This window comes from Sinohyriopsis cumingii, chromosome 15, assembly GCF_028554795.1.
Source record: "Sinohyriopsis cumingii isolate HCF-2022 chromosome 15, ASM2855479v2, whole genome shotgun sequence".
Classification (NCBI taxonomy): Eukaryota; Metazoa; Mollusca; class Bivalvia; order Unionida; family Unionidae; genus Sinohyriopsis; species Sinohyriopsis cumingii.
In genome coordinates this window covers 90,921,519-91,065,697 of record NC_142975.1, presented here as the reverse complement: position 1 = coordinate 91,065,697, position 144,179 = coordinate 90,921,519, and the positions used below count along the sequence as shown (strand labels likewise).

The window sequence follows — 144,179 nt, the reverse complement described above, 5'->3', positions numbered from 1 at the left end:
TGTACACTTAGAGAAGAGAAGATATGTTAGGCAGCGTCTACTCTAGAACTGAAAATACCCCCCTCCTCCATATAAAAAACGGGGGTGGATTTACTAAATAAGGAGAGAAGGCATTTGAACAGTTTTAAATTGTAAATCATCAAAACTTTAAAATAATTTTTATGAATGGGAATTAGATGTACACCCAATTTAACAGACTTGGTTAAATTTGACTTTCTGAAAAATTCACCTATTTTTCTTCATTGTAGTTCATGGTGGGACTTTTGAAGGGTAAAAGTGTTTCAGTTGTTTCCTTTCATTTTTTCCTGTGTTTGCCATGATAAAAATCATACAGTTATCATTGACAATTAGGTTGTCGGGGGAGGATGATCAGAGTTTTGTATTTGCTCACTTAGGAAGAAGTTCCCACATCTGTCATTCAATGCATTTTTTATATGCAGGGTTCATCACCAGATAACACCATAGATAAAGCTTGAAAAGGCATGTAATTTTCATTCTTGGAATGTATTTTCTATTATTTATGTTAACGGAACCAATACGATTATCTGCCATGATTATGTGAGACTGGATTATGTTAGTTAACCTAGCAGGAAATTTAATGTAGCAGTTCTTCTTTGTGCAAGACTGGCATAAACAACCTAATTATCTGAGGCTAACCAAATGCTTTATCCTGTTTCATTATTTATATTTTACTACTCAGTCTGACGCTTTCTCTTTATGTGGAGACCAGTATTAGACTTTACATTGAATTCTCATGATTCCAGGCAACCAGGATAGACTAATGTCCATAAGAGTATTTACTAAATGCAAGTAATCAAGGCTATTGCACAAATTCAGTTGATGTTTTTAGTGGTCTTTTAGAGATTAGCATGTTCTAGAATAGTCCTGATTAGGGGTCTTAAATATAAGCCCTAGAGTAGACCCTAATTAGGGGTCTTAAATTGAAGTCCTAGAATAGACCCTTATTCAGTGTATTACATAGAAGCCCTAGAGTAGACCCTGATTACAGGTCTTAAATAGAAGTCCTATAGTAGACCCTGATTATGGGTATTAAATAAAAGTCCTAGAGTAGACCCTGATTAGGGGTCTTAAATCAAAGTCCTAGAGAAGACCATGATTAGGGGTCCTAAATTGAAATACTATATTAGACCCTGATTAGGGATCTTAAAGTCCTAGAGAAGACCATGATTAGGGATCTTAAATAAAAGTCCTAGAGAAAACCCTGATTAGGGATCTTAAATAGAAATCCTAGAGTAGACCCTGATTAGGGATCTTAAATAGAGACACCCTTCTAATTTACTGTCAGACTTCAAGTGCATCTATTCACAGAATATGATTATAAATTTTTGTATCTAATCTTTATCAAATGTTTAGTAAACACTTAAAAGAAAGAACAAAGTAATAAGAAAAATGTCATTTTTCTTTCACAGTTTGGGGGTTTCAGTCATATAATGATGTTATATAGGTTGTTAATTCAGTCCTGCTATGACACCTGTTTTAGGGGTCCCATGTGGCCAAGTGGTCTAAAGCGCTCTCCGTTACGGATCACTGCCATCTCACCTCTGTCTGTGTAGGTTCGAGTCTCGGATTCGGCCATTGTGGATATGTGAGAAAGCTTGCCAGTAGCTTCTCGAGGGTTGGTGGTTCTTTCCGGGGTTTTCCCGGGTTCTTCTTCCATCATTAATACTGGCCGCCATGTATAGCCTATCGTGTGCTGAGAAATGGCGCTAAACCCTACAACAATAACAACAACAAAATATTATATTATAGCTTGTTAATCAAGTCCTACTTAGACACATGTTATATAGGTTATTAATCCAATCCAAATTAGACACATGTTATATAGCTTGTTAATCCAGTCCAACTTAGACACATGTTATATAGGTTGTTAATCCAATCCAACTTAGACACATGTTATATAGCTTGTTAATTCAGTCCTGCTTAGACACATGTTATGTTATAGGTTGTTAATCCAGTCCTGCTTAGACACATGTTATGTAGGTTGTTAATCCAGTCCTGCTTAGACACATGTTATGTTATAGGTTGTTAATCCAGTCCTACTTAGACACATGTTATGTAGGTTGTTAATCCAGTCCTACTTAGACACATGTTCTATAGGTTGTTAATCCAGTCCAACTTAGACACATGTTATATAGGTTGTTAATCGAGTCACACACTGACATATGTTACGGATTCTGGTAATTCAATCATGAACATTTCTTAGGTCAAACAAAAAGATGTGTGTGTTTCCATTTGCACTGGTTTTAAAATTAGGGGAGGCAGATCATTTGTTTTATAAAAAATTATATAAAATTTAGTGATTTTTTTTTTTTTAAGCATTGGGGGAAAAATTGCTTGGGTTGGCAGTGTGAATCAGGGTTTGTTGGCCGACTGGAAATGCACATATTTTTTGTTTGGACATATATATCATCACTACAGGGTTCAGTTAATCAAACCAAATGCACATCCCCAGAGTGATAGCACGAGTTGTATTAATAATCAGAGGATATGAAAATTATACAGTGTCCCCTTGCTGTAGTGCCCCTCATTATAACACATTTCCTTTTAGAAAGCAGGCTTGGTCATGGATCTCATTTTATTATGTACCAGTAAAATGTTATGTATGGTACTTCATTATAAGATTGATCTCAGTTTAAGTTAAAATACTCCATGGATGGTGTTATAATGGAGGTGTACTATACATATAGTTGCAGATGGTTATAAATATTTTTGTTTTGCAACTATTTGCAGGTGAAATCAGCCAATGTGACAATGGGAGATGGTGGATTCATGCCATTTGGGTTCTCAGGAGTTGTCTCAGGGGCTGCTACTTGTTTCTATGCATTTGTTGGCTTTGATGCTATTGCCACTACAGGTTAGTAATTTGTTGACTTTGATGCTATTGCCACTGCAGGTTGGTGATTTGTTGACTTTGATGCTATTGCCAATACAGGTTGGTGATTTGTTGGCTTTAATGCTATTGCCACAACAGGTTGGTGATTTGTTGACTTTGATGCTATTGCCAATACAGGTTGGTGATTTGTTGGCTTTAATGCTATTGCCACAACAGGTTGGTGATTTGTTGGCTTTAATGTTATTAACACTTCAGGTTGGTAATTTGTTAGCTTTGATGCTATTGCCATTACAGGTTGGAGATTTCTTGTCTTTGATTCTGCTACCACAACAGGTTTGGTGAATGTATGATAAGACATTGCTTGCCAAAGGCAATTATATTTGTTACAGTACTACCTCATTATTACATGGTCCATGGGTATCATGGAGTACAATACCTTATAGTGAGATGGCCTTATAATAAAATATATTATGCGGTACTCCTTCATTATAATGCTGTTTATGGGAGACATGGAGTATAAAGCCCTGTATTGAGATTATCTTATAATGATTTACATGATAAAATACTCCCTCATTATAGTGCTGTTTATGGGAGTCATGGAGTGTACTGTCTTACAGTGAGATGGCCTTATAATGAAGTGTATGGTACATACAGTTTTACTGCCACTTAATTATAAGGGGTTGATTATAGTGCTGTTTATGGGAGTCATGGAGTGTACTGTCTTACAGTGAGATGGCCTTATAATGAAGTGTATGGTACATACAATTTTACTGCCACTTAATTATAAAGGATTGATGGCCTTACTTACCATCAGAACAGGAACTGTGTTATAATGAATGACGAGTCATTTCTGGAATAGCCCATAATAACTTTTGCAGATACCACTCAATGAAATTTGAATGAATCAGACAAAATCTTTATACAGATTTATCCAGACTTTTTGGTTATTACTTTGCCTTAAAAGCTATAATACCAGCATGTCACTGTGTATCACACAACAACTGGCAGAAAGAATGGATTTATACTCCATGAGAAAACCTGGATTGTTTTGTTTCCTAACTAATAGTTTCAGTTAAATTTGTTACTGATTTTATTTCTTTTAATTCATATTTTTAAAAGTTCAAGTGGATTTGAAATTGAACAGTACTTTTCAGAAGTGACTAGTTCATGGGATGAGTACTTTAAAGCATGAAACTCAAACCTTTTGTAAGATTTGTAAATAACAGTTGTCATGTAAAGGTCTGGGTGTCACTATTGATGTGGTTGGTGGGGTCGAGCAAAAGTGATCCTGTTTGAGATTAATCAGTATGGACTTAAAAGGTGATGTGATTTGCATTAGCAATCAATGAGAATGATATTTGTGTTTTAGTTTGTTGTTTCATGGCACATCAATACAGTTAGGTTGTTAAATGCTTTACCATTTGACACGCCATAACAGCCAATCCAGATTAATGCCATGGCAGGACTTGAACTCTAATCCTTTTGGTTGTGAGTTCAATATGGTAATCACTGAACCACCACGGCCTTGAAAATCATTACAAGAAAAGTTAATTCAAATGTGCCATGATATCGAACTCGAAAAAGTTGTATATTTGATTGATTATCTGCCTCAGTCTATTATAGCGATACACATGTAGCACTGTACAAAATCTGGCATGTGTATGAATATGATTTTGATTTTTGACATAGCTTTAACAATTTTTCAGTCATAATGCTACATTGTCTGCAGTGTGACAGTTTATAGTGATGTCTAGCACTGGGGCATCATGCCGCAGACATGTAGCATGATGTCCCACCCAGTCACGTTATCCTGACACCAGGCTGACCAGTCCTAACACTAAACTTGTAATGCTGACCACCAAGTGAGGCAGGTGTTAGTACCATTTTGTAAGTCTTTGGTAGGACATGGCTGGGGATCAAACCCACGACCTCTCGCATGCGAGTACAAAATTTGGAAATAGCACACATGTGCTTTGTTTTAAAAAAATTTCATGGTTGCTTGTTTTCTTCGTGTGTTTATGATTATTAGTAAAATTTTGTTCTGGTACCATTCTATCCATAGTTTGATGTTTGCTATTAATAGGCAAACTTAACAGCAAACTGTATAAATATGTCTTTTTAAATAATTGACTAATAGCATGTAGGGGGAATCAGAATGATGTAAATATATTAATATTGACAGTAATCATCTAACTAGGAATGATGTAAATATATTAATATTGACAATAATCACCTAATAAGGAATGTTGTAAATATATTAATACTGACAATCACCTAATAAGGAATTTTGTAAATATATTAATATTGACAATAATCACCTAATAAGGAATGTTGTAAACATATTAATATTGACAATCACCTAATAAAGAATGATGTAAATATATTAATATTGACAATAATCACCAAATTAGGAAACAACTTAATGTCAGAAAAACAAAGCCAGGCTCTAGATTTTAAATTGTTTATACAGACATATATGCTTTTTTATTGTTACTATGGAAATAAAGGAAGTTAATGTGCTCTTAGTTTCTGTATTATCATGTATGTTCAGCCAGATTGTGTGGTGTTTTCTGTATTATCATGTACCTTCTAATTACTAGCAAGACTGAATGTTGTTTTCTGTATTATAACAAATGTTCTAATTAAGCCAGATTTATGGTGTTATCTATATTATCATATATGTTCTAATAAAGCCAGATTTTATGTATTTTATGCTGGAATTGCCATGGTAATTATTTGTGTTGTCAATGTATATAGACACATAAACACACACACACACACAGAGTAACTAGAATACTTAGTCATGTTGCCCTTTTTTTGTTTGGTTATGATAGATTTACTTACTATTAAAGAACTGTAATCATTTAAGGATTTGGGACCTTGTTGGAGCCAATTCCCTTCCACAGTCTCCTTGTTACAGACCTTACCATAGTAAAATACTTGAACTTGAGAAGTTTTGAAAAAAGTTTTGCAGCATAGTGGGGGCCTCGAGTGGCCGAGTGGTCTAAAGCGCTCTTCGTTACGGATCACTGCCATCTCACCTCTGTCTGCGGTGGTTCGAGTCTAAGATTCAGCCAATGTGGGCATGTGAGAAAGCCTGCCGGTAGCTTCTCGTGGGTCGGTGGTTCTTTCCGGGGTTTTCCGGGTTCTTCCTCCACCATTAATACTGGCCGCCATGTATAGCCTATCGTGCTGAAAAATGGCGTTAAACCCCACAACAACAACAACAACAACAACAGCAGCACAGTGATAGGTTACTCTAAGTTTTCCCATATATGTGGGCTGGAACAAGATAATCTGTTGTGAAGACAGTATATGTATGTCAGAGATAAGGATTTGTACAAATCTTCAAGTGCTTTAGATGTTGTAGCAGTCATTTATAATCATGTGGGAAATATTCTTTTCCTCACCCACAATATGCATCATTTATTGGTACAACTAAATCTTTTCAAGATTTTCAGGACTGTTTATTGTTTATGGAAACAAGGCAGCTATGCATGGAGTGAGTTTGTTTGTTTGGCTTAGGTGCATTCTCCCTTCCTCTAAAAAATCATCTATAATCAAAGATGCAAAAATAGTGCAATTTTGGAGTGTTCCTGGGGCATATTTTGGGGCATATTTTTTCTCAAACAGCCTTTTTTTAGATGAAACAACCAGTTACACACGGCAAAACAGGCTGAGAAATTCAAATATGAAATATCAGTGTAAACTTAGAACATTGCAATATGTGGATTTATGGTATCAAGAAATAATATTATAGCAGTTGCTTTTGAAAATGTCTAGCCCCAGGATAAGATTAATGTGGCCTAGGAACAAATTGAAATAAACTCTTATCTGGTTGACAGCAAATCCATCTGCAAAACTATCATGTGGAGGGAGGCTTTAAAAAATTACATTATTTTTCCAGGTGAAGAAGTTAAGAATCCACAGAAAGCCATACCCATCAGCATTGTGATATCACTTTTTGTTTGCTTCTTGGCATACTTTGGTATCTCCACAGTGATTACATTGATGTGTCCATATTATCTTCTGGATTCCAATGCCCCATTGCCAGCAGTGTTTGACAGAGTTGGCTGGGATGTGGCCAAGTACATTATCGCTGTTGGAGCCATTTGTGGTCTGTCTACAAGGTGGGTTCTTGGAGAGTACATTCCTAGTATGTATTTAAATGAACAGGTGAGGGAAATCTAATTGATAGGGATTATTGTGGCATCAGATGCCTTATGTATTAATAATATTTTTATAAGCATCTTAGTTGGATTGCATAACTCAAACTGAGTGTCAGTATTGACAATGACATCAGATAAGAGACAACGTCTCGGGTCAGATACACAGTTCCTATTTCAGGAGTGGAGTGGTTCTCTCAGACACCATTGTTTAACAGATGATAATTTTTTTCACATTCCTTGCTAAAAGTGTAGGTTGTAAACAAATAGCATTTCATTGGTATGCAAGTGTAGGATAGGTTAATTCCACCTTAGGTTTTAAGCAAAATGGCTTTTCACTGGTATACAGAGACCATAAAGAGAACAGAACATCTAGTAAAAATGTTGAACAATTGCTTGGACATTGTATTATTCTTGGCTTACATTGAAAATTGTAAATGTGATTTGAATGCTGATTGATAAGTTATTTACTGAAATTAAATAAAATTAAAACAATAGGGACATATCTGACAATTGAGATGTTACCATATAATCAACACTTCGATCAAAACAATGCAATACTGTAACATGATATAATGAAACACAAGAGTCATGTGATTTAAGGTGGGGATATCCTCAATGTTCTACACTGGAAAATGCTATAGATCTACGGAGCTGCAATGGCTCTTTGGTCAGAATGCTGGGTTCATGAACAAAAGGGTGCAGGTTCAAATCCTACCATCAGACCAGCCTGGGTCAGCTACTGTGGTGTCTCCTTAGGCAGGGCACTTCAATTGCCTTGGCATTAAATAACCTACTTGTGTTGCTGTGCCATAAAGCACCAAACCAAACCAGAGCAAAACTATAAATCTATGAGAATGTGAGAGAGACATTCTCAACTTGCATTTTGCATAGGAAAACATGGTCAAAGACGTGCAAGTGATATAAATATTGTGAGAAAATAAATCTAGAAAGCTTCTTATCTCCCTGCTGAGAGGCAATTCCTTTGACAAAACCAACTGGTCATAATATAATAAGTGACCTCAGAAGGCCCTCCATATATGTGTGTGTTACACGTGAAGCAGAATTTTGTAGTTAGGCAAGTATTTAAAAAAATTTGGACTTTTTTAAGTGCACCATTTCAGTTGTATGTACAGAGCATATGGTATAGATTTTCTGGTATGCACTGAATAAATTACCAAAAAATTACTGAAATCTTGTGAAACAATTTTTGTTTTTCTTTTCTTTTTCAGTTAGAAACAAAAATGTGGGGTAGGTTGGTAAAACAAGGTTGGGTCTGGTCATTGGAAATGTATATATGTTGTAACACTTTTTGGCCTAATGGGGTTGGTTGGTTAGGAACTACTGGTTATGCTTAATTGGTAATATCCAGGTAGGATCAAGCTCAACACTTTAGGTACTGTGTGATCTGAATACTGTGTGATCTGAGTACTGTGTGATCTAAATGTTGTGTGATCTGAGTACTGTGTGGTCTAAATACTGTGTGATCTGAATACTGTGTGACCGGAATACTGTGTGATCTGAGTACTGTGATCTGAGTATGGTGTGACCTTAATATAGCATGATCTGAATACTGTGTGATCTGAGTATTGTGTGATCTCTGAGTACTCTGTAATCTGAATATTGTGAGATTTGAGTACTGTGTGATCTGAATATTGTGTGATCTAAATACCATGTGATCTGAATACTGTGAACTGAGTACTGTGTGATCTAAATATTGTGAGCTGAGTACTGTGTGATCTAAATACTGTGTGTGATCTGAATACTATGTAATCTAAATACTGTTTGATTTGAATACTGTGTGATCTAAATACTGTGATCAGAATACTGTGTAATCTAAATACTGTTTCATCTGAATACTGTTTCATTTGAATACTGAATATTGTGGGATCTGATTCCAGAAACTCATTTCAATTTGATCTTTTACTGAGTGACAACTGGTTTCTTATTTTATAAAAATTGCATGTAAATTGGATTATAATTGAAATGTTTTTGACAAAATTTTAAAATTGTGATATAATGGAGGATGAATGTTAATGTGTAAATATTGAAGTTATTGAGCACAAGTTTTTGATATAAAGTATTTTACACCCTCTGGAAGGTAAATTTAGTAGTTATTGAATATACATGTGTGTGACTGAAAGTATTTGCAAAATTTGAAAGATAAATATTGTAATTATTGAGTAGACGTGTATGACATTACGTATTTACACCCCTCAAAAGATAAATATTGTAGTTATTGAGTAGACGTGTGTGACATTACGTATTTACACCCCTCAAAAGATAAATATTGTAATTATTGAGTAGACGTGTGTGACATTACGTATTTACACCCCTCAAAAGATAAATATTGTAGTTATTGAGCAGACAAATGTGACATTAAGTATGTATACCCTTTGAACAATCTTTGCAATCGTACAATAGCTTTTTAATATTTATTTTCCACCAATTAAATATTTTATTCATACCTTTCAGCTTGCTGGGAGGCATGTTTCCACTGCCCAGAATATTGTATGCCATTGCAAGTGATGGCTTGATATTTCGATTCCTTTCCAAAGTGAATAAGCGCTTGAAGACTCCTTTTACTGCCACTTTACTGTCAGGGAGTTTCGCAGGTACAGGTACTCTTTATCTCATATATATGCAAGTACAAGTATGATATGTCTCATAGGTATAGAGGTACCAGTATGCATTTACAGGTATACTGTATCATCTGTATGCTGGTACAAGTATTCTTTATCTTATTTGTATACAGGCACAAGTATGTTCTATTTCATCTGTATACAGGTACATGTATTCTAGATCTCATCTGTATACAGGTACAATTATACTATATCATCTGTATGCTTGTACAAGTATGATAGATCTCATCTCTATACAGGTACAAGTATGCAGGTACAAGTATACTATATCATCTTTATGCTTGTACAAGTATGCTATATCTCATCTGTATACAGATACAAATATGCAGGTACAAGTATAGTACTATATCATCTATATGCTTGTACAAGTATGCTAGATCTCATCTCTATACAGGTACAAGTATGCAGGTACAAGTATACTATATCATCTGTATGGTTGTACAAGTATGCTGTATCTCTGTATAAAGATACAAATTCTCAGGTACAAGTACACTATTATCTGTATGCTTGTACAAGTATGCAAGATCTCATCTCTATACCGGTACGAGTATGCAGGTACAAATATGCTATATTATCTATATGCTGGTACAAGTATGCTATATCTCGTCTGTATACAGATGCAAGTATGCACTTACAAGTATGCTGTATCATCTGTATGGTGGGACATTTTACTGTATCTCATCTGTATACAGGTACAGTTATGTTTTAACTCATCTGTACCCAGATACAAGTAGGTTATTTCTCATCCGTATGCAGATACAGTTATGATATATCTGATCTGTATGCAGTTTTAAATGACTCATAGAAAAACTGATGCTACGTAGCTGACATGTGTATAGCAGTACCAAAATAAACCCGTAATTGTATTTTTTTAGGTGTTTTAATGTATTGATTTTGATTGATTAAAGAATTGCTTAAAAATTTGCACGCTTTTTAATGCTCCAAAGTGTATATTGCTCTTACAAAATCTTTATTGTGTCATCAGATATGTTGTAGGATTACAACAACTACCTCGCAAATTCAGCCCTCACAAGCTTGAGTTCTAACATGATTATTAAATCAGCTCTCAAAACATATCTATAGAAAATCATTGGCTCACCTCTCATACAACATGTATTCATTTTGTTTGGCAGTCCAAACAGTCTGCAGTTTCATCTCTTCAATTTCACATATGACATCATCCTGCGTTCATTGCTGAGAACAGGTTCCCACTCATGGGGAATCAGTCCTCTGTTGTGAAACTTCTTTCTGTGTTATAAGTCTTAAAATAAATAATAGAAAAGAGTCACAAAACCAAAAATTTCTATACAAATTCAACAAAATATTTATTTCCCTAGAATATGGAGTGAAAATTTTAAAAGGACTTACAGTAATGTGAATTATATCCCAAAATAGTCCAAAATGTTCTATCACCAGTCCTAATGAATAAAGGTGTAATTAAATTCCAGTGGTGTTAAAAAAATAGACCCAATGCTGTAGGGTGTTGATGTGTATGTAGTATTGAATATACTAATATACCAGTGACCAGAAGTGAATATGTGCTGGCAGTCTTGTGATGAATCACAGTAATATATTCCAAGATGTCATTACTTGAATTCACTATAATTCCCAGTTAATGTCTCTATCCATGAAAATGAACACTTCCCGTATGAAATAATCATCAATAATTCATGAACTTGCATGTACTGATGTTGAATGGTTCATGAGCCATTCATGAAAGTTCATCGAAAGGTTTATGACCTATTCATGAATGTGCATGAACTGAAAATGGTCAGTTCATGAAATCAAGAATTCATAAACTGTTCATGAACCAACACTTCACAAACTGTTCTTGAACAGTTCATGTACTGAATTCATGAACATTTCATAAAAGTTCACAAATTGTGTCATCATTCATGAACAAGTGCATGAACATATTCATGAACTATGATGAACAGAGTTTCTCATGAATGATTCATGACTTCATGAACAGTTCCTATAAAAAATTTGATTATCTGACAAACTCACAAATACATATTTCATCATGAATCATAAAATAACCTTATATGTGGGATTTTTAAAACAGTATAAAATGCAACATATTATCTTAAAACTGATTTAATTTCAGATAAATTTCTAATATGCAATAAGAACATGTAAACTTACAAGCAATATTTTTTTTCTTAGCAAAACTTTTTGTATGTTTTGTATTTTTTCTTGAAACATTTTTCAAGAGATATTGAGGCAGTTGTGTTCAATCAACTGTTGAAGCATATTTAACTTTCATCGCCATGGAGTTGTCTTTCCTTGGGTTTCTCCTGACTTGGCCAATCTTTCCGAGACTGACCTGTCAGATAACTCTTTTGTTAAGATGTTTAGGGCCTATAATTTAATCAAATCCTGCCCACTGTCACTACTGAATGTCTCCATTGGCAACTTAAGCTGTTCCATCCGATTACTGTTTGGATCTTTAACATTGCTGCAGCAGTCACTATTTAATGTCTCTTCCATTTTGGCCATAGGATCCTCCAGTTTTCAAATTTCCCTCCTTAACCTACAAACTTCATCCCCATCTAATGTTACTTTTCTGCTGTCTGATCTGAAAGAATGATAAAGTTAGTTACAGGTAACCTCTGATCAACACTGTCTTCAGCTTTTAGCACATTATTTTTATACCCATTTTATTTACTGGAATAATTATGATCCAACTCAAAACTATTTAATCCCTTACACATAATACACATCTTACTGAGGATTTATATTATTGGAGAATTTTGTTACTAGTTGTATTTTAACTGAAGCTGGCTAGCAATAGGTATAGTCACAGGAGTCAGATGTTTTAATTAATAAAATGCGACCACATTTTTGACAACATCGTTACACTTAATAACCTTATACAGTGTGACCCTGATAATTAGTGCGCTCCGTTATAACATGAATTTGGATATAACACAGTCGTGGTGTGGCTCCCAAAATTTGATATACAGTGTGACCTTGCTATAACTTGCTCCATTATAACACGAATTCGAATATAATGCGGTTGTTGCATGGCTCCCGAAATTTCATATACATGTATTTTTCTTGCGCACAAAAAAATTATTCTTAGAAAGTACGAAAAAAACATAAAAAGTTGCTTATCATTTTGGGGAAGAGATCGTGTATGAATAATACAAGACGATCGTGGCTTGGCTCCTGAAATTTTATATGCATTTTTCTCGTACACAAAAAAGTATTTTTCACGTTCACGAACAAGTATTTTTTTTTCTTCTTAAAGGAAGAAGAAGAAAAAATGCATAAAAAGTTTATTCTGGGATCGCGTAGGTCTTCGCCAATGTCGCAAACTTGGATTGTTTTTCCTTATTGGCTGCAAAACATATCATATGGCTTTTTTATTTGTTGGCGACATTGTTGGCTGTTTAAACTTTTATATACAACCATTGGTTTGTAGTGCAGAAATTCAGAGGCTCCATGAAAGGAAGCTGCAAACTGGATATAAAATGCACTGAAATGTGTTACATAAACAAATTCTTTGTCCTGACATCTAACATGAGTTCTGTATGTTGTGAAATATCCGCTTTTTTTGTTGTTGACATTTCTGGTAATGGAGATCAACCGGACGAGGCATTGTCTCGTAATCTGTCTTTCATCAGATTTTCGACCGCTCGCTGGTAATTAATATATTTACAAAGACTGACATTTGTATGTGGATTGTAAGAAAAATTCCTCTTTGTTTCACTCAGAATTAAATTCTTCAGAACGCTCACGTTTTCTGTAATAATCCCTGTCATCAGAACAGCTGCGTCTCTATCATCCGTTTACCCTTTGTTAATTTTCAGACGCTTACGTGGAAGGCAGCATCATGCTGCTACCACAAATGTAGAAAAATAAAAAATAAAAAAAAACATCTTACTTATTGGTTTATTCAGTATGCATGGAGGGACAGTGACTAGAATAGTCTAAACGACGGCCAATTCCTTTTTAAAAATGTACCCAGATAAAATAGTTTGCTGAAATTTTAAAGGAAACAGATTACCTTTGAAGCACTGACTGTTATGAAAACGTGCTCAGCAAATGGAAAAAATGCCAGTCTCAATCATGCAATACAATTATTTGATGTTGCCGCCACAATAAGAAATGGGCATTTGTTTGGTTCTCCAAAGCTATCCTTTAGCGGTGACTTCAATAGCACATGCTCCTTTCATCAAAGAAAGCCGACTACAATCTTTCAATAACAGCAAAGAACTTTTCTTCAGAGGAAATCAGTACCAAACTTAAATAAAAGTGATGGAATCTGATGGCTTTTTGCATTTTCCAAAGTGACTGGGACACGTTAACTGTGCTGTGAAAGTTTCCTTTTTGTAGGGAAAAAGTGTATGCCAATGGCGGCTTAAAACGCAAACTAACTTTTACCGAACATACTTTAAAGTAAATGTGCTTCATCATTCGTTACGTGATTGTGCTATGTTTTTTCACTGAATTCAGACCAATATGACCTGTTACAAAATTAATGAATATTTTAAAGCTGTGTGTGCATATTTTCAATTGAATAACTTGTGTTGTGGATTCAATGTATATGATGAGGTTCGCAGGTGAGTACACTGTGTTGATAGTCTGTTCATGCTATACATTAGACATTTATATATAAACAGGATTCACATATATGTACCAATTCATGGTTCTCTAAATAAAGTAAACTATTATATTATGTCTTCTCTGTTTTCACTACAGGTGTATTTCTCATTTAATATGCATCAATTCAAGATGTAACTGTACTGACGAAACACGTATTTTGCAACCCGCATTTATTACCCACCACCCCCACAATTTTTTTTTTTTTTGGGGGGGGACATTTTCTTCAGCTAACTGACTTAGTTGCATATAACACGGTTCGGTATATAACGCGGTCGGGTTTTATGGCTCCCAACTACCGTGTTATAGCGGGGTCGCACTGTACATTCTATATTCCACTCTGAATCTGCCCTGAATCTGCCTAAAAGTGATAATAGTCATGGGGAATCTAGACTAAATAAGAGGAATAAACAGATTCCGCCTAGTAGACGGAATAAATAAGTTCCACCTAGTAGGCGGAATAAACATACCTCCTAATAATAGACAGAATAATTTGCATATTTCGAGCCATATTCCACCCTGAATCCACCTAAAATTTAGAATAAGTGGAATCTAGGCTTTAAGTGAAATCCGCTTTAAAATTCCACCTGGAATCTGGTTAAAGTCAGGGCGGAAGTTTTCGTACAGGTTTGCAAAAAAAATGGCACGACTTGGAACGCACTGAAAAGTAAATGTGCTTCGTCATTTGTTATGTGATTGTGCATAATGTTTTTCCATTGAATTCAGACCAGTGTGATGTTACAAAATTATTGAATATTTTAAAGCTGTGTGGGTGCATTATTTTCTATGGAATCACTTGTATTGTGGATTCAGTGTATATGATGAGGTTCGTGGGTGAGTACACGGTGTTGATACTCTATTCATGCTATACATTAGACATTTATATATAAACAGGATTCACATATATGTACCAATTCGTGGTTCTCTAAATAAAGTAAACTATTATATATGTCTTCTCTGTTTTCACTACAGGTGTATTTCTCATTTAATATGCTTCAATTTAAAATGGTAATTGTGCCGATGAAGCACTTATTTTACCGCCCGCATTTGTTACCTACACCCCCCACAATTTTTTGGGGGTACTTTTTTTTAGCTAACTGACCTGGTTGCTTATAACACGGTTTGGTCTATAACACAGTAGGGTTTTATGGCTCCCAACTACCATGTTATAGCAGGGTCACACTGTACTCAGCAGGTTTAATAATTTTCTAAGAAATCTTGAGTTCTGTTTATGAATAATATAGAAATATAATTTATTATTTGAACTGATTTGAAAGTAATGAGAGGCTTGATTTTCAGGTACATATTATACCAATGTTTGATATTGAAAATGTGAAATAAATGAAGTGTTATTATTAATCAGGCTGTTATAAAATGGATATTTATGCTGCAGTGAAATGTCATATAGCTGTCATACATGACATAATCATGTCTTTCTCTTGCCATGCTCTTCAAACTCACACACTTGTATCATTCACCTCTCATACTTGTTTACTGAGTCTTGTGTGACACTTGTGTATTGGACATGTCATACTCATACACATCTGTCACATACATGTCATACTTGTGTCACACATACACACCTGATACTCCTGTCATAGTCATGCATTCATGTTATACACATTTGATACCCAAACACATTTATCACACTGTCATACACTTATCATACTTGTATCAAGCATATGTCCGTATACACATTTGACTTGGTTTTGTTTTCTGGGTTTTAATGCCATTTTTCAGTACACAATAGGCTATACATGGTAGCCAGTATATTTAGTGAAGGAAGAACCTAGGAAAACTCCACAGAGAACCACCAACTGATGTGAGTCTACTAGAAAGCTTTCTCACCATGCTGGTCGTGCCAAGACTTGAATTCACATGGACAGAGGTGAGATGTGTGAGAATTCTGTAAAGGTTACTCTTTGACCACTTAGCCACACATACAAATGTCTGTTGACTTTTACAGTTTGTTTGTCCTTCAAAACACTGTGCTTAAAGAGCAAATATAAATATTTATTTTCAGGTGTGATGGCAATGCTTTTTGACCTAAAGGAACTTGTTGACATGATGTCAATTGGAACACTGCTTGCCTATACCCTTGTTGCTGTATGTGTTCTACTTCTCAGGTAATGTATTGCTCTTTTGCAGATACTGTATAGGTTAAAACAAAAACTTATAACAGTATGCACTGTTTATAATTGTTTTAAAAACTATTGCATTGTTATCTTGTCAAGCAAAAATAGGTAGTGCATTGCTCTATTGAATATAGTTTATAGGTAAAAGCAAACACCTTTATACTTACACTCTTTATAATTCTTTGAAAACAGTTATATAGATGTCATCTTGTTCAGTAAAGATTCTAGTATAGTGCCATTTTGTACAGTAAAGATTCTGTTAAAGTTATCATCTTGTAAAGTAAAGATTTTAGTAAAGTTGTCACCTTGTAAAGTAAAAATTTTAGTAAAGTTGTCATCTTGTACAGTAATGATTCTAGTATAGTAGTCATCTTGTACAGTAAAGATTCTAGTATAATTATCATCTTGTAAAGTAAAGATTCTAGTAAAGTTGTCATTGTGTAGAATTAAGATTCTAGTAGAGTCGTCATCTTGTACAATAAAGATTCTAGTATAGTTGTCATCTTGTACAGTAAAGATTCTAATATATTGTCATCTTGTAAAGCAGTTAAAGGAGTCTGGTCATAATTGGAATGATGTTTAAGAAGATAAGTAAGTAACATTTAAAGTGTTGGATACAGCTAAAGGCAGCTGAGGTGGTGGTCAAATGTAATATAAGTCAATGTGACCTAAGTTTCTTGATCCAAGAGCTTTGCCTATGATCGACCTTTTAGTCAGTTTATTAGGCATTGTTTGCCACAGAGACTTGCAGATTGGTATGTAGATGTGTCTCGGTAAGTACACCATTATCCTACCAAAATGACCTAAAATTTATGCTTCAATAACTTTGGTTAAGTTTTCAATTTCGGTAAGTTTCCCAGGCTTTACTGGTCACAGAGTCATGCAGCATAGTATGCTGATGCTTGTTGGTAAGTACAAATTATCTTGCTAAAAAAGGATCACTGTGACATGCATTTCACATTTCAGTGGCTTTAATTATGTTTTGAGTTTATTTCAGTTTGACATGTTTTATTTGCCTGTATCATGTACTTTGTAGAGATATGTCTTGATGAATACAATGCTTAGTTACCATATCTAGGTCACTGTGACACACATTTTATGCTTAAGTGATTTATGTTATGTTTTATGTTTCTGTCAGTGTCTTGGGTAGTATTAATCACAGAGGTTTGTAACTTTGTGTATAGATGCATATATTGTTTTGAAGAATATCGTCTTGCCAGAATTAGACAAATGTGATTTTTACATCACATTTCCATGATTTTGGTTCAATTTTCCATTTTTTGTGAAAAAAATAGTGGTGGGACATTCAGGCTTTGTAAACATATTTTGGAATAGACACTATTGTGTTGAGGTGCTGTAAAATGCCACAACATGCAGAAACACCAGTGTTATTTTCAGGTATTTTAACTGGGCTTAGACTATCTCCTCATTTAATATTTATTGCTTTGTTTGCTTAAATTTTTTCAGGTATAAAGTAATGTGTGTTGGAGGACTGCATGATACAGCCAGTGGAGACTATAGCAAATTGTAGGTTGAATATTCACAGCTTTTGCTGTCACCACTTCATTACTTTTCTGTCACAATTGCATGACCATTTGTATTGTGTAAAAGGATATTGAGTTGATTATTTTTATTGTTTAGTGACACATCATTACATTAAAGGCTATATGGTGCTGAGGCATGCATTGTAGGGTACATTGCCCAATAATATATCATTTGTATACCAACCCTGCCTGCTCTTCAGTATTTCAACCCCTACCCATTTTGTCATGAGTCAGGAATTGTACTCATTAAACTACAGCATTGCCGAGATGTTTGCTGATGTTGTTAAAAAATGATATACAAGGAGGATATGTTGTTACATGATTTACAAGTAAGACATCTTGTTGCATGAAATCCTTATTTCCTTCGATTATAAAACTCATCAGATATTTTAAGCAGGTCGTAAAGTCAAGTCAGCTTGTGATAGTGTCCTGTATAATTTACATCTTGTCTTTTGTCCAGATTTGCTTTTATAATGTAGTCTTAAAATGCACTAGTCCAATTGCAGGTAAATTTGGCAACCAATCATAAGTACCTTTTAAGCTGTACAAAAATTTTTATGCCTTGGTCATTGTTACTGAAAATAGAACAGTGTTTAAACAGCTTCTCAGAAACTGCTAAACAGAATTTAAACAAAAATTTCAGATAGTGCATGGTTTGTACAAGTTGAGTTTGAGTGGTTGGGTTTAAAACTCCTTGAAGTTTGGTAAAGCTGGTTTTGTCCTTGAAAAACCTTGAACTTCTTGACAAACTCTTTTCCTTGACATAATCTTAAGGAATACAGAATATTCAAATGGAATAAGACGTATCATTTTTTGAATTTGTTTGTTATTTCCATATTTTTGAAACATTAATGAACAGATAAATACATAAAATGGAATATTATTACTCTAATAACAGATGACAAATGTAGTATTCATGTGCTTTGTGACACATGACATATGTAGCAGTACTTTAGTGCTCTTCGACATGTGACAGAGGTAGGATTATCCCTGTGCTCTATGACAAATTACAGACATAGGAGTATTCTGGTGCTATGTGACACATGACAGATCTAGGAGTATGTGGTCTATGACACATGACGTGATTGTATTCCCATGCTCTTTGACACATAACATATCTAGGAGTATCAACACTTGATAGATATAGAAGTGTTTCTGTGCTCTGTGACACATGACAGACGTTATATTCCTATCCTCTATGATATATGCAAGATGTTGGAGAGTCACTGTGCTCTTTGAAACATGACTGATGTGTTTCCTACACTTTGTGTCCCATGATGCATGTAGTATTTCTGTGCACTATGACACATGACAGATGTAGAATCACTGTGTGCTTTGATATGAGATAGATGAAGGAGTATTTCTGTGCACTATGACACATGACAGATGTAGTATCACTGTGTGCTTTGACATGAGATAGATGAAGGAGTATTCCTGTGCTCTGTATTAGATGACAGATGTAGTAGTATCCCTCTGTGCTCTGTGATACATGGCATGTAGGAGTATTTGTGTTGTCTGTGACACATGGCATGTAGGAGTATTTGTGTTGTCTGTGACACATGGCATGTAGGAGTATTTGTGTTGTCTGTGACACATGGCATGTAGGAGTATTTGTGTTGTCTGTGACACATGGCATGTAGGAGTATTCGTGTTGTCTGTGACACATGGCATGTAGGAGTATTCGTGTTGTCTGTGACACATGGCATGTAGGAGTATTTGTGTTGTCTGTGACACATGGCATGTAGGAGTATTTGTGTTGTCTGTGACACATGGCATGTAGGAGTATTCGTGTTGTCTGTGACACATGGCATGTAGGAGTATTCGTGTTGTCTGTGACACATGGCATGTAGGAGTATTCGTGTTGTCTGTGTGACATGGCATGTAGGAGTATTCATGTTGTCTGTGACACATGGCACATAGGAGTATTCATATTGTCTGTGACACATGGCATGTAGGAGTATTTGTGTTGTCTGTGACACATGGCATGTAGGAGTATTTGTGTTGTCTGTGACACATGGCATGTAGGAGTATTCGTGTTGTCTGTGACACATGGCATGTAGGAGTATTCGTGTTGTCTGTGTGACATGGCATGTAGGAGTATTCATGTTGTCTGTGACACATGGCACATAGGAGTATTCATATTGTCTGTGACACATGGCATGTAGGAGTATTCGTGTTGTCTGTGACACATGACATGTAATACTCCCATGCTCTAATGGCATGTTAATAAGTTACATATCTTTTCTTTGACTTCTATAACTATTTATGCATGCAGTTAAAAGCAGAGTAAGTAGTGGAGAAAGTTTAGATTCCAACAAATACTGCTTGAACACTTTTGGAAATCCTTGATATATCCTTGAAACATCCATGAGAAACTACTCTCTGTGGCTGTACATACCATGAAGAACCCTGGCTTATAGGGCTTTGGGGTTTGTTGAACTGATGCTGATGTGCTATCAAAATATGGTCCCTGTTACCTTTAAACACTGCTATCCAGAATTAGACCAGATTTGAAAGAAAACATTGTTACCTTTCCATGTTGTACAAATGATGCCAATCCTCCATCTATCATAGATGCCATTGTTAAATAAATCGATACCTAACCATCAATATTTCTCCAAACCCACCCAATAGAATTTGACCAATTCATGTAAAATGTTTAGCAAGCTTTTATATATGATACCTATCCATCATAGAAAATATGGCCATTTTTTACTAAAAATACTAATTCTCCAAAAAACAAGAGTATTTGAACATATTTGACTGTAAGCATTTTGGCATTAAGGCATTTGGCATTCAGGCCATTAAAATTTACACTAATGAAACTGATCTGCCATCAGATATGTCCACTATAACTAAAAATATAAAAAGGTTAAATAAATCCTTCTCAAGAGCTGTTTGAAAGAATTAGATACAGTTTTGAAAGAAACCACCCTGGCCTAAAGATGTCTCAATTTTGTCCAAATTTTGCTCATCTGGTTAAGACTGAATTTGACAATGCATTAGGGCATGAAGGCTTTTTAAGTTCATGCAGATGACGCCAATCTGCCAGCAAATTAATGCTTCTTTTATGGAAGAAAGCGTCTTGGCATAAGGTCCTTAAGTTTGGTGTAAATGACTGAGAAATTTTTCAACAGTTGTTCTTTTACAACCAAGCAATTGAGGAAATTGAGAAAATAGTTATCCTACTAACCCCAGTCATTTGGCGAATTGATCTTTTGTTAATGGCTTCTGGGCAAATCTTTCCAGATGAATGATCTCAAGACCATTAGATTCTATTGTTTCTATAGTACACATTACAATGATCTTAAGGCCATCTAGGCCTCTTGTTTCTATAGTATACATTACAGTGCTTTTAAGGCAGTTTGGGCCTCTTGTTTCTGTAGTATATATTACAGTGTTTTTAATGCCATTTTGGCTTCTGGTTTCTATAGTACACATTACAGTGTTTTTAAGGCCAGTTGGGCCTCTGGTTACTATATAATACTCATTACAATGATCTTATGGCCATCTGTTTGAGCCTCTTTTTACTGCAATACAGTGAATTCAAAGACAGATTCTAATCTGAGTTGTTAGTTTGTAATCTTTTCAACTGAATCCAAATTTAAATTCATAGTTTTGATCTATGATTCACATTAGAGATGAGCCCAAAACTGTTTTGATTTAATTTTGCTTAATTTAAGATCGAATATGATATATTTCAGATTGTGGTGCAAAGTATTTTCTGACCATAGGAAAAAATATAACAAAATGATGAATTCAGGATTTCAAAATATTGTGCCTGTTTTGGATTTCAGTTTGCTTGTTGGTTACGCAGTATTAGACATCACACTCATTACAATGTCTGCTCTGTCTTCCAGTATTTTTGAATGTCTCCAGCACATATTCTAGAAAGCACAATCCATGAACGGCTATGATTGTGCAATGTTTGCTAATCATGGTCAGCTTTAAATTTTCAGGAAGTGATATCAGACAAATGCAAATTATTTAAGTACTTACATGGAGAGTGCATATCTAAGTATCACTTATACATCATATAACTTTCTGCTGTTGGGCAATACTGACAAGGTCTTGTCTGAAAGGAATAAAATTGGGTGATGCAACCATGGTTCACTTTTGGTAAATAAAGAGGAAAAATGAGTAAAAGAAATCTTTTGTGGTGGAGTGACCAAATCTCGTTTTAGCTTGAAATCTCATTTTAGCTTGAAATTTCTTTTAGGCCTTATTCTACCCACATATAAATAAAAGAATGCAGCTTTTTAGTTTTACTCTTTCATTACAAAAAAGCAGGTTCCATAATCTTTTTGGAATATAGACACCAGTTTTTTTGGCATCACAGGACCATAAAATCAGCACAGCAAGAAATACTGGTAAATACACACCCATACCAATTTGGAGAAGAGGCTGACCCATTAGGTGTGGTCAGTCTGACCTATTGGGTCTTTCTGTTGACTTAGGGTGAGGCAGGGACCATGGGTATACTAATTAATACACTAAGTCATGTTGTAATCTACTGTTTGTATCCAAAATATACACTAGTTCTGTTCACCTCTCCAAATTCTATACTAATGTTTATCTACATTGTTTCTCACTATATTTGTCCACTCAGAATATATATCACTCCATTATGTCTATTTGGTATCCTTTCTCTTAACTCCCCATCTTGTATATCTCTGATTCTTATTTCCAACTACATCTTATCTCTACTGTCCCTTTTTCTTTCTCTGCCCCTCTTTCTGCTTTTCTTTATGTTTTGTCCTTCTGCTTTCGGCTTTGTATCCCACACTATATCTTCTATCTATCTATATACACATATCGTAATCCCATACCCTTTCCCCACATACAGAATATGATTGGCTAACCATTACTAGATAAATGACAGCTCCCTTCCCCCAGATAATACCTTAACTAAATGTTGGGTTTTATCCCCAGTCGAGTCATACCAAAGACTTATAAAAATGGTACTAACAGCTGCATCACTTGGCATTCAGCATCAAGAGGTTAGTGTTAGGACTGGTTGGCCTGGTGTCATGATAATGTGACTGGGTGGAACATCATGCATACATGTCTGTGGCATTACGCCCCAGTGTTAGACATCACTATAAACTGCCACATTGCAGACACTGTAGCAGTATGACTGATAAATTGTTAAAGCGACATTAAATCGCATCACACACTGCCCTCTTTCTGCTTTTCTTTCTGCTTTGTGTCCTTCTGCTTTCTACCCCACGCTATATCTTGTATCTATCTATATATACATATCATAATCCCACACCCTTTCCCATCATACATAATATGATTGGTTTATAACCATTACTGGATAAATGACAACTCCCTTCCCTCAGATCATAACATAGCTAAATGGTGCTGAAACAGCAGGAATATGACCCAGTTATCCAGATATGTCATGATGCTGACCTGTTTACCAGATTTGTCAAAGACTTCGTGAAGCCCTAAAACTTTACTTGCTATTGATGTGTTCTCACACCCAACTTACATTTGTTTCTATGATGCTGACCTAGTTACCCAGATTTATTATTGCTTCCCTCACATCTGTCTCTGAAATTTCCATATTCACCCCCCCCCCCACCTGAAACCTGATATTGGTACTGCTATATATTTTACATTTTTTTCCACACTAAAATCTCTTTTGTCATATGTACTAAGAATCTCTTATGTCATGATGAGAATCACCCTGTTAAATCATTGAATAAAATACTTATTGATATTTTTTAGATTATGGGATTGCTGAATGAATGCTAATTTCTAAATAAATCTTGCTGAAAAATCTGATGAATGAACAAAAATCCTAAGATGTTTGCTTTATTCCTTCATTCAGATCCCTCATATATAGGGTAGAATATGTTTTTGAAAATGACTTGTCATTGCCACCACAATGTTGTGAAGTGGGCAAAAATAGGGAGATCTGAGTTTAGAGAGATTTTAATGTTAAAATTAGTCGCATGAATCGTCTGCTTGTGCACATTTACATGTGATTAAAACACCAAATATATTAACACTAATGATACAGATATAAAACTACTTAATTTGCTTCACTATAATAAAATGGGTATTGTAAAAAACATCAAAAATTGGTTTGCAGTCGAATGTGGCAATGGTTTACACAATAAGAAGTCATCTTTTCACATGCTTCCTCTTTTTTAGGAATGGAACTGTAATGGACTGGACTAGGTCCATTAAGTCATAATTGATTCTGATTTGGCTACAAATTTATTATTCTCTCCGATTTTATTTCAAGGATCATATTTGAATTTTTTGCAGGAACTTTTGATTTTTTTTTCTAGCATTAAATTAGCAACAAAATTGATTACATATCACTTATTTTTCTATCATTGTTTTCTTGTTTGAAGGGAAAATTTACACACAGTGTTTCACTTTACTTTTCAGTTCTTGAGTAGATCATTTATTATGCTGTTAAATTAAAAGATTAAAACACATTTTTATCTCAAAGATTTATACAAGTAATTGGATAATAAATGAATGTGAAATGTTGTGCCACTGCAACAATCTATTCATATCTTTTCATATGCTGTTTTTTCTCTGCCCCCTGCATGTAATGGGAGGGGGGAATATTGCTATCACTATGTCAGTCTGTAATCTGCTTGTTTGTCTATTAGTATATTTTCATTTCCAGTAGTAAACTCTCAAACTGTTCAAGATTATACAACCAAACTTTTTACACGTCAAAAAAGTTGCATAGTGGGGCCATTTGATAATTGAAATTTGACACATTTCTATCTGCTTAATATGTTACTATGGAAACAATGTGTAGAATAAGTATAATATACAGTTGAGAATGTAACATAAATAGTTAAAGATTGAGGATGTATGATGATAAGTAGTGTATAAATTGAGATATCTTGGCTTATATGCGAAGAGGCTTATATGCGAAGAGGCTTATACGTGAGTATATACGGTACACATTGCTTCACACAGCTAAACATGGTATAGATTTGTTCAGTTTTCATATGTAATTTGATCAGCTTGCTGAATAATCTATACGTTGTTAAAGCTCCTTATATAATTTGATAAGCTTGTACAACTAGAACTACAGCAGCATAGTGGTTAATGGATTGGACTTGCTAACAGAAGGATGTGGGTTTGTTTTCCGCCATTGAATCAAACCAGATCAGCTACCATTGGTGTGCCCTTAATTATACATACAACACACAATTGGGGCAATATGTTCACTTGAAATATGCTGATTATATACTGTAATGATATTGTAAAATAATGTAACATGCCTATTAAATACTGTAACATTGTTATCAAATAATGTAATCTGATTATATAATGTGACAGTATTGTAAAATAATGTCAATTAATGTGAATTTTATTTTGATACTATAATTTGCTAATGATTTTCGATTATTCAGGATTGTTAGTTTTCAATACATGTATTGCAGTGCCATTTTGATTTTTAAAAAATTTTCTTTTCAGGCCCCAAACAGATCCTGAAGAAAATGAGCAGTATAATCAGGTCACAATTACCAAACCTCTGATAAACATGTCAGGATATTCTAGTCATCAGAACATATTACAGAGGATGTTCTGTGGCCAGAGACACAAGGAGCCCACTGCTGAGACAGAAAATGTTGTCACTGTAATCGTTTGGGTATTCTGTAAGTCCAAGTTTTCCTGAAATATTTCAGTAGTAACAGATTGTACTAGATGTCCTGTTTGATATTTAGCAGGGGTGAGACTGAATTTCATTTGGGTAAGCCTTAGATTGCCCAATGTATTCAAACTAGAAGAAAATATCAAACAGTATAAACTCACCATACTTAATTAATAACACTATAAACTCACCATACTTAATTAAAAAACAGTATAAACTTGCCATACTTAATTAATAACAGTATAAACTCACCATACTTAATTAATAACAGTATAAACTCATCATACTTAATTAATAACAGTATAAACTCACCATACTTAATTAATAACAGTATAAACTCATCATACTTAATTAATAACAGTATAAACTCACCATACTTAATTAATAACAGTATAAACTCACCATACTTAATTAATAACAGTATGAACTCACCATACTTAATTAATAACAGTATAAACTCACCATCCTTAATTAATAAAATTGCTGTTTGATAAGATTAGTATCCTCTTAAAAAGAAATTTTGTTTTATTTCTTTGACAAAATTGGATATAGATTCATGATGTAGTGTGATGCATACTACATTCTGTACTCACCATGTGATATATATATATATATATATATATATATATATATATATATATATATATATATATATATATATATATATATATTACATTCTGTTTAGTGTTATTTATTGCATGATATGTATAACATTATGGTTGAGTAGTGATACTCATCATGTGACATCATTTAGAATTTACCTACGGACTATGCTTCACAGTGTCCAATAATGTTTGCAATCAGTTACAATTTACATACTGAATATTTATCACAATGTCCAATAATGTTTGTAATTGTTTAGACTTTAACTACTGAGTGTGCTTCACAGTGTCCTATAATATTTGTTGTAGTTGTTGTTATAGGGTTTAACGCAATTTTTCAGCACAAGATAGGTTAAATATGGTGGCCTGTATTAATGGTGGAGGAAGAGCCCGGGAAACTCCCGGAAAGAACCACTGACCCATGAGAAGCTACTGTGTATACCAGCATATTTACTTAGCTTTCTCTCATATCCACATGTGAGAACCCACACAGACAGAGGTGAGATGGCAGTGATCCATGACAGAGAGCTCTTTGGACCACTCAGCCATATTTGTAATCATTTACAATTTACCTACTGAGTATGCTTCACAGTGTCCAGTAATGTTTGTAATCATTTACAGTTTACCTACTGAGCATGCTTCACAGTGTCCAGTAATGTTTGTAACTATTTGGAATTTACCTACTGAGTATGCTTCACGGTGTCCAGTAATGTTTATAATCATTTACAATTTACCTACTGAGTACGCTTCACAGTGTCCAGTAATGTTTGTAATCATTTACAATTTACCTACTGAGTATGCTTCACAGTGTCCAGTAATGTTTGTAATCATTTAGAATTTACCTACTGAGCATGCTTCACAGTGTCCAGTAATGTTTGTAACTATTTAAAATTTACCTACTGAGTATGCTTCACAGTGTCCAGTAATGTTTGTAATCATTTAGAATTTACCTACTGAGTATGCTTCACAGTGTCCAGTAATGTTTGTAATCATTTAGAATTTACCTACTGAGCATGCTTCACAATGTCCAGTAATGTTTGTAACTACATGTATTTAGTATTTACCTACTGAGTATGCTTCACAGTGTCCAGTAATGTTTGTAATCATTTAGAATTTACCTACTGAGCATGCTTCACAGTGTCCAGTAATGTTTGTAACTATTTAGAATTTACCTACTGAGTATGCTTTACAGTGTCCAGTAATGTTTGTAATCATTTAGAATTTACCTACTGAGCATGCTTCACAATGTCCAGTAATGTTTGTAACTATTTAGAATTTACCTACTGAGTATGCTTTACAGTGTCCAGTAATGTTTGTAATCATTTACAATTTACCTACTGAGTATGCTTCACAGTGTCCAGTAATGTTTGTAACTATGCCTCTCCTTCGATAACTCATGCACAATGGGGTCCACAAACATAGACCGCACTATAAGCGAGGCATGAGTTACCGAGGGACCTCCAAAAATTGATAAAAATCGCTTTGACATCGAGAAAACCGGGGGGAGGGGGGGACAATAGGGAATTGGGCTGTTTAATGTCTGAATCCTCATTTTGCAATCACGTCGATAATAATTTTTAAAAATGTGCTTTTTCTAATGTTTCAGAAGTTGTTCGTTATTCTGTTTAAATAACATGTTTTTTTTCTTCAAAATATCCATTATTTGAAAGATCGTTCCAACTAGTTTGAACAACCATCACATGTATGCAAAAATTCTGTGTATTACTTCACTGCTTTTTGTTTTCTTGATGAGTCTGGTTCCCGTGATGGTGTTTAATAGTATCTTGCCAAATCGGTAGCCCATAATTTGGGAACTAGACTAAATGTTGATACACCACCAAACAAGATTCCTTTTTTTCTTCAAAAATACGCGACATTTATTTCATGACATGTCTACGTCGAAACTCAATTTTTTATCATTCAATTAGTACAGTGTTAATGTCATGATTTCAGTGGAAGTAATAATGAAATTTCTTATCATCCCTGAGGATATCTCTAAATGCCACTTCAAGAATTCTCTGAAACTCGCTTGCCCACAATGATCCGTATCTGTGAAATCAAGCTCTATATTTTACGAAGTATTCATTTTTCGCTTGGCTGCTTTGTTATTTTTTATCACAGTTATGAAAGAGTCAGTGAATTTAAGGTAGTTTCTGTTACATACACAATAACGTTTATTGCAGTGATCGATTGATCAAATGAAGTGAGTTCACCTGACATACGACCGAAGGCACTAGATTTTAAGTTAGTCCGATTTTTGTGCCTTTTAACTTTTCTTTTATTCCACCTCCTTTTTTTATTCAAAAAACATAATTAATGTGATAACACAAAGGAGGCCAGCTTTAAATTCACTGCAATAATTCAACAGATACTTCCGCAAGTCAGTTATTAAAACACAATCGGCACTTAATTAGGTTCTCAGAGAAACACTCATGGACATAGCTGTTACGTTAGATTGATGCATTTTACATTTAATTACAAGAGGACACATTGCATTTATGACGATTACACTTAAAAGGAACTAAAATATGGCTCTTGAACACAAATTTCAATTGATAATTTTTTTAATTTAATTTGTATTTATTTATTAAAGTACTGTCTCCATGCGGCGTAAGGCACATTTTCATTGATCTAAATTTCCTTACGTATCGTTAATTGCGGTGTACTAGGAATGTCATTTGGAAAGAAAATGTAAAAAATTGTATGAGCTATTTTTAAATTTGATATTTCTTAGTGTTGATTAAAATTTCCAGGTCCTATCTACCGTTTTCAACCATAAAATGAGCGATACATCAAAGTTTCCGTTACCAGTTTTGATCGCCATTTTCTTCAAGTTCAACAAATAGGGATACATTTTTGGGGTATTTTGGGGTTAAAAAAATGGGATCCATGCCTGACACCACATTATAAGCGGGTTCACGAGTTATCAGGGTGCGAGTTATCAAGGGAGTGGTGTATTTAGAATTTACCTACTGAGTATGCTTCACAGTGTCCAGTAATGTTTGTAACTATTTAGAATTTGCATACAAAGTATGCTTAACCTCATTAGTAGATTTATGTCTTCCACTACACAATAGCATGTTGACCTCTTAAATACATACGATTTTATTACAAACATTTTGTACATATTTGATCAGTTCTTTTGCATAACTACTGAAAAGTTTGCCATTAAGCTAAAATAATGAAAGTTTTAAATATTTTATATAGAAAAAGTCAGAGTTCAGTCAGCAAGGACTCAGACAAGCAAACAGTAGATGGATGGTTGTGTAATGATTGTAAGTTATCTTGCACTGCATTTGGTCAGGTGTTCACTTGGATCACCAACAAAAAGTTAATTGACTGTAAGTTGTCTTGCACTGCATTTGGTCAGGTGTTCACTTGGATCACCAACAAAAAGTTAACTGACTGTCAGTTGTCTTGCACTGCATTTGGTCAGGTGTTCACTTGGGTCACCAACAAAAGTTAATTGACTGTAAGTTGTCTTGCACTGCATTTGGTCAGGTGTTCACTTGGATCACCAACAAAAAGTTAATTGACTGTCAGTTGACTTGAACTGCATTTGGTCAGGTGTTCACTTGGATCACCAACAAAAAGTTAATTGACTGTCAGTTGACTTAAACTGCATTTGGTCAGGTTTTCACTTGGATCACCAACAAAAAGTCAATTGACTATTGGTTGACTTGAACTGCATTTGGTCAGATGTTCACTTGGATCACCAACAAAACGTTAATTGACCATCAGTTGTCTTACACTTATTTGGTGACTAGTTCACTTGGATCCCCAATAAATAATTAATTTATTGTCAGTTGTCTCCCTGTACAAAATTTTCCACAGGGATTGGATATGGAATCCATACGTGCTTTTACAGAAATATCCATATGGACATTTTTATTTTATAGCTGAACCACTCATATGGATTTTAGTGTATCCATATGTAAATGTTATGGATTTCTTATGTACTCCATATGGAAAATCCAATGGAATATGCAAGTTAGTCCATGAGATCTGTAGGTTGTCCATATGGAATAAAATTAAAATTCCATATGGAATTTGGCAATAATCCATATGGAATTTGACAATAGTCCATATGGAATTTGTGAATAGTCCATATGGAATTGGGAAATATATCATATGAAATTTGTAAATGGTCCATATGGAATTTGTAAATAGTTCATATGGAATTTGGTAATAGTCCATCCCATACAACATTTTCCAGGCATACTTGAAGCGAATTTCAGATGGGTTTTTTAAGCACTTTCTGCCTAAACCATAACAAATCTGCTTCATATTTCTATTAAACTGCCTAATGATTCTTAGACATTATTGGGAATCAATGATAAATATTCACAATAATTTTTAAAATGGATCATAAATTGTATTTTCACAGACATTATCAAACAAGATTTAGGTTTTTCTTGTCCTTATATTCTTTCTTGCATACAAAGCCTAATCCATGATGGCATCACTTAAGTCTTTTTCATTTCACTGAAACGTTTGTTGAGATTTCACAAATATTTTGACCAAAACCTTCATTGAAATTGTGGTGAGATCTCACTTAAATTTCACTGAAATATTTGTGAGATTTCACTAAAATTTTGATCATTATATAGTATTTTACTGAAGTTTTAGTAGTTTTTCATGCATTTCAGAAGGTTTCAATTTAATAATGGATATGAATTAAACAGGATTTTATTAACCAAGGTGATATTAAGTGTGCATGAAAAAATATACAGATGTTGTAATTATATGACATCCAAGGCAAGAGATATGGGAGTTAATAATAAAGACTTTCTTTAGAGAAGGTAACTCAGTTAGTTAGAACTAATCTATCTTGAGCCTTCTCTGTTATGTACAATATATTTAATATATACTACATGAAGTGAAGAATCAGGCTTGACACTAAATAATTAAGTAATTTTAAAAATTCAAATTATCAAGCCTGGAACACATGCACAGGCATCTGTGAAAACATAAACATATAGAAAATATAAAATATTAATCTGCACTGAAAAATTCAACTATGAAAATAATACAAAATTACAGAAAAGCACCCATTTGAGACATGAAAAGAAGAAATGCTAGGAGCTTGCCTCATATCATTTGTACTGCAGACTTGATTTTTCATTAATGTGCAAACTATGATGATGTTGTGGTCTCTTGAATTAGTCCTTGTTCCATAAGCAGACATGACAAACATTCATCATGATACAATTACTCTTATTTTACACTGAATTCTAACACACCTAGAATATTTTGATAATATACACAATAATGCTTCATGATATTGAAAGATGATTCTACGTGTGGGCCAAGAAAATTCTGCAAAGATATGACGATCTTTGATAAACATGGGTATTTGGCAACAATTCCCACCACTGATCTTTACATTGTCCTCCTTAAATTCATTCTGGAAGTTAATCAGTTTTGAGTTATATAACTTCGAAATTATCCTGGTTCAATTCCTTGTCCTATTTAGCACATTAGCCAGTACTGTGAAGCTCTTTATGGCACGCAAAACAAAATGCTAATCCTGGCATTCAGTTTTGATACAGATTGACCAATTACATTCCCATCAACTTTGTATTCAAGCTATTCTCATTGCCACACATTTTTCAAATGCTTATTCAATCTCGTATTCTGTTCAAAAATTTGAATCGCCATGTTTAGCATTCCCATCAGTTTCTGTTATGCAACGATTGATTGAGCAAGTACAAAATTTTGACCAATCAGAAAGCTCTTTACAGAGATCATCTTTTAAATAATAAGCGAAACAATTATTATTAGAAAGCTCATTGCAGAATGGGACCAGATAGAGCATTATTAAACTGTATCAAGGCAAATCAGATTTAGCTCAGGAGAAAAGTGAAATTCTGATTTAAAACAGAAAACAAGAAAACTTGTTTGAGGGCATTTAAATCCAGTTTAAGTTAGACAAAAATACAGCAACAACAAGAACAAAATTTGAAAAAGAAATATAACAAGGAAAGATGTTGAAAGAAGTTATTGTGCCCAAAGTAAACAATAAAATTACAGCTATCTGAAACAGGAAATACAAATGCTGCTGGAAATCATTCAAATTGTACAAGAAACAAAAAATAAATTTTATTATATCTTATTGATATTTTTTACTGAAATGTCAGTGATATTACAATCACAAAATAGCACTTTAATTTTAGAATTTGTGACAAACTCTCAGTGAAATTTCAATAACAAAACTTCACTGATATTTTCAGAAATTTTGGCAGAATTTCCTAAAATACCATAATTTTAGTGAAAAAGGACATTTGAATGAATGTCAGAAATGTTGACTGTGATTTTGCTGAAATTTCAGTCACATTTTCACACAAGATTTGAAGTTGCTTCATTTAAATTAGGGGATTCAAGATTGGGCCTTTTCCATGGTTAGAGGATATAATGCTTCTAACCTATTTTAAAACTGAATCCTGTTTGAAGAATTTCAGTATGTGATTGTAACATAGGACAACCTTCTAACCTGCCAGCTGCTAGATTTAAAACCTGCAGAGAATACACATTTGGTCCAGTTGTAACTTAAGTAAGGGTGAGACTTGGCACTACTTTCTTTCAGGGGAGATTACTCTCATCTGACTTGCATTTAGGTGGGCAGAAAAATTTAAAAATCTTCATGAGAGGGCTAGATTTGTGAGATACTGTTCTTCTAAGGTATTATGATTGGGTAAGTGTTACTGAAGAAACATTTTTTGCCAAATAATGGTTTCTGCAAGTCTAATAATTTCCTTGGTTTACTGTTCATATTTTTATAAAAAGAATTTATCTTCAAAGAGGTTTTGGAAATTCTATGCATTTACATTTTTAGATCTTATTATTTGATAGTCAGTAGATAGTCAGTGATGTGCTGATGTGTTGTTAAACCCTAATATTGACTTACGTCCATACATGAATATTGTTCTTATTTCAGGTTTTGTTGCAGTGATAAGCAGTGTATTCCTGCTTTTTGGAGAAACCAATCTATATGCTGGAGAATGGTGGGCTGTAGTAATAGCATTAGTGATTGGAGTGTCCATAATCATTATGTTTGTTTCGATATTCTGCCAGCCACAAAATCAAACGAAACTGTCTTTTAAGGTCAGTCCAAAGTTGCATTATTTGTTGTATCATCACTAGCATTATGATAAATAGGTATCACTTTTTTGGCACTGACATCATCAAGACTGTCAAAGGTTTCAGTTTAAATTTCTGCAAGCCAGATGCAGGGAGTGGGTGGGTATGTGGATGCTGGAATGAATGAATGCATGGATGCAGGTTAGACACTGATTTCTGCAGAACATTTGTTTTTTTATAGCCTATCTGCCAATACAGCAAGGGATCAGTAGACCTTTTTAATAAGAACAATTTCAAAAAATAATGCAACTTTTAAATTGAGCCTTATGATTTTAAATTTTGATCTGTTGATTTATTCCTCACACCACCCTCATGTGACTTTCAAAGAAATAAGATGAGCAAGTTTTATGTTTTTAATTGAAATTATTTAATGACGTGAAATTATTAAATCTTTTTAAACGTTTCATAAAAAGGAACACATTTGTTAAATGTGTACATGATGTGTATTTGTTTAGAACTTTTGCTTAGCAGCTGTTTCATTAGGCACTGAGTTTAAAGAGGTTATTGTTATGACTGGTCGGCCTGGTGTCAGGATAATGTGACTGGGTGGGATATGATGCTGTATGTCTGCGGCATGACATCACTGTAAACTGCCACACTGCAGACATTATAGTTTTATGACTAAGATTGTTAAAGCTACATTAAAAATCCCAACACAAACACAGAGAACTTTTGACAAATGTTACGGCCGCACAAGTGTTGAAATTACAAAAGTTTACATGACTATTTTTAATGGAAGCTTAATTGCAGACATTTTCATGGCTATTTGTAATGGAAGCTTAAATACAGAAGTTTACATGACTATTTCTAATGGAAGCTTAAATACAGAAGTTTGCATGACTATTTGTAATGGAAGCTTAATTGCAGACATTTTCATGGCTATTTGTAATGGAAGCTTGAATACAGAAGTTTACATGACTATTTCTAATGGAAGCTTAATTGCAGACATTTTCATGGCTATTTCTAATGGAAGCTTAAATACAGAAATTTACATGACTATTTATAATGGAAGCTTAAATACCGAAGTTTACATGACTATTTCTAATGGAAGCTTAAATACCGAAGTTTACATGACTGTTTCTAAGTGAAGCTTAAATACAGAAGTTTACATGACTATTTATAATGGAAGCTGTGAAGATAAGTATTTTGGAGGTGGGTGGGATGGATTGTACACTAAGAACTGTGAGCCACTACTTCAGAGTGAAGATAAGTATTTTGGAGGTGGGTGGGATGGATTGTACACTAAGAACCCTGAGTCACTACTTCAGAGTGAAGATAAGTATTTTGGAAATGGATGGAATGGATTGTACACTAAGAACCGTGAGCCACTACTTCAGAGTGAAGATAAGTATTTTGGAGGTGGGTGGGATGGATTGTACACTAAGAACCGTGAGCCACTACTTCAGAGTGAAGATAAGTATTTTGGAGGTGGGTGGGATGGATTGTACACTAAGAACCCTGAGTCACTACTTCAGAGTGAAGATAAGTATTTTGGAGGTGGGTGGGATGGATTGTACACTAAGAACCGTGAGCCACTACTTCAGAGTGAAGATAAGTATTTTGGAGGTGGGTGGGATGGATTGTACACTAAGAACCCTGAGTCACTACTTCAGAGTGAAGATAAGTATTTTGGAAATGGATGGAATGGATTGTACACTAAGAACCGTGAGCCACTACTTCAGAGTGAAGATAAGTATTTTGGAGGTGGGTGGGATGGATTGTACACTAAGAACCCTGAGTCACTACTTCAGAGTGAAGATAAGTATTTTGGAAATGGATGGAATGGATTGTACACTAAGAACCGTTAGCCACTACTTCAGAGTGAAGATAAGTATTTTGGAGGTGGGTGGGATGGATTGTACACTAAGAACCATGAGCCACTACTTCAGAGTGAAGATAAGTATTTTGGAGGTGGGTGGGATGGATTGTACACTAAGAACCCTGAGTCACTACTTCAGGGTGAAGATAAGTATTATGGAGGTGGGTGGAATGGATTGTACACTAAGAACCGTTAGCCACTACTTCAGAGTGAAGATAAGTATTTTGGAGGTGGGTGGGATGGATTGTACACTAAGAACCGTGAGCCACTACTTCAGAGTGAAGATAAGTATTTTGGAGGTGGGTGGGATGGATTGTACACTAAGAACCCTGAGTCACTACTTCAGAGTGAAGATAAGTATTTTGGAAATGGATGGAATGGATTGTACACTAAGAACCGTGAGCCACTACTTCAGAGTGAAGATAAGTATTTTGGAGGTGGGTGGGATGGATTGTACACTAAGAACCCTGAGTCACTACTTCAGAGTGAAGATAAGTATTTTGGAAGTGGGTGGGATGGATTGTACACTAAGAACCCTGAGTCACTACTTCAGAGTGAAGATAAGTATTTTGGAGGTGGGTGGGATGGATTGTACACTAAGAACCCTGAGTCACTACTTCAGAGTGAAGATAAGTATTTTGGAAATGGATGGGATGGATTAGGTTTGGTTTGATTGTTGGAATATGCGCTAAAAAGTGGTGGGTTTGTCATAGCATTGCATTTGATCTTGCACAATAATAATACCAAAAATGTTACAAATTTTATAGGTACCATGGTTACCACTTTTACCAATGATCAGCATATTTGTCAACATTTTCTTGATGCTGAGGTTGTCTTACCAGACATGGATCAGGTTTGGAGTCTGGATGTTTATAGGTTAGTCGGCAATTTCAATTCAACCTTACCAAACTCCTGCTTGCTATCCACTGAATGTATATGGACTCCTTTTCACTCTTTGCTCATTATCTATAAAACTCAGATGGACTCTTTGCACTTTATGTTCTTTATTTACAAAAACTCAGATGGACTCTTTGCATTCTATGCTCTTTATTTCCAAAAACTCTGATGGACGTTTTTGCACACAATACAACAAAACCCTTTTCTTTGAAATTTTATAAAAGCTGTTTGTTACAAACTTTGAAGAAAATAAGTGAAAAAATACAAATTTCTTTACAACATAAAGCATGGGGAGGGGAGGGGAATATAATAAAAACAAAAGATTACCATATCCATTATAATAGAAGTTCCATGCACTTGAATACATTATATACTTAAGTTGGTGAAACAGGCTGTGCATTTAGTATTACATGAGACTTGTTTCCGATGAGCATCCTTGAATTTGATCTGTAAGCTGATGTGTTGTTACCATTTATTTGTTGAGGTGATATGCAAACAAAATAGACCCTGATGTACCAGCATATTATGCATCAGCAGATCAGGGTCTGTGTTGTTTGTTCTACTAATTACTCCTAACAAATTGTGTTGACCCAGATCTTCACATAATGCAGTTTGCATTTGGACTTTATATATGATAACTTCTGATTCACTTGTGTAAGCACAAAGCTTGTTGAATTATTGCTTAGGAATTTATTTTTTTAAGGTTTAGTTGCTGTAATAATTTTAAACTTGGAAAATATGGTTGTATGTCAAAAGTTTGTACCCAGATAGCCTAGGAGTTCCTCACATGCTTGGATATGCACTGTTCACTGGCATGATACTGTGTTCCACAGAACACTTGTTTTATAAACACTTTTTACAGTACCTTTAAAAATGCACATTGGAAATTCTCATTTATATCTAATAGTGTAAGGCAATCTAATTTCTTTTGATTCTTCTGCTTTCATTATTTGTTTGATATTTAAAAATGGAAGAAATGGAAAAATAGATACTAGGCAGAAAGTAAAAGGTCAAACACTACCTTTGTTTGCCTAGATTTCAGTTAGAACGAACCTCTGTCTTCAAAAAGGAACTCTGAAAGGTTAGCAGTAATAATATTAAGTTTAAAATCCCTTATACTATTGCTTCATGTTCTGTCCAAATTCCTTTTGCATGCATACCTCAGTCAAGCACTATATATTACACTTATCACATCTCCGACCGACTTTCCTTGCAGGCTTTCTGATATACTTTACCTATGGCATACACCACAGCTCTGAAGCCAAGCCACATGCAATACCATTTGAATTAGAACAGGAAACCAGCCAAGAATATGAAGAGGAAGAAATATTAAAAGAAAATTGATCTGACTATCGCCATGTTATTTTATCACTGATGCTATACAAATTAATGTTCTATCGTTTATATTTTACATGTTTAATATCATCCAATGATGTTGACCATGCAAGACCATGGGTGTAATATGTAAGGCACATATTATACCATTGTCATCAACTTTGCACTTGTTGATTAAACAAGCCAAACATAATGATCTTTTTTTCATGGGATACAAAAGAATCTTTCATTTGTGCATCTTTCTTAAGAGATTTATAAATTTTAAAGAAGTTCATACAAAAGTTCATACAAAATGGGCAATAATGTAAAAACCAACATTTCATGTATATTTTTGTATTGCTTTTATTTGTATTATAATCTTAATATTTTATTTTAGATATTTATAATTGTTACTTAGATATATATCAATGCCACTTTGGTGGTTATTGGGTATATCACTCATAAAACTAAAATTGAGTGAAATTAGATTTCACTTAACTAATTGTGTATCTTTCAACTTTAAATGATAATCATTTAAATTTAAAATTCAAAATTGTTTTTGTGTCTTGAAGCAAAATCATTTTCTCTACATTTTTATTAGCCTTGGAGATACTGTTTCTGCTGAGGACCTCTTTACATTTGGTGTACCCACACCAGACCAGACATTTTTCACTTTGTAATTGGTACAAAGCATAGTATTGAATGTCTCCGCAAATTACATGTTTCTTATGGAACCTTGTTTCAATCATGTTTTCAAACAGTTTAATAGAGTTTGTTTCAACAAGTTAATCAATTATATATGAGAGAATACTTCTCTGTATTGACTATGATGATGGCCTAAGCTAATAATTGTCACATTTTTCAGTGAAGGTTTTGCAGATTTTCTCTCGTTTTCATGACATTTATTGCATCTTTCTGATATTATGTCAATGCTTGGTTTTATACAAGAAATATACAAGCATGCACCTTATCAATTGTGATAGTAGAATTGAGACTTTTTTACCTTTCTTGATTACATAATAAGCAAGTAGATTCTTTTATAATCAATATTGTAAGTGGCACCAGACAGTAATATTAGATTGGACATTTAAATCAGCTATTTACACAAATGTAATCACAGAGACATCAGTCTTTTGAGGGGAAGAGAAATGTGCATAATGGTATGCATACTGGAAAGAAGAAAATAAAGGAATTTATCTGTTTTATTTGAGTGAAATATGTGTATATGATTCTTATCTTGGTACAAAAGCTTTTCAGTTTTCCATCTACAGCAGTAAAATTTGACTTAGCCTTGGTACAAAAGCTTTTCAGTTTTCCATCTACAGCAGTAAAATTTGACTTAGCCTTGGTACAAAAGCTTTTCAGTTTTCCATCTACAGCAGTAAAATTTGACTTAGCCTTGGTACAAAAGCTTTTCGATTTTCCATATCTACATCAGTAAAATTTGACTTAGCCTTGGTACAAAAGCTTTTCAGTTTTACATATACAGCAGTGCATGATTTAATCTGTTCTATTTTTTTTGAATGTCTTTTATTCCTACAGCTATTTGTGGCAGTAGATTTTCTCTGTTTTCTTATTCCCCAAAATATTTTGGAGGAAAATTTTGGGATTATATTAATCTGCTGATGCATTTGTACATAATAGATTGTAGCCATTCCTACATTGTTTAAGGAAGAGAATGGAAGCTTTAGAATATGATCAGGGTGATAGTTAGATGTGCATAGTTATTTCAGAATTTCAAAATAGCTCCTTAGAGGTGAAAGTTGGCAGTGTTGATGACTTTCTGAATATCAGGTAACTAAATTTTTCCAGACATCTTATTTGCAAAAGTACATAACATTTGTGGATGCCAATGTATATTTTTAAGCAAATAAATGAAAGAAAAAAATCAGAATGAATATAAACTAGGAGTGTTTTACCCAAACTCAAAATCATGTGACTAAATAGATGACCATCAGACCTTTAGACTGATTTTATTACCCCAATTATAAACATACTCAGAGTTACTCTAACACAGCTGTCATTTTTTCTTCCTTCTGACTTTAAGGATCATCACCTGTGAGGTAACTAAATCAGAAGATTATTTTTGTGTGCAGGGATCAGCACTCTCTCACCTTACCTGAAGAATTTTTGGTTGTGAACTAGTATGTGGAGAGGGCCAAAATAATAATTGTTTCAAGACAATCAAAATATCATCCTTTATAATGAAATATCAGAACTGCAACTGGTATTATTTATTTGTAAAAGAAAACAACACAATATTATGACAAAGGTGCTCTTTATTTGGAAGGAAGGCTATAGTGCAACCTAGTTTACCTAAACCACTGCCTATTCTTTGAAGAGATTTATTGGTGCAAAAGTTTAATGGGGTTTGTATTTAGTATTTATCTGAATTTGAAAAATTGACTCAGGGTGATCCAATTGTACTTAATCTCATACAGAAGATATTCAAGTAAAAAAGTATATTGCTGCTACACAAAATCTGGCTACTCCAAATGCTCATGTCTATTCCTGACACACTTTGCACAGTTTAGTCAAACATTTCATTCTAACCAAGGATGGGTATAAAGTCTGACCAGCTTTTACAAAACATTATGGACATAAAGTTAACATGCACTTGATTTGATCAATGCTTTTGATATCTGAAATGGCTTCAGTTCTGATGTACAATCACACTTTCATCCATCTATCCTTTGCATGGTCTCTTCCAAACCAACTAGGCAGTAATACACCAAACTGCTTATGCACATAAAATGTACAAGAAGGTTTAGATGTCATTCTTGGCATTAACGGGGGGGGGGGGAAGCTCCAGGGAGACTCAAAATGAAGAATATGTAAAATTTCCAGTTTACAATTAAAATTGGTTAATGTAAGCCATAAGGAAAGGAAAATGTATGTAACTGCTTATTTCTTACTGGGTCAGAGTGAGCGGATACAAAACTTGTAAATGTCACAATAGACATTTATCAGTGACATCCCATGCAAAGTTGCCAGTAAGTGTCATAATTTACATCTGATAGTGACATCCTATGCAAAATTACCAGTACATGTCACAGTTGACATTTAACAGTGACATCCCTTGCAAAGTTGCCAACAGATGTCACAATGTGGCACAATGGTAACAGTCATTTCAGTCAGTGTCTTAAACACATATATGCATGCCTAAAATAACTGTTACATATACTGACAATGCAATGACTGCTGTTGACACTGTAAATGTCACAAATGCGAGTAAATGTCACAGGTGACATTGAATAACAGGTTTTAAATCCAGTGACAGATGTTTTTAAAAATATGTTCTCTTCACTGCTAAAACACAGAAATAGATAATTATATAAAAAAATAGGTATGTGTACACATCTGTCTCATAAAACATCATAGGAAAAAAGACAATATGCATAGACAAACAGAAACACAGACACATAGACTAAAGAAAACACGGATAATCCCAGAATCTCCATACAAGAGCTGATTTATTGACATAAACCCCTAGCACAGAATTCTTTTTTTCAATCTGAAATTAGATTTAATTTTAATAAGATTGAATTTGTGCTTAAACAATAGTAATTGTCACAATTTGTTATGCTTGCAGCAATAGTATCATGAGCAAATATCACAATGGTAACTGTCACAATTAAGTTCCTTTACTGATAACACCACTTGCTGAGTCAACTGATAATATCATATTAGGACAGTTACCAGCAAGACATGAACCAATTAGTTTTGCAGATGTCAATATCACTTTAAGGCATTTACTGGATTTTTCAAAACATTTTGGTGCTCTAAAGTGGGGATGGTGGCTGTGGTCATTTGGGATATTGGAGTCAAAAACTTGATTATTATAAATCCTGACAGCCTATTTATTTACTTCATTTGGAAGTGTTATTGTCCCTGATTGCCTGCACTTCTATCTGTGTTTTACTTTTTTGAAGTGTGCCAATAATTGTTGGATGTACACTAAATTTGGGATGCATTATTATATTTAGCGACCTTCCATGCTTTTGATTTGCAGTGTGCCACATCATTGACAGGAGTTATGGCCCCTGGTTGCCCATCCACCAGACTTGGTTTCCACAGTTTAAGTTGCCAACCTTTGTTGGATTTCAACAAAATTTAGTTTTCAGTATTATATTCATAAGGCCTTGAGCAAAATTGATTTTCAGTGTTCAACAACATCATTTACATGACTTAGGGCCTCTTGATTTTCTGTTCCTCTGACTTTTGTTTCTGCATCATAAATTAATAAATGTTTGTTGGATATCAATATTATAAAATTTGGTATGTGTTTTGATATTGATAAGACATTGAATTTTATCACGTCATTTGTAGGAGTTGTGCCCTCTGATATCTGAAAGGCGGACTTGAGTTTCTGTAGCATTACTGAGGATTGTTGGATTTCAACCAGAGTTGGCAATCAACTTGGTATTGATGAGGTCTTGACTGTGTTTTATTTCCAGCATTTCACAACATCATCTAGAGCAGTTATGATGACTGATTTCCCATGCTCCAAACGTTTGGTTTATGCAGCTTAATTTGCCTTAAAATTCTTGCATTTGACCCAAATTTAGCATGTACCTTGATACTGATAAGATTTTGAATAATTTTAATTTCTAAAATTCTATTGTGTCGTTTACAGAATCATGGCACTTTTCTTTGATTTTGGCAGTATTACTTTGTCACACATTGTTGAAGATAGACCTTTAAATGAGTTAGAATTTTAGTATTCTTCATTGTGATTTGGAAGAGTTATGGCCCCTGACTGCCCATTCTTCTAACCTTGGTTTATGCAGCGTAACTGTACCAAGAAATGTTGGATCTGAACCAGATTCATCAAGCACATTTATATTGATAAAGCCTTGAATGATTTTGATTTCCAGCATTCTAGTTCCATATCATCTAGAGACATAGCCTAAGACTTCTAACTTTGGGTTCCAAATTCATTTTAAAGACCTTCCAAGTAAATTACACAGAGCGGGGGTTCTTTGCAATGCACATATTGCTCTGATTTCTTTTTCTGGTTTCATTGTTTGTATGTAAGTGAATTGTAGTCAATGGGGCCTGTGAAATGCACCTCATTGTTAATATCTTTTAGTGGTTTTATTGTTAGGGTATGAGTGAATTGTAGTCAGTGGGGTCTATGCAATGTTCCTCATTGTTAAAGTCTTTAGCTGATTTTATTGTTAATGTATGAAATGTCAGTGATAATGTGATAATATTATCTAGATGGATTTGCATCTGTCTCTTTCTTATCTGATTCTTCTAGAAATTAGCAGATCTTATTATCCTTATATCTCTCATTACATTATGAAATAATTGTGATATAAAGACATTATTTTGTCATGTTAGTGATAAAGTGATAATATTATATTGTTGGAATAGAAATTTACATCTTTCACTTTCTTTCTGTGTCTTATTCTGAAAGAAATTCGAAGATATCTTTATCCATATATTTTCTTTTATCTGTTGTTAATTTATGAAATGTAGTGATCAGAGGATTTGTTATTTGAATAGTGATTTGCATCTTGTTTTTCTTTCTTGCTAAATTTTCTTTTTGCGATACAAATTTGCAAACCACTTTGTATTTCATTTTATTTTTATGATAAAAGATAAAATATAAATAATTCAATTTAAATCAGAATGTAACTGTATTAAAACATTTCTCACTTTTCTCAATTATGCAAGAGAAAATACTATAATAATTGCATATTTTTGAAACATTAATGACAGTTTTTGTATTCAAGTGAACAAAGTGCAATTTTTGACAAATTTATTATTGGTATATTAAACAAGTCACTGGTGAGAATCCACTATGCTAACCACCAATGACTGCCTGTGATAACATTTCATCATTTCTCATGAATATGCATAAATCTTTTTAACTGTTATTGTGATTCCAAGTTAAATTTTATTAGAAGGTTGACCCAGCATGACCTGTCATATTGAATGAGTGAGCCAATCAGATTTTGTCTTGCAAACAGTCAATGAGCAGTTGATAAGAGTTAATTTCCATTTATGTAGGAGAGCTTATTTTGTTGGCTAATGGATGATGTAATTTTATTTATGCATATTCATGAGAAATGAGGAAGTCTTATTGCAGGTAGTGACAGGTGAAAAGAGAATGTTGCAAAGTTTCATTTGTGGCTTGTGACAATTTGTATTTATATGAATGTCATTATATCCTTGACTTTCATTGTTTGTTATCTCCATACGTTTGTGTTCAGAATATTGTGTTACCTATCATACATTTTTCAGTCTGTCTTGTCCATCTGTCTGCTACTACAGTATTATATCATGGTAACCATTATTGTTGGCTTTCTGTCCTGAGGTTCCTAGGTGGTGGTCAGAGATCAAATGTACAAACGTCAATCACACTGATATCTTTAAATATCTTTTCATGAAATGTAATATTATGTGAATGCACTTATTTTCACAGATATAAATTTTTGTGTTAATGCATAAAGAAATCACATTGTTATCAATATTTAAATTTGGGGATGTGATCTCATTGTTTTTAAATAAGAATAATTTTCATCTAGATCGTTAATTTCATTGTGAATGTCAAGCACAGCATTGATGAAAATTAATACATGGCAGATGTTTTTAAAACTGAGAGCATTCAATGAGAGCAGGATGACAAATGCTAATTTCGTGATGGATTTAAGGTTATAATCCTGGAATCAGTTCAGTGGGTGAGTGGGCAGTTAATATAAAATAAAACACATGGATATTGTAATGATAACTTGAATACATCTCTGGGTTTGAACACTTGGGATGTACCATAAATCACAACAGTTTAGCATAAAATACAAGCAATATAGTGAGCAAACTAATTTTCATGAGAAAAGCCATATATATATATATATATATATATATATATATATATATATATATATATATATATATATATATATATATATATAAATAATATGTATATATATATATATATATATATATATATATATATATATATATTGGAAATCCAAGCATCTACCTAGACAGACAGTGCTGAAGGTGGATACATGGATATAGATGTTATCTTCTACCATTTCATATAGGTGTCATAGACCAGAAGAGCTATGGGATGTCTGTTGTTCAATGTCTGGTTGTCCATTAGCACAAGATTTTTATTGCAACTTCTCATAAACTACTTGTAGGATTGTCATTAATCTTTACACACACACACACACACACATTCATCCCTTGGTCTGGATGGTCTAGAATAAAAATTGTTTTGCTCAGACATCTTTTAAATTGTGTTGATCTGTTATCGAATATGGCCACAGTTGCAGCCATCTAAAAATCTTGTTGTTACTTCTCAGAAAATCAGCAGTAAGGTCATGACCTCACTTCAAATATGACTGCCATATTGACCTTTTTGAAAATCTTGTTATTGTTGCTTTTGTTGGAAGGATAACAGGTCCTGTCGACATGGGGATTTCACCAGATGACTTATGAAAGTGGTTCTGGTCTGACGACCAATCTGGCCACCATGGCAGATATCTTGAAAATCTTGTTCTTGCTACTTCTGAAATGATTTTCACTTGGATTTTCACCAAAAGACTTCAAAGATGCCTAGTTGGTTCTAAATGAAAATGGTGCCGATCTTTTATGCATTGTTGTTGCCATTGGAGCTAATTTAAAACTCTTTTTATTGATAAAAATTGTCAGACATGGTTTCAACACTTGGTGTTTAAAAAAAGAATTAGTCCTGTCTTGAATTCCTTTTGGACCAGTAGAGCATCTGTTTTAAGTGCAAGAATGTATATTTGCTTGTAACAATAAAACCCAGATTTATTTATTATTTAGTAATTTGCTAAAATGTATATGCATAAATTAAGGATTCACTAAAATTAAGATTTGTAAATATTGATTGACAGTATGATTTTTATGAGTCTGGGTGTGTTAGCATGAGTCTGGGTGTGTTAGCATGAGTCTGGGTGTGTTAGCATGAGTCTGGGTGTATTGGCATGAGTGTGGGTGTGTTGGTATGAGTCTGGGTGTGTTGGCATTTGGGGTTTTAACATGAGTTTGGGTGTGTTAGCTTGTGTCTGGGTGTGTTGGCATGAGTTTGGATATGTTGGCATGAGTTTGGGTATGTTGGCATGAGTCTGGGTGTGTTGCATTGAATCTAGGTTTGTTGGTACAAGTCTTGATGTGCCAGTCTATCAGTACAAACTTGGTCTGTCAGTATGAGTCTGGGTCTGTCAGTATGAATTTGGGTCTGTCAGTGTGAGTCTGGATCAGTCAGTATGAGTTTGTGTGTGTTGACATGAGTCTGATTGTGTAAGCATAAGTTTGGGTCTGTCAGCTTCAGTCTGGGTCTGTCAGTGTTAATCTGCATGTATCAGGATGAGTGGGTCTGTCAGTGTTAATATGTGTGTGTCATGATGAGTTTTGGTCTCATCATTGTGAGACTGGGTTTATCATCATTTGTTGTGTCTTTCTGTAATGAACATGGATCAATAATTAGCTTATTTTTTTTTTCATCTTTGTGTTTATATAGTTTACAATTTATAAATTTGGTTTTGTCACTGCAGTTTAATGAATAAATCATCTAAAACTGCTTGAAGTACTTTCTGTTGGGGACACAATGTAATTGATGGCAAAACTGAATTAAATGTCAATCAATAAAATCAACAACTTAATATGATGAATTGATATACAATGTACTTTGATTAACAAAAGAGAGAGAGAGAGAGATTACTTTTAATTGGTTTAATCTAATTTGAAGAGCAATGTATCATAAGAATTTACAGATTTGCTTAACAAGAAACTATAGGAATCCTATTGTTAAATGGAAAGAAAGGTCAAAGTTCAAGGCCATATTCAATACCAGTAAATAAGTATGAGTTCTTAATTAGGTTACATGGATTATTGCTATAATCATTGGATTGGATAATAATTGGATTACTGCTATAATCACTAGATTGGATAATAATTGGATTACTACTATAATTACTGAATTGGATAATAATTTGATTACTGCTATAATCACTAGATTGGATAATAATTGGATTACTACTATAATCACTAGATTGGATAATAATTGGATTACTGCTGTAATCACTAGATTGGATAATAATTGGATTACTACTATAATTACTGAATTGGATAATAATTTGATTACTGCTATAATCACTAGATTGGATAATAATTGGATTACTACTATAATCACTAGATTGGATAATAATTGGATTACTACTATAATTACTGAATTGGATAATAATTTGATTACTGCTATAATCACTAGATTGGATAATAATTGGATTACTACTATAATCACTAGATTGGATAATAATTTGATTACTGCTATAATCACTAGATTGGATAATAATTGGATTACTGCTATAATCACTAGATTGGATAATAATTGGATTACTACTATAATTACTGAATTGGATAATAATTGGATTACTGCTATAATCACTAGATTGGATAATAATTGGATTACTACTATAATCACTAGATTGGATAATAATTGGATTACTACTATAATTACTGAATTGGATAATAATTGGATTACTGCTATAATCACTAGATTGGATAATAATTGGATTACTACTATAATTACTGAATTGGATAATAATTGGATTACTGCTATAATCACTAGGTTGGATAATAATTGGATTACTACTATAATTACTGAATTGGATAATAATTGGATTACTACTATAATTACTGAATTGGATAATAATTGGATTACTGCTATAATCACTAGATTGGATAATAATTGGATTACTACTATAATTACTAGATTGGATAATAATTGGATTACTGCTATAATCACTAGATTGGATAATAATTGGATTGCTACTATAATCACTGTATTGGAAAATTATTGGATTATTGCGATAATCACTAGATTGGATAATACTTGGATTACTGAGATTACTGTTATACTTATTCCTACTGTGGGTGACTGATATGTAGACACATAGATGAGATAATACATAGTATAAAAAAAATCCTTTTAAATATAATATCTCATCTTTAGTCTTTGAACATAACAAATTTATTAAAATTAGAAATGGAAAATTTGCAAAGATGGTAGCAGAATATATCTTCTTGTTTTATATTTTCTCAGTACATTTATGTATATAAACACTGTGCATTTGCATATGTCAGTTTAAATATGTTTTATCAACTACTTTATGACATTCTGCATCACAGGTGTTTTTAGCCTTATATTATTTTTTATTCTGTTTTCAGGTTTTTTTATTTATTTTGGATATGGGATACGCAATAGCTCCCAGGGCTTGCAGAAACATTTGTTTAATCACCCACATGGGGATGAATCAGATACATCCATTAAAGATCACACAGATGGACCTGTCAATGAAAACAGCAAGCTGCTTGGTTTCAAAGTTTAACTCCTATGACATGCTTAATTTAATATTTTGGAATTAAAAGATATCTTTTGTAATTGTCTTATTTTTTGTTTCATTTTACCATCCTCTCATCCGCTGTGATGCCTTTTCTTAGGGAGAATTAAATGTAATGTGAAGGAGACAAGAAAATGCTTGCAACCTTGTAATTTGCAAGTCTTTAAACAATAGTTAGGTAATATGGATGCCAATAGTAGGCAATCTGAATGCCAGTAATAATCAATATGGATGCAACAGTAAGGCAATATGGATGCCAATAGTAAGGCAGTTGGAAGTGAATAGTAATCAATATGGATGCCAAATTTATAGAGACTTGGACTTATATAGGCTAATACTTTGAAGATTAGAGAGCTCACTTTGTCTGACACCGTATCACTTTGTCTGACACCGTACATATTATGTGTCCATGAAGTTCCCTGTCATTTGAGACTGAGATTAAGGGATGAAACTTGGCATACTTATCACCATAATGTGTCTTATACTACATTGTGGGTCCCATCTTCAAGGTCAAGGACAGATCTTAATATACATTTTAATTACTTTCCCTTAGGTTCCATAACTTGAAAACTATTTGAGATTTGTGTACATATAAATCTTTATGGAGTTCTATGTTTAAAGGCCATTGTTATTGCTCGATATGTTAAGTTTTCTATCACCCTTTACCTTCCACTTTAAAACTTTTGAACAGTTTGAGAGCAAAAGAGTAGAAGGTATGTCTTGTGTCATATTTGGTTTTATATCTTCAAGGTAAAGTACATAATATTATGTTTTCATCTTACTTTCTGTTCTGCTCCATAACTTAGGAATAAGGGTTGAAATTTTGGATACGTATACATCATTAGTACAAGTTTTGTTACATGTCACATGGAAGGTACAATCAAGGTTAATGGCTCACTCCTTTTAATGACACTTTAAGCAGCTCTGTAACTTTAAGGCCTTATGAGAGTAATGAATGAGGTTTTTTTACATTCATACATCATTAGTATGAAGTGCATTATGTGAGACAGTAGGGTTTCTATCATCAAGGTTAGGGCTCTGTATCAGAACATCTTAATTTGCATCACACTTTCCTGTCAGTTCTTTAACTTTTGAGCCATTTGAGATGGAGGTATGCAACATTTTATACTTACACATCATCATTAGAATTTGTCTTGAAGGTCATAGCTATATTAGAGCCATTTGGGTTAAGCATTCCTGTAAATTTGGTATACTTACAAATATTGTCTTGGTATTCCTGTTCAATATCTGTGTCAGTTTTTTCATTTTCCATGACACCATTTTCATACATTATATAATTTGAGAGGTGTATGTGAGTAAGGAGTTAATTATATCTTTCGTTTTAAGTTTTATCTTTGCAGTGGGAACTGCCCCAAATGGAGGCTTTCTTCATATCATGTGATGCCAAAATAGTAGTTACTGACAATTCTGTATGTAGTGTTGTCAAAATTTGCTTTGTCCAATGAAGATTTCTTCTTTATCATCTTGCATTTCAAAATGTTTTTACCAATGACTTTAAAACAAATAATACAATCAGAGTTGCATTCTTTTTTAATATTTTGGATCTCCGAAGGAGGAAGTTAATATGGCCGGGTCTAGACCAACTTGTCGAACTATCTATTAAAGCCATCAAATACAAGCAAAATATATGTATCATCTCAGTTATGTCGTGAATAAATGTTGCTTGAATGATTCATTTCAAAACTCTGCTCACAGATTCAGCCATTTTGAACTATAAATTACTAAACCAGTCAGACTTTTGGGTATTATTTTACAAATTAAAAGAAGTATACAAGTCAAACATGAGGTGTTCTACAAAACCAGTATCAGTGCTGTATATTTCCCAACTTAAGTGCATATGCATCCCATTATTATGTTACTTGGGGGTGATAACACTCAATCCATGATGATTATAGCTTAGATATTGTCACTGAAACGTTGAATGCATATACAACTAGCATTTTAGACTGACTTGTCATCATCATCATCATCAACAACATCGATATAAAAAAGATATATTCGGTGTATATTATATTGATTTTAGGATCTGATGCAGACATGTTCCCATCCTGTGAAATTCAAAATGACTAGTGCATTGACTGTGGTGAGACAAAGCAGTAGAGGCTCTGAATTTATTTGAATAAGCAAGATAATCAATTCATAGCCTTGATCAATGAAAGAACATCTTGTAGGTAAAACAATAGAAACAGAGATAAAACTGAGGAGAAGGAAAAGGATGTTTTGATAATTTTTAACAAACACAGAACAGAATACATGTGGAAATAAGTTTAATTGGGTTCATTTTCAAACACTGAAGATCACAGCCATCAAGGAGAAAGTGAACATATGTAAACATGTTGCACCAAAATTGAAAGCGTCACGATGGACAGATAAATGACAGAAACCTGGTGTGTAGCAAGATAGCTTTCAGTAAGTACACGTTTAGCATGACATTAAAAGCCCTTGTAATACAGTGCTAGTTGCTTTTATACATCTGATGTCATGCAACCACTTCGAAATTTAAGTACATATTGAGTGAATGAAATAACAAGGGAGGTCACACATAGTATGATTGCCAAGAAGAGGAAAAAACCTGACGTAGAAGATAACGCACAAGATCAGTACCTTAGGGATCTCACACTCCTGTGAGGAAAAATGATGACCAGACAGAATCGTAACCAGAGAACCTAAAATGTTCTTGTAAATTCTAAGACATACAAATTTTATGTGGAAATACTGCAGTTAGTAACGTATAAAATGGGAGACATCTGAATGAAATTTGGGTATCACGCCTATTTTAACAATACAAAGATGTTCTAATCTAGAGGGTAGCACTCTTAGGAATGGCAAGGATTAGAAGTCCAATCTTATTTAAAAGGCAGTAGTGAAATATTACATACATGAAGAATAGATATATAAATGAATTCAACTAATAATTGAAATTTACAGCTTAAGACGATTCTGGAAAATTTCAAAGGTCGATGATATTTATTGGCAAGAATCATAAATTATTAGCCGCTGTTTAAAATATATATTTTACTGGATAATACGTTGAAGTATTTTGTCGCAGATTTCGAAGGCTTTCCAACTCGTTCAAAAACGAAACACTACACTTGGAATGCTAGGCTGGACATCGGAATAGGCCGAAATTGATGGACGAAACCTAATGTTTTGCATAGAATATGTTTGATGCTTAATACTGTACATAAAACCTTGTTTAACACTTGTTCACTTCACCTCATTTTGAGCTCATGACAGAATCAAGGGAATAATTTCCAGATATATATATATATATATATATATATATATATATATATATATATATATATATATATATATATAATTGGAAAGTTTTTAAGATTTTGACAGGTTCTTCTCGATTCACGAATCCTTGGAACCTGCCTTGGAATGAAAGGTATATAATTATATTGTTTAATTATGGGCTTCTGTCCCTCGGGCACATCTCAACAAGTGTACTAGATGTGGGAATATTTGTTCATATGTGTTATGTCATGTTTGTAGTGTATGTATTTACATGTCAAATTTCAGAATCTGTTTTTGAGTCAAGTCTGATATGCCTACGTGAAATGTTTTCTAGTTTAGAAGGTGAACTACGACTGCAGCATCTTCATGGTAAAAGATTACTATAGGATTTAACTATGATATTTTTTCAAGAGTTGTAGAGACACTTTTAACATGTTTTTGGCTATCGTGAACCAGGGAAATGGGAGCTAAGTGCCTCACCAAAGACATACCTGAGGCAACTGTCCCAGGTTTGCCAGAACGGGTATAGAAAAAACAATATTCTGATTACGAGTACAACTCTTTTAAACCTGATGTACGATGGAACTGATGAAGAAAACTGAGTAAGCTTTTTAATCAGGAGCATCTTTATCATGCATTATGCAGGTTTGCTCTACGAATCGGGGTATTGTTCCTGCTAAATTCTTCAGGTTATTCCAAATTTAATGACGGATGTAAAGTCATATATTTCTTTAGCATATATGAAATGTGTCATAAGTATCTATTACACTAAATTTACTTTTATTTATTAAGATTATTTGTATGTACAAAATGATTTCTCTGGTTTGTGAGTTCCTTGACTTTCTCGTCGGGCAGTTTTTGTCTGATTGATTGATTTTTTTGGATTTAAGTGGTGTGCGCACAATTGTGCATGTGCCACTTAGTTTTTGTCGAGGAAGTGAAATGATACCTCATCCTACAATGATAACTCATTAACACTGATTTATCTGCCGGCCAAACCATAAACTAGATGTTAATTTATGTATATTATTGGGATTTTTTTTATATGGGTTAGCACTTGATTTACATGTGGCCATAATACACACAACATCACGCAAACATGTTGATGAGAAAACTAATTGCTATGTAATTTATACATATATATTGGTATCACCGAGTTTAGTACACCTTTCAATAATCATTTCACTCCACTTCGATGTCACTGTATGTCAATCACTATATGACATTCTCTTTCTCACTAAATCACTTTCACTCTCTCTTTATACACCACTCCCTGATAACTCTCGAACCCGCTTATAACGCGATGCGTCGCGTGGATCCCATTTTTTAAACCCGAAAATCCCGCCCCCCCCCCCCCAATTATCCCTATTTGTTGAAAATTGAGATCAGAATTGGTAACGGAAACTTTGATGTATCGCTCGTTTTCTCGTTTTAAACGGTAGATAGGAACTGGACATTTTAATCAATACTATGAAATATCAAATTTAAAAATAACTCATACAATTTTTAACATTTTCTTTCCAAACGACATTCCTGGTACACCGCAATTAACGATATGTAAGGAAATTTTGATCAATGAAACTGTCACTTACGCCGAGTGGAGGCAGTACTTTAATAAATAAATACAAAGTAAATAATTTTGTATCAACTGAAATTTGTGTTCTAGTTCTATCTTTTAGTTCCTTTTAAGTGTAATCGTCATAAGTGCAATGTGTCCTCTTGTAATTAAACGTAAAATGCGTCAGTCTACCGTAACAGCTATGTCCGCGAGCGTTTCTTTGAGAACCTGATTAAGTGCCGATTGTGTATTGATAAATGACTTGCGGAACTACTTGCTTTATTGTTGCACTGAATTAAAAGCTGGCCTCCTTTGTATTATCACGTTAATTATGTCTTTTGAATAAGAAAAAGGAGGTGGAATAAAGGAAAAGATAAAAGGCACAAAAATCGGATTAACTTAAAATCTAACGGCATCGGTCGTATTCGGGTGAACTCATTTCATTTGATCAATCGAACACTGTAATATGCTTTATTGTCTATGTAACAGAAACTACCTTAAATTAACTGACTCTTTCATAACTGTGATCAAAGATAACAATGCAGCAAAGCAAAAAAAAAAAAAAAAAAAAAAAAAAAAATACTTCGTAAGATATAGAGTTTGATTTCACAGATACGGACCATTGTGGGCAAACGAGTTTCAGAGAATTATTGAATTGGTATGTAGATATATCCTCAGGGATGATAAGTAATTTCATTATTACTTCCACTGAATCACGATATTAACACTGTACTAATTGAACAATTAAAAATTGAGTTTCGACGTAGACGTGTCACGAATCGAAATGTTGCGTGTTTTAGAATAAAAAAGAATCTTGTTTAGTGGTGTATCAACAGTTAGTCTAGTTCCCAAACGGTTGACTACCGATTTGGCAAGATAATATTACATACCACTACGGGAACCAGATTCATCAAGAAAACAAAAAGCAGTGACGTAATACACAGATTTTTCGCGTACACGTGATGGTTGTTCAAACCAGTTGGAACGACCTTTCATATGTTGGATATTCTGAGAGAAAAAAAATGTTATTTAAACAGAATAACGAACAACTTCATTAGGAAAAGCGCATTATTAAAAATTATTATCGACGTGATTGTAAAATGAGGATTCAGTCATTAAACAGCCCAGTTCCCTAACGTCGCCCCCCCCCCCACGGTTTTCTCGTTGTCAAAGCGATTTTTGGCAATTTTTGGGGGTCCCTCGGTAACTCGCGCCTCGCCTATAGTGCGGTCTATGTTTATGGACCCGTTGTGCGCGAGTTATCGAGGGATAGGTGTACATACATACATACATAGATACATACATACATACATACATACATAAGCAGGAGTTAAATTAAGTGCACACAATGATTAAATGAAGTGCATATAAGGACTAAATTAAGAACAAACCAAAACATTTCCTTTCTCATCCCCCATATGAGATTTAATATAACTATACATCATTCAACCAACCAGCCCAAAAAATTTGTTACTAATATATATTCATGCATTTACGTAAATACGAGGGCTTGATCATATATATATATATATATATATATATATATATATATATATATATATATATATATATATATATATATATATATATATATACGTTCACATCAGAGCCATTTTGACGCGGTCTTTTACATCAAAATATTTGTATACAGATATAAAATATCATGCTGTAAAAGTATGAAACTGAAGTATGACAAAGCACATACTTGGATGGTGAATAACTGAATGGTGATTACATGATAACGAATTTGATCAACAGTTTAACGAACGTTTCTTGTTGATGTGTAAGGTTAATTTTTGAGTTTTGCTATCACTGTTTCAGACGGCTTGTATTACCAATAATCATTCATTAACTGTAATATGTAGTTGTAAGTTGTATAAAATGGTAACTTACTTCAATTGATACTAATAAAAATCTGTATAAGCCACGAGAACACAATAGTAAAAAGGTGCTCCCACCCCGTCCGTTTAGTTTGTTAATGTTTCAGGAAGTATTTGTATATGAATGCAAAACAACTTACTCAAATTTGTGTCAGAATGATTTGATACCTTCATAGAGAAAAAATATTTTGTGTCTTAAAGTTTTGTTGTTTATTAATAAAAGCGATCAGATAGAGTTTCAATAGGAAGAGGTAACTATACATTAGACATTCAACTAAATATGTTAAGCGGAAAATGAACCCTGCCATTTTTATATGATTTGAAACGTAAATGTACATGGAAGAAAATTGTAAATTGACCAGTAACACGGATCAATAGATAGTAGATAGACCTTTTGGTACCTAATTTTGCTAGACATTGATACAACTTTAAACTTGTGACCAATCGTATATTATAATAAAGTGACTAAATAGCCAATTTAAACTATATGTACACTTAAAATTTTAATTCATAATTTGGGAAGTTACAACTTTATTCGATGGATGGAAAACAAAATTAATATACTTATGTAGCTGAATAAAATTAAAATAAAAAATTGTAGTGAGGAAATTATCTTTAATTTAAAAAGAAAACAAAGTACGATAAGAATTATTCCATTTTGTCATTTGATATTGTGAACAGCAAAACTACAAAACTAAGCATAACTCATAATGCTTTTTGTACAAAGGTATACATATGAAACAAAAGACTACAAAGAACATTCCTAAAAAACTGGTGTGAAATCAGTCCAAATGCTATTCCCAGTTATTTTCTCAGAGGAACAAAGCTACTAAAGGTGAATACATAATCGAAAATGTACAAGAGCTAAACAAAAAGCTATTACTTTATGGACTCAAAATTATGTTTAGATTTAAAAATTTACAAAAACGATAAGATGAATATAAAACATGAAGATGTGCTGCGTTAATTGTTGTATATGTTGTCGACACTCACAAGATGGATTGTTGTTTGAACAAACGAATGTAAATAATGATGTTGGCAAATAAGAGATCTGCGTCATCTGTAGTCTTGTTGACAACTGACCAAGATTTGTTTTTAAAATTCACACATTTTGTTGAATTTTTGACTGTAAAATTATTGTTCTAAAGTAGTACTGTAAAACTGTTTTAATTAAGCAACAAATATATTGTAGAGACACATGGAAATTGCACTCATGAGATTCAGAAAGCAAATTAATGGCATGAAAATGTGAATTTGTTAACTATTTTTTAGACATTTCTTGTTGGCTGTGCACATGATTTGTCACATATGGATTATCTCAAATTAAATCGTTGGATGTGAATGTTCGCAGCGGGAGAACATATATTTCTTTGGATTTAATTTTTCTGCGCTCCAATGTGAGTTATTGGAGATTGTAGTCATGGTTATACACCAATGCAAGTATGACCGTAGAAGAGAAAGTTACTAGGGTTCTTTCTAAGTTTTAGTTGGCCAGTCTAATCTTGCGGTATTGATTTAATATTTTAGTTTCTTTATTTATTCAACATACTGGATTTTGCATATCCCGAGTGTAATGAGGTGGTTAGCATTTCCTGTGCTTCATGTCTGGCCCTGAATGTTTAACAGTTAGCTTAGGGTTCTCGGGTTGGTCAATGGCGTTCATATTTACAAATAATCTCACCACTCCTCTGTGATTTGATGTGATGTGATTTTGATTTTTAACGTAGCTTTAACAATTTTTCAGTCATATCGCTACGATGTCTGCAGTGTGGCAGTTTATAGTGATGTCTAGCACTGGGGCATCATGCCGCAGACATGTAGCATGATGTCCCACCCAGTCACATTATCCTGACACCAGGCCGACCAGTCCTAACACTAACCTCTTAATGCTGAACGCCAAGCGAGGCAGCTGTTAGTACCATTTTTTAAGTCTCTGGTATGACTCGGCCTGGGATCGAACCCACGACCTCCCGCATCCGAGGCGGACGCTCTAACCTCTAGGCCACCGGAGCGGTTCACCATTCCTCTGTTCGCGTGGGTTCAAGTCTCGTCTCGGCCAGTAGCTTCCCGAGGGACTGTGATTCTTCCAGGGGGTTTCCCCGGGTTCTTCCTACACCAAATATACAGGCCGCCATGGATTACGTATCATGTGCAAAATAGCGTTCACCCAATCCCCAAATGAAGTTTAAATCTGTGAAAACATGTTTTGTTTCTTGTAGGTATTAGTACGTCTTGCATATTTTGTCTCATCAAGGTTTTTATTGACCAGACAATGCGTAATTCGAGAACGTTGCCATGACCAGAATGTCTATCATATGCTGAGGTCAAATGAATGCTGCAACTGCTTTTTGTTCAAGAGATATCATATTTGAGGTTCACATTATTCCATGGTTGGTTATTATGTTTGAAATTATGCGACCTACGTGAAGACTATCTGAGTTGAATGTGATGGATATGATATTCGTTCCACGTTTGTTTCTCTGTAGATAGCATTGTTTACGTAACCGTTTGTATCGCTATCACTATTAGACCGGTATGACTAAAATGCGAAAAGTTACGAAAGTGTGAAAAGTTCATTTAAAATTAAAGTAAAATAATAAAAAAGAGACAAACAGTCATATATACAATTATATTTTCATAAAGGATATACAACATATCAATATTTTAATTAACATTTTATACAATTTTATATAGTGCCTTGGAATTAAGGCCATTATCATACGAAGTATCTTATAAGTCCAGTAATTTTCTTTCATGAGTTTGTTCATGTCTTCATGCACAATATCTATCGGCATAAAAGAAAAATCGAGTAGAGTGATTATTAGTTTTAAAATTTATTGAAATATTAACATTTTATAAATGTGTTTGTCCAGTATATTTCATGCTACATTTTTTTTTACAGGTTATCAAATAAATCACATCAGTGGATACGCAGTTAGTGTTATAACGTAGAGAAAATACTTCTTTTGTATTGGCCTTCTAAAGGAAGTACTATCTCTTATATTTGCACATTGAGAGCACCAATGTCTGTTACATTTAAATGATGAAAGATATCTTTTTTTTTTAAAAAAAATTCTTTCTATTTAGTTCTAATTAAAAACATCTCGCAAATTCTTGGGCCTTCTACAAGCTTGTAAAGTGTTTTTACGCTGTTGTATTCGGTAAATTTAGGATCCTAATATTTATTAATCATAAGGTCTATATTAGGTAATGAAGGATTATATTGTATTGTGAAAGGAGTTATATTTTTCTCTATTGTGCATTTTGCTGTATTTAAAGCCCCATGTTGAGTAAGATTACGGGCTTTGTTCAGCGCATAATCAATTATATGTGTAGGATAATTTCTATTTTGGAAATATGTTTGGTGGATATTAGTCTCCTTGATTTGAATATTTGTAGAGATATTGTTATCAATATTTATTATTACATTTACATCTAAAACTGAAACGTGCCTACTAGATGCGGTATAAGTAAATTTAATCATCGGGTGAAAATGATTCAGGCGATCAATGAATTTTGTTCAGTTCTTCTGAGGAATGGTTCAGAATCATTGAGATGTCATCTGAAAATCTAAACTAAACAAATGGATTAAACTTTTCGTTTTGACGAAATATCTTTTTCTAATTTATCCATGAACAGGGAAGCGTATGATGGAGCCATATGACTACCCATTGCCGTGCCCATTATTTGGATGTAATTCGTATTATTGAATTGAAAATAATTATTTTCCAGGATAAGTTTTATTATTTTACAAATATTTTCACTAGATAGTGTGATATTATTAGGATAGTTATCAAGAAAATATGTATACGCTTCAATACGATCTGTATGCGGAATGTTGGTATATAGTCATGTTACATCTAATGATACTAGGATTGATTTATTAGATAGCTGTGGAATATACTTCAACTTTTTAATGAAATCGGTAGTATTTTTAATGTATGAAGAAAGCGATTTCGTTAAAGGTTGTAAAACACAAAAGAATTATGAAGCAATCAGTAAATGCGAAACTAGTAGGACAGAAATATATATATATATATATATATATATATATATATATATATATATATATATATATATATATATATATATATATATATATATATTGACCGACCCGACTATTTTGATTTTGATTTTAAGTTTCAATTAATACTTGTTTCAAAATTTAAATTATATTGTGCAATAACTCATTCTACATAGGATTTAATATATCTATTTTTTATATAAAGTATTTCCAGAAAGATCCATTTTGCGAATGTATCCTTGTCGCGAAAAGGACTTACTTATCTGCGAAATGGATTGACTATATTTTATTATCAGTTGCAACCAGTGTTTCTGTTTCACAAATGAAATTATAATGTGTAATAACTGATTTTCAAAATTATTTAACATATAGTTTTAATAACGAGTGTTTATATGTTCTTGTAGTAGACGGTAAGCCATGTTTGCGAAAAGGACCCAACATGCTCTCACCACGCTTTCAATCGGTATTTCGATTTTAAGAAATGTAAGAAGAATTATACACTTTGAATGGATATTGACTTTGAAGTCTTTATGGAAGGAAACTACATTCATTCGCATGGTGCATGGACACTCATGAAAAACAGCAAAATTAAAAACATCACTACCATTAATAACAACATCCGAAGGAAAAAGAAAATTTAAAACCCAAACAAGAATAAAAATAAAAACAAGAGATAATATTTTACATAAATAAATACTCATGTTTAAACTTAAAATATGTATGCTGTTTTGAAAGAACAAAAACAACGATTTTATAAGCACTTTTCCCACCCGTTTTAACTTTATTTTTCGATGCCAAAATCACGTTTTTATAGCTGTTTCGAAATATGTATTTACACTGATGCAAATGAAGATAACAAAAACCTTTCCTACTACTTGCTTGTTTTAATAATAAAAAATGTCGAGAAAATGACTTTGTTGTAACTTTGACCGACCGAAATTTGGGAACAAATAAGCTTAAATACTCAATTCAAAGCAACTTTTCTCGTCTTAGCTTACATTAATTTTTTTGTATTTTCCCAAACTTTTTTGTAATTTTTTGCAAGTTTTTGTAACTTTTCTCAACTTTTCGTAACTTTTCTCACTTTTCGCAACTTTTCGCTCTTTTCTCAACTTTTCGTAACTTTTCGCACTTTAGTCATACCCCTATTAGACCTTTGTTGCTACTCTTTTTTGTCAGATACGGGGTTAGTTCTATGACCTCTGTTAAAAGTTTCCATCATTATAGTACATTCTCCTGATACTAAGTGTTTCATTGCTGGGGATGTTTTGGATCCAACACCTTGGATGGCAGCTGGATGGAAGAAGGTACTGATACTTATCAGTCAGTTTGGAATCAATGTTTGTATAGTGCTTGGTGTGATACGGTTAGTTTTTGCATCCAAACATATATGATCAGTGTTCGAAAGTTTGGCATTGAATTTGATCGAACAATGTAAATTATTGGCTTCTTTTATTAATTTATATCATTTTTGCCCCCCCCCCTCCCCGCTGCTATTTTCTGATTTCCACATAATCAGCAAAACATGTCCATTGGTATAGGCGATCAGAAGTTTGCTTTTTGAGTCGGTTCACATGATAATTTGCCTATGAGATATCCGTCTGAGTCCCCAAGGTTGTTCAGTTTATCCTGAGGTAGGTTTTGCCATTTATCCCATACGCAATATGTTTAAGGAATAACTCGAGGAGTTTAATCAGGAAATCTGTTCGCCAGTTCAACAAAACATTAGACCTAGGATAACTAACTGGACAGTTGTGCAAAATGACACATTGGCCGATATTTTTCATTTGTATCTATCAAACTGGGTCACTATTTAGATTCTTTTGTTCAAAGCACATTCAGCCTTGCAAGCGTCTCTTTAAGTTGCATCGTAATAGGTAGTGCAGTACAATCTTGTAATTTTTATTCATTTTATTTTGTATATTGCTGGGAATATTTATAGTCAAACATTATATAGATTATGTAACGAAATGACGTTTTTGTTATTTGTTCGTATCTCTTGCGTAAACTGCGTGTTCTTGTTATGTCTCATATAATAACATTATACTGACCAAACAATAAAGTATAAGTTGGAGAGAGGGTTATTTGCCGTGTAATGTTAAAAAAACTATTTATACATAGACATATATTCTTTCATCAATATTTTTTTCGTGGCAGAAAGTTCTCATGTTGCAAGTCATGGTCGCGGAAATGAGCATATGTTTTGGAATGAATTTTCTCCATAACATTTTACCCCGCGATACGCAGATTTTCATATATAGTAGAGACTTGAATTTGGCTACTGTTGTCAGGCGGATTCACGTTTTCATAATAATTAGCCTTTGTTGTCTCATAACGTTGGGCCGTTTTCATAGATTGTAATTCGGTGTATGGCCTCTCTTCTTTCCTTTCCTGCTCTCTGAAGACGGAAATAAAATCATTTATTCTCATATTCATTTGACCATACTGAATATAATCAGGATATGCATTTGTAACGTACGATATCGCAGATACGATGAATTTTGTGATAATTACTTACTCATTTAATTGATATTTATATGAACTCGACTGGCTTAGTGAATGTATTATTGATTGGTAGCAAACGCACTGAAAAGCGCTATGGTGCAGTTTTTGTAGCGATCCATGCAAACAAAGTACCCGAATAATTTTAAAAAGGTGACCTTATTGAACTAAATTTTGAAATAAATGTTTTGTTTCCTTTAGACGGTTTATTTTCAAATGTAGGCTTTGATCGAGTATAAATATCAAACGGACAGTTCGATGAAGGAGAAATCCTAACGTACATGGGCTACTGGTTCAATCAACCTTTAGGTATGTTGTCTTGAAAACAGAGCCTTCTCATGATGCTTCAGAAGTTCGCTAAAGCTCCTGTATTTTAAACGATTCATTGAACTAGATATTTTATAATAACATCTTATCACCAGTTGTCCAAACCGGTTGTCTTTCGGATAATTTACAATAACACGGAAGGATGCCAACAATGTTATTTTTCGTGTGCAGAAATTTTAGTGAAGAAGAAAGGCTGCATTGAAATAATTGAAAAAGTAGCCTTGCTTTCTCTTCTCCAATTTAACATTGCCAAATTAAACTCTGTAAGGATATGTAGCAGAGGATTTGGTGCAGAAACTCTAGAATTGACAATAATTTTTAATTAAAATGGGTAGAAGAGCGTAGATTACCAGGAATTATGATTTCTGTTAAATTGTGAAAATTAATTATGAAAGTAAATGGCAAAATAAAAGAAATCTGTTCAAAATAAGGTTCAAGGGGAATCGTACATCGATTGCAGAAAAAAGATTTTAAATGTTTTAGTGAGTTTCGTTACAAACCAATTTTGTAATCACTCTGCCAGATCTACCAATTAAAATAACAGATATTCACGAGCTTGTTTTATAATCATTTCTGGAACTCAAAAATACATTGAATAGAAAGGGTAACAGTCTAATTGTGCGGTTGTGTTGACAATGAATGTTGAAAATGAATGAAATACGTTACTTTGAGCACAAAGCATCCCAAGCTTGCTATCACGTTTCTATGTGGGTCAGTTACATTTCGTCTTTCAGACAGATTCCATACATATATTGCCGTTCTTACATAATATAATTTAATACGCTTTTAAATTTCCTCTTGAAAATCGGAAATTGTCTTCATATAATATGAACCAGCAAGACAATAACTTCATTAATTTTTCTTGATCAACAAGGCAGACGTATAACATGTTAACAATATTTGCATAACCAACAAGTTAGATATATGATATGTGTTCACGATATTTGCATAGTCAACAAGCCAGACGTTTGACCATATATTCGCATTATTTGCATATTGTGCCCTAATCCACGTCAATTGTTAACCTCGAACTGTTTACTGCAGTACCTCATATTTTTTGTAATATTGTCTCCAATACGTTGATACTTTGGGTAATGAGTAATCTTCATTTCTTGCAATATAAATCCCAATAAGGTCGTCATTAAACTGGATTTCTTTCCATTATCCACAACTGAGTATGAATTATATTCATATATGCATGAAGTTGAGATCATCCAGCTTAATTGAATCACTCGTTAAATTTGTCTTTAATATTTCCGATCGCATAAGGATCAAGAAACAGAAAGTTACCTTTTTTGCTGTCTTACCTTATAGTTCTTCTTCTTCTACGACAGTAAAAACATAGTCCAATAGTTATGATTATTGCTACGACCAAAACAGCAACAGATGGTATCAAAATTTTCACGTCTACTCTTGCAGATCCTGTCCAACAAACAAAACGTGCAAGACTGAGATGTCGCGAGGTGATTGCTGATTTTTATTGCTTCGTCTGTATGAATACGAAAATTGAACGTTCGTTGAAAGTAAAGTTTAAAGTTACTTTGTTGGGACTTTCCAGCAAGATACTATTCAAAAACATGAACATATTACGTTTTATATTATGTAAGCAGTAAAAGATCCATTTATAATTAAAGCCTTTGAAGCTCAATATCTACCCAAACACTTAGCAGCTCTCTCTTACACTTTACCAAGATCTTTCGTAGCGCTATGAGCACTTGGAGATATTGGATGGCGTAAACTGTCATAGTTTAGAGTTCTATCTTAAATAAATAATGAAACACAATTTAATATATGATTTTAATAATCACAGTGAGAGTAATGTGAAATAAGATTATACGATCAATGAAAACTACATTAAGCGCTGAGGCATCTTTAAACATCATTAATCGACCGCGCATCCGTTATGTTTCGGAAAACGACGATGATCTCAGGAACTGTATAATACTGGAAAAATTCAAAGCATATGGTCTTCAACCTGTGCTAAATGTTTTTGCTAATATTTTTGGGGCAATTATTGATTGGGTTCTTTTTCAAATACAATTTCTGTTTCATATATTGATCATTACTTTGGGATAAATGTTTAACTCATAGTACATCAAGACAACGCATTCCATTCCATTCATTTTAAAATGATTTTGTTTTGATTGGATCGTTAGTTTTTCAAAAGTAAGAATGTTTAAATAATGTACATATTTAAATATTTCAGAAGTGATCACCCATAACAGCCACGATGGAAAATAACGAAGGAGAAAAAGATGAAGTCAGGGAGGATTCTTGATACCTGCTTCTTTTGACTTCGGAATGTCGTCCGATCGCTTGATGCAATTAACATTTCCATTCGCAAATACATTCTGAATATACGAAAATATATTTCATTGTTTCTATGAGAAAAAAGGATCATCATTTTTGGCCTTGTCTTATGTTACGTGTTTAGGCTTGAATAAACAGTAACACAAGAAATAGTGAAAACAACAAGCTTTGAAAAATTTAATAAATAATTTATTTGCCTACAAAAATACTTTAAGAATAAAAAATAAGAATTTACGGTTTTAAGAATCATATCCAAAAATAATTCAAGAATAATCCACAAATAAAATTTTAGAAGTCCTAATATTGAAATGTTCTAATGAATTCAAGTTCAAGTCCCGACGAAGAATCCAAGATGAAAGGCGATGACGTATGCTGTATCCTATACTGTGTTGAATACAGTTTCATGTAGAAACAAGAAATATCACACCGATTTTGGAAATCAGAATACAATTTGTAAGAAATGTCTTTGTTCAAGAATTATGTATGAGCACACATATTTCTCCAGGAAAAAAGAATTAATCCTTTTGAATCCAAATAATTCGAAATAACTCCAAACTGACACAAGAAAATAACACATTGACTTCAAATGTTATAAGGCCAGACTGTGTTTCTTTCTCTAAAACGATGGTTTAAAATTTGAATTGTACGCAAAACAGATGCCCGGATAAGGGTCACGTGATCATGTTTACATATTAAAAATCATGCAGCCCCTGTATGTCCTTGATAAGAACCAATCATTTTACTCCGAGAATATACAAAAAAGTTGTTTACTTAATTAAACACTATTTACAAGCTAAGGGCCACGTATCCAACACAGCCTCGATCTCAACCTTATTATTCCCACAATACAAAATAAACTAACAAAACTTGTTGACGTGACTGTTACTGAATTTGAATTAAGGTCGGAACTAGGTCAACTTTAAGTGTTTACCAAATGAACAGTCAAGGTCAAACTGTTTTGTGGAAATATTTTCCAAAATAAATGTAAATTAAATCAGATATACGTAACACTTGTCAGATGGCTGACTGTAGTAATTGGTATAGCTATGATTTTGTCGATCCATATATCGGATAGTTTCTTTCGGTATATAAAATAATCAATATCTTTATTCATATCAGTGGGAAAGCATTGATATTGAAAGACTACAGGAAATGCCGCTGACGTATTATTTCAGCAGCAGGGGGGGCGAATCGGACATTTTGTCCAATCGTTATTTGGCTTAATTATTACTTTCTGCACTCAACGATCTAGTGTCGTCAGCGCCTGGTAAAAAAAAAACGACGACGTCGTTGGGGGATCGTCGCGTCGTCATTTGGTTTAATTAACACCTTCTGCGCGCCGATCCCCAGCGTCGTCAGCGTCCGGTAAGCACATCGACGACCGCGTCGATGTCATCGCCCCCTCTGCTGCTAAGTGGTTATTTACAATGAAAATTATTTACAACTAACCGAATATTTGGTCAAGTCCGATACGATATCGTGTCCGAGGATCATGTAAATTTATCGTTATGAATCCATGTGGGGTCGACTGAGCATGACTAAAAAAGTTTCGAAAAACATTAAAGTCCATGTCACCGCCGCACCATGTCTGCCAAATATTTCGTAGCGTGTGTGTATCAACGCCGTTGAATACAGCAAGAATATTGCAGTTATCTCTGATTACTTTTGGAATCTGAGTGTATCGTTGAGTGACATATATCACGTCAGTGTTTTTATGCCTGCCTCTGGAAAATATCCTAGCTGGGTTCTTTTGATTGTCTAACATAACATCATCGTACACGACTAGATTGTTAACGTCGCCATCAATATCATCAATACCCGGTGCATCATTGATATCCGTAATAAACTCAATAACATTCTTTTTAGCGATCGCTGATGCATTCTCGTTGAAATCTTTCAACACCTCGTAGCATCGTTGATCATCTACGCTAGGAGCAACCAAATACAACTTATCCCACTTCATCCATCTCATTATTAAATTGAGTAACAATTGCGTCTTGCCGGATCCAGATGGTCCGATGATAATCATCCGGATCGAGTTTGGTAACGCTGCAACATGCTTAACTGGTTCTCTTGTTTTAGTCGCCGAAAAATCAATTATATTCATATCTCTATACATAAATTATGGATCTATATTGTGTGAAGTGTAGAGTGCGTACTGGCACAAATGATATGACAACCGTTACGACAAGAAATAACAGATCGGCGCTTACTGGTAAGTGTGTACAATGCGGTACAAAGAAATTTAGATTTATTTCTATTAGACCCGGAGATGTTTTAAAAAAAAGCGAGGAGGTGACATCGCAGCCAAATTGGCAAAACTCCCCGGAACACCGTGGGCAAAGTATCCAGGAGAAAAACACCTCCCAGGATATAACTACTGTGGCCCCGGAACACGATTAGATATTAGACTCGATGATCAAAATCAGCCCAAACCCGGTGAGTATCCAATAAACGCTATCGATAAGGCGTGTCATGCTCATGATGTTGCTTACAAAAGTAGCGATCTGCAACAGCGTCATATCGCGGATGTAAAATTAATTCACGCGCTAAATGCTATTCCTGATAAATCCGTCAAAGAAAAATTGGCCTCATGGTTGGTAAAATCGGCTATGAAAGGTAAATTAATGATTGGCGCTGGTAATTAATAACAATCATCCAAGAAAAACGATGGATTCCATCTATTATTCTCCGAGAGGATACTGGAAGGGGAAGGCCGCAATTGGTAAGCTTGCAAGCGCTGCAAAGGTAACAAAGACCACTGCGGCTAATTGGTTATCCAAACAGGCTATATGGCAAATCTATCTACCACCGCCTAAACAAATCAACTTCTCGCGCTTTGATGTCAGCGTACCTAATGAAGTTCATCAGGCTGATATACTATTTCTGCCGCATGACAACGGTTACAAATACGCGCTAACCGTAGTTGATGTTGCGAGTCGATACAAACAAGCGGAACCGTTGAAAACAAAGTCAGCAACTGAAGTAGCCGATGCGTTTGAGCGGATTTATCGAAGAGGTCCTCTGCGCTGGCCAAATCTATTACAAGTTGATCCTGGTAGTGAATTTCGCGGCGCTGTTTTATCAACGCTGAAACATCATAGCGTCGCGATACGACGAGGTCATACTGCGCTACATCGTGATCAGGCAATTGTTGAACGATTCAATCGGACTCTCGCTGAACGGTTATTTGGATATCAATACGCGAAGGAATTCATCCAAGAAAAACGATCTCGTGAATGGGTCAAAAGGTTGCCAGGCGTAATTGCAGCGTTAAATAACGAGATTACCCGAGCAATCAACATGAAGCCCAGCGACGCGATTAAATACGAGTATATACCCGGAAAATTAAAAATAAATAGCGTTTCTAAGCCGATTCTTGGCGATGTCACTGTTAGATATCTATATGAACCAGGAGAGCTTGAAGGCGGTAAAAAAAGGGCTACCGATCCTATTTGGAGTGTTACCACACATAACATATCAACGATAACACGATCAACTGGTAGACCACCGATCTATAGACTGGATTCAACTGCTCCTCAGCGCGGATTTACACGCGAGCAACTACAAGTGATACCTAACGATACTCAATTGCCCCCACGTGGTCTTAACTAGCGCCGTTGCGTCTATTGCACTCAAGACATGTCAACCTCACATTGTTTTTAACATGACCGAGACTGTTATCGATTCTGTCCACGGTAAATTGGCGAGCGTCTTTATCCGAATAACGCCAGCGCATTACACAATTACAACTCGCGCAGTGATTATTCTGTTGTTGTCGTAATGCAATTATTAATTCGGCATCAATATCAAAACGCCGCTGTTTTTTTTTATCCTGTTGGCGGTAACCCGAGAGTTTTCTATCAATGACGCTTGCATCGATGGTGACTTTGTCGCCGGCTTCGTCAGTGACTCCGTCACCGGCTCCGTCAATAACAATTCTTCGAAGCTGATTTATCCTTCGTACTCTGGACACTGCAAGATAGACTAGATTTGACCATTCGATGCTATTATCAACCATCCAAACAATGGTGTCCGTGATGGTTAGTCCCTGCGAGGAATGTATTGTTGTTGCGTATCCTAGCGTCCACGGGGATTTATCAGCACGTAGCGCGTCCTCGACGACACCGATATCAACGAGCACGATATCATTCAGCACGAGAATTTGTTTTTTTGTCTCCGACGCTGTCGGGGCTGGAATTTCAACTTCAATGTTCTGCCGCCGTGTGTCCGCGGGTCTATAACATAACGGCACTGGACGCGTTGGAAACTTTTCCTTATGCAACGTAAACAACTTCCGCTGAAGTGTGTCTCTGACTATCTTTCTACTCGCTACAATTAAATCATTTGGTCTCCATGTTTCCCAGAATTCATTTAACGGCGTTTCCGGAATCACCTCGCGGATTATTTCACACTGAACTCTATCCGGCTGTAATCTGATTAGTTTTTTAACCTCGCGCAGTTGTTCATCAAGTGCTCGGTAATCAGTATCGGTTTCTTCATAATAGTCCACGAACCCGCTCAACCAATCATGTGGACCCTCGCCGACAAATGGTGGTGGTTGGCCATGGTCCCCACACATGATCACCGCTGTATTCGCGCGCAGCAACCACTCAAGAAACATTTGTAAAGTATCTAACGAAACAGTACATATCTCATCCCAGATGATAATGTCGGGAATAAATTTTTCACCCATTCGATCAGGAGTCCACTCGCCGCCGCTGTATCGAAAAAAGCTGTGATAAGTAACGGCGTCAACATTTCGTTGTTTTATTTCTCGCGCTAGTCTATGGGTCGGTGTAAGCACGATTATACTTGCCCGCGTTCGAAATAATTCAATTGCCCGAGTCGTCTTTCCTGACCCGCCACAGCCGCTTAAATAAACCGTCTTGTGTCTACAAATTGGATCAGAACACGGTGGTGCATTAGACCATTCTGATAATTTATCACCGCGTAAGTAGTCGTTCTCAACGGTGACATCTGCTGACGGGGAATAATCGCGTCGTATTTCATTTTTAATTCTCCATGTACCCCAACTCTCGTCCGGACTAGTAAACTCGGCTACGTTTTTCTTGTACTTTACGTCTATATAAAATGAATCAACGGCTACTCTAACCGCGGTGTCAGGAAATCTATTTATCATCGAGAATAAATTAATAGCGGCATAACCCAGCATAGACGCCCTCAAATGCGGGTATGCCGGGCTGTCTCCATCGCTGTAGGTAACAACTGTACCCAACCTCGTTCCATTGGACAAGAAAGCTGTTTTGCAGTTCACGTATCTATTTTTTGCCACTGCGTCCTTGATTACGAAATCATATTCTGCGTCATCTATAATCAGCCGTGAGCAATATCGTTTGTAGTCGTGGTTTTTTCCACCTTGTGTAAACTTACCAATTATTCTTCTACCGAGATCTTTTGCCTCTCTGTTTCGTTGGTTAAATATCCTCCTGGACCATTCGATGATATATTCCTCGTCGGCATCAATGCGCTTTCTGGACTCGTCAATTATGCTATCTAGACGCTCCGGTTCTGGTAACCAGACTTCAGTCTGTGCCCGGTATGATATAATCGCGTCACTGACAATCAACGAAACTAGCATGCTACAATCAATCATATACCGTAGCAGCGCTATTGGCAGCCACTTCTTTTCAGCCATGTGTCTACCGATCCAAATATAGCAACAGCGATGGAGTCCTGCCGCGAATTCAAATGATACTATGCGAGCGAATCCGGTTAAATCAAAATCAGGCAGTGGTCCATTAATAGCAACACGAGTCATTTCATGACTGGGATGTCCAAATCGTTTGAAATACTCAGCGGCGGATCCATACCCGAGAAAACTCGCTGGATAACAGGCAACCATATCAACGGAAATCATAGCGTCGCGGTTGTATCTAGTGTTCCATAGTCCACCGTGATAGTATTCCAAACAACTGGATTGTACATCCGGTAGAAATTCCTTGCGTGTTGGTCTCCACGCATTTTTCCTTGCTGCAACATGAGCCGCAACCGATGGAATTGTAAAACAATTTGTTAGCAGTTGTTCATCATGCTCTTCAAATTCCATGGCGGTTTTTTTCATCCTGTTGTGAAACGCTTCAGTGCGATATAATTCACCGTTTGGTCTTACAAACTGATCAAAGGTATCCGCATCGTTTTCAGCGCTGCGAAGTAACCACACTGATACAGGGTCGTTTTTACACAAGTAGGCAATAGCATCAAATAGTTTCCTCTCCGCGAGAAACCCATCCCTGGAGAATTCTTCTCCTAGGAATTCTTCGGGTATATACTTTACTGTTCTATCCCGTGGAAATATTGTGATCGCGGGCGTCCATGCGTGTTCGTTATGATCGATAATTTTGATTGGGGCTCCCTTTGATTTGTACTTTGATTCGTGTAATACTTCACCGGTTATCGTTGTAACGGTTATTGGAAATCTCAGCGATGTTTCTAATCTCGCTATGTCGCTGATGGTCGCTCCACGCTCTTTTACGGTTAGTTCCCACTGGTTGATTTTGCTACGTCGTAAATCAGTCAATTTGTTTCCTCGACATGCATTTGTAAAATGCTCTATTATTCGTTCTGCTACACAATTTATCCCAGTTGACTGTTTCATCGGTTTCAGTTTTCCGATATCAGGTTTCTTATTTAACGGGTATATTCCATAAACAACTGCTGTTTCAGGATACGCTCGTTCATAGTATGGTCTGTCAATTCCGGTTAACAACCCCGGCTTGGAGTCGCGGCTGACAGTGACTGTTTTCTTGTCGCTGAAAACTGGTTCAAATTTATCACGTATGATCCAATCGCCTGATTCCACCCGGACAATGAATTTTACTCTGAAGAAATACCTTTTACCGTCAAGTTGTGATATTATCATTGCTGCGCGGTTGTCGTTCATGGTAGCATCAACAACACCATCAATTCGAAATGTTGACCAACTATGAGATGCACCATCACGTTTGAATTCATTGATACAATCGCGTATTTTATTCAACAGGGTTTTATCGTTTATTAACGCTTTTGGTGTGTCCTTGAGGACTCTATCGAGATTGAACTTAATATTTTTCCAGGGTTTAATTACTGCTAATCTCTCAAACTCATCCATATAATTAAAACAAGTATTTAAATGAAAGAATATAGTATAATGAATCACTGCAAATGGTTGATGATTGGGTCGACAACCCCGTGCAATAAATCATGTAGAGGTGAATTCTGCGGGTATCATTTACAAAGCGTTCGTAATGGTTCTCTTGGCCCCCTCCCGTGCTTGGTTTGTCACGTCGGTGTAAGAGGAAAATCGCAGTTGTGTATTAATTGTGGCGGAAAGCGATACAGGGAACTAAAACGCTATTATGACAAGCGAATTAAAAACGCCGTCATTGACCCCACCGCCGATTTCGTCATTAAAACCCCCCAAGACTACGTTGAAAGATTCATAATTAAACCAAATAATAAATTAGACAAGTAGTATTATTATACAAATGGACCAAGAATTTCAGCCGCATCCCCTGGTCGTCAATTACGAGGCATCTCGCGACGGCATTGTTAGAAATCGTAGACTGAAGAAGCCGGTTGGTACCGTAAGTAATCAGGGGTATTTGATGTTTGGTGCCGGAAAAAAGAAGTATTATGTTCACAGGATTGTATTTGAAGCATTCAACGGATTAATCGAAAATGGACTTGTCATTGATCATATTAATAATAATAAGACTGATAATTCTCTTGCAAACTTGCAAGCTATCTCGCAAAGTCAGAATACCAAAAAAGGCCAAACCGGTAAATACCCAAAGAAAGCAAAACCCGTAAAGTCATTTGATACAACAACTCACGAGGAAAAAATATTTCAGTCGATGAATGAGGCAGGAAAATATTTTGACATTTATATCGCCTCAATACGATTTGTTGCAGAAGGAATACAGAATTCAGCGATCTCAAAAAAGACCGGACATAGAATTCGATTTTCATATATAACAGAAATCAGCGAGTGATGAAGTCACCGGCGCCTATGGCGCTGACGAGGTCACGTCTAACGAATTATTAAACACCTTCGGAATTGATACACGGGGTTTCATTTTTCTTTTTATTTAAAAACAAGATGTTTTATAAGAATAATGAATATCGAAGACATCAATAATATATTAGCCGAGATTTCAAAATTAAAAAATCAAGGAATTGAATTATCTGATGGTCTCGACAGTGAAAAAATTTTATCCGATTATGAGATTATTAACGAACAGTCGAAACGGGGGCGTTTTACCCTGGCCCGCGAGTATTTTTTCATAAAACGATTACAACATACGATCAATGAAAACTTGTACCACAATGACGCAAATGCATTCATTGGACTATTCACTGCCGTTGAAATAATACGAAAAAAACTCGGACGTGTTTATGAACGACGCCGGGAGATTTCTAGTAAGATCAAAAACATTAGAAGGATTATAGACGAAAACTCCGGCGAGAAATTAGAAATTGCTTCGCAATTGCAATAATGGTAGGTAAATCACTCACTACTCGGCTAGCCAGAGAGCGGCTAGCGGCGCTTAAAAAGTTCATACCGTTACGGGACAGGGTCCGAGAACAACTTCAAACGCGGCAGCAACTACAAACCGATTTTACTGTTGGAAGCGAACAACTCTTTGCCCCGGTAACTAAAGCGACCAAAGATGTTACGGCGGCAACTGTACCCGTCCTCGATGCGCTTGAAAAGATAGCGGCAGAGACAAAACAAACAAAAAGGTCTTTAGAAACACTCCCTGCGAAAATAGCGGCTGCTACAACACGGAGGCCACCACCACTCGCTATAACCGAACCACAAGAACCTTATGTTACAATGGCCGACGAGGAAGAACTAGGTGCTACTGCGAAAGAACCAGAAGAAGAAATACCGGAAGAAGAAATACCGGAAGAAGAAATACCGGAAGAAAAAGAGGGGAATATACCCCGTATTGTACTCAAGAAGAGCACAATAGATCAAATTAGAGGCTTCAGCAACAGGGAAGAATTAATTAATTTTGCTGCCAACAATTTTGCTAAGAGCATACGAGATAAGAAGCATATCAATAGCGGTTACGAGAAAAATATAAAGTCGTTAAAAGACTGGGCAAGAATAGTGTATTTAGCGAGTAAACATAAAGATGCATTACCACATCGTAGTAAATCCGATTACGACGCATTCCACAAGGAAGTTAAGAGTATAACACCAAAAAAAGGAAAAGGATACTCTGTTGGTAAAGAATCCTACGGCGTTACCTGTCCTGGTAGTGTTCTCAGTGATATATCACGGCTAGAGGTACTAATTGGAGGAAAACGAGCCGGAAATAACTCTCCGGAAATAATCAATGAGGCCGCTGATATTTGCAAGCGTTTATTTGCAGGCGGTATTATGGACATTAATGCATATCGAACGCTCATAGACGAACTCGTGGATGATTAATTGGAAAACCGGTGTTTTTATAATAAAGATGATCATACACTACAACCACAATAAACCAGTACTCGTCTACGTGGTAAACTCGCGATTGCCTGTTTACCGCGCGTACTATGGAGATGGTCTCGGTAGCACCATTGCGGGGTTATTTACAAGAATGGCTCCAAAAGTAGCGCCGTTAGCCAAACAATTAGGAATGAAGGCTATTGATGTTATTCGTGATAAGGGAATCAGCGCTATTGGAGACGTTGCCGGAAAGGCGCTTTCAGCCGCGCGGGACAAACTAATGTCGTTGGTGAGGAGAAAAAAGCAAAAACCACCGGTGATGCCATCAACGACAGTGATGCCTGCGAATGTCAGTAAAGTGATAAATAACGCCGTGGAAGAAAAACTAGCGTCGTTGGTAAACAATAATCAAGATGACATCGCAAACATAATAGCGGGAAGTGGTTTAAAACCACGACGATGATTTAGATGCATCAGCGTATTATTAAATAAAATGTTTAAACGAACAGCTGACCCGGCGTTTGATATGGACGCACCAGTGCACAAGGATGATTCTGTCCGTAATTATCAATTTTATTCCTATCATGCAGTACAACCCGACATACGATCGCGAATTGAACTTCAAGTCCATGATACCAGTAAATATTTTTTACCGTGTGAAGCGTTTATTGAAATCGAAGGAGAACTTGTAACAGAGGCCGATACTCCTGCTGTACCAGCACCGTATCCAGATGGTACCAAAGTTGGCTTAGTCAATAACGGCGTAATGGCGCTGTTTGAGAGCGCAAAATATCTCATTGACGGGCGAGAGATCGAGTCTATAGAACGCGATGTTGATGTTGCTACAACAATAATCGGGCTAGCAAGATATTCAGACGATTATACAAGATCAGCGGGTCCATCTATGATGTTTGCAAAGGATACTAGAAACACTGCTGGAAACTCGCAATTTGTGGTAAGACGACCAAGAAATAATGCTAATAACAATGATGCTGATGTTGAGAATATGATTATAAACAGCGATCCTAATTTTAACATCGGAGCTGCAACACGCATATCAATGTTAACAGGGGCGCGTAGATCTTTCTCATGCGCGATTCCACTGCATCATATATTTGGATTTTGTAGGAACGTGCGAAAAGTTATCTACGGAGCAAAGCATACCGTGGTGCTTGTGCGAAAAGGTGATGATAGAAATGCAATTTGGAGAATTCCAGCGGATCCTGCAAATCCAAATAATGACCCTGGTAAAGTCGTTTTAACTAAAATATTATTGTGGATGCCAGTAATGACTCCATCCATTACCACAGAGGCACGATTGCTATCCTTCATGGAGCAGGGAGGAAAATCATTACTAAGTTGGCTAACAACAACAACAGATACTAAGCAATCAAATATCAATGGTATATTCACATGGAACCTGGCATCACAACAAGGCATTTCGGCTCCGCGTCATATATTTGTTGCGTTGCAGGATATGACGAGAGTTGATAATCAATTATTCAGCCATATGATATTTGATCGATTAGGCGTTACTGACGTCTCGCTGAGAATAAACGGCCAGCAGGAACCATCCGAGGATATACAACTTAATTACGGTCAAAACCATGTCGCACGTGTGTACCATCGGTTGCTGTCATATATGAGTCGTGATCAAAACGTCGACACTGGTTTGCAAATATCACAATATGATTTCAAAGAACTATATCCGATCTATTACTTTTCGCTGGAACATCTTGATTTAACAAGACAGTCCGTCGTTGATATACACTTCCGAGCTAATGTAACTCGCGGCGTTATTGCTAATTATAGAGCTATTGCTGTCATCCTCAGCGATAAATCAATGCTGCTAGAAGGTGCTGGCGGACGAATGAGAATCGTTGATGCGCCAGTGGAAAACATGTAATTGAAAGCACAAAACGCGTTTACAATAAAATGTCGTATAGTGTCGTCAGTGTAGAGTTGACTGATGGTCAAGTCAAGAAATTACGATCAAAGTCGGCTAAACAATGCGGAACCACAATAACGCTGAAGCCGTCACAGATGGCAGGTGGTAATCATAAGATATCGTTGACGGCGCGTCAAATAAAACATTTCAATAATGCGATGAAGAACAGAAAGGGTGTTCAGGTAGATTTCTCGGCCGCAGCGATCAAAGACATGGAAAAGACCGGTGGGATATTTCCGCTGTTAGCCGCGATTCCAGCGTTGATTGCCGCGGCCGCACCAGCAGTGGCTAAGGCGGCGGCGTTAGGAGCCGTTGGTACCGCGGCGGGAATGGCATTAAAGAAGGCAACCGGGAAAGGCTACAAAAAAAAACGACCCGTGGCCGGAAAGGGTCTAAGACTACCGGGAACCCCGTATTCATGGTACTCGGGAAAGGGTCTAAGACTACCGGGAACCGTTTATTAACTCGGGAGTCAATGACTCCTGAGTCTATGACTCCAATGTCTAATTTTGATTTAATAGACGCCGCAAACGCGCTAGCGATAAAAAACTTCAGAGGTGTTTTTATGAGGGATCAATTACCGGCGGCACCAAGGAATATTGAAACCGGCATAATTAACCTCGATGGGTCCTCCGGAGCGGGAACTCATTGGGTTGCATACGCGATTGATCCGCGTGCGATCGTCTATTTTGATTCATACGGGTTAGCCCCGCCGAAAGAGTTCATGCGGTATATCCGGGTGTGTTCAGCCCGGGCGTGTTCGGCCCGGGTTTTTTATTCCACGCTGCCAACACAGCGATTAAGCGACCCACCGATATGTGGCCGCGAGGTATTGAACGTACTTGCGGCGATTTCATCATCGCGAAAACCACCTCATGTGGTTGTAAACGAATACACTAGTGGGGTCGTAGAAGCTCAACGGATTTTAGAGAATAACATTTACAATAATAATGATTGATATCTGGGGACGACCGGTTTCGGCGCTGAAAAAGCCCACGGAAACGCCCGCCACCGATGACATAAAAAAACTAATTGAGGATGAAATCGCTGATACGTTGAACTTAACCAGTGTTGACCCAGATGAAATAGTTGTATTTCAAGACCGCCAGGGTAAATTGAAATCCAGTAATGTGTCGCTGGATGACGTTTTAATACGACAGCGTGATACCGCCGAGGACACTATCGCGCTGTATACCAGCGACGGACGACTCAAACCGGGTGAATCCATCTTGACGATAAATGGAAAAATAAGTACACTTGGCGACAATTATATAACCATGTCAAATTCGTTAAAGGGTTTACGTAGTGAAATTAAATTATATGAAGAACGGATCGTGTTGACGCTAACGCATTTCGACGATGTGCAACACATTGTCAATAGTTTTTTTCGGGGACCCCCGACGGCAACCGAACCAAATCTTGCAACAATAACAAATGCTATTTCGGAACTTATGGCGCTGTCGGCCAATTTACCACCGTTGCGAAAAAATGTTAACAGGATCGATGACAACTTTGATAAATTCTTTGGTAAAAAAAATACCAAGCCGGATGAGATTACAATAACTATAAATGATATCACTGCGTATGGACAGAGAATAGAAACAATCAAAACTGATGTTGCAACGAACAAAAGGAGTGTAGACGTGCATGAACGGGAAATAGGAATAATCGGCGTTAATGTTGCAACGATCATAAATAATGTAGACTCGCATGGACGGAAAATAGAAACAATCAAAACTGATGTTACAACGATCATAAATAATATGAGCGCGCATACACAGGAAATAGGAACAATCAAAACTGATATTGAAGCGAACAAAAAGGGTGTGGACGCGCATACACAGGAAATAGGAACAATCAAAACTGATGTTGAAGCGAACAAAAAAAATGTAGACGCGTATTGGCGGGGAATAGGATTAATTAAAACTGATGTTGCAGCGAATAAAAAAGGTATGGACGTGCATACATATGAAATAGAAACAATCAAACTTGATGTTGCAGCGAACAAAAAAAGTATGACCGAGAATACACGGGAAATAGAAATAATCAAAACTAATGTTGCAGCGAACAAGAATAATATAGACGCGAGTTGGCGGGGAGTAGGAATAGTTATAACTGATGTTGAAGCGATTAAAGACAGACTACCGAGAATGGCAGAGCAACTCGAAAAAATAAAAACCCCTCATGAGAACATCATCAACACAGTATACACAATTCGGCATGGATCATTCGATTGGACTCTTACACAGAATACAGTAAATATCACCGCAACTGTTAAGGGCATTTATCGACTGACACTGGTTTCAATGATGCAGTTTAATATATTATCGTCGAGTTCATCCGGGTTTAACAATACAATATCAACAATTATAGACAAGGACGCAACTGAACCGTTTACAATTTATGCCGTTGATGGAAATTTAACCAGGGCAAACATTACATGGTATGTGGAATTTGTAGCGAATCTAAGTAATTAAAAACACTAGCTCTTTTAAAATAAAAATGACCACCAAGGAAATTGAATCAGAGGTATCACCGACGTCACATCAATATCGATTCGATACCGCAAAAGAATTTTCCGCGAACTTGAAAACGCTTTCCGAACAATACCGTGCAAAAATAAAAAAATACCGTCGTAAAATAACCGCCATCGACGCGGTCGTGTACTCGGTATCGGGTATAGTAGCTGGCGCCGGTGTTATTTTATCCACGGTGACCACGATAACCCCGATCGCTGTTCCAATCGCTGTCTCCGCGATGACAACAGTTGCTGGAGTTGCCAACGCAATCACTAGGAAGATATCATCGTGTTTTCAGAAAAAACTCAACGAGTATACAGTAAAACATCAAATAGTATCCGACGCATACTCGAAATTATCCGGGTTGATCTCGTTATCGATTGATAATTTGTTCGTATCCGATGTTGAATTCTCCACGATGGTCCAGTTATATAGCTCCGCGATGTCAAAAATCGAGGATTTTCAACTGGAAGCCGAAACCACCTGGTTGTTAAAATTAGACACTAAAAACAACGAATAATAATAATGTCGCTGAACCCCGAAGGGTTTCAATTACTTCAGCGGATCGCGGAGAACACCACTCCGGTACAAACAAATATGATATCGATAACGTCAACGAAACCCGAATTTAGTGTGAACTTCCCATCGCCGGTTCCAGTGAAGGAAATAGCGCTGGCAAAATTGCGAGTATATCACAGTTGGCCTAATATCCGAGCGGACGCATTTAACGGACAACAACCTAATAACTCGCTGGTTTTTGCACGGACAAATAAACCCGATGGAACCCCAAACTGGGAGGAGGTTACAATACCAACTGGGTCATACCAAATAGAACAAATCAATAAAGAATTTCAACGCAGGATAAAATCAATCACAGGAAAGGAATCAAAAATAGCTATTACGGTTCATGAACCGACGTTATCGTCGACGATTGAAATAAGCACACCGGGGTATATGGTTGATATTTATAACAGTTCAATAAGAACCATACTAGGATGGCCTGAGAATCCACCCGCTGACACCCCCCCATCAACTATCCTCAGACACGATAACGGAGATGGTGGTAGGCATATTGCTCCATACAACGTAAATATTGCATCGGTGATAGCGATTAATCTAGTGTGTGATGCTATCGAAGGAAGTTACCAGGTGGATACCAAGCAATCAAATCAGGCTCAACAGGGATATATCCTTTATTCATTTTCACCAACAGCCCCTCCGGGATTTTTAATCGTTGAGAGTCCGATTAATCCGGTCTATATGCGATGCCATGATCGGTTTTTAACGAGAATTAATTTTAGAATTACCGATCAGTCAAATAACCTAATTGATCTGCAAGAGGAGGAGTTAGTGATCACTCTGTTTGTAAGATCATTGTAAATAACCACTTAGCAGCAGAGGGGGCGATGACATCGACGCGGTCGTCGATGTGCTTACCGGACGCTGACGACGCTGGGGATCGGCGCGCAGAAGGTGTTAATTAAACCAAATGACGACGCGACGATCCCCCAACGACGTCGTCGTTTTTTTTTTACCAGGCGCTGACGACACTAGATCGTTGAGTGCAGAAAGTAATAATTAAGCCAAATAACGATTGGACAAAATGTCCGATTCGCCCCCCCTGCTGCTATTTCAGGACTTATGCATTAAAAATCACAGCACCATCAAACCAGGTTTGCGGAATTTTGTAAAAAAGAAGGATGTATGTAATTCCAGCTATGTAAATAATCACGGACTTTAAATACATTGATATATCCTTACCAAGTCTATCAATTTGTCTTTTGTTTTCGATTGTACAGAATGCTAAGTCCACGTACTCATCTTTCTATAAAGTTGTATCACACATCATATTCAATCATCTTACAATGTCTAATATTTCTATACTAAAATTAGCTAATATATTTGCATCTTTATTACTGGCATTACCTTAAGATTTTCTTTCAGATAAGACAAAAGTCTATGGTCCTAAAAGCGACAAGCAGTACGCACGCACTAGGCGGTGACAAAATATTTGTGTTTTAATAATTCTATTTTCACCTGGAAAAGGAGCTGGATGATGTGTGTGTGTTTGTTTGCTAGAGCTGATGATGATGATAATGCTGATGATGTCTTAAGAACGTTGTGTGTTGCTAATGTTGGAAATAAAGCTTGCAAGCCATAGTATGCCCGAGGTCCGTACTCACTGTCTTCGTTTGCATTTTATAATGGCGAGATAGCCGTTAGGACAACTCACAAATATAACTGTGTAGATATGATAGTATTTCCAGTGTGGATAACATATTGATAAAATAGAGAGAAATGTATTCCCCGCGCGTAAAAATTAAATCAGCGAAAAAAAAGTGATTTAATGCTCTCCTCTTAGCTGCTCTAATTTAAGTAATGAACTAATAACTTAGATCACCTCTACTAGTAATCGGTGTAATTGGCTGGAAGAATTACAGAATATGTACCTGGTGCAGCTGGTTGAGGTCTGTGAAACAATCCACACGACCAGACTCCCCTTCACAGTAACATGTGCCTGTTTATTTCAAAACAAAAAAAAAAATGGTTTCGTACTATTTCATAACCAGTAATGTGTTCTCACAAATTCATTTTACGTTCAATTTCCAGATACAATTTTTGAGGTTTGACTAAGATGGAAAGAAAAACAATCCTAAAATTTCATGTGATGATCATTTCAAAAGCAATAAAAAAGTAAGATATTATGGCTCAAAACTGATGTAGAGAGTTCGTTTGTAAAGGGTAGAAGCAGCAAAGTAATGAGTTATATGCATATGAAACGTTTCTATAATCGAGATCTGAAACTACATTTATAGAAGTTCAAACTACTAAAGTAAATGCCTATGAGATAAATCGAACGTTTAGAAATGTCACCAAATTTGCAGATAAAAAGTATGTTCATGAATATTTTCTCTGCAGTACTGAATGAAGAAAAAGGAAAGATGTTGCAAAATATCGCAACTTCCGAAGTTATCTAGAAGAGTTAAATCTTACGTTAATAGGTCAAAAGAAAAATATGTACAAGTTGATAATGTTTAAGAGTCCGTATGTGTTTTCGTTTACTTACGGTAATAATTCGTTTTCAGATGAAAAATAAGACATTTTTAATTTTCAAAAATAATAAGCTATTTCCTCCTGATATGGAGTAATACCTATTTAGTATTGCAGTGAAACGCATTTCTATTGAAATCGGCACATAACGGCTTGATATTGCAGTGAAAAGCATAAAATTCGCGAATACCTTCTTGATATTGCAAGTTGAAACCAATTCTATTGAAAACGACACATACCTGCTTGATATTGTAGTGAAAAACATTTCTGTTGAAATCGACGAATGCCTGCTTGATATTTCAGTGAACAGCCTTTCTATTGAAATCGACATATACATGTTTGATATTGCAGTAAAGTGTCTTTATTGTTGAAATCGACATATACCTGCTTCATATGCAATGAAAAGCGTTTATGTTGAAGTTTACGAGTACCTCCATGATACTGCAGAGAAAGCCTTTCTAATGAAATTAAGAAACACTTGTTTCATATTGCAGTGAACAAACTTTCTGTTGAAATCGACATATACCTGCTTGATATTGCAGTGAAAAACCTTTCTTTGCTCTATTAGCATCTGTGACAAAAATAACTTCTGCTTGATTAGACACTGTAACAAACTTCAGATCCTTGGTGTTGTTCATGCATATCCGATCAGTACTATTTGTTCCTGTGAAAAAAAGTAATTATAAATATGTTTTTATAGATAAACTGACATCTCAGTTGGACTATGAGATTATACATTTGTAAATCTGTTGTTCCCTTTTATTAAAAAATATTCAAACAAAAACTAGTACTACCAATATTATTATTACCACTAACACTGCCGTTAATAGTAATCCCAATGCTAATGATAGGAATGTAAATAATGGATAAGTTTATAAAAGAAGTAGGCCAAGGCAAGAACAGGAGAAACCCCAACAATGACAACATCAACCATGGTTTTGTTTCAAGAAGTATAAGGATTCATAAACAATGGATTGAAGATACAATTTATATAAGATTATCTTTTCAGATCGGTTAACAAATGTTTTCAAGAAAGGGTCGAGCAATATACCATGAGCCTTGCAGTAACGATTTTCTTACCTGGCATGATGTTCTAAAAATCTTTTGATGTTAAAATTAAAGAAATAATTATGAACAACTCTACATTTTTAAAAACAAATGATAGCTACTGGGCTAATTTCAAAGACATAAAGAATAAGAACGATCAATTGCCATGTACCTACCAAAATGTATCTGAAGATAATCATGAGAACAAATATTATTTTCCTCTAGGTCAACATTGGTAACTTGTATAGCAATGCTGTAATTTATCGGAGCTTCAATTGTCCACTGGCAGTATAGATTGTTTTCATACTGGGAAGGGTAATGAGGCGAAGTCAGTGTTGCTGTCGTTATCTGCGCTGTCAGATGTCCCCCACATGACTCCACTACAACAGATTACTAAATAAGCAGGTACGAAACTATGCAAGTAAAACACAAGAAAATGTGGTTCGAGTCAGTATCATTATGAGTGTTAAATCAACCGTAAAGGTAGAGCACATCATCCATGAGATGAAATATATCTGTAACACACTCGATCAAGCAATTTTTGTCCGTGCAAACTTAACCGTGTAGTATTATTCGTATTTGATAATGCTTAAACTTTTAAATGAACATATACGATAATTATAGAAAGCTAAAATGAAACCTTTGTCTACATACTAAGGAGATCATCAGCACTCATCTATTCTCTACTGACTGTAAACATCTCCTGAACGAATAGTAGTCGATGTTAACAGATTGTTCCAGATGTGAACGCCTTACTTACTAGTGTACCGGCTTTGTAAGTTATTAATGATAGATTATCATCTGACATTACCCTTACAAAGATGGCACCACTTTGGCCACAGCAAGTAACAAGACTTTTGGAGTTGTGCTTGAAGTCCACATACTTTCTGTATGATGGAATGTTTTACCCTCAAATACACAGTGCTGCTATGTGATCACCAGTCTCCTTTATAGTGAGCAATTTATATATGGAACACTTTGAATTTTAGCGCTCAACGCTGCTCCCAATCCTGCGGGGTGGTGATAGAGATATGTGGTGCATGTGATTTAAAAGTCAAAAGATTATCTAATAAAAGTGTTTGCTTTATTTCATTCCCAAGCATGTTGGTGACTAAAGTGTATAACAGATATAAGTAGCATATGTCTTAGAATAATAGCAGTTGTTTATTGTTTATGTTTTGCCATGTTTCGTATATGAATGTAACATGGTTTTCTTTCATAATACAAAGTAGGAAATCACACATTTGGACCCAAAATTGAAATAAAATTAAGTTTGGTCATAACGTTATCGATGTGTATTAAAATACGTCTTGAGCGCAGAAATAAATTTGATTATTTACTATAGCGATTTATCAAAATTTTTTTCTTGGCAAATTAAATATGTCACGAACCGGCACATTGTTTATTAGCCTGAGGCAACACAGTGGCCATGTGAGATAAATGATAATCCTACGGGACTTATATTCATTACAGAACGTTTCAGGGTTGATTTAATATTCTAATAATGTAATAAAGGTATACAATGGTTATAATGATTCAAATGAATAGTCTTTGAATTACGATTAAACTTTCATTTCAGGATGCTAATTACTTTCTCAGCACTACAGTCTTTAAAATATAGCATGTTCTAGTTAACAGTTACCAGCTTGATATTGCAAGGAAAAACCTGTACTCGTTATGGCTGCATCTGTGACAAAAATAGCATCTGCTCGATTAGATGTAGTGACGAAATTCAAATTCTCAGTGTTGTTCCTACATATCCGATCGGTTGCGGATGTTAGATTGCTTCCTGTAAAAGAAAGTTAAGAGATGTGCCACAAAAGATTCTAATTGTTTTAGGTATACAGCTCTGTATGCCTTCAAAAAGTGTCAAGTGCATTAGCGTGTTCAAGATAACAAATTTTGAAGTTCTCAAGTAAAGACGGATCCTGTTTGCCTTGTACTAACATTCTAGACAGTTATCAGGTTTCTTCACTTGTAGGAAATGTTGTTTTACTTTGGAAAAGAAAGAGCAAAGGAAAAGGAGGTGGAGTGAATTAAAAATATTTGACATATCAAAATGCTACTTGGGATTTCCATGGGCTAATCTATTTTTAATAGATTTCCGTCAGTTTGGGAAACATTTTCGATTTAAAAAAATATATATTTTAATTGCTCACCAATATATGTAGAAGTGATTAATCTCAATTTCTTCAAAGATTGAAACAAAATTTTATTCGTCTTGTAAATTGCAATGCCTAAAACTCCTCCGCCATCGAGATAATCATATCAAATATACACATGCAGACGTCGATGTTTGCATTTCTTTCAGTATTACACAATAATTTAGATCAAATCGGTTGTTCTCAAAAGAATTCATGCGAAGCCATTTACGATCATTTGTAATTGGTATAGATTTCCAATGTATTCTATACTTCTAGTTGATATTATCATTTTTCTTCATATAACTGTTCTTAAGATTATTAAAACAACATAAGACTTATTTCTGCTTCATTAGTTATTAAGTAGCAGAAGTCTCAATCTTGATATTGTACGCCCAATCTCTTCCAGAGATCATACGGGACGCACTACATATAATATGAACTTCCGAGAGAGCGATAGGTGTAAAGTTATGTTGTTTCCATTTGCAACATGCACAATGGAGCGAATGTTGGCATACCTCTTTATTATGTTCATGTACTGTGGATGACATGTCACTGGATGTTGTACTTGTGGAAAATGTACACGATATGATCAATGCACAAATATAACCAAAATAACTGCTCCCATGTGCTCCAATCATCATCCTGACTTAATTTAAAGTACACTATCTATAGCAGTTATTAAAATAGGGACAACTAATTTTGCCAGGTTAGACAATACAGCTTCTAAACGTGCACTGAATGGATTATCAAATATATTAAATATAGACAAGTTATCTGCTCTTTTCTTTATAATTTACATCTGAAGACAGGACATTAAAATGATCAAGTAAAGCTTGCATATTTTTGATAGGGGCACATGTAAAGTAAGACCAAGCTGTATACTCTATAACCCATATTACACCCATCAATCATAAACCAAAATAAAGGGAATGAAAAGTTCTCTTAACAACGCGTAATATACACGAGGTTTTAATTAAATCCTATAACCAGTGAAGAAAACCGGGGAAGTACTTTTTCTTTTAAAATCTAACCCTATACAAAAATACGAAACTCTGTGTGTGTGTGTGTTTGTGTGTGTATGATTTGGATTTTTAACGTAGCTTTAACACTTTTTTCAGTCATATCGCTGCGATGTATGCAGTGTGGCAGTTTATAGCAGAGCGCCACATAAGTTACGAGACACCATGTCAATGTGACGTCACATTGATGACATAAGAAAGTAGCGATCATACAATTTAGATCTGCGTAGTATTCGTCAGATTCGCAAAGCAGACATTCTTAAGAATGAACAGATATATATTTAGCGTCTGTCTTCCTTCAGATCAACGATCGGATGAGCCATATTAAGGATGTTCTTGTTATTACATCATTTTCCCCATACTCTTCTTTTGAGATGTTCTTGTTATTACATCATTTTCCCCATACTCTTCTTTTGGGATGTTCTTGTTATTACATCATTTTCCCCATACTCTTCTTTTGAGATGTTCTTGTTATTACATCATTTTCCCCATACTCTTCTTTTGAGATGTTCTTGTTATTACATCATTTTCCCCATACTCTTCTTTTGGGATGTTCTTGTTATTACATCATTTTCCCCATACTCTTCTTTTGGGATGTTCTTGTTATTACATCATTTTCCCCATACTCTTCTTTTGGGATGTTCTTGTTATTATATCATTTTCCCCATACTCTTCTTTTGGTGTTAACTATCCTGTTGTTGCTCTTTGTTAAGTTTTGCGTTTACATCAGCTTATGCATTTCGTTGATTCCGACACTCACATGTGCTTGCTTGGCATTACGTGTCTGAGTTTAATGCATTTTACCCTTGAGAAATACGTCGTTTCTATAATTATTATTGTTTTAGACACTATTACTAGTTGTAACGATAAGGATGACGAGGAAGAGGATGACAACGGACGCGAAGAAGAGAAAACAAGAGAGGGAATGATAGACAGAAAATACAAATAATGACGATATCGAAGTAGGAGGAAGGTGTTAAAGATCAATAAGACGTTGAGGCGAAAGTTATTTACAGAATTCTAGTGACGTGGGAGACACTCCAGCCAGCAAGGATGATAACAAGAGTGTCTTGCATGTACAGGAACTGGTACGTTAAGTAACAAAACATGTGCTAAAAACCTATTTGTTTGAGATTTTAGGATGTTCTAATTTTCCTTGGTTATTATGACAACACATATATTATGTACGCAGATACTTAGCTTTGGAAAAGATGCGTCGATAGAACAATAACTCTACCAATACTGTGATAGTACTGAATGTACCAATATGATTCCAATGCTACAATGATAGTACTGAATGTATCAATATAATTAAAATGCTATAATGATAGTAATGAATATACCAGTATAATTCCAATGCTATAATGATAGTATTGAATGTATCAATATAATTAAAAAGGTAATAATGATGGTAATGAATGTACCAGTATAATTCCAATGCTATAATGATAGTATTGAATGTATCAATATAATTAAAATGCTATAATGATAGTAATGAAAGTACCAATATAATTCCAATGCTATAATGATAGTACTGAATACAACCATTATAATTTCAATGTTATCATGATAACACTGAATGTAACGTTATAATTTTAATGCTATAATGATAGCACTGAATGTACTACTATCATTTCAATGCTATAATGATAACATTGATTGTACCATTATCATTCCAATGTTATAATGATAAAACTGAATGTACCATTATTATTCCAGTGCTATAATGATAAAACTGAATGTACCATTATCATTCCAGTGCTATAATGATAACACTGAATGTACCATTATCATTCCAACGCTATAATGATAACACTGACTGTACCATTATCATTCCAGTGCTATAATGATAAAACTGAATGTACCATTATCATTCCAACGCTATAATGATAAAACTGAATGTACCATTATCATTCCAACGCTATAATGATAAAACTGAATGTACCATTATCATTCCAATGTTATAATGATAAAACTGAATGTACCATTATCATTCCAATGCTATAATGATAACACTGACTGTACCATTATCATTCCAATGCTATAATGATAACACTGACTGTACCATTATCATTCCAATGCTATAATGATAACACTGACTGTATCATTATCATTCCAGTGCTATAATGTTTGTGCAGAATGTGCCATTATAATACCAGTGTTATAACTATTGTGCTCACTGTACCATGATAATTCCAATACTATAAATATAGCATATAATGTACTATTATAATTGTCTGCAAGTTTAATAATGAGTATATAATGCACATATTTAACTGATATAGACAAATAATAAGATACTGCTACATTTTACATGAATAGAATTATTCACTGTTTGGGGAGATTTGTTTTGATGTATTGATATATGTACCACTTTCATGTCATGTGTATATGTAAAGCATGGTAAGTATTTAGTTTCACATCGTTGTTTACATTGTCTGAATGCTGTACAGTACATATATAATAGCTATTCTATCAAATTCATGTACAGATGGGAATGTTATGTTGAGACTGTTAAGTACGATATTTGCCAATGAATGCCCCGTATGATTGATAGTATGTGCAACATTCGTCTTATTACGATGTCCGCCATCTTTGCTTTGGAGGCACTCATCTATTAGAGGCACCTCCAGTTTTCATTATGTATAATGTGGAAGCATGTTGGAACATTAATAATCAATTTATATAACGGGTTTTTGCGTAGAATCAGTTTTGCTTAACAGTAAAATAATGAACTCACCCTCTCTTGAGGTAGTGACACATCCGCATTGAACATGTTCTAATTTTTACCGTATTCCCATCGCAGTTAAAAGCCTGTTTACCTTTATTCGACTGACACAAGGCTTGTTGCTTTTGGCCATATATTTATAATTAAAAGTGCAATAATATAACAATCATTCCATATTTGTTTCGAATCACAATATTTTCACGATAGTTTATATTTATTGTGTCTTAAATACCCGTTAGCAATATGCACTATTCTGGTCGAGTGTTATATGTATAGTGCAATCTAAGGTTATAAATAAGGTTATGGTGCACACCAGTCTGTTTTTCTTTAACCGGCATCGGGTTCGTATGCAAATGCAATATTTACTGTATTCATTTTTTGCCAATTGGCTTCTAAAAGTGATAGGGAATGTTAACATTCTCAAGATGGAAATGAATTTAAAATAATCATGTTTGAAAATATACATTCATTTTCCCAATATAAATATTTAGTAAAATTCGGTATTAAAGAAAATCAAAGCTAAATATATAGATTACATGTATGTAGGGATATTGGGTCTCCGTAAAACTTACGCTATTTAAGTACCTTTGTATGACTTTGCATTTTTATTGTAACATATATGGTTACCTATTTCACAAGATAATTATATGTATTTGAATTCGTTTGTCATTGGGATTTTGATGTTACTCTTATGAATATTCTTAAATCATAATAGTACATTCTTTCTGATTAATATTGCTATTTAATACAAACTGTTGAGATTGCTGGTTATTATAACGTGTAATGAAATGGAGGGAACAGAATAAGAATACATATAAATCGTGTTGGATTAATTTATTTATTGACAAATATAAAATGTTAAGACTTTAGTAAGTCCTTCATTTTTCTCCTTCAGAGTTTCAGTTGTCTGCATTCTTTTATATATATATATATATATATATATATATATATATATATATATATATATATATATATATATATATTTCTTCACATGTAAGTAGCTAATGTAACAGTCATGATTTCTTCGGGGACTTCCTCTGTTATAAGACGACTTTTGATATAACACATATTTATATTGCAACCAATTCAAGGTTTCAATTTAAGGATTGCTTAAGTCCAGAAACAAGAAACAACTCTCTAAATGTGAGTTTCTGCTGGAAACTAAACGTCGGTGAGCTCGTCATGATACGTACCATTAAAGGCTTGGCGACAAGTCATTGCGGTATTAAGATGGAAACAAGAAAAATGTCATCTTTGCTAAGACAATTTCACAACAGTTTACTGCATAAGATGTGATACTTCTATGTACTTACCCAAATCGAACTGAAGATAATCATGGTAACATCCTTCATCATCTTCAAGGTCAATATTGGTTATGTGTATAGCAATTTTTAAATTCACAGGGGCTTCAATAGTCCAATGGCAGTGTAAATTATTTTCGTACTTGGACGGATAGTTAAGAGAAGTGAGTGTTTCTTCTGTTGTCTGGGCAATCAAGTTGCCTCCACAAATATAGACTAAAGTAAATAAATAAACGTATTAATTATTAATTATGCTTATAAATATATAGTCCTTCAAGAGTAGAAAATTAAACAAGTATTACCCGACAACATATTTTACAAGTGTCCAGAAAAATGTACATGCTTAAATTACAAATAACTATTGGATAATATTTGTGGGTGTATCATGTTGAAAATCATAAAGTATTCTATGTATCAAATATATATATCAGATACCACTTTAAGTGAAATAATAAATGGAAAAATATGGAAGAAAGAACAATTTGAAAATCATCATCACATGCAGTGCACATTTACACATATTTATTTTGCTTTTTAGTTTTTTTTCCACGCGTCACTACGCCCTTGATATTTTTGATTTGTATGACCATTATACGTAAGACTTATACAGCTGACAAATATATAATCTATTGAAGCTTACACTCACCAGCTTCATATTGCAATATAAATCCAAATTTTCCATCTGTGACATAAATGATATCAGCTTGATTCGATATCGTGATGAAAGCCAGGACCTCAGTCTTGTTCCTGCATATATGATGAGTCTTATGTGTATCATTTGTGCCTGAAAAGCAAAATATATAAACACGCTTCAGAATTATTCCTTTCAGTATGACTTGTTAAAAATGAAAATACTCTTATCATTTATGGAAACCATTTTGTATTCACTTTTTGCAATTTAAACTCTGCGTTTTTCAAAACATTTATTAGCTGCCAACAATTGTAAGATATGTTTCATATTTTACTGATGATTCACATTTTCGGGGTTTATATTGTTGAAGGAATCTTTATTGTTGATACATTGAAAAAGCAAAGTGAATGAGAAAAATATATGACTGACCCGAGCGTTACACGTCTAAGGGCAAAGGAATGAAGTTCGCAAAGCTTTAGTGATCTATATATTTAAGACGACACTCTTGTCATGTACAGACCTAGAGTTACAGAAAGAAAATGTATGTTTTTATTAAGGTCATATGCATGATGCTATTCTGTTATTTGCTGTTTTCCAGTGAGTGTATACAAGTAAATAAGTATAAAAGGATGGAAGAAAGTAGGTAAGTAAGCATGCATATTAGCATGTGTGCTTTATTTCCACGCACGCTCAAATCATCCATATACAACTTTACAATAATTTATTATTTTCTTTTACCTACCTAGAAATATTTCCAAATAATTAGACGAGCAGTCACTGTTTTCTTCAAATTCAATATTTGTGATGTTTATGACAATTCTATAATTGATCGAAGCTTCAATAGTCCAGTGACAGTATCGGTTGTCTTCATATTGAAAGGGGTAATTAGGTGATGACAATGTAGATATAAATGTCTGTGCCGTTAGATGTCCTTCACAATATGACACTAAAACAAAGACAGGAATAAAGGAATATGCTGGAAAATTGCATATTCAATATGATATACAAACAAAGAGACTAATATAAGCTAGATGTAAAGAGAAAATTAAGGCATTTCCTAATAAATGTAAGAAACAATAAAAGTTAAATGATCAATGTCGGTATCGGTAAGTGAAACGTTTTTCCAAGTTTCCTATATAAATTTACATTAAACCATAGAAAAAGTTACAATTATAAATGATAATATAAAGGGCAAATTAAACTCAAAGGTTTATATTAATTGTATTTTGTTCCATACGTACAAATGCCGATTATCTCTAATAGGAAAAGAACGTTCATTAAGTTAGGAAGAATAAGCGCATTTATTCGAAAGGCAAAATTAAATCAATAACAGATTTCAGAGCAATTTAACGTTTATTAATGTAGATCGAAGTTTTTAATGCAAGACGAAATGTACTGATTGCTTGTATTATTATTATTATAACCCGAGCAAATTGGCATCAAATCTTCTTAAAATTTGTTGCCTTTTATATAATCTAACCAATGAATTCATTTCATCATTAAGTGAGTTTACTTTTTGACAGCTGTGATAAAATTAAATATGAAATTAATAGGTATTGTCGCACGATTAAAATTGTAATTGAAATTAAAGTAACTGTCGAATTTACATATATCTGTTTTACAGCAGTTTGTTTTCAATAAAATCTATGTAAATGCGTAAATGAGAATTACCAGCACGATATCGCAGTGAAAATTTTGTTTTCGTCATTGTCCCATTCGTGACAAAAATAACATCTGCTTGATTAGACATCGTGATGAAATTCAAGTCTTGAATATTCTTCTCGCATTTTCGATCAGTCTGAAATGTATAATTGGTACCTGCAAAAAGAAAACGGTTTGCAACACATTAACAAATCGCATTATCAAAAGTGGTTTATCAAAAATGTGAATATATGTTTGCTAATCTTTACATTATCACACTGTCCAGTTCGCGGAATGTATATTTTTTGTTCTCAAATAACAGAACTCGTGCACATCCTTTTTAATTAATTTCCCAGTCAATGTTTTATGTATGCACACTCTATCTTTCTAGTTGTTGCTATTTACTTGTAAACCGATGCAAATAAGGTGGCGAATAAAATAAACATCGCACTAAACTAAAATTAGTTTGGTATCTGTTATCATACAGTTAACTGTTTTTGATTATCATAAAGACCTGTCTGTCTGTCTGTCTGTCTGTCTGTCTCTCTCTCTCTCTCTCTATATATATATATATATATGTGTGTGTGTGTGTGTGTGTGCGTGTGTACATATGTGATTAAGTGAAACATTTTCGTATTTCGATACTACAGATGAGTTTACATTTCCTATTGTAATTTTGGATGAAGACAAGTAAAAGGCAAATATTGATAATATACAGGAAAACTAGTCAAAAGAAATCTTGTCCTGGGATAACGTTGTTTATCTGAAATTTGACACAAAAACATCACAGTGAAAGCTTGTTGTAAATTAGTGCACCAATAAAATATAATAATGAGTTACTGTTTTACAAGTCATATATTACTTATTGTATTTATTTTTAATTGTTCATTTAAAATTGTTTAAAAAAATTAACATAAATGAAAAAAAATTTAAATTTTAGTTTATCTGTATTATCTTCAGTTGAATCATCCAGTGAAGGAAACTTATTTACGTCAGTCATAATTTGCATGGTTACAGTGATAGATAAATCTCTTTTATTTACGTATAGATTTGGAGGTCTATTCAGCATAAACACACCATGAAAGCACACATTTCAGAAAGACTGTTATTTACAGCAGGAAGAACAAATTATGAAACTGAAAAATACATCAAAGTATTCATATTGTCATTGTTTTCGTAAATAATGGAGACAACGAGGAAATGAGAAGACGTCCAATCATCAAGAGCAAAGTTAGCACGAATTGTGCTTACTAAATTATGGGAATGAAGGCATATATTTTCTAGAAGACCAGAAGTTGAATTATGAAGACGTAAATTCGAGATGCAGATGATTCACGAAAAAGTAAAATAAACTGTATTATATCCAAAGGTATAGAAAGGTATAGCTTTTAACCTAAATAGGGACGAACCATTTTTACCATGGCAAAATCGATCATCAAAATTACATTTTTCATCCTGACCTCAACGAGACAAAAATCGAGGGTAGTGGTGGTGGGTAAGATTACAAAGCGGATAACTGTCAAACTGATGATGTCGATAGATTGTAATTGCGAAGATTAATGTTCTATCTGTCTTAAGACAGGAAAAATAAAGCGCGATCATAGATGAGAAAAGGTGAAGAAGAAAAGTGCCAAGACACAGTCAATTAAGAAGGCGTGCTGCACGAAACTAAAGTATAAATTAGTCTAACAGTGAGAGGGTATCCAAACGGAGAATAAAGGTACTATGGACTATTTCATCGGTTATAAAGAACCGTGATTTAGTGCGGAAATGTACACATAGCTATTAAAGGATGAGAAAGTGAATAAATAAATGGACAACTAATTACAAAACAAAACCAAATACTCATCGTCAGGAATGGGAAGTTAAGTATACTGGTATACAATATAAAGATGGGCAGGGCATGCATAAAATGGTGAATCACTCGTTCATTGAGTAAACAAAATTATTGCAAACTATGGCATTACAAACCATCCTCATTGACTCGGTGGCAATCAGATTAATACTGTTAAACATTTCGTCTTGAAACGAAACGAGAAACCACCTACATACAAATAAGAGAAGAAACAGTTTATAAAAACGTTGTCTGCATCAAACAAACTAGACAAGCAGTTAATAGCAAGGAATATTATGTCTTTTTCTGATACCTACCTAGATATAACTGCAGATAATCAGAAGAACATCCCTTATTGTCGTCGATGTCAATATTTATTATCTTTATGAAAATTACGTAACTGATAGGGGCTTCCAAAGTCCAGTGGCAGCGTAGATTGTTGTCATACTGCAATGGATAATGAGGTGACGTCAACTTTGCTGTCGTATTCTGGGCTGTCAGGTTTCCTCCACAGTTGATTACTGTATGAATAAATGAATGAATGAATGAACATGTACACACACACACACACACACACACACACACACACACACACACACATATATATATATATATATATATATATATATATATATATATATATATATATATATATATATATATATATATATAAAGAGAGAGAGAGTGAGAAAGAGAGAGAGATTCTCTCTCTAAAGTTGGTAATTAAGGCAATGGAAAAGAGTGATAGGTGATGAATAATAAAAATAATGTCGCAGAGAGAAGCTAAGCTATTAAAAATAATGAGCAGATAAAAACTAATAAAACCTAAAGAATGTTAAGAAAAATAACATAAAAAGTAACTACATGTCTAGAAAGGGATATCTCTGTATAAGGAGAACAAGTTTGGAATAAAGCTTGAAGCACAATAGTGCTATAGTGCTTAATGTGACCTAATTATCTACGTCATTACGAGGGAACTTGGTTAGAAAGGCGCCATCTATATCTGTGCATTAGTATTCGCTTATAGATTGTACATTCCTATATGTAATTTCCAATACTGGAAAAAACACATGAATGTGTGTAGATTACAAGGATGATGCTGTACATACGCAATAATAATAATAATAATAATAATAACAACTTCATGTCATTAAAGGAGAATGAGGGCGAACGTGCTGATAGGAAATATTGACGAACGGAAGGTTGAACAGAACATTACATTTACGGACTATAATTTTTCTTTTAATCCTAATTCGCCTTGTGCTCGCATCTACGGTATCTAATATTTCTCTTTTTGACAACGTTTGTTTTCAGTCCACCTGCGATTTGACTCAGTGGGTAAAATTTGAGGGACTCAACGGAATGTCTGGCTGAGTTGCTTTGTTTGGAAACTTTTGTGTTGACCTTATATGTGGTATGTCATTTCATGTGTTTCTTTTTCTAAGTCTATTGTTTCACCACCATATAAAATAGTACAAATCTTGCCCGTCAGTACCCAGGTGGCAGTTTTACTGATACACCTAACCTTTCATTGAGATTATATGTATTTCTTGTTGATATACTCTTGAAAATAGTATAGCCGTCTGAGATTCCTTCCTATGTTGTCTCGCATTTTCTTGTTTTGCAAATGGGCAGATACTTTTTATGCAGACGCATAGATCAAACGTAATATTTTGTATACATGTCTAGGAAAACAACTGGTACCAATGTTGTGAGTAGGCCGGTTTGATATTCAAATATACGAAAATAACCTTTGCGACACACCAGATCTTTGCAGATACCCACTAATTCGAGAATTTTATGATAGGCGGTACACAATAAAGGCTATGTTGTAAAGGTTGTCGGATACTAGCTTTTTAACTTTACTAAAGCTTATGACAACGAGGGTACGACAGGACATTGACTACAGCAAGGTCATGACTCCAAATATATATACATTTATGTAATAGTAAGAAACTATCGTAACCAAATTTACAATCGGCGGCATTATTGAACATTCTAGTTTACTGACCTAGTGACCCACTATTGTTAGCACCTTTGATTATGGAGCAGAAATATGAAAGCTAGAATCTGACACTATAATTTTGTTCCAGTAAGTAGGACTTTGGCGCTGACTCTATTTAGTCATACATCCATTATTGTAATGAGGTACCGTTAAATGCCAATAATTCCATTTGTTTTGAATTTACCGAGTTTTCTGCAATGCGGTTGTATGTAAACGGTTATGTAATAATCATTTGGGATTTTGCTGTTTTTTTTTTTTACATATTGGTAAATTTTGGGACTATGTTTTGTTGCCAGTACACGTTAGCTGAAATTTAGTTTATTCCAGTTCCTTACACCATAATAATAATAAAAACAAGCCACACACAGTAACTTCTGATCAGAATTTGCAACCCCAGATAAAGTAGCCTATTAGAAGTTTAAACAATGTAATTAAACAATCCTTCTTACATTTCAACTCTCACCCCTTTAACCAAGCACAGCATATGGCATGTTTTACGAGCCAATCTACATTTATAATTAATGGATTTTTGCTTGGACAGTATGTTTCACCAGCTGTTATTGAAGGTGATGGTCATGTGACGCAAGCACAGGGAATCTGACTAAAAACGGACACGTTTTTGGTTTTCTAAGTTCCAAATGTGTATCAAGCAAAAACCACGAAAGCTGAAACAACATGTGTCGGACGCAAATTAATGTTGAAAAAATGTAATAACCTGGTCGCCTCTCCCTCGACCCCGCAAAGAACTCCCAAAGAAACAAAAACCATACCATGTGGCAAAGAGTTTCAGATCATTGCTATGACCCGCTACGACATTTTACCCAATCTCTAATGCTATCTTTGACCAGTCAAGATGGAGCAGGTGTGAAGAGATTGATAAAGAATACTATGAGCTACCTAAAACTGATTGCAAGATGAAAATTATAATTGTAACGATTAAATGGTCACGAATGAGTATTTATCGAAATGTAAATAATTACTTAATTGCTCACAAAATTAACGTAAGGTCTGAAGGACTTTATTTACTTCTTCTCTGATTAAATTATATTAAACAAACAAATAACAAAAACGTTTCGACGAATACACATTCATGATCATTTAATCCTATACTACATGTGTGTTTGATATGGTTTTTTAACGTAGCTTTAAAAAAGATTCAGCCATATCGCTACGATATCTGCAGTGTGGCAGTTTATAGTGATGCCTAGCACTGGGACATCATGCCTACATACTACATACCTAGATATATATTTCATTATTAATTTTGTAATCGCGTTATTGTTATCTTTGAATTATAACAGTACAATAGATGTTATCCGGGACAGAAATCTGGGTAGCTATCTTTCAGGTAGTCAGTTTCCTCTGACCCTTGCCACCCCATGTTTGATATTTAGACATTTATGTTGGGGTGTAGAGTCCATTTCCTATCGAAAAGTTGGAATTCGCCGACACCATTATGGTAGCCGCTTGCTAGCCGGCCCAGCAAACTTGAACGACCTTTCATCGAGATATACCTGCATGAAATCAATAGGAATGTGATTTATTTCCCCGAAAATCGTGAGCGTAGCATTCGTCATGTCTTTAATCCGCTGACAGATGAGACGAAAGTACGTCGTTGCTGAAATTTGACCTGGATCTGGCCATTTGCATTCCTAGTTACATGACTATACAACTCTCGCAACCTCATGTCAATGACATCAGAGGTCATATAGTCACGTGATATCAATATAAACAAATTTCCAAAGTTGTTGTACATAGAATGTGGACATATTTTATAGAAGTCACTTAATGATTGTAAATAAATATAATGCACACTTAGTTCTCAACATATTTATTCTGAGAACAACGACCAGAAAACTGTTGGTATGGCAGCAGGGTGGATAAAACCATTTTCAAGAAGTACCAAGCACGTGTCAGCGATGGTTTTGTTGGTGTCACGTGATTACCACATTGACATGTGCTCTCTGCGTAGTGATTTTGGTTTTCTTCAAATTGCTGCAACATTTACAGATTTTCGGTCATTGTTTTTATAACAAATATTTTGAGAAGTTTATGTTTTTCACATTTTTCTATAAAAATTACGTGACTTTGATCTATATGTTCGATTTGTTTTCCTACAGCAAAATTAGAAATGGTGTATTGTTGATATCACGTGACTGTATGACCTCTGATGTCACTGACATGTAGTTTGCGAGAGTTGTTTAGTCACGTGACTAGGAATGCAAATGACCAGATCCAGGTCAAATTTCATCAACGATATACTTTCGTTTCGTCTGTCAGCGGATTAAAGACATAACGAATACTACGATCGCAGTTTCTGAGAAAATAAATCATATTCCTATCGATTTCATGCAAGTATATTTTGATGAAAGGTCGTCCAGGTTAGCTGGGCCGGCAACTTTTCGATAGGAATGGACTCTGACCCTACACCCCAACATAAATGTCCAAATATCAAAAATGGGGTGGCAAGGGTCAGAGGAAACTCAGAATCTTTCCGGCAGTTAAATTGGTCACCTGTGGGCAAGTTAAACTAAGCATAGTCTTCTTCAGAAATTGAAATAACCAATATGCCACATTGCAAATAGTTCAAAGTATACAGTTTTGTTTTTGTATATATTAGTTTAATATTTTTTAATTTTGATTACGTCATAACAAAATATGGATATTTGTTTCTATTTTTATTGTGTACTTGCTATTTGTTTGCGTCATCCGCCTTGGAAAAGAGACGTGCCGTTCTAGCAAGCGCTTGACCATTATCACTGACTTATTGCTCCGGCGTTTGTCATGTTCTTTTTCCACTCTGTTTTATTGTCCTTGGCGAGAACAATCTCGCAAAGATCAGGTGCAATTCAAAGAACTTACTTGCTATATATACTTTCTCAATGAATTCTCTCTCTCTCTCTCTCTCTCTCTCTCTCTCTCTCTCTCTCTCTCTCTCTCTCTATATATATATATATATATATATATATATATATATATATATATATATATATACGACAACGTTTCAAATTATATCCTTTAATATAAAGTGTCTTTAAAAAACCGATACGAGATGAAAACTATTGAATGCGATATCCTTTAAATTAGATGAAACTTTCAAAAGCTATATAGTGAAGATGGTATGTATAATCTATTTATAATACGATAGAGAATCGATTCGATATTTTCACTGATGTTAGATTATAAAGTTTAAGTAATAAACCTGTAATGGGGATACATACCAGCTTGATACTGTAAAGAAAAGCCTCTCTTTGCTACCGATCCATCCGTGATAAAAATGACATGTACTTCGTCAGACATCGAGATGGAATTCAGAGGTTCATTACTTTGTCTGCATATTCGATTGGTGTCCAAAATGTAGTCGTTACCTAACAAGCAGATACAGCCCTATACAAATCTATTTCTCTAAAAAGACATTTTATTATGATACCTTTACACGAAAAGCTTTAATTCATTCCTGGAATCAAAATTGTCTAATTTGATTGTCTTTTGGAGAGTTCATGGCTTTTTGACTGGGTTGAAAACAAATGCATACCAAATGATAATTTTAATACACAGGTGTGTATAAGCCTTGGACCATGTGACAAGTATTCAACTTTTTGTCAATGACACAATGGTAGTTGTCGATCAGATTAAAACTTTAGGCTGAAAATAATGTACCTCATAAGTGTTTTCTAGCCACAAAAAAGCTTGCCCAAAAATTGTTTGAGATTATTGGAATATCGTGCAATTGACAAATCTTTCATCTAGAGATGTATTCATTATCATAATTATTTACTTAGACATTTGGACTTGTCCATTAGGATAGAAGCGCATATAATTCACGCAGAGTATTTGAATGCATGTTTACACACATGCAATAATCAAAATGAATGATAAAAATCGTTTGTAATTCTCTTGCAATTAAAATGTTGGAATGCTTCTCTCATCTACATGCCAAACAGTATTGAACTACATTTTATATTACGTTAGGTATTTTACCTACCTAGATATATCTGAAGATAATCAAAGGAACAGTCGTTGCTTTCTTCGAGGTCAATATCGGTTATTTTTATGACAATTCTGTGATTAATAGGCACGTCAATAGTCCAGTGGCATCGCAGGTAAATGTCATATGGTGATGGGTAATTAGGTGAAACCAGTGTAGCTAGAGCTGTCCCAGCCGTCAAGTGCCCACCGCAATATGATACTTAATTTAATAAATAAATAAAAAAATAAAGAAATACATAAACACGCGTTCGTAGCAAACTTTATTGGATTCCCTAATATTGCGTTTTTGAATCCATAATTGTTTATATCCGTATTATTATGCATTCATAACACTTCAGTGGATGCGCTACTTAACTTCAGGCTAACTTTAAAATAGTTGTATCTGTACATGTACTAATAAATATATTCTGTGCATTAATAAATGCCCATCTAAGTAATTAAATTAAAAACTGTTGTGCATATGAGTATTTCAATTTAAGTAAAATCGAAGATATTTCAGAAGATTAAAATCGAATAGATCACATTTTAAAATTATCGAATACAAATGAAAGATGACGAGTTTCATTTTGTTTTAGTTTCAAGCACTACTTTCTGAATTACACTGACAAAAATCGGACAAATACCAGTGTAGTATTGCAAAAAAAATCCTGTTTTTGTTATTGATCCATCCGTCACGAAAATGACATCAACTTCGTTCGATCCCGAGATGAAACTCAAACCATGAGTATTACTTCCGCATATATGCTTGGTCCTCAGTATGTAATGGTTACCTGAAAATGAGACCAAAAAATACGCATTGAAAAGATTAAAATGGTTACGGTATGTCTAGTTCCAGTACTAGTATTATGTTTCATAACAAGTACACCTATTTGTTTCCTTAAGTAAAATCATTATCTCCACTTAAATCATGTGTGATAGCAAAGATTTTAAATTGGACATGAATAATCTGTTTTATTCCTTTGATTATTTTGCGAAACATGATTTTCTTTTATTTATGTTATTATTATATTTTTTATTTTTTTTTTAGCAGAACTGTATTACGTAATAAATTGGCTGTCGCAGAAAATAAACACACGTTTAATTGACAAGCACTTTTATTTATGGTATAACTTAATTATTGCTTTATTCCATGAGTTTTTAGGAACACAAATTGTATGTCGTTATACATATTGGGGATTTTCTGTCTTCTTTCGAAATAACAATATGAAGTTCCACAATTTCCAGTCTTTAGGTAAAAAACTTACAGTAAAGAACTTCCTGAAAAATGATAATTACTGGAAAGTTGTAGTGACTTCCTGATAATACAAAACTCATTGGTGTCTATTATTCTCATACTTCAGAATTTGAATCATCTAAATATTTTTGTTCTTTGGCAACACCTTGCAAGTGAATATTTTCGTATCTGACGATAAAGAAAAAGTATTGCCCCTAAAGTAAGGTGACTTAAAAGGAAGGATATTTTTCAAGACACGGAAACAAAATTCGGTTCGTGGTAACTTCTAGTTTCGCAACATCTGCAATATTCTGTTCCAATTTTTTTCTCTGGGAGAATTTCGAATCGCTCTTTACTTTACTTGATGAGTCCATTTCCCACTTGACTCTCCTAAGCAGTATTCTTACTTTATTTACATACATATATATTAATGGCTTTTATTTATTTTCTTGTCTGTTTAGTCTAATATATTTTTTGTTCCTTGTTGATCGCTTTCATTCTGGTGTGGCGGGCGCTGTTATTCAATAATGTTTGAACTGGTAGTTATGGGTGTGATTCATCTCTGAAGCTCGTAACTACTCTAAGTATTTCACATATCAAGCTCATATCCTTAAATTTCGATTCCCAATCAATACCCTAGTGTTTGCATTTGTTTTGCATTGTAATATAAAACTCAGTCACTATCAGCATTTGTCATAATTTCATTGAAACCAAAATATATATGTACCATACATTTTTTGATGTTTATGGTATAATCTGTAACTCATAAACACAATTCTTTTGACTTAAATAATTATTTGAAGGAAATGTAATTTAATTTGGTAAAATTGTCTGGAATGAGAGAGAGAGAGAACGAGAGAGAGAGAGAGAGAGAGAGAGAGAGAATCAGCAACTACAAAACGTCTTAAAAAGGAATGAATGAGTCATCAATGGATACATGTAGACGTGATGATGCATAACTGTTTTGATTTGATGAAAAATGTTAAACAACGCAAAGATAATTTCCTAACCAAATTCAGTGTATAGATCGCTAATATATATCACTACACTAATTTAGTTGTTCACATATTTCGTTTCATTTTCTACAAATTTTGATGAAATCTAGTACAATATCATTAGTCAAAAGGCATCAATACTATTTTATTTATGTTAGTAACTAACCTTGACACAACATATACAAATTACAAGCATCGGTTATGATGTTACATTTTCTGGAAATACCTGCAGTTGAATTAAATAGTTTTTATTTTAGAGCGAGGAACTTTTCCAGAACTGTCCGAATCACACCTATTTACATTGTCATCATATGCATGTGCCAAAAGGCCGGGCGCAATAAGCATCATACTTTTTATTCAGACTATAATGCTACTTTCCATTGAGTGCAGGTTACATTCTTTACATGCTATCAAGTCTCCAGGAAAAAAAGAGAAATTTCTTTAGGGACTTCAATGGGATGTATTAATAGCTGATTTGTCTAGTATGTGAATTTATACCTAAAATATGGAATAATGTAGCCACATGTATTGATTCAAACTGTTTTGTCACATTGAAAAAGGACTGAAATCGGATAATACACCAAGAAGATGTGTGCTAGGATGTTAGTCATCACTGCTATTCTGTTCTTAGTTTAATTATTTAGTAGCCCAAAAAAGTAAACGATACAATTTTTTTTTTAAATAACGAGCAGGGGAACCCTACGAAATTTTGGACTAAATTCAAAGTAGGTTCCATGAATATTTCATGCAGTGGGGTTGGAATTTATTTTTAACACTTCATAACTTGGTGTGTTACAATTCTAACTTAGTAACATAAATGAGCGAAAATTAACAAATGGGGTAAAAAGCAAAATATAATTTCTTTCCTGAAAATAAAAACTAAAAATTAAAAATAAATTACAATATGGTGAATGAAAACCTAAACACACTTAAAGCTCTATTACAAGTCCAAAAGTATCGAGTATTACAAATGCGTTCTAGTGATATTCCGAATGAAGTTCACTCTATTGTGCTGATATACCAATGGTATTGATGTATCATTCTAGATCAATCTAAGATTGTCAACAAGGTCAAGTTCTTTAGCAACCAGCCAATCAGAAACTAGGTCAGCCTCTTGTTTTAAAGAAAACCAATGAGGTGAAGTCAAATCACATCAACAAGCTTGCTTAAAAAGTACAGCTCACTGCCTTGAAACTACGTAATGTGTTAACTAAAATATTCCCATCATAAAATACTAACCCACAATCATAAAGGAAATTAGTATTTAATATCATATTTACCAAATGACCATTACAATCTATGATTATTAAAATTAACACACATAATATAGTTATATGAAACAGAGGTGCGTGTCAGCATATACCGTAAGCTCAACAAATTAAAATGGTTTACAGGTGCATCTTTAAAATATGATCATCTGTAGCAAATTAAATCTTGAAGTAAGATTCCTTAATTGTTAGTAAACGAAAATAAGGAAAGGTTATATTTTTATCTAGGAAAAGTACATAGCTGAACAATGAATACCGTATGATGTACCCACCCAAATACAGCTGAATGAAGTCATAAGGACAGTCATCACCGTTTCCTTCGATATCGATATATTGTATATTCAGTGCTATTCTGGAATGGATGGGACCTTTAATAGTCCAGATGCAATGAAGATAGTTTTCATACTGTGATGGGTACCGAGGTGAGGTCAGGTTTAACCTTGCACTCTCGACAGTCAGATATTCGCCACATTTTTGTACTACAATAAATTAATAAAAAGTTCATTCATACATACATACATACATACATACATGACAACTGTCTGAACTTTTATTTCCCGACACCTAATACTCTGAGCTTAAATATTTTAAAGGCTAGAAACTTTGTTTTACACAGGATAACTAAAATGTAAATCTACTTCAAAATATGTTGATACTACGAGTGCTTTTGTAATAGCGATATTCAGTTTAGAGTATCTTCAAGGATAAAACGGATTGACATTCACTTTTACAATATATACAGCTAGGTTTAATATACTGACCATATTTGAAGATATTGTACACTTGACTTTATGCCGTTTTTACTTGCAGGTCTAAACTCTTATCATGTGTACAACAAAGGCCATTAAACCTTCCTCATAAACAAATAAATTATATATAATGCTGATAATATAAACAAAAGTTTATAGCAGCCTCTCCATTTCATTACAATATGCATCGTCATGGGTAACCCTTTCACACGGGAATCATTTATCCGAACAACAGCACACAAGCAATTTACTTCATCCAATGGACATTTAACTTACACCAATATATAATGAGAAAATAATGACACCTTAATACTAACAACGGTAGTATGCAGGATTCCGACATAGATTGCAACAATCAAAAACATATAAAGGTAAGTTTAAATGCAACCTTGGATTTTCAATTGCAAGAGAAACAATGAGTCCTTGTAGTATTTCTTTTGTGTCGACATAGAAGGTAGTTTCTATTTCCTGATTTAGAGAGGAGGTAAACCTCTTTCATAATGCTCTACACGAATTCCAAATAATTTCTTTTTTATTTGCGATTGCTTACAAAAGCAATTCAGTTTGTTCTTTTGAATCGTATCTTTATTCTTCTGTACTTTTGTAATTGGTTCTCAGTCTTTAATTTGTGGGAGTAATGTCCTTGACTTTTGTTTTTATCAAATATTTCAGGACTTGATATTTTGTTTACATTACTCTTAAAGTCGTTGATGGGGCATGTTTAAAAAGTAGTCAATAAACAGTTACTCCAAGTAGCAACAATGTCCATATATGTTTCACTGTCTAAAGTAATTCAATAGAAAGCTATATGTAAGTAAATAATAAAAGAATTTTTATCATACTTTTATAACTTCTTTATTTTGCTGTCACTTGTGCATTCGAGATTGCGAATAGATGTGCGATTACAATAGGCAGGATAATATTCACTTTCTGAGTACCAAGGAACTACTTTATAATGAACGTCTTCAGGATCACGTACATAGACCTGATCAGGAATGATGGATGTGTGGTCAGTATCGCAAGTTAGAGTTAAAGCAAACACTTGAGTTAGATTTGACAAATTCTAATAAATTATACAAATACCAGTCTCATATGTCAGCGAAAAGCCTTTCTTTTTAATGGATCCATCAGTTACAAAAATTACATCTGCTTTTTCGGACCTCGTGATAAGATTCAAAGCATTGGCGTTGTATCTACATAGCCGACCGGTTTCAAAAAGGCTCCTATCTCCTGCAAAGAAGCAGACACGTAAGAACAAGGAACAATACATTTCGCAAGGTATTCTGTAAAAAATTATTGTATTGAACGTATGAAGCCTTCACATCATTTTAGATCGAAATGGTTCTTCTTTAACAAACCAGTTTCAGTTCCCGTACTTACTGTAAATTGTCTCATGCCTTTTTCTTGACAAGTTTCAACTTGTTAGACTCCACTAAAACTTCAGTTGTCGGAAAGGTAATGAGTATGAAATATTGCACATATAGACAATCACTCAGTTATCTACTCACATTTATTATGTTCATGGAATAACCAGAAGATTATAGAATTCGATAGATCAACCGAGAGCAGTTAGTCACCATGCTTACTCTCTTAAAACGTGTTGCATTTTCCATGAATCATGGAGGTTACTATACACACAAGTAACAAAGTTCGTGTTTTGTCCCGAGGCAGTCTGAATAGGGAGATTGACAATGCTTATATAATACAAGTCACATGAGTCATGTATGCGCATTTACTCATTTTGGATTAAACATAAATTGTTCTTTTAAAATTTAACACAAATTGTCTGTAACCAAAGTCGATTCAATCCAAATTATTGAATGCTCTGCACTTTAACTGTCATCAAGAAACTTCCGACGAAAATTATATATCGCAGCGACTTTACAATGGTGGCCATGTATTAAACATTTTCCAACATAAAAGCGCGTCCAGTGAAATCGTCACAATTGAGGGTATAGTTTATCGATATGCGTAGCTATCATTGTGACATCAAAGCACCCGACATTCAATCCGGATTGTACTGGATAACATCTTCAGGTTCATTTCGTCTAAAAATGTCAACGTACTTTAACATTGAATTTGCCATATGCAACCATAGTGGCATCTAAATAATGACCTTCGAAAGGAATATGGATGTATACGAATCCAAATGAAGTGAATACTTGCCACTTAAGTGTATGTAGAATCAAATTCTAAAAGATGACACCCATTACTGAAATAATCGGTGTTGAATGCCTACATGACCCTTGTGACTTGTACTATACACAGCGTTGGAGTATCCTGCGTTGTAAAAACTAGTCCTTTCCCTTAATACGGAACAGACCACCAATGTTGTTTTGTATTTGTTTATTAACCTTTTGCATACAAACGATATCTACTTAAATGTACAGTTCAAATATAATCAAAAATTAAGGAAATGTAGTACTGAATATTCATTAAGTTTTAAAAGTTAAACCGGTACTTTGGGAGAATTACAAGCGAGGAAGTTGAGAAAAACCACTCGAACGTCTAGTTTATGAAATACGCACGGTGATGAAATTAATCTTTAATTGGAAAATTGTTCGATTACGTACAATAACCGTTCATTAGTAAAATAATATTGTAAGAAAATATTTCAACAATAATAAATCGAATGTATCCAGAGTGTTTAACATATTGCTCTGGTATTATGTTGCAGAATGGTAGATTGAAATCCGTGTTGAACGTTACATCAGCTGTATAGGATAAACTAGTTAAGCAATGAATATAAGTGGTTATCATTGTAGAGTCCCTATTATTATTATCCTTACACTACAATGAATGCATTATATTCCAGTAAGATATTATAATGAGTTTTTAACTGTTCACAATGCATACAGATCACATGATGTTTAATGGTATAGACATCGATTTTGTATAAACAAAAAGTTTAAAAATGATCAAACTCAACTTTTCGTTCATAGGTACGTCCCATTTCATCATTTGTGTATACACCTACCAAGATATATCTGAAGATAATCATAAGAACAATCACTGTTTTCTTCGAGGTCAATATACAATATTTTAATAGCAATTCTTGAATTTGCTGAGCCTTCGATTGTCCAGTGGCAATATAAATTGTTATCATACTGATGAGGGTAATAAGGTGAAGATAGTGTAGCTGATGTCGGCCCGGCTGCAAGGCGTCCACCACAGTTCGTACCTAAAATAAATTAACAGAAAATAAACGATAATTGTTAAAATAATATACCCAGACCCCACCTCCAATATAAATCATCTTTTAATATCATTATATTTGGAGATGAAAAATAGAAAATGATTTTGAAAATAAGAATCTCTACATGGCGATTTTAAATTTATTGTAATTTAAAAATAAGAAACTAATAATATTAATAACTTTCCTATCGATTTATTGCTAAAATATGAATTCCATTTCAAACTCGAGAGAATTTTAGGATAATTCCTATTTTCCAACGCAAGAAGAATTAAATATTACACGAATCACGGCTGATCCCGCAAGTGTCAGACATAACAAACACACTTGCGTGATATTGCATGCTATGTAGTCCATCGCCGTTGATATTCAGTTTTATGTGTGTGGGGCTGTTGTATGAACCCAGCACGTTCCCGCCGTAGTTCCAAACATCCTTCCCACTAAAACGCGCCTCCCAGAAGCAGGCTCAGTAGTAGGAGAGTCATCCGGGGAAGTCCCATCCCATTGCAGATCCTGAGGGCTCTCATAGTTCAAAAATCGGGGCACGACATGTCGTATTTGTTCCTGCCTTTGAACTCGACATAGTCCTTGCATAGAAGGCGACTAGTTTCTATGTCGAAACGATTACTATCAATAGAGCACAGACAGTTGTAGTCGTGGGGTTTGTGCACTTCTTTAACGTCTTCCAAGATCACCCAGATCCTTTCGAACCCACCCGCAGAAATATTAAAATGGTTTCCAAGCCGTATCTTTGGGATAGTATCTGCGTTTGATCTGTGCTGCATAGTAGGTACAATTCTTGCATTGCTTAGCCTTTTATAATCCATCGTGATTTATTGCAAACCACTTTTGGGAGTCGCTTGTGTTCACTTAATTGCATAGACAAATGATATGGATTGATATCAGAGACTGAAATCAAAGTAGCAAACATATTTCATTTGATGGCTGATGCTAACGAATATAAAACAAAGATCGAATAAGCCAGACCCTACGTGCGGCCTGTAGTAGTCTTACCTAAATTTGGAAACGACACAAAATCTCTGGCCAGAACTATAGACAAGTATTGCATACGACAAGTGGAAGTCAAAACCATCACCACTGCTTCTGGACTACGACCCAAGATCAAAGACCATGTCTTTCAGGGTCAACTCTCTAAACTGTTTTTCATTTGCCGTCAGCAGAACTATGATAAAAACCCTTTCTCATTTCAACACTTCAACGTGTCCAAGATAGAAGTCACACCAGACGGCCATACGTTGTGTATCAGATCTTCTGAATTTAGCTTTACCCAGAATAATTATTAGCGATCTTAAATGACTGTTTCCAGCTACAAGAAAATTATGAACTAGCAGTACCCACCGCATTTCGCATGACGATCATGCGGAATTTTCATGTAAGAATTTTATCTCATTTTCAGTCAAGCAGCAACGAGGAACATATCCACCCTATAAAATCAAGCCAACCCTTTGTGCAACTTCAGTTTGTCCTTGCTCTCGAGCAAACATTGAATAATACACTGTGCGTGTGATTCGGATTTTTAACGTCGCATTAACAAGTTTTCAGTTCGATCGCTACGATGTCTGCAGTGTGGCAGTTTATAGTGATGTTCAGCACTGGGGCATCATGCCGTAGACATGTAGCATGACGTCCCACCCAGTCTAATTATCCTGACACTAGGCCGACCAGGCCTAACACTTGCCTTACACTGCTGAGCGCAAAGCTAGTAACATTTTTATGTTTTGTATGCAGAATGTGACAATATTCTGCAAATCTTTTCCAACAACAACAGAGTGGAATAATTTGTTTAATATATATTACCTTCTCCCGAAGACGCTTTATGAGAAGAAATTCTATAATAACTTTGTTCAATAAGGTGAGATTACTACGATGGGATTATATAGTTTGTAGACAAGCATCATCTCCAATCTGACGGGCCGCCAGTACAATACAAGTACAACGAGGCTGCCTGTGGTGGTTCCACTTTGAATGAGAAGAAGCTTCCGCTTACAGCAAAGGTAGCATGTGAATCGAGCTAGCGCTCGACCAGGTACGGAGTGAGTTATCTGAAGGTTACAAACCCGTTTATCGATTCTGTGACGGAGAGACAGGCGATCGTAGATATGCTTCAAAGTAATGCAACGCCAACAATTTGTCCTGGGACAGAAAAGGCCAACTTAGCTACCACCTAGGACCAAAAGTGAAGCAAGTGGCTGCTGGTGGTTAGCTTTTGAAACCCCTTCTGTGACAAGATGCACCAAGATGCAATCGAATCAGTGCATGCTGTTCCGAAGGCACAAAGGACGGCACAATGCATTTACGCCCCACGATGTGAGGCCATATAACACCATCCTCTTTGACTATGTGCATTGTGTCGAATGAGAGATACTGAGTGCGTTTGCAAGTATGTGGAAAAGCACAGTTATATCATTCTTGCCAGTGGTCACCTTGTTCAAAGCGAGTACTACGATGAGATGCTAGCTGCCCTCTTACATGCTGAAACTGATCTCATGAGCACCTCCATGGAAGACTAACATTTACAATTAAGTTATCGCCTACGACGACCACGGGGCCCTTTGACAACTCCGTACGACACGGTCTTACGATCCTGCAGTTACCCAAGCTGTAAGACGATGCCACGTATGTCCGACACATCGAATGAACCAGCGACGCCGCTGTAAACAGGGCGATTGCCTGGGTCCAGCATATTCAGCAAGGCACACAAGTGTTCTAGCCCAGCCATAGTGAATGAGTCTCACGTATGTATGAGTATAGGTCAAACGCAAGATTGACTCGAACGCCACGTACTGGTACAGGAGGTGAAAGGTACCCGCTATACCATCAAAGGTCTTGACGATGTCAAACACACGCTTACACTAGCCAACGCAAGAGGTCATTGCGGCTGCCTCCTTCTTTCTTGATACTGGACCGGCTTTACAGTTCAGGGCCAGACGATGTCCATCCACTACGCCAGTAGGTGCTTGGCGACCTGCCGCTGGCTATGCACTTCTAGTACGCGTTTCTGCATGTTGGACGTCGTCTTCGGTATACACAGATACTCGATACCACTCTCTCCACTGCTTATCGAGAATTGTGTCCACGGCGCAGAATGGTCATACCAATGCGCAAGCGCATGCGCAGCCTATATAACAGTCGATTGGGTGAGGAAAAAAGGTATTTAGGGATACATGTGCAACACCTGTTTAGTGCTATTGGAACATAGGTAGAGCATCAACCGCGTCGAGCACACCTGCACTCACACGCAAGACAACTGACAAATTGGTTTTAGCCACAATCAAAATGCCAAACTACACTTTCAAACCGCGAAATACGGCCGATGCAAGTTGGATACGAGAACGATTTTGACTTAGACAACATCTACTGGATATGGAGGAGATATGCTCTTTCTGACAACAGAAAAGAGTACGGCTTCGCAGGAGCAACTACGAAAGATCGTCTAGTCAAGGTACTTGCGACAAATGGCGGCTGCCCCTGGCACCTATCAACCCGACATTGATTTTTTTCACGATCTGAGCAACCGAGTCGACTTTTATGCTTTTTAGAGTACTCAGCCATGCTTCATGGAACTGACTGATTGCCTTATTTTGGTTTATGCTCCATTCTTTTCTTCGGCAGCTGAAAAAATAGGTTCAGCCACTGAACTTCAGCCCGTTCACTACTGTGCTACCCACGATCAGAGCAATTGTTGCAGCTATTGTATTTGCTTCTTAAAGTGAGATCATTGTAATGCGGACCGTCGCTTTAATTTATGCTCATGATAACCTCCTGAATGATGCCCTGATTCACAAGCATGTCCATGGTGACCGTCAGAAGCCCATTGTTGAGGATCAATATCGCAATTTCATTGAACTGAACATGGAGCTAGAGTGCTGTCATCTTCATTACTCTTCTACCCATTTATGCATAATCTTTAGCTAGTGCCGAGGTTACGGCTGAGTAGAAAGCCGTGCTAACATGGCTCTTGCTGTTGGCAGGAAATCACATGGCGAGGCCTTTGGTTATAACATTTTACCGTGCATTGAGTTTAATAATTATCTCCCAGACCATCTTTTCATTGTGGAGATCCTGAGGATGACTTTCCACGTAGAATGGTTGTTTTCGATTACTATTCATTAGGTCCGGCATTTTGTTGGCGAAACAGACGCTCCACACGCACCAGTTCGGAGTTTGAAATCATCCCGTACTCAATTCAGATACCGCTGACGGTGTATTTGGTATTGACAACACCACTGGACTTTACCACATTAAAACTATTAGTTGTACCTTCAAGCAAATGCTTAAAAACATGACGAGATCAGCGTGCTAGAAGACGCCAAACTAAGTGGCGTGTCTAGCTTTGGATCAGTTAAAATAAATGCCACAAGATGAAAATAGAAATTCTCTCTGGGTCCTGCAATGCTCAAGCATAGAATCGCTGTTATCCAGCATGTTCGCGAGTAGGACCACGTTTGTATTAAGAAGTAATGTATAAAACAGACAATGTTTGAAGACACACGTTATAATTCCGGAACTTTCACGAAGAGCTTGCTACACCTTAGTAGTATGATTCAAAAAATACCAAGCGCCCCAACTTGCGACTGCCCACGCTTGATCGAGACGCTCCGCATTTCAAGCTCTGAAAATGCTGTCTTTAGTACGTTTAGAATGGCGAAGATATCTATTTTCGCTATTTTGTAGTTTGTTAGACCTATTTGCTAAATTGTCTTTCAGCAGTCAACAAATTGCAAAACAAATCACGCTCTGTGGGCTATTTTCGTTATTACTACTTATGTTTTTCCTAATACTTTATTTACCTTATGTGACCGATACGGTAGCCTAGTGGTTAAAGCATCCGCCTCGGTTGTGGGAGTTCGCGGGTTCGAACCTCGCTGGAGTTATAGCAAAGATTTATAAAAAAGGCACTAACAGCTGCCTCGCTAGGATAAGCATTTAGAGTTCAGTGTTAGGACTTATCTGCTTAATGTCAAGGTAAATATTAATGTAACAGGGTGGGACATCATGTTACATGTATGCAGAATGATGCCCCAATGCTAGACATCACTATAAACTGCCATAACGCACACGTCTTAGCGATATCACTGACCATTTTTGAAAGCTACGTGAAAAATCCAAATCACACAAGGACACACACACACACACACACACACACAGATTTGCCTTAAGTGCTTTGCATTTTTCGTGCTGTTGCGCTGTAGCTATCTTATCCAAGTTATTGCTGTTTATAATCAGATAACATGTTACCTCGTTTGGTCTTTAGTGCAAAACACTGTTAATCAAAGCGACAGACATACTTGATTAGACATATAATCATAAATGCTTGTGCCGAAATTCGCTGCCGTGAATCAATAAATTTATTTCGGCTTGTGGGTGTTGATAAAATTCTTAAACTGTTTCTGCTTTTCAGCACTGAAATTGTGGAAGCAAGCAAGCTCTGAAACAACTAGACAGAGCAAGAGTCTGGCTCAAATGTAAACACCTACAATTGTACAGTGTGTAAAGCGAAAATGCCAGACTGAAACACCAGGCAAAGTTGTCATGTCTCTGACTAAATTTTGTCTTCAGGACAAACGTTTAATACACATGTGTGATCTGAGAACAGAAATTGAGAAACAAAAACATGTTTTCATGGAGAGCCCTGCTGAGAAGATGAAATTCTAAACGGTTGAAGCTTTGATGGCAGTTTTCATCTTCTGTGTAAAACTGTTGCCGTTTGCTATGTGCCTCATGTGCCATGATAGCTACTTGCATCACGTGCCATGATAAATCTGATATCTCAGAAGGATTAATGAATGTGGGGTGTCATTGATGTTTCATAGCTATCCTGACAAGCCCTCGCGGGGAGAAATAGAAGTTTAGTTTGGTTATGAAACAGCCAGTGTTTGTGCATCCACAAAAATATTAGCAGCCTCACGTGTTATTATTCTCTTCCGGTATGGCATGCAAAACTGGAGAAAAAATCGCGAACTACCAGAATCGCTGTCAGCATCACGGTTTTGTTGTACTACGTAATATCCGCAAGTGATGTAAACCTAGCCGCCAGGGTTTTTGTCACCAGTGACACAATAGTACTGACGAAAAAGTACACATTTCGTATTTAGTTGCATTCTATTCTTTACCTTGACTACAGTGTACGATGAGTCAAAAGTGTTTAAGTGGCTAATACGTGAAGCGTCATGATATGCAGCCCTATGTGTATAACCGAATAATGTGACCATCATAGAGCATTGAAAATTCGAGGAGGATCTCAAACTCAGCCGGCGCTGCAGGAGAGGCCTAGATCAACACTGCTAAACATATCCCCCTCCCATATAATCGACAATGAGCAAACTCTTGCCGGCATTTAATGAATGATGGTACTTGAACAAAGTACAATCTCCATATTAATGAAATGCGAACGCTATTTTGTTCGACTGGAAACACATTTGCACTCACATATAATCTAAACAATATACATGTATCTGTGCTCAAAAGTCAGGTATGATTCTTATTGCTGAGTTTGACTCCAAGAAGCTGGTTATTATTTACAAAATGTAATCACGCTAAACATCAGATATAATGACCCTCCATCTATCAGTGTTGGTAGAATTCAAACTAAAAGATAAACCGACGAGCATATGGACGGTCCAACATAACCAAACTCATAAAATTCGTACAAGTGCTGTCATAATAGCTGCCATCTCCTTACAGAGGGAAGAAAGAAATTTAAAGCTAAAAAATATGACATGTACCTTTAAGGCCATCTTTATAAAAAAAATTATTGTTACAAACGGAGATGTTTTTGGATGCAATAACAAAATTTTGTTGTCTCAAACAGTATTTTACGTGGGCAGTGTTAACATTGTAGTATCACATACTCTGTAATTGTCACAAATTATTTCTTTTAAGGGACGACGATGCTGCATTCAGGCTCATATGTAAATTTTGTAATGTGTTAATTGCCGTCGAGTTAAATCGGTAGATGTGAAAAGCGCCGAAACCTTATTGCACTATGATACTAAATGGCAGTCGTGTGACTTTAACTACATACCAGCGTGGTATTGCAACGAGAATCCCATCTTTACCACTGATCCATCCGTGACTAAAATAACATCTGCCTCATTAGACCTCGATACGTAGTTGAAATCTTTCATATTGTTTCCGCATAGCCGATCTGTCTCAAAAATATATTTTTGTCCTGAAAAGAAGCCATAAGCATACGTTTGACAAAAACATATGTTCCATAGCAATTGCATCAACCATCAGTGTATGCTCCGTCTTATATGCCATTTTTAAAAATCCTTTTGAGATTCTAATTTCCTTTCATTCTAATGAGTTATAATGATAACCCTTACCTTAGCATTTCTTTTATATGGATTGATTTTCCTGGACATTACCGATAAAAAAAAGGTTATGAAACTCAAATAACCCAGAGGCTTACAGAGATTATGGATTTATCAAAGTGTATATTGGCTTAGTTCACGGCATAATGAAGAAATGTTCCATTGACAGGGAGAGCTTATTTACATTTGTTCGTTTTCAAGTTGAGATGTAAGTCTGTACAATCGGAAATTAGAATTAAATAATTTGGTACCACTGTTTTGAATTAGACATTAAAGAATTATGACACAGAGATCTTACTAATGTCATTTCATTGCATTCGTGAACCTACCCAGATAGATCTGAATATAATCGTAAGAGCAGTCTGTGCTTTCTTCGAGGTCTATAGTCGAAATTTCCATGACAACTGTGGAATTCAAAGGACCTTCAATTGTCCAGTGGCAGTATAGATTGTTGTCATAGTGAGAAGGGTAAAGAGGTGAGGTCAGTGTTGCTTTCGTCATCTGGGCTGTAAGGTGTTTTCCACAGTTCAATACTAAAATAAATGTAAAAGTAAATCAATCAATCAAGTGTTTAAATAATATGTGCCCACAATCATCATAATCCATCCATCTTAATATATAGATGAGTCATTTTCTTGCACACAAGGACAAAATAAAAAAGCAGTCGCCCAAAAAAAAATATAAAGATATCCAGGATATTTATGTCATATTAGAGTAGATACACCATCAGAGGAAATCCAAACGCCCTAGAATTATAAACAAGAATCAAAATGTTGACTGGTTCTCTCGACATTTAAAGGTAGATAGCAAGTAAGTTGTTTGACATAAAAGATAATTTTCTTTTGCCGGCAAGGCGATGGGTACAGTAACCAGCGGACCCGGAAACTAGTCTCAATATATGACGAATTAAAAACGCCTGTATGATAACATTATTTCTCCAAAGATAATATAATTTGATATTGTCAGGCGTCGACCTGTAAGATCAAGGGATAAAACTTTCTTTCTGTTGTATGTACACATACACACACATACACACACACACACACACACACACACACTTTAAAATGTTAGGACGGAAAAGCTATGTTGTTCATATGTCGCGAAAAGCCTTTGGGTGATAAAATGGAAATATACCAGCGTGGTATTCGACTGAAAAGCCTGTCTTCGTGTTCGACCCATCTGTGACAAAAGTGACAGTGGCCTCGTTCGACCTCGTTATGAAGCTCAAGTCGTTTCCTTTATTTGTGCAAATTCGATTTGTTTCCAAATTGTGATTTCTATCTGAAAAAGAAGCCAATAAATTCATCTATGTGGTGAATTGATAATTTAGAAGCAGCCTTTTATATCGATCGTAAACTTTTGAGCATACAGAATACAATAATGATTGTTATTAACGTCATCGTTATAATAATAAGCACTAATTTTAATAGCTGTGGTTTTCTGATTTGCGTTAATAAAAGTGAAAAAGTATATTTATTTATTGTGATTGCTTTTCATAACAGAGTGCACATTTTTAGCCAACATTGGGTAATTGACATGACATTTCACCCTCTATACGCTCTATTATTTTTATCTATATTATCTGTTTCATGATATTAAGAAACGCTTATTTGGTTTTAGAAATCATAGACCTAAACGTACTATCTCTGTTTTTGTTTTTGGCAAGGAAATTGGAGCATTCAATAATAAAACAATTTCTGAAGTTAAAAAGTCGTCTATAGACCAGAAAACAAGTACAACACGCGGTAGTCTTATTTAAATTTTATTCATACTTGTTTATACCACTTAAATATCTGGAAGATATATAGAAATTAAGTAATCAGTGATAATTGTTAATAGCAAAACGTTTTTAAACTTCCTTTCCTTTCTACGGATTAAACGCCATATAAGTACCCATAATTCCATTCGTTTTGTGTACCTACCTAGACTGATCGAAATATAATCATAGGAACAGTCTCTATTTTCTTCGAGGTCAAGGATTGTTATGTGAAGGACAATAATGTAGTTAACTGGGGCTTCAAGTGTCCAGTGGCAAAGTAGGTTGTTGTCATACTGAGAAGGGTAATTAGGCGAAGTCAGTGTCGCTGTCCCTGTTTGGGCAGTCCTATACCCTCCACAAGCATTGACTACAATAAATAAATAATAGATAAATAAGAAAAAATTTAGGCAAATGAAGAAGAGATTAAATGATAAGTTCGACATATCTAATACACATCTTGCTAAACACGAAATAGAAATAAATATTAAAACAAAAATATTTAAAATTTATCTGATTTACTGTTGACTAGTATCTAGATAGCCTGGGCGCTTTCGACACTAATGGGACTTTTTCAAAGGCAAATACAAAACATAGACAAGACAAACAAATAAAACAGAAAAACGGTTGTGTTTGCGAAATTTATATGGCTGTTTCTACACGAATCCAACCTTTTAACTATATTATGTGTCAACTAGTTTATTTCAGCTCGTTGCTGATACTGGAAAATATTTGTATTGACCTCGAAATTGATGAGTCATACCATCTAATATTTTATTTAAATTTATGTAAGCGCAGATTTTATCCCGGATATCTCATTTTTTTAGTAGTCATAGGCTATTAAGCAAATTTAGAGAATTATTTAAAAGCAAATGTGTCGGCTGCAAAAGATAATTTTATTTGTGCATGGTTGTCTTTTTCTTGTCTTCTTGGTTTAAACCACTTGGTTGCAATGTTCTAAGGCGGCGTTTCCAGTAAGATTCCTTTTCTTTCCTGGTTTGGGGACTCCAGTTGGGGTTGTGAGCAATAGCAATAAGTGTTATATCACTGAACGTGTGGCCAGGGGAGGAGAGGTGTTCTGCCACCGGGCTTCTGTACAGCTTCTTTGTCATCCAATCAGATCTATGAAGGTTGATGAAATACAGGAACTATTATGATTCAAAATAGTAACCTGTCAAAGATTAATATCAACCGGTATACTTTGGTATACATTTAAGGCAAATACTTAAATCGTATAAACTGTATTGTCATAACCATGAATAAGTGTGATGGAGAGTTGTTAGGTAGACCGATCGTACACATTTCATAACCATGAATAAGTGTGATGGAGAGTTGTTAGGTAGACCGATCGTACACATTTCATAACCATGAATAAGTGTGATGGAGAGTTGTTAGGTAGACCGATCGTACACATTTCATAACCATGAATAAGTGTGATGGAGAGTTGTTAGGTAGACCGATCGTACACATTTCATAACCGAGTACTGCTTCATACAAGTTCATAATAAAATATATAACTTTTTATCAAATATAATCATATAAACGAGAATCAAACAAGTATATATGTACTCCATGTTCACAGGAACTGCGTTATCGCAGTGGTTAGCATGTCTCATTCATGCTGGAAGGGTACGGTTTCGTACCTATTTTCTGATAAGTCTGTTTCGGTACCGTGGCAAGGCACTTTATTGCATTTACCTCGGTACTAAATATCCTACACGTATTGTCGTACCTTAAAACACCACAACAAACTGAACATATCATAAATCCATATAAAACGCAATGGGATATTAAATTATTTGTAAACTTATCTTTGGTAAGATGGCTGCAAAGAGATCGAATTATATTCGAACCATTGTACCAAAATTCGTAAAGTATTTGTGTCCACAAAACATCTAAAATAAAACGTCAACCATATTGTATCATGGCATATTTACCCAAACCAGTGATTACAGTCACCAGGAACTCTTCTGCCCAATGACATGATATAACTAAAAGTTTTTAAAGCTTTTGCACAAATATAAATTTATTTAGGACGAAATTATGCTTCTTAGCTGCCATGCAAATACACAAATGAAAGATTTAGATGTTTACTTTTGTCGTATCAAACACAACACAAATATATTCATGCACATTTAGTTTAGTGCAGTGGGTTAAGCTCTTCAATGTTCGTTTTCGTTCCTTTTCTCTTTCGACAGGACAAAACACAAGAATATTCCTCGGAAACCTTAGAGTCATACTGACACTTGCTAATCAGTACGCTCCATGCGGAATCAGTGATATACAGGTACGTTTGTAGGATCCATAATAGGATAGTACAGTTTTAGTTCACGGTTTCTCTCTCTCCCTCTCACCCCCCCCTTGCCACAAATCATTATTATTATGCTTTAGTTACTCGTCAGCTTATGTTTGTCCTCTTAACTCGCTACTGTTGCAAAGAAACAATGCAAAACATATAACTATTAAAGGATTATCACATCTGGGCTATGCTGGTTTGAGGATCTCAAGAGTATTATTTATAAATGACAAGAGCGATACAGCCAGAATGTTTGAATGCGCCGCATGGTAGGTTGACAAGAAAGTTATAAAATCAAAAACTCGTTTGCAACCAATTAAAAAGGACGAGATTCGCGTCTGTACATCCATGCAGATACCTTGCCGTTTCACGATATTTGCGCTGCTACTATGTCTATTGTCGGCTGCATAATTCGCTGCTTCAATGATACTTGCATTTACAGGAACACTCGTGACATCTATAGCTGTAATTATAAATGTAACGTTAAGAGCTTGTTATGGCCTCTATGGTCTTACGTATATATATATATATATATATATATATATATATATATATATATATATATATATATATATATATATATATATATGAAATTGTTTCCTCTATCAACATAGTATAAGTAAGAATATTCCCTCCCCCAATAGAAAAAAAAAAACAAACCTTTGTTTTTTATTAAAAGGAAACCTTAATTTCGAGGCAACTTTTGTGGACCACATTTGAAATGTCACGTGAATATTATTTTCTTACTAGTATGTTTTTAATGCGTACCTCTTTAATATTATTTATTTATCTTTTGTTTTTAAAGGAAGGCAGAAAGGCGGATATTACGATTTAAGAAAGAAATGTCTGTTGTCTTTTTTATGCTGTCAACAATACCAAACATTAAAACGAATCAAAATGTGCAGTTATAACGGTTTAACTACAGACCTATCTGCATTAATATATATAAATGACCGCTGATGAAATAGCAGATTATACATACGAATGTTGCAGATTTTATTTCCATTGTGCTTCCATCCATCGCAGCAAAGTTGTACAGAACTGAGTTTGGATGACTGCCTCGTCTTCCAGCCTTTGCAATCATCAGCACTGGAAAAACTAAAGTAGGAAACAGTTTTATTTTGCAAAAGAAATTTATCTTGTATAATTTATGTTTTTAGAGTACATACAATGTTCAAATCCTCGATGATATAATGTTGGATTTTAACATGGCCTAGTACTGATGTGTATAAAATATTAAGTCAATTAATTAATATTTCTTAAAAATGTGTTTTTATAAAGAAAAAATCTTGGTTTGCAAGGTTTATGGGTAGCATTATTTTTTCAACGTTTGCGTATCGAAACTCTCTTGGAATAACAAGAATTGTTCAATTGCATAAATTATAAAATACATGTTACCTATGAAATACCTTCGTAATATTCAGATTTTGTGCTTATATTTGAAGTCATATATGAAGATTTTACTGCTCTAGTAGCTAATAAACTTTTTCTAATTTATCATATTATGACATGACATTTTAAAAAGTATCTGACTGCAGCTTTCCGTACAACATAGTAAACGGTATCCGCATCTGTTTTTCATTGAATTTTCACGTCAGCATCTCAAAATGTGGCTAAATTTACATTATTCATTTCATGCACAAATGCTTTAAATATAATTTATACTGACATACAGCACAAGACTATTCATTTTGTAAATACTGAAAAAGTCTGGTTTGCCTGTTTGTAATATGCCATGTTCGTCCTGAGTTATGAAAGAGTATATATTTGACATGGCACAGAATCAAAGGGAGGCATCTACATTATGACTAAATAGGAAAACTCACTCCTTAATAACCTCCTCCCCAAAAAAGAGACTCTTCCAAGGGTTATGACGGCATAGAACAATTTTGATGCAAACACACAATTATTTTAGCACGTATTCAATGACATGTATTTTGCAGTATATCGATTTAATCGGTGTTGAAAAGCTTCGTGCGCGAAACGAATTAGTTACTTTTAGTTTGATTTCATAATGCTAACCTGAAAATTCACAGAGCTACAGGCGCGGTTATCATTCAAGATGTTGTGAGGAACGAAATATAATAGTGTATGCCAAATTTTATGACAGTATCCTATATCGTAATGTATTGGCTGTGGTAATATATGCCATGCTTTATGACAGTATCATATATCATAATGCATTGGCACTGATAATGTATGCCATGCTTTATGACAGTATCATATATCATAATGCATTGGCAGTGGTAACGCATGTCATGCTTTATGACAGTATCATATATCATAATGCATTGGCAGTGGTAACGCATGTCATGCTTTATGACAGTATCATATATCATAATGCATTGGCACTGGTAACGCATGTCATGCTTTATGACAGTATCACATATCGTAATGTATTGGCACTGATAATGTATGCCATGCTTTATGACAGTATCATATATCATAATGCATTGGCACTGGTAACGCATGTCATGCTTTATGACAGTATCATATATCATAAAGCATTGGCACTGGTAACGTATGACATGCTTTATGACAGTATCATATATCATAATGCATTGGCACTGGTAACGTATGACATGCTTTATGACAGTATCATATATCGTAATGTATTGGCACTGGTAACGTATGACATGCTTTATGACAGTATCATATATCGTACTTTATTGGCTCTGGTAATGCATGTCATGCTTTATGACAGCATCAAATATCGCCAAAACACTACGGATCACATCCTGGAAATGAATCAAGCCGGACATTTTTGTGACATTAACATGGCATGGGCGTGATACCAGATTTCCTGTTGAATGAAGTATAACATTTTCTCAAACTTCCAAAGTTACAGAGAAAAATAACATCAGATTGTGTTTGATATTGCTGTAAAATTGTAACATCAGATATTCAGTTATCAGATACATTTGATATAGCGACATGGCTAGTCGCAAATTTCTCAGGATGAACATATACAATTTTTAAAGTTACATCTGATATTCTTAAGATGGAACTTAACTAACCATGAATACATTTTCTTTGTGTAGTGCGAATTGGAAGGTTAACAGTACCTGTAAAGTACATTTTGCAAAGAATAACAACCATCCACGTCATATTATCTCCCAAACAATGATTATAATATTTTGATATTCTTACCCTGTCCACCAATGATATCTTGCACAATATCGTTCAGTGAAGTAGGTGACCCCGTACTTAGTACAAACATGTCTGAAATGCAAATACAAGGTTTAATGTGTTCATATAACGTTCTTCATTGAACTGAGTGACAAATATGAATATAGGAAGAAATACTTCTGAGTAATAAATGTTATGTCTTGTTGTGGGTAGCCACCCCACCCCCTCCCACATGTAATTCCACAGTATCTTCATATCTTAATATTAGTGAAGATAATCCGAGACTCCCACATCAGCCAGGGGGGCAAATGCCTGATGGTTATTCTTGTTGGTCAAAGGCCCAATGGTTTGCACGGAATGCCGATTGAGTAGCCATTTAGGCAGATCTGTATTCATTATAAAACTATTTGTTTTTGTTGTTGGTGTGGGCAACCCTTAGCCCATACCAGCATACATGGCTGGTTAGAACTAAAATGCTGCCCCCTCCAAATTTTATGGTTACCCGAAGGCTTTTTATAAAAACTATTTTTCGAGTCATTATATGGAGGAGGTTCTTTTATCCCTATAGGGTCAAGCTTGGAGTCTTGGGGCTCAAATTTGGTACTCCCCTCCATCCAAACAATACGTCTGTTGGGCGGGTTTCCTTCCAAATTCCCCACATGACAATTTTAAAGGTGACCCCAGCCCTTGAGTCTGTTTCGAGTTGCCGCTCATTTTCAGCGTTGTATATTTACGCTTTCTATTTTGGATGGGCTTATACCAAAATTGATAAGTTTTCCATCATATCATTTTATGTGTGTGCATGAGTGCAAAACTCTCCTTCTTCTCTCACACAATAAGTTGTAAACCGTTATGGGATTTTTGGTTTTAATTTTTGAATTATTAAATAAATACTAAATGATATCCCCACTTATGATATGTCCCTACTTTCGTAGACTTTATCTTCCAATTACCCATCATAATTGAGTTTATAATAACCCATTCCTATTCATTTCTCGTTCATATCCTGCCTTTTTCCTTTTCTTTTTTCCATGTATCCATAATCCTTCTTTTCTGATATTTCTCAGATTTTTCCTGTTTTTCCTTCATTTTCTGATTTCTTCTTTCCTTTCTCTTCTCTCTCTGTTGTTGTTATTATCGCTGTGTACCTTGTTGTTGTTATGCCTCCTCCTATTGTTGTCGTCGGTGTGAACCTTGTTGCTCTCTTTTCTCCTGTTGATGTCGTTGCATCTTCAGTTGTTGTCCTTTCTTTTTTGTTTATTTCTGAGTTGTCATAGTTGATCCTATTTGTTGTTGTTGTTATTCCTGTTTCTTCCCCCTATTCTCTTCCTTGTTTGTCTACTTCTGATTGAGAAAGATTGTCATTTCTGTAACATACATTTGTTCCTCTTGTGATTTATTCTTGTTCATGGATGTTGGGCATTTTCTCTGCGTATGTCCTATATTCCGACAATGTCTACGTTTTCTTAGGTATATACATCCTTTATACCACGATTTCACTGGAAAGCCACGGAAGAGGGAAACTGACTTCATTTTCTTCATTTCTTCTTTTCAATTTTAATTATCCTTACCCCATTTTAGATTGGACTTAGGGGATAATTATACATCCTAGCAATTATTACTTTAATTCTGAATTTCTTTTCAAAACGATCTACTGTGGCATGCAGAGGTATTTCCAGTGTCAGATCTTCTAAGTGCAGTTCTCCCTTTTTTAGGATTGGTGTTAGTTTTAGTTACTTTGTGTACACCGTTTCTCTTCCAATACTCATTGTTCCACAAGGAAATATCGGCTGATTTCCTTTCGGTCTTAGGATGTAGACTTGAATTCCTTTCCTGTTTAATACTTCTGTCAACTTAGTAAAGTCCTTATTTCTCAGATATATCTATTTCTTGCGTTTCTTCCTTATATGCACAGTCTAATAATTCAACTTCTGCTGTTTCTGTTCTTCTCGTTCTGAAGTCTTTCTCTAGTTTCGTCAATTCCTTGCACTTCGCCATTTTGCACGTGTTGCACGTTTTATTCAAGTTTAAACATTTCTCACTGGTTATGTTCTCTATTTGTCTTATTGTTATCTTTAAATATTCTTACGTTCTGCCAGTGCATATTCGCACGAATTATATAAAACTATTTTTTATTTTGCCTTATTTATTCTCACTCGATTCTGCCAAATTTTCAACACTTGGACGATCGAAATGCCAACAGTCTAGTCGAGGAATATAACACTATACTGGTGTGTGATTGGTTCGATTCAGGGATGTGTTATTAACCAGGGATATGATATAACTTTGGTTACCATACCATACGACAATACGATATGAATTTTATAGGCTTAGTTATATTATATATGCCAAATTGTTAACATTACTTGCAAATAGATGGTAATTGAAATACATGATACGCCACGATCAAACATCTGAAACACCAAGGTAAGCAGAATAGAGATTAATTTCCAGGTTTAGTCCCTCGCCTAAGCTACAGAACACGTGTTTGAGTGGAAGTATATTGCTATCAAGGGCGGGACATTACACTGTTTAGAAATTGCAACATTTCCAAGTATGCAAGCTGATTAATACTCATTATTGTCTGATCTTCAGGGAACAGAAGTTGTTGTGATTGTTTTGGGTCTAACGCCGTTGTTCAACGCATGATAGGCTGTTATGCATGGCCGCAAGTATATCTGGTGAGGAAAAACGCGGAAAAATCCGGGAAGAAACACAGGCCTATCTTAAGCTACCGGCAAGCTTTCTCACATACCCACGATGGCCGAGCCTGAGTCTCGAATCCACGGAGACAGAGGTGAGACGTCGATGATCTGTAAAGGAGAGCGCCTTAGTTCACTCGGCCACCTGCCTCTACCCACACGGAACTGCTCAGTTATAGTCTTGTTTGGTGGGATAACACAATCATATAGGGGACAGTTCCCTAGAGCATATTATTTTGCTTTTGGTGGTATATAACAACCCTGTGGAAGGACAGCCTTCAAGGGAGAAGACAATGTACATTTAGTACATTACGCGATATCATGTGACGTCATATTAAGTAAGCACATGACATTAGTGCTAACTGCAAGAGGTATAAATATCAGAGTCGAATGTAGTATCGTATTCTCAAGGGGAAATTGATGCTGTCCTTAAATCCATTATTGTAGTCAGCCAATCCCAGCAAGAGAATTTATCATCTGATGTACTAGTTTGATAATACTTGATTCAGATTAGTTCGCGAGGATGGAAATAAACAAAGAGTGTATACCCTCCACCAGATTAAACTATGAAACAGTTTCCTCGAGGCATAGCAGAAACTGCGGTTATCGATTACAGACAACCACCTTTAATAAATATGAAACCATGCCCGTGGTAATTTTCAAGTGCCAGAAAATCCCTCTTTTGAAATTAGCTGAAAAAGAATGGGCAATAAACAATACTTCTACTTATATAGTATTCATTTATGGATTTTACAAATTGTCTTAAACATTATCTACGAAATAAATATTGTTTTAATTTTGGACAGTATTAGTGCAAGAACTCAGATATAAACCACACATATCCAAATTTTATTGACGTCATTGACTGTCAGACCTCCTTAACTAAACTGCTACACATAACATATCTTCTTTATCCTTAAGTCCCATGAGCAACATAACTGTGATGTTTTAGTTGCAGAACTCCGCTTCCTCCGGCGGGACTAGTAAAGATCCAAAGTCCGTCTGGGACGGATATTATGTAATACCTACTTTGGAGTTGCGGGAGCGGATGTATCTGCTGGAAAGTATGCCAGATATACATACTCAACCTTCGTTATTAAAGATCATGGATACCTAGGAATAAGGTAAATTTGGGTATCTCAGACTGGTGACCTTAAATATAGGCCTCTCAGAGCGGTGGAAAAGTTCATGCGATTATGTCAGCGCTGATTACTGGATTGACCCTGAAAGGCCAGGATACTGTTTTGGTTGGCGTCAAATATATCTCATCAAATATATCTGACTGGGTCCTGACCAAGACAACAAAGCCTCCATTTTAAGCCCATCAGCTAGAGATTGAGAAGAATACCTTTGCAAAAAAAAGATGTGTGAAATGTTAATCTTTGGGTGCATCTTTTCATTAAAAGAATAATATTAGGAAAAATATTCGGCAGTGATCTCTAAAGAGAAACTCAGTCCTCTCTTCACAATTTTGGACAATAACACTTGGGTTGTTTCTGGGTATAGTAGTTTGATGAGAACCGAGAAAGACAAATTCACTTTGGTATCTCTTATTAGCTTTAGACGCAAAATATTCTCTCCCCCCACCCTCTCTCTCTCTCTTTTTCTCTCACACACATAGTTATGTATATTTAATTCAATTATTTGTTTGTTAGTTTAAAACTTTTTTACGTGCTATTGTAATGTAACATTGTATGCTGGAATTGACCTTGTCCAAAACTAAGTTCATTTCTGCCTTGCCTGATTGACTTATTAATTTCATTTTATGTACACATCTAATACATAGCTTCATTATTCTCTATGTTTATGAGCTTACTATCAGAATTATTATTAACGAAAAAAGTAAATATGTTCATTTGAGTCAATGTTTTGGACTTTCCTAAGTGAATTTTACAGGTTATGGTTTTGATTTTGTAAACATAAGAATCATTCTAGAAGGTTATTTTCCATTAGGTAATTATTTTTTTATTTTTATTTTATAGAAAACGCTGATTATGATCTGAGGTCAAGTAGAGAACTATTTAGTCTTGCAATTGTGAGGACTTGGTAACTCGTCCTTTAACATCGAGCTCTTTTAATTGTAGTATATGTTGTAACCAGAGTTTTTATTTATTTTGAGCTGGAACATCTTTTGCTCAAATTAATGAATTCAAGTGATTTTTGTCTCAGAAAAAGCAGAAGTGCTCTGATATAATCCTTGGATAAAGACATTAACTGGAATTTATAGTATATTCAAACCTGGAATTATATTTCTGCCATTCAATAAAAGATTGTTGACACATCAACATTTTAATAGCTACCACAGACACGTCATCGACTTTAGTTTTGGGATATTTTTGGACTTCCACTAAATTTTATGCAGGACTTTAAATTACAAGGACCTGTGTCTGTAATTCTTGGATTATTTTTGGATTTAATTCGCAATGCCTTAAGTTATTTGTTCTCATTTTCACTTTGTAGTCTAGGGAAATAAATATATTTGTTAAATTTTAACTTTTTTTTAAGAACATAGACTCGTAACATAAAATTGGCGCTTGTCCTTGGGATACGAATTTCGCTAAAATATTTCAGAAAACTTTCCTTTTGAAATGTTGATTCACTTTATTTCTGAATTTTCTAAATCCGAGGTATTATTTAACATTTTAGAAATCATTGATTAGTGAAATTAACAAGCTTTTTACATTGTCATCTGAAGTGGAGATCTTTATTTCAAATCCTACTCACAATCAGTTAGGCTCCTTGAAAAAAGATGAATTGCTTCATCGTGCCAGAAGATATGATCTTTCTGAGGCAAAATCTTCTTTAATGACGCAAGAAATAGAAAATATTTTGGTCCAATATTTGGTGGAAAAGAGTGTTCTGGAGAAAAAAATGCTTTGGAGTTGATCAGTAAGTCTGTATCAGACTGTAACATAAAATTAAAGAAATTAAAATTAAAATACAAGATGGAGTTAGAATGAAGAAAGCGTGATCTTCAGAAAGAGAAAGAAGATAAACAAATGCAATTAGATAAATAGGAATGAGAGAGATGAATGCAATTGGAGAAAGAGGAGAGAGAGAGACAAATGCATAACAGACAGAAGCAAAACAAACACAGTTACAGTTACAGAAAGAAGAAAAACAAATTCAAATGCAAGTGGAGAAAGAGGAAAGACAGAAACAAATGCAAATGCAGAGAAAAAGAAAGAAGGAAGAAAGGGAATATCAATTTAGATTAAAAGAATTGGAGCTGGCAAGTGAAAAGCAATCCCCCTCTCTAGATGCAAATTCAAGTTTTGATTTTACGAAGAATATTAGGTTAGTGCCCCCCCCCATTTCAGGAAAAAGAAGTAGATCAATATTTTGTTCATTTTAAGAAAATTGCTGATATTTTGAAATGGCCAAGATAGTACTGGACTCTATTATCACAATGTGTACTTACTAGCAAAAGCTCGTGGTATTTACATTTTACTGTCACTGCAACAGAATGCTGATTATATGTGGTTAAGGACCGTATCTTGAAGAGTTGTGAGGTAGTACCCGAGGCTTACCGACAAGGCTTGAGGAATTATAGAAAATCAACCAGAATTTGCATGGGAAAAAAATGACAGGTTAATAGGCGGTGCTCTTTTGAAAAGGTTAATAAGGATTACGAAAATCTAAGACAACTCATATCACTTGAAGAGTTCAAGAATTGCGTCCATAGTGACGTTAAGACTTATCTTAATGAGTATAAGGTCGAAACTTTAGAAAACGCTGCTCGTACTGCTGACGAGTATTCCTTACCTCATAAAGTTTCTTTTGTAAGTAAGTCTTCCACTCAGCAGTCATCTTGTAAAAAATATTTCAGCCTAATACGAGCCCTTCCAACTCTCAATCTGGCACAACTTTTATAAATCAAATTTCTGATAAGATTGATCAAAAGTCTTATTTCTTCCGACGTGTACCTATTGCAAGAAGAAAAGACATATTATTTCTGATTACTACAGATTAAAACATAAGCATCAGAATCAAGACAGACCTATTCCAAATGCTCTTATTTCTAAGAGGTCAAGGTGACGGTCATGTATTGAAAGCAATTTATTTGTTGGGTCTAATAAACCCCAGTCTGATTTTATTATGGAGAATTATGAACCATTCATGTCGAAGGGTTGTATATCAGTCATGTGTGATTCGGCCAGTCCTATCACTATTTAAATTTTAAGGGACACAGGAACTTCTCAGTCTTTTATTATCAGGTACTTTGCCTTTTTTCTGAGAAGTCTTCTAATAGACTGTTCTTATTCAGGGAGTAGAGTGTGGCTTTGTTAATGTTCCTCTCCATTCTGTAAATTTGTCATCGGACTTAGTCTCAGAGTCCGTGACAGTCGGAACAGTATATGTTTTACCCATTGAGGGCGTTTATTTATTACTAGGCAATGACCTAGCTGGATATAAGGTTGTGGTTAATCCACTTGTGACTGACAATCCTTGTTTGGTTCAGAAAGTTGATTCTATTGAAAAAGAATTCCCTGATTTAATCCCAGATTGTGCAGTTACTAGAGATTTAGCAAATAAATCCCTTGAGAATGATGCTGATCAGGAAAGTATTCCTTTAGCTGACACATGTATTGGTCAGTCTTTTAATGAGGTCACTTCCACTCCTCGTTTCAATTAAAGTGTAATGATCACAGATATCCTCTTTTAACTACTCATTCTCTTTATTCTAATCAGGGTGACAAACAGCAATCGATTGTCGTCGAACAGGAAAACGATTCTGAGATCTACTGTTTGTTTCAACGGGCCATTAGTGAAACTGAAGCCACATATGTACCTGTTTGTTTTTGCATTAAATATAGGATTCTTATGAAAAAACGGAACCCATCTGAGGTACCTGCTGGTGACGAGTGGTCAGTGAACTCTCAAATTGTAGTTCCAAAATCATACAGACAGGAAATTCTTAGTCTGGCCCATGAAACGTCTTTGGCTTGTCATTTAGGGATTAATAAGACTTATCACAAGATCTTTAATAACTTCTATTGGCCAAAAATTAAAGGTGATGTTTGTAAATACCGTAGATCTTGTCATACTTGTCAAATGAAAGGAAAACCCAGTCAGAAGATACCTAAGGCTCATCTGCAGCCTATTCCTGCATTTGACAAACCATTTAGCAGAATAATGGTAGATTGTGTCGGTCCCTTACCTAAGACCAGGTCCGGTAACCAATACTTGTTGACCATAATGTGTACGTCAACAAGACTCCCTGAGACAATTTCTTTGAGGAATATTAAAACTAAAACAATAGTAAAAGCTTTGATAATTTTTTTTTAATACTCAATTTGGCCTTCCCAAATCTGTCCAATGAGATCAAGGGTCAAATTTTATGCCTGGAATTTTCCATCCAGTTATGCTTGAATGTTACGTTTAGCAGTTCAAATCAAAATTGAAATTATGGTTGACACATCTGCAATGGAGACAATTTTTCAGTCTAGTAACATAGTTCTGTCTCTCTTGTTAATTCTTCAAAATGTTCTTAAGATTGGGTATTATGGTCCTTACAAAGTTAAGAAGAAAATGAATGAGTTAAATTACAATAAGAGTACTTCTGGGATGTAAATAAATTATAGGAGAGTCAAGATATTGAGAGAGATAGCCAGGTTAATTATATAATTAATTTAGTTTTACCTGTCCCACACACTGAGGATTTAAGCGATGGAGTGCAATCAGACTCTATTTATTGTTGAGTAACAAATCTTAGGAATTCAGAAATTATGAATAATCTGGACCAGAAACTTTCACATTAGCAGCAACAAAAAAAAGAATGAACTAAAACAGATATTACTTGAATATGAGCACTTAGTTCCAAGTGTTCCTACAAGAACAAATAAAATCTACCATGACGTCGAAATTGTCAATTCCACACCTGTGAAACAATACCCGTACAGGATGAACCCTCTCAAACAGGAATGTTTGAGAAAAGAAATTCAGTAATTGCTGGAGAATGATTCCATAGAGACGAGTAAAAGTGACTGGAATTCACAATGCATACTTGCTCCGAAACCAGATAATATTTTCCGCATGTGCACTGATTATAAAAAGTTGGACAGTTTGACGAAAACAGATACATTTATGTTACCAAGAATAAACGAATGCATTGATAAAATTTGAAATGCAAAGTATGTCACCAATTTCGACCTTCTGAAACGATTTTGGCAAATTCCACTAATGGAAAGGGCAAAGAAAATTTCAGCGTTCGTGACTCCAGATGGATTTTATCTATATAAAGTGATGCCGTTTGGAATGAAAGGTTCACCTAGTACTTTTCAGCGTTCAATGAACATGAATAAATCTGGTCTATATAGTTGTGATACTTACATCGATGATGTCATCATTTACAATGACACCTGGAAAGATCATTTAGCGACGATTTGGAAGTTCTTTGACAGAATCACTGATGCGAATTTGACAACCAATTGATCAAAAAGTGAGTTTTGTTGCACTTGTGTAACATTTCTAAGACATATTGTGGAACATGGACAAATTAAACCTATAGATGCTAAGGTCAAGGCTATCGCTTAATTCCCTGTGCCTATCAGTAAAAAGCAACTGATGCGATTTTAGGGTATCGATGGATACTATCAGAAATTTTTTAAAACTTTTTCCGTAACTGCTGAACCCCTGATAAATTTATTGAGCAAGAAAACCAAGTTTTTTGGTCTGAAAAATGTCAGGAGGCTTTTGGTAAGTTAAAGGATATACTTAAGAGTGCACCAGTTCTTACAGCTCCAATTTTTAGTCAATCATTTAAACTGTATTTTGATGCAAGTGATGTTGGGGTTGGAGCAGTATTGATTCAAGAAGATAAAAATGGTGTAGATCATCCAGTGTGCTATTTTTCTAAGAAATTTAATAAGAACCAGATAAATTATTCCACAACCGAGAAGGCATGTTTCGCTTTGATATTGGCTTTACAACAATTTTAAGTCTACATTAGTTCAGCTCCTTCTCCGCTTATTGTGTTTAGTGATCAGAATCTCTTACTTTCATCTGCAAGATGAAAAACAAAAATCAGATATTATTAAGGTAAAGTTTCTTGTTGCATGAATATAACATTGACGCCAGGCACGTTTGGGATTAGAAAATTTAATAACAAATGGACTTTCACGTGTATATAAATACATTTTCATGTATACTTTGTGTCATTGATAAGATTTAATCTTATTTTTTTACCACATGTATATTTGACTTAGAGTAAAAAGAAAGCTTTATTGCGTAAATCTTTCTTTTTCTTTATGAGGGGAAGTGTTATGTATATTTAATTTAGATTTGTTAGCTTAAAGGTTTTATTTCATTACATGCTATTGCAATAAATTATTGTATTCTGGACTTAACCTTGTCCAAAATTGAGTTCATTTCGGCTTGACCCGATTGAGCTTTTTTTATTTCATTTTATGTAAACAACTAATACATAACTTCATTATGCTTTATGTTTACGAGCTTAATATAAGAATTATTAATAGAAGAAGTAGATAGTGTTGATTTGGGTCAAAGTTTTTGACTTTCTTAAGTGAACTTTACAGGTTATGGTTTTGATTTTGTAAACATGATGATCATTCTAGAAGTTTTTTTTCCATTAGGTAATGTTTTTGTTTTTTTGAAAATGCTAATTGTGACCTGAGGGTAAATAGAGAACAATATAATCTTGCAATTGTGAGGACTTGGTAATTCGTGCTTTAACATCTATTATTTTTAAGTTGTATTATATGTTGTAACCAGTAGTTTTATTTTTTTGGGGCTAGAATATATTTGCTCAAATTAATGAATTCAAGTGATCATTGTCTCAGAAAATGCAAAAGTGCTCTGATAATTTCTTGGATAAAGAAAATCACTGAAATTTATTGTATATTCAGACCTGAAATAATATTTCTGTGATTTAACACAAGACTGTTGACACATCAACACTTCAATAACTACCACAGACACATCATCAAATTGGGATTTTTCTCCTGGACCTTTCCTGAATTTTATTCAGGACTTTAAATTACTAGGACTTGTGTCTGTAATTCTTGTATTATTTTGGGATTTAATTCGCAATACCATAAGTTGTTTGTTCTCAATTTCACTCTGTATTCTAGGTAAATAAATATATTTGTTAAATTTTACAAAGCTTGTTGCCTTTCACTCTTTTCTGTTAGTAATTTTGAGAGCATAGACTCGTAATACACACACAGACACAAACAGACACACACACACAAACATACACACAAACACATCTGACATATATAATATAATATAATATAATATAATAATATAATATAATATAATATAATATAATATAATACAATATTATAATTGTTATGTATATTTAATTTGTATTGTTTGTTGGCTTCTCGTCATAATTAGATGTTTTGTATATGTGTTTTATACCTGACCTTTTTCCAAAGTCAGCTTACCCAGTGACAGTTATTTTGTAAACAACATAATGTATAGTTAATTGTCTGTGATTATGTATTAAATATTCTGATTATTATTAATGGAGGTAAACATGTTTACTTCTATCTGAATGTAGGATAATTGCTTTCTGCTTGGAAATTCCTAACTCGTTGACAACTTTGAATGGTTTAGATAGGAGATAAACCCACATCCTGGATCTATTATTGTGTTTGAGCTTTTTAAATGTATTGTCTACTTGGAGAATTACTCATTCTTGCCTAAACATCTGAATCGGTCATTTTTGTTGTATTCAGATTTTAATTTGGTTGGATTTATGTATTTAAATTATTATTCACAGGAATTACAAGGTGCTTAATAGCATTCTTGGACTAAAACATTATTTTGGAATTATAATGAATACAGACAATGACATTTTGGATTATAGTATTGTGATACATCAAAAGGCTGTAACATAATACCACATTCCAGGACATTGACACAATAACATATTCGAGATTACAGACACGTCAACACATTGAATATTGGAATTTTTTTGAAATACGACTACGATTCATTGAAATATCATACATTTGGACTTTTGATAGAACTTTAAGGACTATTTGTGTATTTCTGGCAAATAAATTATTTCTTGAACTTTACAAAACGTGTTGGTTATCGCTCTTTTCTGTTACTCAGTTTAAGACCGTATAGTGATAACATAGTATAATATTATTGGTGATTGTTACACAAATGTCATGCAGGAGATATCCCTTTGACATGCCCTCACCCCACACACACATCGGAGAAAGAGACGAGAATTTTCCCAATGAGTTGTACTGATGATGAAGACGCTGTGTGCTGGAAGCAGTTTCCAACATTTAAAATAATTCATGAGAGAACATTAGTAGCCACGATATCTGTCACCTGTTATTTCGCCAGTGAATTATTTAAACTAGTTCCCTGAGTTGAAATTATGAGAAAACAAAATCTACACTGTCCCCCCCACAAAAAAAACCCCAGCAAAACAACAACGTATCCGAAAACTTACCCCCGCAAACCCACTCACCTCCCCGAAAAACACAAAACAAAATACCCCACCAGAACAAAGAAACAAACGGTGAGAAAGTTCGTATCAAATTAATCACACATATATTATATTACTGACTACTTCTGGATGAATCCGTTGAGTCTAAACCGTTCTAAGCCATATCTAATTTTTGAAGAAATCTTACCAGATGATAGTTAGAAACGACAGTAGCCTTAATGCCTTATACACTGTAAAATCTGTTAATATTAGCACTTTGTAAACGTAAGGATAATTTCATATTGCCTCGTGTGTGCTAATATAAACAACATAACTATTCGCTAACAATTGTATTACAATTTTTTTTCTTGAATTGGACACGCGCTAACATTACTCTGAAAGAAACGCTCCGTCCGCACAAGACCACTATAGTTTTGACTAGTGAATGCTAATCGCTACATAGTTATCAATTATGCATTGTGGACAATTAGATTTAATAAATGCCATAACTATCATAACTTTATGTTATACATTGACTGTACATTTTTACGGTGCATTCATGACTGAAAATGTACATTTCATGTTTGCCGCTTTATTTCATTACAATGGAGAACCTTGCGTTAGAGTAGTTGAGGTGTTCATTAATACACTTTTTAAATTAATATTTAATACACACGATTTAATTGTATTATTTACTATTAATACAACATAGAATGTTATAGTCTATAAAAATTGGACGTTTAGATTTTTGAAAATTGAATTATACAACTGATTTATTGAATTTATTAATATAATGGTCGTGTGAATCTCTGATATTAGCTGTATTCAACAAACCGTGATGTATCGTAGTCAAATCAATATGTTTTGGCTACTGTTTCCTGTTCAACAAGAGAATGTATTTCTCAAAATTGTTTAAGTTTACAGCTACAGAATAAGCATGTGCTTCTTTTTCTGTATTAACCTAAATATAATCTTTTGGGTGGGGATAACGGAAGTCAGAAAGCAATATACTTCCATGTAGTTCGTCATTAAATTGTCCAACCTCGAATAATGATCATTCGACCATGTACTCTTAGATCTACGTTTAATTTAGTTTATGCTTTCTCTATGTACGATTTAGCTATATTAGTTCTGCCACTTAACTCTTAAGACCTTTACCCAGGTCAATTTTAATGTATACCTTAAATTTATCTGTTTCTTTTAAATTTTACTTTTTTCTCTTTCAAGTTTTTCTTGTTTATTTCTTTTTTTTTAAATTTTCCTTTTTTTCTTTTTAATTTTGCTGTTCTGTTTCTTAATTGTGTTATACTTTTTAATGTTGTTATTTTTTGTTCTGTAGTTAAGATATCTTCTGAATCATTTAACCTCTTCGTTCGTCAATGTTCCCATATAACACACCAATATTATTAAAATCTATATCTGTATGTACTTTTATATCGGCTAGAACTTGTTCGCCTTTTATGTTGAAGCAGACAGTTCGTTTTTGGAGAGTTACTAAAATATTTTACTTTAAATCTGTAATAGATAAGTCAGGGTCGGCCTTAGTGCGCTCACAAGGGCCCCGCGCGTTAGGAATTTTTGAAACATATCTAGAGAGAAAAAGTAATTTTAAAGCGATCGAATACAATTTTAAGTTCAATATCATAGAAAAATTGTTTAAATGTTTATTTCCAAATGCCCTGCTCACAGGGGGCCACGCGCACAAATCCAGGGGGACCAGACAAAATAATCCAATTCGAGCCCCGCGTTTGCTAAGGCAGGTGCTGAATTAGATATTTACGTACCTTGAACAATTTAGTCCGATCGCTACGATGTCTGCAGGGTGGCAGTTTGTAGTGTTGTCTAGCACTGGGGCATCATGCCGCAGACATTTAGCATCATGTCCCACCCAGTCACATTATCCTGATACCAGGCTGACCAGTCCTAACACTAACCTCTTAATGTCTAAACTCTCTCCCGCCTTCCTTTAAGAAGATATTTTAGTTATTCATAATACCGTTGTGATTAAGATTGTATAAGATTGTGTTCGATTAAGTTTGATTCTGTTTTTTATTGCAATGTTATGTGTTGGTGATCTCTATACATCGTATTAGTTCCATTTAGAAATACATGGACATTGTAATAAGTACCAGTTTCGGGGGCACAAGTTAGCAGTCTTGAGAGCGAACAATGTAAATAATTGACGTTCGGATAATCGACGTTTCACTGTATATATTCTCCATATGACTACCGGACATAATTGGGCCAAAAACGATTTTGAGAAGAAATTTGTGAAAATTGATGTACGAAATCACCTTTGAAGAAACGACAGAGAATCTCCAAAACACTCGTAGACATCAGTCTCGTCAGCAGATAGATATGGACCAGGAAGATAACATATAAGCACCAGCTTTCGTTCTTCAGAACCTGTGATATGAATTTGGAAGTCTTGTGCCTATTGAAGTAACGTTTGCATCTCAACAGACAAATGTGTCGGAGAGCTTCTTTCAGAGAACAGTACTGAGCGCTTATGAAGTTTTCACATTTTCTTATTTACTGTTTAAATTTTTGTGTGGATAAGATAAGATACAAGGTTCGAAGCGATTATTTCAGTATATTAAGACATTGCGTTCTGAAGCAAAATATTCTGTACGTAACGTTATCACTCTTAAGTGGGCCATTTCCTGAGTCTAATCGATAAGTTTAATTGATCTTTCGACGGGACAAGTAATTGAATTTTCCAATGATGATCTTCTTCAAATGACACTGTCAATGGAATATGTCATACAAGTATTGATTGTTGACGCAGTAGAATTTTTACTAAAATATTTACCACATTAATCTCTTCATCATTTCATGATTAATTTTATTGATATGTTTTGATCCTTTTCTAACTGTAACATGAAGTAATGATAGTTGTAAACTGATTTATAAAATTGTGTTGGTATTGGTTTATCAAATATCAAAGCCTTTGTTTTTTGTGTGTGATTCATGGTAGCTAAGCGGTTAGCGTGACTGATTTGCGACCTGATGAATGCGGGTTAGAATACAATCATGGGACCAGTCACGTCCAGTGACCGTCGTGTGTCCTTTGCGCAAGGCACTTTATACACTCCGATATATGATTGTATGCTACGTTAATTTAACATTTTCTACCTATGACTTCCTGGTGAATTTTTTGTGATCAGATAGGGATTGCGTGACGCAGCTCTTCTACATAAGCCGATCAATGCAAATAGGTAACTTTTGTTTATGGTGTGGGTGTGGCTATGTGTCGGTGGGGATTTGAATTTTTTTATTTTGTGTTTACATTTAAATCCCTTTCATAATCGCATACCACATTTATTTTTATTGAAAAGTATCTTTGATCTGTATTTTTATGTGGTGAGCGCAATAGAAACGAGGTGGTTCTAAATTTACACAGAGAGCGATTCCGTTCTGATAAGAACCAAACTGTTGACATTTAGATTGTAAAACCTAGACTAGGCTGGCATGTCATTAACAATGGATAAATGCTTTTTGACAAACAGACAAGACATGTCGCGAATGGAAAACAACATTTAAATGTCCAAATAGTCAGACTCCGGTGCAAAGTTTCTTACATCAACACAGTTTGCTCTTTTTCATTTTTTTTTTCTTCAAAAGCACAACTGTAACATTTATTTTCATGTCAAATCAAATGTTGCGTCGAACCGTTTGCTTGCAAGGTCGTCTCTAGTTTTTGACCAAGTGCAGTGTGTTATGAATTAGTTAAAAGATAAACACGTGATGTCAATGTACGTGATTGTATGTGTCGCGTCTGTAGCTACAACATTATTGCATTATAAACTAAAACAATTTCATAATCTTGCTAACCAGTGCAGGTCCTATGTAAATATTGACTTTTGGGAAATAATACCCTTGCTGCAGCTCGAAGAGATCAATCTTGCTGTTAAGTAGCATGAGTGAAATATCAAGCAGTCATAGAGCTGACTGTCTGGCGAAGAGCCAAAACATAAAAAGAACGGGAGTATGTGTGTTTTGGGATTTTTAACGTAGCTTCAACAATTATTCAGTCATATCGCTACGATGTCTGCAGTGTGACAGTTTATAGTGATGTCTAGCACTGGGACATCATGCCACACACATGTAGCATGATGTCCCACCCAGTCACATTATGCTGACACCAGGCCAATCTGCCATAACACTAACCTCTTAATGGTGAGCGCCAAGCGAGGCAACTGTTAGTACAATTTTTGCAAGTCTTTGGTATGACTCGGCCGGGGATCGAGCCCATGACCTTTCGCATCCGACGCGGACGCTCTAACCACTAGGCCACCTGAACGGTTCGAAACGGGAGTATCACCCACATTAGGAGTGAATATCGATTTATGTACAATGGTAAAACTTCGAGTCTTCCAGTGCATGTTGCACATATATCTGTGGGTTGATAGGTTCCTATTAGTAGTTGTACCTTGTACGCTCGATATCAGCGATTAGGTGTCCTAAATGGCATGATGATAATGATGATCAGCTTTAATCAGTTTGGTCAAATTTTTAAAAATTATATTTCAACTAGCTGTGTTGGAGTAGTACATTTACGGATTTGTTGGAATTAGAATTTCTCGAATTTTCTCTTCTTATTTATTTAAATGTTTCAGTGGTCCAATTCTGTAATTGGCATACTGTGTAACATTTATATTCCCGGGTGTCCGAGTGTTCTAAGGCCATCGCCTTTTCGGATCACTGCCATCTCACTTCTTTCCGATTTTTGGGTTCGAGTCTAGGGCTCGGTCCATATTGGTATCTGAGGAGCTATCAGTAGCTTCCCGTGGATAGGTGGTTCTTATCGTTGTTTTCCAGGGTTCTTCCTCCACCAGTTATTGTGGACGCCATGCATAGCTATCTGGCGCTGAGAAATAGCGCTAAACCCAAAATAACAAATAGTAAAATAACATTTCTTTACCATTACAATAGCAGCAGCCGACAATGTATAACTTGTATTTTAATCCGAGTGATCCTTCACTTATTTTAATTTGATTTTAGTGTCCTCATATCCATATATGAGAGGTAAAAAGGTACATGGTTCATCCAACACTCTTCATACATTAAATTCAGACTTAAAATGCATAACGCGCTGGTGTAAATGGCGTTAGGTCATCAGGTTACTCATTTTGTCCAATTCAGACGCAAATAACTGGTCAGAGGTGGAGGAAATCTTACACAATGGGAAACTTGATCTGAAATTCTTAAATGTCTTCTTCTGACATTGAAATGAATACAGAATCTAAGTAATAAAATGGCAAGCAGCTCATCTGCATTTGATACGTCAAAGTTAGTGATATTTTAAAATCTTTTCCCGCGTTAAAGCACGTCATGAACATCCATTATGTTAACGTTAATTACCATGAAACAAGATATATTCGAATATGACATAATGGGAATCTCTGACATCGATCGTAGTGAAAACATTTAAAACTGATAGAGACCAATGACAGGAGAAAGTATGTCTGAGACTATAAATGGCATGGAATTAATGACAATTCCATAAAACTTATGGCTGAATGTGCGTCAGTCAGAATGTTTCTCATATATGTATATGCATGTAGTTACCCTGTAATACATAATCCACTTACCCACTCCAAGCTTCAACTCTGCATACTCGTAGTGACATAAGACTGATGTAGATAATAACAAACCCGTTAAGCCACATTTTATGTTGATCAGAAAATACATCTAAAGTTTCTAGTCAGTGTTTAACCACATCATTCCGTATTATTCAGTTTTAGAAAACAAGTGATTGTAATGGGGCAAAACGTTAATCATGCACACCTTAGCACGTCTTAACTGCGGAGAGGTAAATAGATTAAGTTATCGATTGAAGATAAATGAACAACGCGGAAGAGCACACGATTTTTAGGGTTGACTATATATCACATTCTTAAATTGTGAAAGACAAGATAGACGAAAATAACCCATATCTTTCAGGAAAATAAGTTGCATAAATATGATAAAATGGTAGCCATTAGGAAAACTGTTACAATCATTCAATGGTAAAAATAATTCTACACAATGATAAAATAGTCAACCCGTCTTCTACCCAGTTATTAAAAATAATTATCCTATGATATATTTTCTTTCATAGCAACTTAAAATATTCCTCAGTCCCTCAACTTTGATGTTTCCAGTTTTGTTTCCTATATTAATTTGTCTGAATGTATATGTGTAATACAATTTGAAATGTTGTAATCATCAACCAAGTTCATATACAGAGATATTACAGTATTTATTCAAAATTTCTGGTTTCAGCATTACCATTTTATAAAACATTACCGAAGAAAGACTACAATATTTGCAACTTCACCAATCTGATTACTTTCTCTGATGGATTCATTAATGCAAAAATTGTCTTTTTATTTGACCTGTAAAAAAGAAAAACTTGACACACACACACACACACACACACACACGCAAACACACACACACACACACACACACACACACACACACACATATATATATATATATATATATATATATATATATATATATATATATATATATATATATATATATATATATGGAATCATGTTTCTCTCGACTTGAATCCATGATCGACATTAATGAGAATGGTAACATCCGTACCAACGTCTGTACGTCAGTTCGCTACATTTCTTGTAAACACATTTGTTTGCTGTTCATGAAACAAAAATCAATCTTAGTAGATGGTTCCACCGTTGAGTGTAAATTTGCAGCTATGTTTCTGAATTCCTCTGCAGGCCCAGCACCTCTCCCCCGCTCCCAAGGAACACAGTGGAATATTTAAGCGGCAATGATACATATAATGCTCTATCCTCTCCGTTATCTATGCTCTTCCTTTTTTATTTGATAAAGTTACAAAATTATTCAAGATATGTCATGCACGTTGCTCACTGTAAAACCCAAGGATAAGTGGATGAGTCAACGGGACAATCCTATGAATGAGTCAGAGGGTCAATGTTATGAATGAGTCAGAGGGTCAATGTTATGAATGAGTCAGAAGGACAATGCTATGAATGAGCCACATGGTCAATGCTATGTATGAGTCACAGGGTCAATGCTATGAATGTACTTATGTATATGTTAGCGCTTACTAGCACATCAGCACCAAAGCAGATATGTGGTTCTAGGTGTGGTATGTTACTCACAAGGTCTGGTTCATATGGGTTTCCCTATGCCATGCAATCGTCCTAGTTCTGCATTTCCCACCGAGGTTGCGTTTTGAGTAAACCGGATTGCACCCATAACCTTGTTGGACCGTTCTCTGCTCCTTCCACTGGCTTGGGTCAGTTGTTTTGCCAAGATCGCCATTCATCTGTCCTATAATCAACATATGCATATCTTACAAGCGTGGTCTGACTGGCGCCCCGCAAGCTCTATGCAGGTGGATAATTATGTTGCGACAGCGCAATCCTATTGAAAGCCTCGCACTTAATTTGGCTCATTGCTTCGTAGAGATAAAAAAGTAAACACATATACATGCAATATTAGTCATACGTCAAGCTTAGGTTTTGGCGAAATGAAATAACAGCTTCAGAGCATTAATGAAGGGACCCAACTTCTGATAATAAACGATCTTTTAATATAAATAAGGTATAATAAGATAAGAGGGAATGCAATAATAACTAATACGTTACATTATGCTTTATATAAATATATGACGATAGTATTATCATTTGATTAAACAACCGTGGGTTTTACGAGACAATGTTTTTAAATAATAAATAGGAATAACTGAGTACTTCTTAACAAGAGTCAGGAGTACAACATAGTGTGACGTCAAATAGACTATTTTCTAACTTTACATTATGTGCTACGGGAATTTCATGATAGCGTTCTGAAAATGAATGTAATTGATAAGAAACGCGGTTAATATAATCTCCCGTAAGGCGGAACATGTGTGATATAAAAATAAGTAATGTAATTAGAAATTCTTAAATAAAAAGTACATGAAATGATAAGATGGTTTTATTTATTTCGAAGAATTTGTTCAGGATTAATTTAAAACATTTATATGCTGAAACATATTACTTGAAAAAAAAATACACCATCATTTATAATAGCTTGAATAAAGTTTGAGGAAAACTGTTATTTTGTTGTAAAAGTAATTGATGGTGATGTATGTAAACCTAATAATTAGACTATTTGAAGATTGAGTAAACCCTACTTGCAAGAAGACATGAATAACTAGAATAACTCTCTAGGAAAACTTTAACTTCGTTCGAAGTTAAAGTAAAACTGAAGCCACAAGAAAAGTAGACTTTGCAAGAGTTAACAGATCCGTGTAGATTTGAAACTGGAAAACAACCTGCAAACTGTTCACACGATTTTGTTAAAAGCCAAATCAGAAAATTTACAAGGGCAAAGATGTTTGACTAAGAAAGATCAAGAGATAAAGTCACGCGTGCACGATTTACACGGTGATGGCTTCGAATGGCTACAATATTTATTACTTGTCTGACGTAGCAGTCGATATTGCAATATATGCAAACGTAGCAGTCGATACAGTAATATATACTGTCTATTCAAAGCAATGTATTTACAAAGAGTTTTATAAAGTGTTGGATTCACGCCAACGATTTTTGTTCCTTGAGCAGCAGAGAGGGTGAACAGACCATAGAATTCCGACAAAACAAATAAAACAAACAAATAAAATCATCTCGTAGAAAGGTCAAGATTTTACAAATGAACTTTTCCTTGAGATGTTTTATTTCTGTAATGGACGATTGTACTAATGAAACCTCAGTTCGAAATAGTATCTGAAAAAATAAAGTACTCTACGTGTTTATTTATTTCTTGTTTATTTTTTTGACGACCAACGTTGGTAGGTACCCTCTCTGCTGCTATTAATTTACCACCATACCAAGTTTGATGAATATTTTTCAACTCGTTCTCGCTGTCGTTTTTCCTTATCTGTTTCATCTTCATCTGAATCTTCGGAATTTGTTCTATGTTTCAACTAATATTCAAGTTCTGATGGTGGTTTTTCTATTTTTGGATTTATGTTCTTTCTGTGTTTATAATATATCATCAAACTTCTGTATCAATCTCCACCGCAATTTTTGCAAATCTGATATAATCCTCTAACACCGTTGTTACAACCAACACAACTTCGTGGACCAGCATGAAGGTTTTTCTTTATAAGATAATTATGTTTCTTGCAATATTCTCCACGGCATTTTTTATTACAATTGTTAGTGGTTCCTTGATGTAACCACGCACAGTTGTTCATTATATTAATGATATCTGTTTAATTAAATTTAATTTTATCATCACCCCTGCTACCCAAATATTTTATCAAGACCCACACGATATCTTGTTCTTGGATCATGTAAATTTATTGTTATAAATCCATGCGGAGTAGCTTGCGCTCGTGAGAAGAAATTTTTGAATTTAATTATATCCATGTCACCACCACACCAAGTTTGATGAATATTTCGCAACGTGTGTGTGTCTACGCCATTAAACACAACTAAAATGTTGCAGTTGTCTCTGATCACCTTCGGAATTTGTGTATATCGTTGAGTAACATAGATCACGTCTGTATTTTTGTGTCTACCTCGGGAAAATATTCTGGCTGGATTTGATTGTATATCTAGCATCAAATCGTCGTATACAACTAAATTATTAATAAATCCGTCTATGGAATCTACGGATGGTGCTTCATCAATATCGGTTATAAACTCTATAACATCATTATCTTCATCCAGTAATCGTGCGTTTTCATTGAAATCTTTAAGTACATCATAACATCGTTGATCATCAACGGATGGTGCTACTAAATATAATTTATCACATTTCAACCATCTCATTATCAGATTAAGTAATAATTGCGTCTTACCCGATCCAGATGGTCCTATGATAATCATTCTGATGGAATTCGGTAGCGCAGGATGATGCTTAACTGGCTCTCGTTGCCGAGTTGCTGAGAAATCAATTATATCCATATATATTATAACATGAATTTATATTGTTTACGCTGTAGAGTTAAAACTCCAACTACTGATTTAGCCACAGTTATAACAAAAAACAAAAAAATAGCGTACGGTGGAAAATGTTCTGTGTGCGGTAGAAAGAAATTTTCATTTTTACCTAATAAGCGCGGTGGTGATATTGCTAATTTGATGTCAAAGTTTCCAGGTGATCCATGGGCTAAATACAGCGGAGAAAAACATCTACCAGGATATAATTATTGCGGTCCTGGTACTCGACTCGATATCAGGCTCGATGATCAAGATCAACCAAAACCAGGCGAGGAACCAGTAAACGCTATTGATCGAGCTTGTCATGCTCATGATGTAGCTTATAAAAGTCAAAATCTACAAGATAGGCATATTGCAGATGTAAAATTAATTCATTCATTAAATTCTATAAAAAATAAAAATATTAGAGAATCATTAGCTAATTGGTTAGTAAGATCCTCGATGAAAGGTAAATTAGCGATTGGGGCTGGTAATTAATAATGGAATCAATTTATTATTCACCAGTTGGATACTGGAGAGGCAAAGCAGCAATTGGTAAACTCGCTGATGCAGCGGCGGTTAAACATTCTACTGCTAAAGCGTGGTTATCCAAACAAGCAATATGGCAAATTTATCTACCACGTCCTAAACAAATTCAGTACGCGTATTTCGATGTCAGGGTTCCTAATGAAGTTCATCAAGCTGATATTCTGTTTTTACCGCATGATACTGTGCGTGGAAAAACGTACAAATACGCGCTAACCGTAGTTGATGTTGCAAGTAGATATAAAGAAGCAGAGCCGCTATCAGCGAAAACATCATCTGAAGTAGCCGATGCGTTTGAACGAATTTATCAACGAGGACTCGGACCACAAGGTGGTCTGCGATGGCCACAGCTACTACAGGTTGATCCTGGTAAGGAATTTCTTGGTCCAGTATCATCGCTGATGAAACGACATAATACCAAAATACGACGAGGTCATACTGCAATTCACCGTGATCAAGCAATTGTTGAGCGATTTAATCGAACACTTGCTGAACGGTTATTTGGATATCAATACGCGAGGGAATTTATTCAGGATAAAAGATCTCGCGAATGGGTTGCAAGATTACCAGGCGTGATAGCTGCATTAAATAATGAGATCACACGAACAACCAACACGAAACCCATTAGCGCGGTCACAAAAAAAAATATACCAACACAACGAAAAGATGTTAGAAAACAAAAAATATTAGGTGATGTTACAGTCAGATATTTAT

General features: G+C 34.9%; 2 protein-coding genes across 5 annotated transcripts in view; one reads left to right on the top strand and one right to left on the bottom strand.

The window, feature by feature from the left end:
• LOC149782288 (cationic amino acid transporter 2-like) overlaps positions 1-47,783 on the top strand; it is an 82,030-nt gene extending 34,247 nt beyond the window's left edge. For 3 of the 4 annotated variants that reach the window (XM_089933665.1, XM_089933666.1, XM_089933667.1), the window contains exons 8-16: positions 2,752-2,875; positions 6,762-6,984; positions 9,496-9,635; positions 16,294-16,396; positions 17,873-17,932; positions 25,411-25,592; positions 33,128-33,294; positions 35,917-36,025; positions 47,570-47,783. In XM_089933665.1, the coding sequence (XP_089789791.1) occupies positions 2,752-2,875; positions 6,762-6,984; positions 9,496-9,635; positions 16,294-16,396; positions 17,873-17,932; positions 25,411-25,592; positions 33,128-33,294; positions 35,917-36,025; positions 47,570-47,730 (1,269 nt within the window). In that variant the 3' untranslated portion in view covers positions 47,731-47,783. Of the gene's footprint in view, positions 1-2,751; positions 2,876-6,761; positions 6,985-9,495; positions 9,636-16,293; positions 16,397-17,872; positions 17,933-25,410; positions 25,593-33,127; positions 33,295-35,916; positions 36,026-37,262 lie in introns of all 4 variants that reach the window. The other variant, XM_089933668.1, reaches the window with a different exon arrangement.
• A 10,980-nt stretch (positions 47,784-58,763) lies between these two features.
• Positions 58,764-138,730, bottom strand: LOC149782287 (cubilin-like). Its single transcript, XM_089933663.1, has 26 exons — positions 138,555-138,730; positions 120,865-120,936; positions 118,697-118,812; positions 118,073-118,177; positions 115,585-115,788; positions 114,797-114,943; positions 113,992-114,195; positions 113,371-113,517; positions 106,110-106,313; positions 104,216-104,362; positions 102,656-102,862; positions 99,531-99,677; positions 98,903-99,106; positions 98,139-98,285; positions 93,230-93,433; positions 91,109-91,255; positions 90,180-90,383; positions 89,453-89,590; positions 88,819-89,022; positions 83,257-83,403; positions 81,791-81,994; positions 81,094-81,231; positions 79,967-80,034; positions 63,579-63,648; positions 62,605-62,719; positions 58,764-60,866 (listed from the first exon to the last, which is right to left on the bottom strand). The coding sequence occupies exons 1-26, from the start codon at positions 138,629-138,631 to the stop codon at positions 60,698-60,700; spliced, it is 3,936 nt and encodes a 1,311-aa protein (XP_089789789.1). The 5' UTR covers positions 138,632-138,730; the 3' UTR covers positions 58,764-60,697.
• Positions 138,731-144,179: the final 5,449 nt, after the last annotated feature.

What these genes read in the sequence shown, in the direction of transcription:
- LOC149782287 (XM_089933663.1), bottom strand. Translation starts at nt 138,631, where the DNA reads ATGTGGCTTAACGGGTTTGTTATTATCTACATCAGTCTTATGTCACTA. An exon ending in TTATATTTCGATCAGTCTAG is followed by an intron (nt 114,944 to 115,584) that starts GTAGGTACACAA and finishes CTTCTTTTTCAG; the next exon opens with ATAGAAATCACAATTTGGAA. An exon ending in TTTTTTGCAATACTACACTG is followed by an intron (nt 99,107 to 99,530) that starts GTATTTGTCCGA and finishes TATTAAATTAAG; the next exon opens with TATCATATTGCGGTGGGCAC.